Raw genomic sequence first — 143681 nt, 5'->3', positions numbered from 1 at the left:
TCCCTAGAGTACCAATCCCCAACACCTAGCACACCCATCCACCCCATCACTCCCTATTGCACCCATACTCCACACCCATCCACCATATTTAACACACTATCCACCCCATCCCTTTCCTAGTGTACCCACCCCCAAACCTAGCACAACCATCCCCCCCATCCCTCCCCAGTATACCCATCCCCCACATCTAGCACACCCATCCACCCGTACTGTACCCATCCCCCACACTGAGCACCCCCATCCACTTCCTCCCACCCATCCCCCATACCACGCCCTAGCATACCAAAACCGAACACCTAGCACACCCATCCAACTGTAGTGTACCCATCCCCCACACCTAGCACATGCACCAACCCCATCCCTCCCCTAGTGTACCCATCCCCCACACCTAGCACATACATTCACCCCTTCCCTCCCTAGTGTACCCAACCCCCACATCTAGCACACCCATTTACCCCATCCCTCCCCTAGTGTACCCATCCCCCACACTTAGCACACCATCCACCCCATCCCTCCCCTCATGTACTGACTCCAACACCTAGCACACCTGCATCCCATCCCTGAGGGCACCGTAGCCCCGTTATCCCATCACACTTGTAAGCAGAGTCAGGATGAGCTCCACCCTGACATCTGGTGGTGAGATGTGGCAAGTTGTGGAAAAGAACTTCAGGGGCTGATCTCATTTGCATAGGCACACCCACCCCGCCTAGAATGAGGCCATAGCTGCCCAAATCATCACTTTGGTTGCTGTGGGATCCCCAGTGTCTCTGTTAATGGGGCAGGAAGAATAAATTGTTATTACCCTGATTATGGGAACTGTGCTTGGAACTGTACTTGGCCTTTTGTTATGATGGAGGGACTCACCATCAACTAAGTAGCACTCGCTAGGCAAGGGTCATGGGTTCCAAAATTCTGTGAATGGAGAGAGGCTGGGGACAAGTATTAATACTTGGTGGTATGGGTCCCTGGGTGAGGGTCTTACATGCTCATTGCACTTGCTCCACTGTGGAATATCAGAGCTAATTGTGATTCTATTAGGAGTCTAGTTACAGACTGCTGAGCTGAGTTCACTTTGGGCTAATGGTGCACCAGCACTGAGGCTCCCTTACTAGGAGCTGAAATCACCAAAGAGCCAGTGTTTCACCCTAGCTGAGATTTGGGGGGTGTGTCATAAATATAAATGGAAGGGTAAAGCCCTTTGAAATCCCTCCTGGCCAGGGGAAAGCTCCTCTCACCTGGAAAGGGTTAAGAAGCTAAAGGGAACCTCGCTGGCACCTGACCAAAATGACCAATGAGGAGACAAGATACTTTCAAAAGCTGGGAGGAGGGAGAGAAACACAGGGTCTGTGTGTCTGTCTATATTCTGTCTTTCCCGGGGATAGACCAGGAATGGAGTCTTAGAACTTTTAGTAAGTAATCTAGCTAGGTACGTGTTAGATTATGATTTCTTTAAATGGCTGAGAAAAGAACTGTGCTGAATAGAATAACTATTTCTGTCTGTGAAATCACTGAGCATTGTGTTAAGTAGTGGGGGAGCCTGAAGATATATTGTAGAGCAGTTTGTGGGATGGCAGGAGCTGCTTGTGGGACATGGAGCGGAGCAGTTCACGGGCCGGCTGGTGGAGCAGTTTGTGGGATGTGGACTGGTGGAGCGGAACGGAGCCCTATGGAGCTGCGGGGCAGTCAGCTTCAGATCATGTAAGGTGCCCCTTACCTCTCTTCCCCCCTCCCCACCCGATCTCCACCCAGGTTGGGAGGTAAAGCTCTGCAGATAAACTTTCAAAGTCTGAGGCTGCCCTGACCAGGGACAGAGACTTTTGGGTCATTGGACTTTTGGGACTTTGGGTGATTTCGGGTTGCTGGACTCAAGAACCAAAGGGAAAGGACACGACCCAATTTGCTTGGGGTGGGTTTTTGCTCATGGGTTGTGTTATGAATCCTGTTGGTGGTGTTTCCCCAACATAATGCCACATTGTTTCTCTCTGTTATTAAAAGGCTTTTTGCCACACTCAGACTATGTGCTTGCGAGAGGGGAAGTATCGCCTCTTGGAGGCGCCCAGCAGGGGTGGTATATATTTGTCCCAGGTCACTGGGTGGGGGCTCGAGCCGGTTTTGCATTGTTATTGGAATGGATGCCCTAGATACTGAACCCGGCCCTTGTTGCTGCCAACTCTGACGGGCAGAAGGGTTACACACTCCTCCAGACCCTGACCAAGATCTGCTTTCTTTTTTCACTTTGCTGGTTGTTTACATTAGTTATCCTTGAGTTCCTGGGCGATGCTCTGGAGGGGTGGGGAGCTGATCCCTTAAGATGTCTCAGATGCCCTGGAAGTGAGGCTGGCTCTAACTGAGAGGGCAGTTATTTACTTTTATTCAGACTACTTTGATACCTATTTAACTCAAACCCTTTAATAATCGGTGTGGACAAATTCTCTTCCGTTAAAGATCTGATGTCCCAGGCGTTAAGATTCTACTAAAAATGCCTAGCTCTTCCATGGGGGTTTCCCGCCCTAGCTCTCACAGCACTTTATCTAGGAGTCCTGTGCCTTTATCCCCATTTTACAGATGGGGAAACTGAGGCACAGTGACTTGCCCAGCATCCCCCAGCAAAGCAGTGGCAAACCAGCAGTCTGGCACCTTAGCCATTAGCCATAAAGGCTGGGAGAGCTCATTAGGCAAGAGACCCTCCCAGTACAACAGGGCTGGTTGGAGAAGATGCTCCTTCTCTTTCTAGGGTAAGTCTCGAACAAAACAACTCAGTTTGTTAAAACAAGCCCTATCAGGTTTTCACCAGGAAGAAACAATAAGGTCTCCCATCATTTTATCCCCCTCTGCAGGTCACCCATAAAGCTGTCAGTGTTTGGCACATGGGATCAGCATACACCCTCCTGAGACAATAGAAGAGCGTGTGTGCGTGCGTGCAGGTGGGTGTGTGCATGCAGGGGAGACACAGGGTGCACCAACGTGTGGACAGAACATGCCAGCGACAGCAGATGTGCATGACAGTGGCTGTGGTAGTGTGTTGTGTTGTGTTGTGTGGGTAGCTGTGTGCACAGCTGACACAGCATGCACCACTATGAAAGCCCCTCCTAGACAGGAAGAGCACAGTGCACACACATCTAAGCTCTGTGTGTGTGTGTACGCGCCCTGAACGCCCCCTCCCTGACACAGCAGGGGTGTGTGATAAGCAGAGCTTTGTGAGTGGGGAGGTGCAAGTATGCACTGAGCATAGCTCCATTAGTGTCGCAGGGTGTGTGAGCTCACAGGTGGGCACCCTGTGTAGCGCGGGTGCCCCTGCTCTGCAATGCACACCAGCCACAGCCCACCTCCTAAACGAGACCCAGGTCATGGCAACCGGACCTGTCTGTTACTCAGAAGCAGGGCCAACCCCTGGCAAAACTTCTCCGAGCTCTGAACCACAGCTCAGCTGGTCCCTCGGCGCCTTTCCAAATGGGAGCATGGGAAACCCTGAAGCTCCAGATAAAAGAGAAACCTGCAGGATAGAAAGACCGAAAACTCCAGCTCCCAGTGGCTCAGCTATGTGCTCTGCAGTCCCTGAAACGGTTTCAGTTCACTCTTCTGAGGCTGCTTTGAAAGGCCTCCACTACACATAGGGAAGATGTTTGTATTTATTTCTCTGATCCCCAACATGCCCGATGTCTAATAGGTGAGGCTGGTCCAAGTGCTGGATCTAAGACTAACTGAACAGAGCCAGAGTGAGCCAATGCAATACACACTTTGGACTCTGCGAGGTGGAGTCACAGGGCCATGTGTTTGATTGAAGACCAAACCCCGTTGTGTCCGTACGAGGAGAGATTAATAAGACTGGGACTTTTCAGCTTTGAAAAGAGACGCCTGTGAGGGAATATGATAGAGATCTATAAAATCATTCTGGTGCGCAGAAAGTGAATAAGGAAGTGTTATTTACTTATTCATATAACAAAAACCAGGGGTCACCTAATGAAATTAATAGGAAGCAGGTTTAAAACAAACAAAAGGAAGTATTTCTTCATGCAACACACAGTCAACCTGTGGAACTCATTGCCAGGGGATGTTGTGAAGGCCAAAAGTATAACTGGGTTCAAAAAGAACTAGACAAGTTCCTGGAGGATAGGTCCATCAATGGCTATTTGCTAAGATAGGCAGGGATGCAACCCCATGCTCTGGCTGTCCTTAGGTTGTTTCCCAGAAGCCAGGAGTGGACGACGGGTGGATCACTTGACTATTGCCTTTCTGCTCACTCTCTCTGAAGCACCTGGCACTGGCTGCTGTCAGAAGACAGGCTACTGGGCTAGATGGACCACTTCCCTGAACCAGTATGGCCATTCTGTTGTTCTGCTGTCCCATAGCGGGCTGATGGCAGTTCTGCTCTAGAAAAACTCATTGGTGTTTGGGGAGGGGAGAGCACTCGGGATTTACACCCTGAACAAGGCCAGGCCAGGGAGAAACCGACCCGGGAGCGATGGTGCCCTCCCTTGGATGCCTAGGTCCTGTATGTCTCACCTGGCTAGTATCTCTGGCTGGCTCACAGCTGACTGCACAGGGTAGCATCTATTCTCTGCGTGCGTGTCTCAGCAGCTTCAAACCACCAGGTGTGGCACCATGCCAGGCAGCTGCATGCCTCAGGTGTGCTGTGAAGCGTGTGCACTCAGAGGTCCTGACACGGCAGGGTCAGTGTCACAGCTCTAGGACTCTCGGCAGTGCCTGGCTCTGTGATCGCAGCAGAAGGCGGCAGGTTTGCAGACAGGTGGTGATCATGTTCCTCGGGCTGAGGGCCTCCGTGTAGGGACCCATGACAGCAAGAAGCCAGGGGTGGAGGAGGACAGAGATTGCAGGTCAAAACTGATGTGCATCAAGAGGGCTGTGAGGGTCCAGGTCTGGAGTGATGGCAAAGAACACAGTGACAACAGCAGTCTAATTCCTCAATAACTATGGCTGCAGGGCAGGGTTGAGGAGCACTGGCAGAGCTGAGGAGGCAGGACTGGAATAGTAGGAGTGGGTGGGTGAGCTATGAGTTGGCATTCAGAAGCACTAGCAGATCCACATGGGATGCTAGCACTGATAAAGCAGGGGGCGTAGGCTAGGTTGATGTGCATTAGCAGCACATTGGACTGGCAGGGGTGAGATATCAAAGCTGAGGTATCTGTAGGATTCACGGATCTCAAAATGGAGAGATCATCAGGAGTGGGCTCCATGGTAGTAGGACACCTCCACAAATGTATCTCCTTCCAAGAGACCAGTGCCATCACTCCATGGGTTCCTCTAGCCCCCAGTGTCTTGGTGCTATCAATGCAAATCAGGAGGGGACTTTTCTGAAGAAGCAGCAGTAGGGGATCATAGAATATCAGGGTTGGAAGAGACCTCAGGAGGTCATCTAGTCCAACCCCCTGCTCAAAGCAGGACCAACCCCCAATTAAATCATCCCAGCCAGGGCTTTGTCAAGCCTGACCTTAAAAACTTCTAAGGAAGGAGATTCCACCACCTCCCTAGGTAATGCATTCCAGTGTTTCACCACCCTCCTAGTGAAAAAGTTTTTCCTAATATCCAACCTAAACCTCCCCCACTGCAACTTGAGACCATTACTCCTCATTCTGTCATCTGCTACCACTGAGAACAGTCTAGATCCATCCTCTTTGGAACCCCCTTTCAGGTAGTTGAAAGCGGCTATCAAATCCCCCCTCATTCTTCTCTTCCGCAGACTAAACAATCCCAGTTCCCTCAGCCTCTCCTCATAAGTCATGTGTTCCAGTCCCCTAATCATTTTTGTTGCCCTCCACTGGATGTTTTCCAATTTTTCCACATCCTTCTTGTAGTGTGAGGCTCAAAACTGGACACAGTACTCCAGATGAGGCCTCACCAATGTCGAATGCGGGGAAACGATCACGTCCCTCAATCTGCTGGCAATGCCCCTACTTATACATCCCAAAATGCCATTGGCCTTCTTGGCAATAAGGGCACACTGTTGACTCATATCCAGCTTCTCGTCCACTGTAACCCCTAGGTCCTTTTCTGCAGAACTGCTGCCTAGCCATTCGGTCCCTAGTCTGTAGCAGTGCATGGGATTCTTCCGTCCTAAGTGCAGGACTCTGCACTTGTCCTTATTGAACCTCATCAGATTTCTTTTGGCCCAATCCTCCAATTTGTCTAGGGCTTTCTGTATCCTATCCCTACCCTCCAGTGTATCTACCTCTCCTCCCAGTTTAGTGTCATCTGCAAACTTGCTGAGGGTGCAATCCACACCATCCTCCAGATCATTTATGAAGATATTGAACAAAACCGGCTCCAGGACTGACTCTTGGGGCACTCCACTTGATACCGGCTGCCAATTAGACATGGAGCCATTGATCACTACCTGTTGAGCCCAACAATCTAGCCAGCTTTCTATCCACATTAGTCCATTCATCCAGCCCATACTTCTTTAACTTGCTGGCAAGAATACTGTGGGAGACCATGTCGAAAGCTTTGCTAAAGTCAAGGAACAACACGTCCACTGCTTTCCCCTCATCCACAGAGCCAGTTATCTCGTCATACCCTCGTCAGGTATTAGAGGGCTCTGTAACCTGTCAGGCAAAGGCATCCCAAGATCCAGTGGCTGGAAGCCAAAAGTAGACAATTCAGAAAGTAGCTACCAATTTTTAAGTGTGAGGAACTAACCAATGGAACAATTTACCTGGGGATGAGGGAGAGTCTCCATCACTTGGAGTCTTCAGATCAAGATTGGTCATCTTTCTTAAGAGTGGGTTCTAGCTCAGACACAAGATATAGGCTTGATGCAGCTGGCAACTTGGCTGAAATGCTCTGGCTTGTGTTATACAGGGCAGAGTAGATGATCATAATGGTCCCGTCTGGCCTTAATCTCTATGACTCTATTACTGGTTTCGAATCCCAGCTCTGTCACTGACCCAGTGTGTGTCCTTCGCTAAGTCACTTCACCGCTCTGTGTTGCAGTGTTCCCATGGGGCAAATGATCCTTTATACAGTGCTTGGAGATGTGTGGTCGCAAGGTAATATTTCAGTATGATGATTTCGTACATGGCATCAACACCCAGTTGCCCTGATGGTATCAGCCTTTGGCACAACGGGTGGGACTGTTTCTCTCTGATGCGGACTTTGCTACAGCTACCTGTCCCCACGTGGCCTTCAGCCTGGATTGCTGCACCACCCCCGAGGACCATCTTGAATCTACAACTGATGCAGACACAGCAGCCCCCTTCTTAGCAATGCTAGCCCTAGGGATCAGCTACATTCATGCTACAAAGCATGTGCTGGCACCCCGGTCACTTCTTGCTGGAGGGTGAGGTGTTAACACTGAACTGTAGAGCCCCATGCAGTTTGGAGCAGACTCTCAGCTGTTGTAAATTATAGCTCTCCTAAACGACATGGAGCTTCACTGCTTTACACCATCTGGCCCTTTGTGTCCTGTCAACCTCAAGCCCTGCCTTTCACCCCACCACTCTGCTCCAGAGCTGAGATCAGCTGGTGTGCTCTCACTCTGGGGCATTTTCAGTGAATGTCCCTCAGCAACGGACTCTGCCTCCCACTGCTTGCTCCAACAGAGCTAAAATCTGTTGCAAAGCCCATGTTCAATGAGGTGTTTGCTTCGGGCACCAACTGTGGGGTACAGAACTGAGCAGAGTTGAAGTCCAGAGCAGGGCTGATCACATTTGGTTTGACACTGGTCAATGCAGCATGTATTACTTTAAAATCCTGCCTTTGTGTGCAAGTGTGATCGGCACCTTCTCAGCTAATTAATTCAAATAAATAAACAAAGGCAGCAATGGACTGATTCTACCAGATGAAATTACTTATATTAATTATTATAACCTATACAAATGGTAATGAAATCACAACAAAAGCAGCATTTAGCACTTTCCAACTTCAAAATACTTTACAAACATTAACTAATTAATTGTCAAACCACCCAACTCCATTGAGGTTGACCACCATTATTATCCCTGTTGTATAGATGGGGAAACTGAGGTACAGGGGCAACTAATGACTTGTCCAAGGTCATACAACGGGCCCATGGCACAGCTCTGGCTGCAGCCCGGGAGCTGTTGACTCCCAGTCATGTGTGCAAAATCCCTAGGCTGTGAACCAGCAGAGGTGAAAATGGATCTCACTGAAAGTTAGTACTCATGAGCGGAGGCACTTTGCCCCATACATCACTGAGGCAGCCAAGACAATGTCACACAGTATGACCTGTGTCTGCCAGCCTCACTCATGCCCAGCAGCATCCTGAACTCATGCCAGCAGGCGCGTCCTGGGTCTTTCTGGAACACAGAGCTTTGGCAAATGGAATCATGGGACTGACTAATCAGCATGAACCATGGAGACACCACCCGCCAGCCAAGAGAGATAGGGAGTGTGGTTAGAAAGCAGGCACTGCCCTGCCATCTCCCGCACTGCCTCCAAGGTTATGGGATCTGGAGCCAGCAGGTGCAGGCGTTGTACTGGGCCTGAGTCACCTCGGGGTGTATGTGAATGTTTGGTGCCCACATTCATCACACAGGGTCCCCTCACAAACCGGCCTGCCTCGCCCCAGTAACCACTGCCTTTATCCCCTTGCTGGTCTGTGTAGACACAGCTGCAGCAAGGTTGCTAGTGTGGTGGCCTAGCAAAGAGGAGGCTGCTCGGATCCAGCCAGCAGGGGTTCAGAGTGCTAAGGAGGTAACCCACCTAGGGCACGGGATTGGTCCTTAAAGGATGGGCCAGGTACGATACGGCTCTTATACCCCATGAGCTCTGGGAGCGGGGCCACTGCCAGCTTCTCTAAAGGGCTGGTGAAGGTGAAGAACCCCCGCTACAGAGGGGGAAAGGGTGCAGCCCCCAGAGCCTCTTCCACACGGTCAGTTTGGGGTTCTTCTCCGCCTGGAAGATGTACCCAGCACAGGCCAAGCCTGACACTGAGGCCTCTTCTGGACTTCCAAAAAATTACCATGGAGACAAGAAAGGGCCCAGGTGGGCGGGGGGGAGGGAGAAGGGAGGCGAGTTTAGAGAGTGAGCCCATCCTTTCCTCACACTGCAGCGGTGCCCCTTATCCCACGGGGATGGGCCTGGCTCCCCACCCTGGGCATTGTGACCTGGCCCACAGGGTTGCAGCGCTGCTTCAGTTTGGTCCCCTCAGTTACACAGCGACCCCATGCGCCAGCTCACAATGCCACTCTCACAAGTTCCATGGGTTTGGGGGCCCTCTCCAGTGGCAGGGGGGCAACTGCCCCTTTTGCCCCCCGTTCCAGGTGCACCTGATTCTTCTGCTTCTCCTCGCCTGAGTAACTTAACAGCCGAGGGAGCCTTCGACCTGCCAGACTTCAGAGCCCCACGGACGCTGCCCAGGGGAACCCACCCGGGTGCAGAGTTCTGATGGACCTTGGGACCATCCATCCTAGCTCCGCATGCCCTCGTTCTCCTCCAATCACCGGCGGCTACACAGCACGTAATGCCGCTTAGCAGCCACTGTATTAAAAGGATGAATCCAACTTTTAAAGGGACTTTGAAATACCCATCCAGGAATTTATAGAAGGAGCCACTGAGGGAGGACGGGGGACTCACCTTTCCAACGAATGGAGACTGCAGCCCTAGCATTTCTTGGCCTCGAAGTGTGTTCAGCTGCAGCTTCCTAATTGTCCCAGCTGTGTATCGCTACCCCATCCCCCCGCCTTCTCCACCCCGCCGGTGGTGCTCACCTGCGGGTCCTTGGCTGGTAAGCCCCGATTACTGACCTGCTATTTGCCTGTCAAGAGTTTGCTCCACAGACAAAACACCCCCTGTCAAATTAGTGAGTCAGAAGACGTAAGAGAGACCACCGCTGCTAATTTGTACATTAACTGGTTCTGACAGAAATATTTCACAAGTGAAAAAACAGAAAATGTGCCTCAAGAAAACGGTCAGCCTCCATACCGGCAAACTTCTGCTTAACTGGTTAGTGCAGGGGGGGAAAAACCGCAAATGCCAGGCAAGGTGGGCAAAGCTCACAAGCCCCACTTCCTCTGCCCCCCCCCATCTTTGGGGCAAGAGAAAGTGGGCCAAATGCACAGCCAGCTGCACCAGCAGTTCTGGGCCATATGCTGCTGTTTTTAGGAGATGGGGTTAGAACTCTGGCTGGTTCTGGGTTGGATCTTCCCAGCCGCGGTGAGAAGATTGGGGTTTTGGGGTTGTTTTATTCAACTAGGGCTCAGAGCTGATCCTGAACTAGCAGGTTGGGTTGCAATGGCAGGCGCTCAGCCCCTGGGTCTGCAAATGTTGCAAGAGGCCTAGTGCAGGGAGGGCCTGCCAAAGAGAGAGGTAGAGCAAAGGGGTAGATTCAGAGGTGACACGGGGGGAGCACATGCCCCTTCCCCCCCCCCAATTTCTGCCAGGGTTTGCCAGCCGCACCTGGGCCCCCTCCCTGCATGGCAGCTCCTGGAGCTGGCGAGCTGCAAGCTGCTGCCATGAGGAGAGACAGCAGCAAACAGCTGGGAGCTGTAGGGAGGGGCCACTGAGGATAAGGGGAGTGTGCCTGGGGGAGCGTGACTCAAGTTGTTCGGGGAGGGGGGACCTTTAAATTTTGCACTCCTGCTACCAGCAGGTACCAGTCGTCTCTGGGTAGATTTAGATGTACATGGCCTCAGCATTCACAAATGGGGCCAGAGTTTCTGAAGTGCTCCACATTCAGCCCCGCCCCGTGAGATGCTCATGGCCAGTTTCTAAAGCACCCACCAAGCACCATCTGGCCCCAGACCTACAAATGCTTGTGTCCATGGTCCACTGAGTCACTAGGATGGCTAACATGGAGGAAGTGAGTTAGGCATTTACAGCGTCGTTCGTATGGATTTGCTGGCCAAACAGCAGCAAAGTGGGGACCCGAGAGCTCCAGATACTTGCAAGGTGTGTACACGCCAAGGCACACAAAGAATGTTCAGGGAGGCCCCCAGGGGATCAGTTGAGAAGTAGTGGGATGAACCTGAGTGACGGAGAGCGCTTGCTTCCCGGGTGGGATCCACTAGGCTGGGGAGGAAGTGGTAGAAGCTGTATCCTGGACTAGATGAACCACTAGCGCATCCACAGTCCCAAAGAGGCTCTGAAGCTTTGTACTGGGGACTCGTATGTTGACCCCAGCTAGGTCTGGGCTCCAGACAGTCTCTGGAAATTCTTCTAGATAGTGTCAGCTCTTCAAGTCCTTCTTTTCCATTCCCCTGTCTTGAAGCTGCTCCTTGGAAATTCTGTAGTTTATCAAACCCTTTTGCATGACATCCATCCATCCATTTAGTTTTGGGGCTTCCAGCCCTATACATTCTTCGAACCTTCTTTTCAAATGCCCAACCAGCTAAGCTGCATTCCTTCCACTGTTCTATAATTGGTACCACCTTCACGCTTCCCCCAGTTCATTCGTTCTGAACGTGGGCCATCCTTGTAACTCCAAGCACCCATCTTAACATTTGCATCGCCCCTGTATTCCAGCTCTGCTCCTGTCTCTTCCTCTGTGCTCAGAATTTGGAGCCATACCCAAGTGCAGGCCCCTTGTAGATCTCACTTTTCAGTTGGACAGGCGTTCTCCTATCACAGATCGCACCACTCACGGCTCTCCATTTAGTCCACGTCTCTCAGTTCGATGTGGAGTTTATCATTATCCTCTACTATCAAACCCAGTTACTTGAGCTGCTGTACCTTTGGGAGTGGCTGTCCCCACAGACTTGCAGTCTTGTTGACTTTCTGCAAGGTATCATCGAATCTACAGACCATATGTTCTGTTTTATTTCTGCAGATTTTCATGCCATTTCTTTCAAGTCCCTGGAAATTACAATCTGCAGATTATAGGATCACTATTTGTTCCAGTACCATAGGTCCCATGATGCTAGGTGCTGTACATACCCAGAGCGAGGGAAAGTGCCTGTCCTGACCAGTTTACAGTCTGAACAGAGGGTGAGAGGGGAACCAGGCACAGAGAGCGGAAGGGACTTGCCCCAGGTCAGCGGCAGAGCTGGCAATAGGACCCAGTTTTCCTGAGTGCTAATCTAGTGCCTCACCCACTAGGCCATGCTGCCTCTCACTGGTGCAGTACCAAGTTTATCATAGAATCATAGAATATCAGGGTTGGAAGGGACCCCAGAAGGTCATCTAGTCCAACCCCCTGCTCAAAGCAGGACCAATTCCCAGTTAAATCATCCCAGCCAGGGCTTTGTCAAGCCTGACCTTAAAAACCTCTAAGGAAGGAGATTCTACCACCTCCCTAGGTAACGCATTCCAGTGTTTCACCACCCTCTTAGTGAAAAAGTTTTTCCTAATATCCAATCTAAACCTCCCCCACTGCAACTTGAGACCATTACTCCTCGTTCTGTCATCTGCTACCATTGAGAACAGTCTAGAGCCATCCTCTTTGGAACCCCCTTTCAGGTAGTTGAAAGCAGCTATCAAATCCCCCCTCATTCTTCTCTTCTGCAGGCGAAACAATCCCAGCTCCCTCAGCCTCTCCTCATAAGTCATGTGTTCCAGTCCCCTAATCATTTTTGTTGCCCTTCACTGGACTCTCTCCAATTTATCCACATCCTTCTTGAAGTGTGGGGCCCAAAACTGGACACAGTACTCCAGATGAGGCCTCACCAATGTCGAATAGAGGGGAACGATCACGTCCCTCGATCTGCTCGCTATGCCCCTACTTATACATCCCAAAATGCCATTGGCCTTCTTGGCAACAAGGGCACACTGCTGACTCATATCCAGCTTCTCGTCCACTGTCACCCCTAGGTCCTTTTCCGCAGAACTGCTGCCTAGCCATTCGGTCCCTAGTCTGTAGCTGTGCATTGGGTTCTTCCGTCCTAAGTGCAGGACCCTGCACTTATCCTTATTGAACCTCATCAGATTCCTTTTGGCCCAATCTTCCAATTGGTCTAGGTCCTTCTGTATCCTATCCCTCCCCTCCAGCGTATCTACCACTCCTCCCAGTTTAGTATCATCCGCAAATTTGCTGAGAGTGCAATCCACACCATCCTCCAGATCATTTATGAAGATATTGAATAAAACCGGCCCCAGGACCGACCCTTGGGGCACTCCACTTGATACCGGCTGCCAACTAGACATGGAGCCATTGATCACTACCCGTTGAGCCCGACAATCTAGCCAGCTTTCTACCCACCTTATAGTGCATTCATCCAGCCCATACTTCCTTAACTTGCTGACAAGAATACTATGGGAGACCGTGTCAAAAGCTTTGCTAAAGTCAAGAAACAATACATCCACTGCTTTCCCTTCATCCACAGAACCAGTAATCTCATCATAAAAGGCGATTAGATTAGTCAGGCATGACCTTCCCTTGGTGAATCCATGCTGGCTGTTCCTGATCACTTTCCTCTCATGCAAGTGCTTCAGGATTGATTCTTTGAGGACCTGCTCCATGATTTTTCCAGGGACTGAGGTGAGGCTGACTGGCCTGTAGTTCCCAGGATCTTCCTTCTTCCCTTTTTTAAAGATTGGCACTACATTAGCCTTTTTCCAGTCATCCGGGACTTCCCCGGTTCGCCACGAGTTTTCAAAGATAATGGCCAGTGGCTCTGCAATCACAGCCACCAATTCCTTCAGCACTCTCGGATGCAACTCGTCCGGCCCCATGGACTTGTGCACGTCCAGCTTTTCTAAATAGTCCCTAACCGCCTCTATCTCCACAGAGGGCTGGCCATCTCTTCCCCATTTTGTGATGCCCAGCGCAGCAGTCTGGGAGCTGACCTTGTTAGTGAAAACAGAGGCAAAAAAAGCATTGAGTACATTAGCTTTTTCCACATCCTCTGTCACTAGGTTGCCTCCCTCATTCAGTAAGGGGCCCACACATTCCTTGGCTTTCTTCTTGTTGCCAACATACCTGAAGAAACCCTTCTTGTTACTCTTGACATCTCTGGCTAGCTGCAGCTCCAGGTGCGATTTGGCCCTCCTGATAACATTCCTACATGCCCGAGCAATATTTTTATACTCTTCCCTGGTCATATGTCCAACCTTCCACTTCTTGTAAGCTTTTTTATGTTTAAGATCCGCTAGGATTTCACCATTAAGCCAAGCTGGTCGCCTGCCATATTTACTATTCTTTCGACTCATCGGGATGGTTTGTCCCTGTAACCTCAACAGGGATTCCTTGAAATACAGCCAGCTCTCCTGGACTCCTTTCCCCTTCAAGTTAGTCCCCCAGGGGATCCTGGCCATCCGTTCCCTGAGGGAGTCGAAGTCTGCTTTCCTGAAGTCCAGGGTCCATATCCTGCTGCTTACCTTTCTTCCCTGCATCAGGATCCTGAACTCAACCAACTCATGGTCACTGCCTCCCAGATTCCCATCCACTTTTGCTTCCCCCACTAATTCTACCCGGTTTGTGAGCAGCAGGTCAAGAAAAGCACCCCCCCAGTTGGCTCCTCTAGCACTTGCGCCAGGAAATTGTCCCCTACGCTTTCCAAAAACTTCCTGGATTGTCTATGCACCGCTGTATTGCTCTCCCAGCAGATATCAGGAAAATTAAAGTCACCCATGAGAATCAGGGCATGCGATCTAGTAGCTTCCGTGAGCTGCCGGAAGAAAGCCTCATCCACCTCATCCCCCTGGTCCGGTGGTCTATAGCAGACTCCCACCACTACATCACTCTTGTTGCACACACTTCTAAACTTAATCCAGAGACACTCAGGTTTTTCTGCAGTTTCGTACCGGAGCTCTGAGCAGTCATACTGCTCCCTTACATACAGTGCTACTCCCCCACCTTTTCTGCCCTGCCTGTCCTTCCTGAACAGTTTATAACCATCCATGACAGTACTCCAGTCATGTGAGTTATCCCACCAAGTCTCTGTTATTCCGATCACGTCATAGTTCCTTGACATCACCAGGACCTCCAGTTCTCCCTGCTTGTTTCCAAGGCTTTGTGCATTTGTATATAAGCACTTGAGATAACCTGTTGATCGCCCCTCATTGCCAGTATGAGGCAGTTTATCAGACTCCAGGCAGCCCCAGCCAGAAGAGAGGGGGATGAGGACAAGGGAGTGTGTGTGTGTGTGTGAGAGAGAGAGAGTGTGTGCGCGCCAGCCATGCATGAAGTTCAGGGCCACTTCTAAGCATGAGTCAAGGGGAGCTCACCCTACAGACCTAGAGCCTACACACTTTGAGGAACCAGCCTGAATCCTGGAAGAGCACACTACAAGCATGGCTTTCAGACATACAGTGGGGCGGGGCTGGGGACAAGAACACCAATGCCTGGTCCAGATCCTCATAAAGCTGCACTGATTGACACCAGCTCAGGATCCGGCCCACTGCATCCATGCTAACCTGTGGATAACAGACCTATAGCTGCACGATGTAGCCACACCACCAGGACTGAGTTCCTCTTGCAGGCCGAGCATCTGAGTCTCTTCTGCTTCATAGAGCAAAGACACCTGTGCAAAGTGGATGTCCCACGGTACATGGCCTGACTATTCCAACCTTGGAGAACTTGTATCAGATGCTTGCTTCAAATGCAGACACTGCTGACATGGGCAGTGGGTGAAGAACCCTTTCAGGGAGGCTAGCCGCTGGCCCTGCCCTTTCTGATGGAGCCCCCCACTCCCCCCACCCCGCTTTGACTGCCAGACCTCCGAGCCCACCCACTCCCTCCCACGGCCAGAGGAGCCCCAGCCAAACTGCCCCACGTCCCAGGCCATTGGTAGGGTTGCCAGGTGTCCAGTTTATGACCAGAAAGAAGCACTAACCAGACACCAAAAGTCCAGTTGCCACCTGCAGGAGCAAGGGCGACACATAGGGGGACATGCAGGGGGCAAGTGCTCCCCGAGATTGGCTTGCCGGGGTGGGGAGAAGGGCTCTGTCCTTCTCCAACTGCCACTGTCACCTCCCGCAGCCAGCCTCTCTCTCTCTCGCAGGCAGCCACCACGCTGGCCAGGCTCTCACGCTGACCCAGAGTGGAGTGGCTATTGGGAGAAGTGGGTGGTCATAGAATCATAGAATATTAGGGTTGGAAGTGTCCAATATTAGGTTCCAACCCCCTGCTCAAAGCTGGACCAACACCAACTAAATCATCCCAGCCAGGGCTTTGTCAAGCCAGGCCTTAAAAACCTCTAAGGATGGACATTCCACCACCTCCCTAGGTAACCCATTCCAGTGCTTCATTACCCTCCTAGTGAAATAGTGTTTCCTAATATCCAACCTAGACCTCGCCCACTGCAACTTGAGACCATTGCTCCTTGTTCTGTCATCTGCCACCACTGAGAACAGCCAAGCTCCATCCTCTTTGGAACCCCCGTTCAGGTAGTTGAAGGCTGCTATCAAATCCCCCCTCATTCTTCTCTTCTGCAGACCAAATAACCCCAGTTCCCTCAGCCTCTCCTCGTAAGTCATGTGGTCCAGCCCCCTAGTCCTGTCCCTTCTGCTCCCCACCCGGGCCTGGCTGCCAGGGTCAGAGGCTGAGTGAGCCAGAAACATGCCGGGGAGCAGAAGGGGAGGGACCACCTACTTCTCCCTCTGGCCGCTCCGCTCTGGGTCGGCGTGACAGTCCAGCTGTCCAGTGCAACAGCTGGGCTGCCTGAGAGAAAGCCTGGCCGTGGGAGGCGGCAGCAGGCCACCCCCAGCCCAGTCCCAGCTGCCGGGGACAGGGGCTGAATGGGCTGGGGGGCAGGTGCAGCAGGAGCCAGATAACTGGTGGAGTGGGGAGAGTGCAGCAGTCCCCGGGCTAGGCGTAGGGGGTGGATAGTGAGTGGAGTGCAGTACCTTGAGGGAGGGGGTGGAGCATGGGGCTGGGCCTTAGGGGCAGAGGGTGAAGCAGGGGTGTCCAAATTCCAGAAATTGGAAAGATGGCAATCTTAGCCACCGGCCGGCCCGAACACCACTCCAAGCCCCGGGGCCACCAGCTGGCCCAAGCACCAGCCCGACTCCTAAGCTACCTCGGGCTGCTGGCAGGCCCCAAGCTGCAGGCTGCTGACTCAAGCTGAGCCCCCACTGACTTCGGGGAAGAAGGGGAGCAAGTACGGGGCCTTGGGGCAGAACATGAGCAGGGCCTCAGCCTGGGTTAGGGGAGGCTTAGCCTGCCCTGGCCTATGATACCTGCTGCCCATGAGAGCAAGTCTGTGCTTCCCTCTCTGGCTTTCCCTTGCAAATGCAGCTGGGAACCTGTAACTGTGGAGATATATTCCTCCTGGGAGTACAATAGCCTCTAGAGATGTAAGACTGGGGGATCACACAGAGCCAGCCTAAAACACAGTGCTGGAGCCGAGAAACAAATATGAGCCAGCTCCTGACTGAAAACAGAACTTGCACCCAATATGGTGTTTCACACTTATTTATATGAGCCATCACTTGCGATGTGATCAAACAAGACCAGGCGCGCCCATTGTGCAGCACGGCACTCAGAGAGTCTGGGACACCAGCCTGCTAAAGCCAACAATGGGGGCCAAAGGTCAAACGAGTGGGTCAGCCACAAATACAACAGGCCGCACCTGCCGCAATGAGCAACGCTCCTGGGACATGTCTCCACAGCAAGCGGAAACTCCTGGCAGCAAGACTCAGAGCCTGGCTCGATAGACGTGAACCTGCAGGGCTCATGCTACAGTGCTAAAAATAGCTGTGGAGACATTTGAGCTGGAGCTTGGTTTCTGAAGCCTAGACAGGGTGGCGGGCTCCAGCCTGAGTCTGAACACACCAGTGTGTCCCCAACGTTCCAAGTGTAGACATTGCCTTAACCAGTGTAGGACCTGCGGGTATGACACAGGCAAAGCGCTTCTAGTGTGGATAAGCCATCCCAGCAAAGCTGAGCTTTGTGCAGGTCTAGTAAAACCACCCTCCAGGACAGAAATAAACTAGCTTGGTAAAAGCCCAGCTTTCCCGGCATAGCTGCATCTATACTGGGGGCTGCCAGCACAGCTTTGTCAGTCAGGAAACCCCTCTGCCCGCCATTCAACACAGCTGGGCCAGCAGAATTCTGGAGTGTAGACATGGCCTAAGATCCAAGAAACTTTGCTGGTGTAGCGCTCCCAGCAAAGCCTCCTAGCGGAAACGAGGCTTACACTAGCAGAAAATGCTGTGATTGGTAGCATGTCCCCAGATGGACTAAGCTATACCCCCCATGGGACTGCTTTGCTGGTATAACTCCATCGACACTGGGGCCTACGCTGACATGAAAGCGTAAAACCCTAACACCCACGACTGGGATTACTACACCCACAGATGGTTCCAGTGCAGGCCTGGCTTAACACCAGTATTCTCAATAGCTGCTGGCATCACTTCATCCAGACCAGTGGGTGGTACCACTCAAATGAAACCGGCACGGTTAAAGCGGTACAATCTTCTAGTGCGGCCAAGGCCCTTAGACACCCGAACAACGGGGCCAGAAGAGCTCCAAGCCCCGCAGCTCCCACTGAGGACAATGGTGAAGTCTCTTCCACTGAGAACCCCGGGAGCTGATGGGTGCTGAGGCCATTTGAAAACGTGGCACTACTGGAGAACCCCTATATGCAGTGCTGCTGGAGGCATTAATCCAGGATGATGGTGCCTAAAGTGCCCATCGCTGTAGCATCTAGGCACCATCTTCCTTAGCTCCCAACATGAAATTCCACGGGCAAGCCCCCAGCCCTTCTTCCCCCTGCATGGCCGGTTGGCTCACTTTTGGCACTAAGCTTGCTAGCCAATAATAAACCTCCTGCCAATATACACCCTCTCCCCAGTCCGCTCTTCACTCGTCCCCTTGCTCATTCACTCCATTTTGTAAAGTTCTACCTGGATTAGAAAAGGGATAGCAGGGGAGGGAAGGTGGCTTAGTGGCTACAGCACTGGGCTGGGACACAGGAGAGCTGGGTTCAATTTCCCCCTCAGCCACACATTCCCTTGTAACCTTGGTCAAATCACTTAATCTGCCATGACTGTCAGTTCCTCATCCATAAAATGGGGCTAAACCCATTGCTGCTTCATGGGACTAGTGTGATGGTAATAAGTCACTGAGGCTTGGCCGGTGCTACAGTGATGGGGTCATGTAAACAGACAGAAAACAAAGAACAGCAATGAGTGTCTGTGGTACTGGGTGCAGACATTTATTAATGATCCGAAACTGAGGGGTAAGCCGCAAGCTGGCCAGGTTTACATTCATCGCACAACTAGTGGGAGGCTTCTGCAGGCCACATGGGAACAAAGCTGGGTGACACACCCAGAAGAAGGATGGCAAAGGGAATCACATTGGGGCGAAACATCTCTCAGCAAGACAAGGGCGGGGACTGAGGCCAAGACCGCAGGATCAAATGCTTGAGTCTCTACAGCTTGAGCCAGTTGTAACTAGCTGGGGGCAGCAGCTCCAGAAACATCCATACCTGGGCTAGATATCAAAAGGAGACAAAGCACCACAGTGTTTGTGTGTGTGTGGAAACCCCTCTGGGGGCAGCTATATTGCTGCTCTGTCACAGTGTCTGAACCCTGGCTCTTGGGTGGTTTGCTGTCTGAATATACTGGGGTCCATGCAGTGAAGGGCGGAAAGGAAAAATGAGTTGGATGCAGAAAGAGTGGCTCAAGAGAAGCCTCTTGAGGGTTGTTAAGAGACAATGCCAGGACAGGGGATGGCTCACCCACCCCAGAGATCTGAAGGACTGGGGCAGATTTAGAAAGGAGCACTCGAGATGGGGATGTCATTCAGGGGTACCCAACACCACGCAGGGACTCTGGAAAAGTCAGGCCTACCATCAGGGGATGGGAATGCCTCAGGTCAGACAGAGAGCTGTGCAGACTGTTTTCAAATCCCCTTTTTTTCTAAATGCTGCATCCCTGCTGATAAAATAAACAATCCTGGGGGTTAAGGAGTCTGGCAGATCCCTGGGCACCATTGGTCCCAGCTTCCCAAAGGGGGAATGGCCAGTGTGTGAACCCAGTCAGACCTGCTGGGTAAGCACAGTTGTAGCCCTGGGCCCAATCAAAGAGGGGGACGGATGTAAAATTCCAGCCCAGGATAGGGAAAGGCCTGAGAGGGTGAATGCAGGGAGCCCAGCAAGGGGACAGCATACAGCTAGACCCGTAACTGTGGCAGCCTCCACAGAGAGGAGATGAAAAAGATAAGGACAATCTAGTATAGAGGGAAGATAAATAAGAGGAGATGAGACAGATGCATAACATAATGGAAAGCATAGGGCAGGTCAGTCAGGTTCCCCTGCGTACCCTCTCAGAATAAAAGAACAAGGGGGAAGCAACTGAAATTAAGTGACAAAAAAAATTTAAGCCCACCCAAGGAAGTCCTGTTTGAGATGAGATAATTCACCTGTGGAACTCACTGCCACAAGGTATCAAGGCAGAGAGATTAGCAGGATTTGTAAAAAAAGGCTTAGCCATTCATATGAATAATAAAGATCTTGCCTACAGCAATGCCAGCCCTGCCATGAACCAGCCACACAGAGGCCCGGTTTTCAAATGAGTTCTGAATATCTGGCCATGTCAGTGCAGTGGCCAGCTGTTCAGAAGTGCTCAGCATCCAGTAGCAGGCCTTGAGACCAAGGGAAACTCCCTGTGTTGGGTGCTGAACGAATGGAATGGAGAGGCACCTCTGTCCCGTAGCATAAGCACCAGAGCAGACCAGTTCCTGCAGGTCATGCTGCAGCATCACAGGCGGGCGGCTAAGTCCAATTCTTGAGCAACTGTCCTTGCCACCGATAACGTAGGTGTAAAGCACAGGGCCAGAGGATGAAACCGGCACACTACTAGAGCATGAGGCTGGCTGCACTTTTCACTCTCTTCCCTTTCCTCTCTCTCAAGAGCCTCTCTTCGGCCTCTTTGCCTCCCTGTCACAGCACTGAGATCAGTGGGGCCTCTTGCTAGGTCTTCCCAGCTTGCCGTGGCAATATTCTAAGTTTTCAAGTCCCTCTTGAAAACATCCTTGAACCTGAGCCGAGGTCGGCCCAGTGTCCTTGGAGCAGCCACCAGTTCTCCGAGAAGGACATACTTTGGAATGCGTCCAATGATCAGCACAGGTGACCAAGCTGGTGTTTGAAAATCTGGTCATCAGAACCACGGCGATCAGCATCCGAGAAAAACCTAAGTCAGACGATCAGCTAGAACAGAGAACAATCCACGGGCTCTGCCACTGGTGCATCTGTTAATGGCTCGGTGCTTGCACTTACCCTCAGCCCACTAAGACATGAGAGAGACGCGGCTGAACACACCACAGGTGGCCCAGGGGATCAGAGCAACATCCTCCAAATCACTGGCATTCAGCCGAATACCCAGCATGGCAGCCTCCCTTCCCACACAGTGCGCTGCTGAATTAGGGATTGGCTCACCTGTCAGTCAGCCGAGCTATTAACGCCTAGTTCAATTCAGAGGGCTTAGTGACTGCAACCAGAGACCAACAGGGGAAGGGAGAGAAGCCATCCTCCAGGGATGCTCTCAGTCAGGCCTGGACTGCCACTGTGACAGCACTGCTCACACGCCTGCTCTGAGAGATCACGAAACCAGTGAATGCCTCCTTAGCACCAAGCGTGGCAGCGCCCCTCTCCACACGAAACACGGCCAGGCTGACTCCGACGGGCCTACTCAGAGCACTAGACTGGGACTCGGGTTCTATTCCTGACACCGGCCTGCAGGGTGACCTTGAGCATGTCACTTCACAGCCCTGTGCCTCAGTTCCCCTTTTACGAAGTAAGAATAATGATGCTGGCCGCTCTGGGGAGTGCTCGGAGATCCGCAGCTCAGCTCTTGTAGAAGAGCTAAGGATTACAATGATACAGTTAACCCCGTGCAGGACCAGGACCCCCATGCTCAGCACTTTGCAGAATCAAGCCCTTGGTAGAGACCGTGAGGCTAACGCTCTGAGTGCTGGTATCATGTGTCTCGCCTCCCCCTTGGCACCGAGTCTTCTGTAGGGCAGATGACTTGGGCGGCAGCAGCAAAGGGGTGGGCTGAGATCTATGGGACCCTCTCCCTGCCCCTGTCAGGAGCTGCTTGTTTGGGGCATGGGATGCAGCAATAGGTTTGCAAGCAGTAGCGGGGGTCCCCTCCTACCTAAGCCATTCAAGAGGGAGCAGGAGCCAGTTTCAGGGCATGGTCTGTCCTCACTGTGCAGTGAGCCCGTCAGAGCAGGACCTGGGTTGGGGTTGTCTCCCTGCCCTCCACACAGGGCCGGCTCTAGGATTTTTGCCACCCCAAGCAAAAAAATTTTTGGCCGGCCCTGCTTTTTTTTCGTGTCCCCCCCACCCCTGGCTCCGCCCCAACTCCGCCCCTTCCCAACCCCTTCCCCAAATCCCCAGCCCCGCCTCCTCCCCCGGGCATGCCGCATTTCCCCCCATTGCTTCCTGCAGCTCCCCCCCGCCACAACCCCTGCCCTAGCTCACCTCTGCTCCGCCTGCTCCCCTGAACATGCCACCACTCCGCTTCTCCCCCCCCCCAGGAGAGGGAGAGGCAGCGCGTTCAGGGGAGTAGGCAGAGCAGAGGTGAGCGAGGGGGGGGGAGCGCAGGAAGTAATGGGAAGGGGGTAGAGGAACCGCTCCCCGCCCCAGCTCGCCTCCGCTTCACCGCCGCCACCTCCCCCGAGCATGCCGCTGCTCGACTTCTCCTCCCTCCCTTCCAGGCTTGCCGCGCGAAACAGCTGTTTGGCGCGTGGCAAGCCTGGGAAGGAGTGAGGAGAAGCAGAGCCGCAGCTGCGCGCTCAGGGGAGCAGGCAGAGTCGAGCTGGGGCAGCGGGGGCACATTTCTAGCTAGGGGCGGCATGGCCGGCGCCGGAATGCCGCCCCTAGAAATGTGCCGCCCCAAACACCTGCTTGTCTTGCTGCTGCCTGGAGCCAGCCCTGTCTCCACACTCCCAACCTCCCCATTGATTCTTTCCACACCTGCAATAATCGACCAGTTAAAGCCCTGGATACTAAATATGCCTCCAGCCAATCAGAGTGTTGCTTTTCACTGATGCACCCTCTGTCCTTCCCACAAGGCCTCTCTTTGGAGGTTGTGATTGGTCAAGACTACAACAGGCTGATTTGAGGTATTGTCAGCATTAATATCTAGGGCTCATATGGCACCATTCTGTCATAGACCTCCAAGCCCTTTACAAAGGACGCCAGTATCATGACATCTATTGTACACATGAGGAAACTGAGGCATTAAGTGGTGATATGTCTTGCCCAAGATCACCTGGCTGAGCCAGGAACAGAACCCAGGTCTCTGGCTCCCAGGCCTGTGCTCTATCAATGAGGCAACACTGCCTGTCCTCTGCAGTCATTAGCGTGTATCCCAACATTTTCATAGTGTGTTGAGCGATCTCACTGTTAAGCCTTTGTTTTATGAGCAACTCACCTTTCCATTCCTAGCCCGATGCCATTTTGCATTTGGTTCAGATGCTGCCTGGACAGACAGAGAGAGACAGTGCTCTAGGGAGCCTTGATGTTCCTTTCTTGTTTGGCGGCTTCTGTGCACAAGGACAATGGTGCCGCCAACCCCACACTCACCTCAGAGCAGCACCACCTCAAGAGCTGTGGCTGCCCTTTGGGGAGCTCACGCGGGATGTGTGAATGCAGAGAGGCTGTTGGAAGGACAATTCTTTTCCAGGTGTGACAGCAACGCATGTCAGAGGCTCCTGCTCCCGGGGCCCTTGAGGCGCTGTAGATGTTGGTTCCTCAGAAGGCAGGAGAGCTAAACGCACCTGAGGGAGGAAACGCAGTGATCAAAGGGACGCGAGCCATCGCAGCTTCCCTACTTGGCTTGGCCACTTTTGGCAGAGTGGGTCTTCTTGAAAACCTGAAGCGCAAGCGGGCAGGGTGGGGCCATAGTGTGATGGTAGCTGCTGGGCATTAGAACACTAGGGAAGGTGAGATATTGGGAGCGTTTCTAAAAGCTCTGCTCCAGGAATTACTGGGGGATGGGACCCAACGCAAGACCTCCTGCTCCCAAAGCACAGGTCGCTGGAGTGAAAGGAGGCTTACCAGGTGCTGTTAGCAGACCCAGGCCTCTGACACGCACTGGAGCCATTCCAAGATGTTCCAGCAGAGGGCACCACACTGTTCATTTAAATACCGTTATCATCTTTGGTAGTGTCATGCGCAGGGAAAGGGAGACCCTTTGGTCGAAGGGCAGTAACTGCCCAGCTCGGGGTGTAAGATTCTGAAGAGGGGTAATAGGGCTACCGGCCCTTTCCTGGGGTGCTAGCGGTGGTGTACTTTGGTACCTGCCCCTCTCTGTGGGGTGTTGGCGAGGGGGGGTATACAGGGGTACCTGCCCCTCTCTGGAGGGAGGTGTCAGAGAGGGGAGTATACAGGGGTACCTTCTCCTCTCTGGGGAGGTCTTGGGGGTATACAGGGGTACCTGCCACTCTCTGGAGGGGGGTGTCAGAGAGGGGGATATACAGAGGTACCTGCCCCTCTCTGGGGGTGGGGTTGGGGAGTATACAGGGGTACCTGCCCCTTTCTGAGGAGTGTCAGAGATGGGGGTATACAGGGGTACCTGCCCCTCTCTGGGGGGGGGGTGTTGGGCAGTATACAGGGGTACCTGCCCCTCTCTGGGGGTTTGGGGGGTATACAGGGTTTGACTGAGGGCAGGGGGCAGACTGCCAGGTCCTCAGCAGCACCAGTGCAGCTCGTTGGGTCCTTGGGTCCTTGCCCCAACGAGTCTCCATGGGGAGCACTGGTGGTGAATGCAGGGGGTGTGAGGGGGTAGGTCATACTCTTCAGGGCCCCCCAGTGCAGGAGGGACTCCATGGCCATTCAGGAAGGGAGGAGCTCACAACTCAGGCCTCTCCCCCCTACCCCGGGCCCTTCTCAGGCTCTCCTTTCTTGGGGGGGGGGGAGACTGGGGGCCTTTGTTCTGAACCACACAGCTCCCGTCCCTGCCATGAACCCCAGGATCTGACTCCCTTGTGCCCCAGAAGGAGCTGACACCCTGGACAGGGGTTGGGGTGGGCACCCGTCTGAGTGACCCATGCGAGTGGCCAGGAGCAGGCAGCCCATCCATGTCTAGTAACGACTGACACCCTGAGAGCAGCCAGAGGCCCAGCCAGGATCGAGACCCTGTTGTGCCCAGCACTGCCCAAACACACATGGGGACATGGCCCTGAGAGGCTCACACTGGTAGTGACAGCACAGAGTGCACATAGTGGGCACGGCAGGGTGGTGAATGGGGGGAGGGGGGGTATGGCACTGGGGCACAACAAGAATTCATCTGGTCTGTGGAAGTTGTAGCTTCTCGTGAGTTCTGGCAGGTTCCTGAGGCCTATGATCCCCGGCCTGACCTCCCGAGGCTCCGTGCCAGGCCGGCCCCCTCTCCTGCGGCGGTAGCCACATTGGTGTGACAGAGCATTTTGAAAAGCGCTGATCCACCAGCATGGGGGGCTCTGGCCATCCCCCCGCCAGGCAGGTGGGAGGCAGGGAGTGCACTGGCTGCGGCTGGCTCCTCGGGATAGCAGCACACGCTGCGTGATCTGTTGTGGCAGCTTCCCTGCAGCCTGGAGCCAGCCTGGAGCTAGCACTGAGGATGGCTTTAATTGCTTTCAGATTCGCTAGTGAGCCCATGACAGCCTGGGCTATGCAACTGGAGCAGCTGCAGCACGGCCAACTGCCCCCGGTTTGCTAGGGACAGGGCCCGGTTTTCATCCCTCTTCCGGCTGCTTTTGAAAGGAAAAAACGAAAGGAAGGCAAGATGCTGCCTGTGCCCCTTTCCAGACTGGCAACCTCTTCGCTTAGAGCCCAACGCTCTAGCAGCTTCAGGCAGCCCCTCTGGCCCAGCGGCTCCAGAACCCCGTGACATGGGGACCTCCCAACCTTCCTCTATTAACTCCACTGGGTGGTAACAACACAACCAATAGCAACCTGCTGCCCCTCACCCACCAGCTGAGGTTTCCATGGCACGCACAAACCTCGACTGAGCCTCATGTCTCTGCTACTGTGTCTGGTCATCAACCCCATTTTACAGAGGGGGAAACTGTGGCACAGGGCAATGACATGATTTGCCCATGGTGACATGAATCAGGGGCTCCCAGAACCATGCTGTAACCCATAGGCGCCGACTTCCCCTCTGCCCGGTGGGTGCTCGACCCCACCCCACCCTTGGCCCCACCTTTTCTCGTCCCTACCCCTCTCCCTTCCCCCAAGCACCTGTCATTGCCTTGCGTCTTCTCCACCTCCTCCCCTGAGCGTGCCTTATCCCCACTCCTCCCCCTCCCTCCCAGAAAGTCCTAAGCGCCACCAAACAGCTGTTAGGCGGCACAGGGGCGGGAAGCACTGGGAGGGAGGGGGAGGAGCAGGGATGCAGCATGCTCGGGGTGGGCGGGGAGAACTTGGTTGCTGGTGGGTGCAGAGCACAGGCTAATTTTTTCCCATGGTGCTCCAGCCCCGAAGCACCCACGGAGTCGATGCCTATGCTGTAACCTCACCAGGGCCTCTGGGCCCTGAGTTTCTACCCAGCCAAGCAGGCTAGTGCTCTGTAAACTCAGCTTGCCTCCCACCCCCACAGTTAACAATCTGAGGGCTGGGAATGGGGCTTTTGCTCTCACCAAGGGGCTGTGATGTTTGCCCTGAGATGAGCGATAACGGGAATGTCACAGAGGGATGGGGGTGGGGATTTGCAGGGGGGATCAGACCCCAAAGAATGTCAAGCAGGCGAGGGTGATGACAGAGCGATGATAGAGCCAATGGGACTATTCAGTCTGAAGGGCAGAGAGCACAGTCTAGTGGGGGTCATGTCTCAACTCTGCCTGGGATCATGGGCAAGTCACTGCCCTTCTCTACACCTCGGTTTCCCCACCTGGCTCCTGGGGCACGACGATGCTGAGGAAGCACAATGGGATTCTCAGCTGGAAGGTGCTGTAACATTATTACTGAACAGCCGCATAACTGCGGGGCAGGAGACACAGGGGCCATTCTTTTTGAAAGGGACAATTGCCATCAGACATCATGCACCCCTCCCTCCCGCTCTCCTCAGGGCTCAAGCAAGGTCCCCCTCCCCACCCACCTGGGCATGAACAGCAGGGCTCACTGGGCAAGGGCTCCACAATTAAAAGCCTGCACCCGATTGAAGCTGCATGGGTTGGCCCCTCTTCACCGTGATTCCTGCCATAGAACAGCATTCGCTTTCAGCCCCTCTTTCCCCAAGCACCAGTAAAGCACTAGCCAGGCCGGAGCTGCACTGTGTGGTCCCCAGCGCCCCTCGGGGGATAGAACCGGGCACCCAACCTTCTGCTACCTGAAGCAAAGGGGGAGCCCCGTATGGCTCTGGCAGCAATAGCCCCATACACCACTCGCTGTTATCTCCCACTGCAGGGAGACAAAGGCCCCCACCTCAGCCTGGGGAAGCGGGAATTTAGTATCACAGGCTTTTAAAAGGCTCAGCCCTGTTCGCACTGTACCCGGGGCCCATCACTGCAGGGCTGTAGCCAGGGCTCCCACCTACTGCACAGCCCTTTATGTAACAGGTTGGGTACAGTGCAGAGGGGCTCAGCAGCCATCCCCTTGGTCACAGGTCCTCAACAAGCGCCCCCTGTCAACTGCTCCCCAGACACTGTGAGGGAACCCAGCCACTGGGCCCCAGGTGTTTTAAACTTGAAAAGAGCCCAGGAATTTCCCGCAGTCTTGGGAACTCAGGGCACAGACCCTCTATCTTGCACACCCCCCACCCACTCCTGAGACCTGGACCCTGCTTGTCCGGCTACCTCATCCCATAAACATAGCCTCTCGCAGACGTGAGCCTTCTGGGTTAGTCTAACTCTCTCAGGGGGGCCGTGGTCAGTGTAACCATACAACACAGAGAGCCATTCTGTTCAGGAGCGAACACCATCAGTCATTTACGTAACAGATACAGCACAGGAGAGGCCAGTTCCCACAGAACACAACAACCTGTCATGTCCACCCCCCCATCAGCTCACCTTGGGAAGCCTGGGTGACCGCCTGTGTTCAGGTAGGCAGGGCCCCTGCCTCCTCAGGCCCCTACATGCTGGGTTGCATCTCCCTCCTTTTGAACTGAACTAAAAATGGCTCCTGAGCAACTCCTGGCCTTTTATAACTTTCAGGCCCCCCATCAGGTGATGTCTTTCTCAGGTGATCACAGACCTTGGCCAGGTGACTTTGTTACCGAGACAACTTCTGCTAAACCAGTTCTCCTGATGGAAGCCATCTATTGTAATTAGAGAGCACTTAACATCAACAACCCTTTGCCACCAGTCTTGGGCATTTCAGTCCGTGGAGGCAACCAGCCAATGGAGAAAGCAAAGGGGGGCTGCACATTCAAAACGGAATCTGTGGTCTGGTAAAGTTCCCTGCAAAGGGTTCCTAAGCTCACACAGCATTCACACATTGTACGGCCAGATCCCCCAAATCCTCACATCTCGCCCACCTGACTGTGACAGCTCAGTACAATGTCTATGCAAGTGAGCCAGCCCTCTTCAATACCATGGCAGTCCTGGCTGACTCTGGCAATGAGGAGCAGACTCTTGGGACAGGCAGACCTGTTTAAACCTAAACTCCCTGGGCATCAGCTGGCCTGGGGGAGGAAATGCTGCTGGATGCACTGACATCCTGCTTGCTAGACAGGAGTGCCAGAGCAGCCACAGCTTTAAGGCTCTGGCATTCCCATCTTCCGCAAGCCACCCCAGCAGGTAACGAGCCCTTCTGCAAACGCTTCCAGTAGTTCTGTCACTGGAGCCTCAGATCTGCACAATAACTGACCCCAATCAAGATAGGAGGGGGAGAGGGGCCAGGGCTGGGAATCAGGACTCCTGGGTTCTATTCCCATCCACTGGCAGGAGTGTGAGCTAGTGCATCAGAGCCATGGCAAGGGAGTCAGGACTCTTTGGTTCTGTTCACAAGTCAGGGGAGTGGGGTCTAGTGGTTAGACTGGAGGCTGAGAGTCAGGGCTCCTGGGTTCTGTTCACATTACCTGGCAGGAGTGTGGTCTAGCAGGGATTCTGCTAGGGGCTCAGATTACAGCAGGGATTCTGTTCCCAGCTCTGGGGAGTGGGGTAGAGCATGGGGGACTGAGAGTCAGGACACTGGGTTTTAGTCACAGCACCTGGAAGGAGTGGGGTTTAATGGTCTGAGAATCAGGCCTGTTGGGTTCTCCTTCTTAGCGCTGCCCCTGACGTGATCTGTGGCCTTAGGCACGTCACCTCTGTCTGGCCATCCAAACTGCCAATCCTAGGTGCTTTTAATTTGTCTGTCACCACAGCCTGCAGGTGCCAAGACTCCACCCACCCTGCGCCTCAGTTTACAATGGAGGGAATGGCTCTTCCCCAGGGGCAGTGGGAGATGGCATTAATGGCGGAACGGGCATCAGATCCTTGGCGGCCAGGTGCTAGAGGAGCAAAGGGGCTCAGCAGCAGTGGGTGGCGATGAGGAGGGCACCCCACTGTGAAGCAGGGCAGGCCTCTCACATGTCCTGCGAATGACTGGGTGCGATGTGCACACACACACAAACACTCCAGGACGGGCTTTGCCCAGGTGGCTAAACGGCAATGGCAGCTGTTCCCAGGTCAGCTCTCTGAGCAGCTCCGGCAGACCAGGGCCTTGGGGTGCCATGGTCAGCACTGGAGTCCGTTGGCAGACTTGGGGGCAGAGGGTCAGGTCAGGAGTCTGAGGTACATGGCGTGTGGAGGAGGTGGAGCCCAGCACTGGAGTAGCGGGGGGCTGTGGGTCAGGACTGAGGGGTGTTGTCAGAGCTGGGGGGGCAGGCCCCCTACACACAGAGCTCTGCCAATGCCCCTCAATCCCGACCCGCAGCCCCTGCTACCGCAGCCCTGGGTTCCCCCACACACAGCCTTGCCAGTGCCCCTCAATCCGGACCCGCAGCTCCTGCTAAGGCTGCCCCTGAGCAGACACTCCCATCCCACCAGCATGGTGTTCTACTTCTGTGCCTCAGGTAGCATAGTGCTACCAGTGCGTCACCTCACTGCCCCCTTCCCTCCAAGGGGTAATTACCTGCCTGGTCATTTCTGCCCACCCCGCCCCCATGCTAGGCAGGTGATGCATGAGCAAGCAGAACCATCAATAAATCCCTTAGCCCAGCCACCTGTGGGCAGCTTTCCCAGGCCCCACTCCAGAGACGCCAGCCCTTCCTGCTGGTTCATAACACCCTCTGCCCCCTTCCTCACAGGAGAGCTGTGACCTGGACACTGAGGCCAGCCAGGGGAGGGCTGGGGCATTGACACGCTCACCTGTGAGGATTTACACTGTCAGTGCCCACAGCAGGAGCCGGGGTCTTTGGAAAGCACTGGCTTTCAAGGGAGGGACATCCCCTTGGGCGTGACACCTTCGGGGGCTGTGCTGGAACCAGCTCAGATGGGGTGTGAGTTGGGCCGTTGATCCTGCTGGCCCTGCTGTGTGCAAGGAGCTGCATGAACCACCAGTGGCACAGGGACTGTAGGCCCAGAGGAGACCTGAGCCAGGGGTGCCTTGGCCAGCAGCTCAGGAGAGCAGGGCCCAGGTCCGGGGGGAAGGGGAGGAGGCCAAGCTGAAAGCTGGAATCTTTCCTGCCGGGGAGTGGAGGCACTGGCAGCTGCGTACGGCCTAGAGGCCCATTAACCCGGCCGCGAGCAGCCTGCATTATTGACAAGGTTGAAGCCAGGCCCTGGCGCAGGCAGCCACGGAGCCAGCCCAGCTGCATGTGCGCAGGGCCGAGTGCGCGGCAGGCAGCCCCCAGGCAAAGCACTCTGCCTGCTCCACAGAGCCCCCCTCCCCAGCAGCTGGGCAGGGGCAGGGGGGCTGCTCAAAGGAGTCTCTGAGTGGGAAGTGTTTCATGGCAAGAGGGGGTTGGCTCCTTGTTGGAGTGGCTGGAAGGTGTCCAGCATATGAGCAGGCCTGGACTGCTCTGGACCCAGGGTAGGGGGGGGGTGGCTTGGTCCAGAGACAGCGATCCCAGGGGAGAGCAGTGTGTAGTTTCTCCACCCTCACCCCTCGGTCACCAGGCTTTGGCTGTGCTGGCTGGGGTTTCATAGGCAAGATCCTGGCCAGAGACATGCTCAGTGCCCAGAGCATGGAGGTGCCGTGCCCATGCCCACCCTGCCCAGCCAGCGCCACCCCTCCATACTGACAGAGGCATCACATGCAGGTGATGTCACATAGGGATGGTGCATGTGGACAGCACCAGGTATCACATGGGCACAGGGGGTCTCACATGGGGGTAACACAGGGGGATGGTACAGGGAATATCACATGTGGAGTCATGGGGGGTATTGGGGGGCATGGAGATGGCTTGGGGTGGCATAGGGATTATCTCATGAGGGTGACACAGAGGCATCATCCATTGCAGAGCACCACACTGAGGCTGGGGCAGGGGAGGTGCTAAGGCCCCTTGCAAACCCTGTCTGTTCACCCAGACACTGACACCCCCCACCCCGCCGGTTGTTCTTTTCAAGCCTGCCTTCGTCTCAGCGGAGCTCCGCGGCGTGAAATGCACAATATGCTCTATCTGCCCTGTGGGAGCCATAAAATATTCACCAGCAGCTCCCATTATCGTCAGATGCAATCAAAGAGGCAGAGCGTATGCGAGGCCCTGCTCGGTGACACGGCCCCGCGCTCTCCTGAACGGGGCAAACTGGCCATGGGGCCCGGCCGTCACTGGCTCCCACCCAGCAAGGCAGGGAGACTGCGAAACGGGCTCTGCTCAGGGGGAGCAGAACCCACCGCAGATGAGGCACTGGTGCTAGCATCTGACAGGCGGCCAGAAGCCTTCTAGCTCAACGGCTGCGTGTGTACGGAGAGGGGCCGCTGGGGCTACCCTGGTGCACATCCGCCAAGGCACAGGGTGGGCATGGGGTTTGCACCCCCTTCAGGGGGGGTGTAGACAAGCCGAGTATTGTCCCGATTTTATGGTGCTCTTCTCCCATCATGCACTGCGCCCAGCCAGGGTGCCCTTCCCCCAGTCACAGTCACTACTGCCGCACAGCTCTTCCTGCCCTTCCCACCCAGCACAGGCATCGCCTTCCAGGACGTCCTGGCCTTGCCAGGGTTCAAGGGAGGGATCCTCCACTGTCGGCACTAAGGTCCTGCCCCAATCCATGCCCCTTGCCCACAGCCCTGCGTCAAACACCTGCCTTTGTGCCCCTGCCCAGCTGGCCCCTGACACTGGAGCAGGTGGGGAAGTGAGCCAGCTGGTTCTAAGCCAGCCAGTGCTGTTTTTCCGAAGCAGCGTCCCCTGCCTGGTAGCAATTTAGACCCGGATGTGGGTTTATCTGGTGTTCTCATGTGGAGTTGCTGGGGACACAGTGGGGGCCGTTTTTCACACATGCAACCCACCCCCGCCAGTGTGATGGTGCGTGCGAGGTCATGCCGATGGGGGCAGGGCACTCTTAGCAATGGGATCCGCTCACAGCAGCACCAGAATGTCTGCTATCCTGGAGATGCAGCAGTGCACACCCTACCCCGGGGACTGCCCCCAGCCTCTCTGCAGGGGCTGACGCCCTGCGGCAGGGCAGTGACACATGTAGGCTTTGCCCTACAGGATGATGGGAAGAAAGTGGCCACGCCCCAATCCCAGCTCCTGCATCAGAAGCTACTGCCTTTAACAGGTCCATGTGTGAAAACACATGAGGCAAATCAGGACCAGGCTGGCCAACAGGGCGATTGACAGTTCCACAGAAATCACTTTAAAGGTCTTTCCTCATGGCAGCTTTGGCCTTGACTCCAGCTGACTCTGAGCGAAGGACATCGCCTATGGACTCACCAGCACCACTTCCCTGGAGGCCTCCTACTTCTAAATCTAATTACCACCACTGGGGCTAGAACTTCAGCTAAACAAGTAACTTGATCCTCTCTGGCAGTAGGAGTAGGCTCTTATCCTCTCTGCAGAGTAGCCACCAGAGGGGGAGGTACTAGACCTACCCAGAGCAGGGTGTTGGAGCTTGTTGGCGTGGCCAATTGTTGATTGTACAGCCCCAGATGATCTGGCTCCAGGACGGTCACTCCCCAGCATGTGTTGTGTGAACTGACAGCTGGTAGGGTCATGCACCGCCCCTGAGCTGCAAAGCAGGATACTGTGCAGTGGTGAATAATATATTTATATTGTATAAGGGGGAGTTGCCAACAGAGCTGGACGTTGAGGCCACCGGGTGTCATCACACTGCTCTTTAATCAGAAAATGTTGCCATTGTACAAATACTGGCGGAGAAATACGGAAAAACCCAGACATTGTTTGTTTGTCCTGGCAGATTTTTTAAAGGAGTCTTTAGACGTAGCAGGTGGCAATAGAGCCGGGCAAAATATTTTGCGTGAAATTTTTTTCTGGCACAAAATGAAGATCCAGCAACACCTAAACATTTCCCGCATCTGTGTCAGCTTCACCGACCTGGTCATTTGCCAAATACCCTACCAAAACAATTCTGAAATACCGCAAATGTTTCATCTTCACATTTTTCAAATGAAATATTTCAATGTTTTGGTTTGAAATGACTTTTCATTTCAAAATTTCCTTTAATTTTATTTTTGAAAATTCAAAAATGTTTAAAAATGGTCATAATGGAAATGAAACCTTTCCACTTTGTCATAATGAAACATTTCACTCAACCCCAAATATGGTTTTTTTGACTTTTCAATTCCCCAAAACTTTTGAAAAGTTTTCACTTTCCATGTGATCTGAGACTAATTTTCTTCTGACTTCTTGCCAGTGAATCAAAAACTCCATTATTCACCCATCTCTACTTGGCAACACCTCTGTTTGCCAGGGGCAGAGAAATCAGCATGCTATTTTGGTTGCGAATGTGACCATTACGGTTACAGAACCTTTTATAGCTCTGAGTTTTGTCTGTTGACTGGTAATGATGGGGGCTTGAATGTGAGGTCATTAAGGCTCAGACAGCATCTGTGGTCTCAAACTGGGGTCTCTGGATCACTGGTGGCTCATGGAGCATTTTTGCTTTTCCTCAGCGCTGGATGATGAATCTGTGAGTCTCCAAGCAGTGCCTAGTCCAGGACAAGTGGAATTCCCAGAAATTTAGCCAAGCACATCTGCTGGGCATGCCAATCCACCAGTGGCTGGGCAAAAAATGACATCAAAAAGAGCCTCAGCATCAACTAATCTGTGTTGCCAGTTTTCAGAGTAACAGCCGTGTTAGTCTGTATTAATTCTTGACATCTGATTTATGTCCATTATAACATTCATAAACCAGTCGGAGAACACTTCAATCTCTCTGGTCACGCAATTACAGACATGAAGGTCGCTATCTTAAACCAAAAAAACTTCAAATCCAGACTCCAGCGAGAAACTGCTGAATTGGAATTCATTTGCAAATTGGATACTATTAATTTAGGCTTAAATAGAGACTGGGAGTGGCTAAGTCATTATGCAAGGTAGCCTATTTCCCCTTGTTTTTTCCTACCCCTTCCCCTAGACGTTCTGGTTAAACTTGGATTTATGCTGGAAATGGCCCACCTTGATTATCATACACATTGTAAGGAGAGTGGTCACTTTGGATGAGCTATTACCAGCAGGAGAGTGAGTTTGTGTGGGGGGGGGGTGAGAAAACCTGGATTTGTGCTGGAAATGGCCCACCTTGATTATCATGCACATTGTAAGGAGAGTGGTCACTTTGGATGAGCTATTACCAGCAGGAGAGTGAGTTTGTGGGGGCGGGGGGGGCGGAGGGTGAGAAAACCTGGATTTGTGCTGGAAATGGCCCAACCTGATTATTATACACATTGTAAGGAGAGTGATCACTTTAGATAAGCTATTACCAGCATGAGAGTGGGGTGGGAGGAGGTATTGTTTCATGGTCTCTGTGTATATAATGTCTTCTGCAGTTTCCACAGTATGCATCCGATGAAGTGAGCTGTAGCTCACGAAAGCTCATGCTCAAATAAATTGGTTAGTCGCTAAGGTGCCACAAGTACTCCTTTTCTTTTTGTGTTGCCAGTGTCTGTGTTCTTGAGAAGTCAGCACTAAGCCGGACAGATACTGCAGTGATGGACACCTTAGAGATGCAGACGACCAATAGCAGAAGCTGCTGCTGCTGCTGTTGAGGGAATCCAGTGCTTGGCTGGGTGCACTGCGGGAGGGTCACCTACATATTTAGTCTGCAGAAGAGGAGAGTGAGGGGAGATTTGATAGCAGCCTTCAACTACCTGAAGGGGGGTTCCAAAGAGGATGGAGCTCGGCTGTTCTCAGTGGTGGCAGATGACAGAACAAGGACCAGTGGTCTCAAGTTGCAGTGGGGGAGGTCTAGGTTGGATATTAGGAAACACTATTTCACTAGGAGGGTGGTGAAGCACTGGAATGGGTTACCTAGGGAGGGTGGTAGAATCTCCATCCTTTGAGGGTTTTAAGGCCCGGCTTCACAAAGCTCTGTCTGGGATGATTTAATTGGGGTTGGTCCTTCTTTGAGCAAGGGATTGGACTAGATGACCTCCTGAGGTCTCTTCCAACCCTAATCTTCTATGATTCTATATCTCCAGGCAGAGGTCTTCGACTGCCAGCAACAAGGGAGACTCAGGCCAGACAGCGGGTGCTGTCCTCATTTTAAAGACAGGTTCAATCATCAAATAATTATTATTTAATTGGTCAACTGCTCATTGAAAGGCAATTTCCCACACCCCTCTATCTCAGAGCTGCACCTCCACAGCTCACCTAGTGCCCCATAATCCTGACCCCCAGCTCCCTCACTATCCCGGCCCTGGGGGACCTGCTTAACAGAAGAATTGGGACACGAGCTGCCCAGGCCAGGCCGACAGCCAATGGCCACAGCAGCCTCAGCTTAAATCCAGGCTCAGGACACCTCCCTCAGGTGCCTCAGTCTGGGGCCCCCCAAGTCGACTACAGCGCCACACAGCACCTCTCCCCCTCTTGTCTCCACCCCACTTCTCTCTAGCTTGACATCCAGATCTGGTCATTCCTGTATTGTTCCTGTCACAGTGCTGAGAGCTATTTGGGGGTCTCCGGCATTGAGCCGCCCTTGTCAGGATCTGTCTCGGTCACTTAGCTTTGCTCAGCAACTACCTGTGTTGAACCTACCTGTCAACATGCATCAGGCCTGAAATCCTGCTTGTCACAGGCTGGCCCGACCAGCTTCCAACCCCCCTCCCTTGCTCTTCCTGACAAACCTTCCCTTTCACGTCCCCCACCCTCAAGATTTAACCTAGCAGTAGGTTCGAAAGGGTCAGCTGATTTCGTGGTTAGATGGAGGTGGCTTCCATTCGGTCTTGGGGTAGTCCATCAGCCATAGCCCTTTTTCAGGTATCCCCACCACTAGCAACAGCAGGTTATTATCCAGTGTAGCCCTGGCTAGTTTAACTTGCCTCGTGGTGGTCACTCTGACCTGTGTAGTCAGGCTTAGGGCCCCTAAAAGGCAGCTAACCCCAATATTGCATTTTACTATGAATGGGAATTTGTCCAAACATTTATATCAGAAAGTGTGTTACTCGCTCATTCCTAGCCCTGTGTTGTATGTCATCCAGTAAGGGAGCAGATGTGCCATCATGTGACCTTTGGTGACCAACCACAGGACAGAGATGGCAAAGAATCAAGGCAAACAGTTGGCAAGGGTCCCCTCATCTGAAAACGCTGTGGTAGAAACTTGGGGAGAAGAGAATGAGGATGCACCAACCAAACCGGGGATACAATGCACCAAGAATCTTTCAACTCTCTCTGCTAATAACCATACCTACAATAAAGGGAAATCCTCTCACATCACCACAATTTTGCTTTGGTCTGGCATGGGAATTAGACTCCAGAGAAAACCAGCCTGGGGGAATATTACAGAGGGAGCCCAGCAAGCAGTGCAGCGATCAGAGAGTGGAGTGAGGGTGCTCTGGGAGGAGTGGTAACATCCTAGGTGGCAGGGAGACAATGCCCCAATTCAGGAGCCCCCTGAAAGGCTCAGGCCATCCCATATAATTCGCACCTTAGCTGCCAGCACTGCTGGTAACAGGCATCAGCCACAGCCACCATCATCTTCTTGGTGACTGTCCCCAAAGCCACCATCACTGCTACTGCTGGCTGCAGTCCCCGCACACCTTCCACCCACGCTGCCAAGAACGGAAACTCAATGGACTCTCAAACAAATGGGGGATGCAGCTAGGGTGGAAGTGACGGGCTCCCCTCTATGACTGTTCGACAGAGGTCAGGCTGTAGCGACAGGCTGCGTTAGTCATTCCCGGAGCTAGAGAAAACCACAGGATCTGCATCCAGCAGCCTCAGTAAAGGATCCCCCTTTTTACTCAGCCTTACTAACCCCAGCCTTTCTCCTCTCTTCACCAAGGGACAGGACAGAGGCTAGGCCTAGCTGGTGGAGGAGTGGGGTGAGTTAAGGAAGCCGAGGGCAACTTGAACCTTGGGGGTGGGTGGCTGCAGAGCATGCCCCAACATAGCACTAGGGTCTACGGCCGAACACTGAGGCAGCATCCAACAGGTCCCCCCTTCACTCCTCCCCCTGTATTTGACACTGCCCTCTATGCCCCAGCAAGAGATGGCAGGAAGCTGATGGGATGCAGTGGGGAGGGGAAGCAGCTGAGGAGAACAAAGGGTTGAAATAATAACTCCCTCCCTCTCCAAGTTGTCCCTTCCTGACCAGAGCCAGGCCCCAAAGCAATGGGGAAAGGCGGGGAAGCCGAGGAGACGCTGCGCCTGCCCCCCCCCCCAAATTAACTCTCCATCTGTTTCTTCTCAGCTGAGGCTGATGGCTTGTGACAAGGCCTCCTCACTGCAAATCTGTTTTGCCTGGAAAATCTATTACAAGTTGCTCTAAGAAAGACAGAAATTCTCTCCTTCTGTCTCGCCGCACTGGTCTCTCAAGGTGCCCACCCCAGGCAAGAAAGAGGTTTGGGAGCTGGCGTGCGCGGTCTGCTGCCTCCATCGAGGTGGAAAGCTCGCCCGCTGACCGTGAGGCCAGGCCTTGGGCTGCCTCCCTTCCTCCCCTAGGCTCTCGGGAGTAGAGGGCATCCTGCCCATCTCAGGGGGCCAGGCCTACCTTGCCTGTTACAGTCAACAAGAGGACACCCTGTTGTACCCTTGTGGGAGGGGGATTCAGCCTCTTAGGGGCTATAAATGAGAACTCTACGCAGTCCAAAATAGATGGGCAATGCAAATCCCATCAGTTATTCCAGTGCTGAGTAACCTCTCCCTCCCAGCCCTGCTAATGCATATCCCATCCCCCAGCTAGTCCAGTGCTGGACCACACCTCCCCCTCATCACTGCTAATGATAATCCCATAAGTACCTACATGGCAAACAAATATTTAATAATGGGCTCTTCAATCTAGCACAGAAAGCATAACACAATCTGAAGGCTGGAAGATGAAACTTGATTAATTCAGATCACAAATAAGGTGTACATTTTTAGCAATGAGGGTAATTAACCACTGGAACAATTAACCAAGGGTCGACTCATGGTGGATTCTCCAGTGCTAGCAATTTTTAAATCCAGACTGGCTGTTTTTCTGGAAATTGTTTTGGGGCAGGTGTCTGGCCTGTGCTATGCAGGAGGTCAGCCTCCATGATCCCAGCCTTGGAATCTATGAGTTTGGAAAACTGGGGTCAAATTCACCAAATTGTTCTGATGGGGGAAAAAACCTAAAAAAGAATTCTAAAAAAATTTAAACCCTGTTTTTTCAATTTGAGATGACGACTCCTTTCAAAACCTTCTTCAACTTAATTTAAAGAACATTTTAAAAACTCACTCAGGAAAAGAAAAAGAAAATGTTTCCTATGAACCAAAATTTATTTATTTAATTTTAAGTTCACTGAAACTTTCTGAAACTTTGCACATTGGATCATTGTCAACCTGAAATGAAAACTTTCTTCTATTTTTTTTTTTCAGAACAGCCAGTGAACTGAAAAATCAGGTACTTGCCCAGCGCTAGTGTTTAGTACTAATGCCAGCTGTGCCGCTGGATGCCTTTATAGATTAAGCTAAGGTCCAGCCCTTCTCTGCCTCAGTTTCCCCATCGATGCCATGTGGTTAGCAGGTTTGGCCTACCTCCCAGGCAATCATGAGTGTTCATTACTCACACACACCCCCATACGTTATCCCAAGACCAGCGATGCGCTGCACCCCCCACACCACTGTAGGAGCCGACAGGGGGGTTGATTAGCACTTTTGGGGCTTCTTTTGCTCTATTAATAACTTCAGAGCAGCAGTGCACAGACAAGGCAACAGGCCTTTCAGTGAGTCACAGCTACAGACGCAGCACTCAGCCACGTGTTGCCCAGGTGTAATGAATGGGTGGGTAATGAGGGCAAAGTCCCCTGGCGCTATGTTGCTCAGTGGTGGGTGTCAGAGGCAGCTGTGGGTCAGAGCCCACACGCTGTAGGGTGCACAGTCCTCTCTGGGGGCACGCTCAAAACCAGGGGCAGAGGAGTGAGCTGCAAAGGCCTAGCAGCCCCCCGAGTCCATCCCCTTTCACGCACATAGCGGAGTGGCACTGTTAGTGCCACGGAAAATCCAGGCATTGTGCTGATGGCCAGTGGGGTAGAAGGCCAGGTGGAGAACAAGCCAAACCCCTCTGACTCTTTCAGTGTGGAGCCAGCCCTGAACCCACTCGGCTGGCGTAACTTGGCCGGCTTCAGATCCGAAGGCAATGACTCCAGTCGACTGACAAAGGGATGAGCTGGGGCAATTGGCTCTCTGGAGCTGCCTTCTGGGCCATGCTGAAAGCAGCAAGTCGCGTGGCTGGAGACAGTTCTCACCTGAGTAGTGCTGCACTCCGTGCACCCACATGCTTTGCTTTATTATTTACAGGGGATTTAGTGACCCCAAAGCCCCTCCTCTAGTCCCTTGGGGTCCCAAGGGTAAAGGCTCCAGGCCCAGGGCAGTCCCACTGGCAGGCTGAGACAGAGGAGGGAAGGATGGCCTGGAAGACTGGAGAAGGGCTAATGTGGCACCCTCAGTACCTGGGAAACGACGACAGCAATGTATGAAACGTTCCATTTGCAACTACCTGGAGGATGAAGGGATGATCGCTAGCAGCAGCATGGATTTACCTGAAATAGCGTAACTGCTTTGGTGGATAGGTGGAATGTGGTGGACATAATATACCAGGACTTCAGTAAGGCTTCTGCCACAGTCCCACAAGACAGTCTGATAGGTAAGCTGGAGATATGCGGGCTCGACGGAACTACCATTACGTGGATACAAAATTGGTTAAACAACAAACAAAGAGTATTAATGGAATGATGTAAGATTGGAGGGAGGTCTCAAGTGGGGTTCCCCAGGGATCTGTTCTGGGGCCAGTGTTATTTAACATGTTTATTAGTGATCTGGATGTAGGTATAGACAGCAGACTGATCAAATCTGCAGATGACACAAAGCTGGGGCAGGAAGCGTTGCCAATACTTTGAAGAATAGATCTAAAATTCAGAGGGTTCTTGATAACTGGGAGAACTGGGCTATAGGCGACAAAATGAAATTCAACAAAGACAAATGTAAGGTGCTACGCTTAGGGAAGGAAAACCAAATGCACAAATACAGAACGGGGAAAACTGGCATGGCAGCAGCACTGCTGAAAAGGATCTGAGACATGTGGTGGATCACAATCTCAACATGAGCCAGCAACGTGCAAAAAAAGCAAGTGCAGTTGTAGGTTGCATTAACAGGCATAGCGTGCAAGTCACGGGAGGTGATAGTACCGTGCTACTCGGCACTGGTTGGGTCTCAGCTGGAGTATTGTGTCCCGATTTGGTCACCAATGCAGAGACAGCCCAGGCCTGCCAATAGTGGGGGGATAGAGCAGAATGAGGGCAGCTGGCTTCAGCAGTGTTACTGAGCATGCTCAGTACAAGCCAAGCAGTAAATCTGTGACACCCTCCATCCTCTTCCCCCCATCCCCATGCATTGTCTGTGCACCAGTGTATAAAAAGGATGTAGAGAAACTGGAAAGGATCCAGAGGCAAGCAACAAAGATGGGGTGGAATCTAAGCCACATGAGCAAAGGCTTAAAGGACAGGGGATGTTTACTTTGGAAAAGAGGAGATTAAGAGGGGGACATGACAGCGGTCTTCAGATACTTGAAAGGCTGCCATAAAAAAAAGAGGGCAGGACAAGAAGCAATGGGTTCAAACTAGAGCATAGCAGATCTAGACTGAATCTCAGGAAAAACTTCCTAACTGTAAGAACAGCAGGACAATGGAACAGACTGCCTGGGGAGGTTGTAGAAGCTGCTTCACTGGAGGTTTTCCAAAGGAGGCTGGACAGCCACCTGTCTGGGATGGGTTAGACACAACAAATCCTGCATCTTGGCAGGGGGTTAGACTAGCTGACCCTTGCAGTCCCTTCTCACCGTATAGGTCTATGGCCCTGTGGGTAGGACACTCGCCAGGAACTCAGGAGATCTGGACTCAATGCCCGGCTCTGTCACTAGGTGATTTTGGACACTCAGGTCCAGATCCTCCGAAGTATTTCAGCACCTAACTCCCCGTGATTTCCCTTTGCGACACTGGGCCTCAACACCCCACCTGTGCACTGGGGCAAAAACGTGACTATCCCCCGGTGGCATTGGGCCAGTACAGATGGTGGGGCACGCACATACTCTGCTGCTCTAGAACCTGCGCTGGTACATGCCCTGCCCGCCCCCCCAGGGCGTAGGACGCTGCGGGTGGGCCTGAGCAAAATGCACCACAGGGAACTTTTTCTTTTCCCTTCCCTGGTCTCAAAGATAAACACCTCTGCAACATTTGGCTTTTTTTCAAAATTGTCTATCCCCCCATCAACATTTTCCTTTCCCCCTTCCCCTCCCTTATCTGTTTGTTCGGAAGCCGCAGAACCAAACAACTTCGGCTTTTTCGCAATGAATCACTACCATCCTCTCCCGCCCCCTAACTGACCCCTCTCCCCATGGGATCCCCCATCACCATGGGACCGATGACCCCTCAACACCCTTACCACCACATCCGGTTTCAATTAAAGCAGGATGACCTGCTAAATCCCAGCTCCTGGAGGCCCTGGTAGGCCCAGGAACCTAGGAGTGACTTCAAACGTGGCTCAGAGCCTGTGGCGGGGGCCGAGGTGGTATGATGGTCCCAGGGCCACGCCCATGGACTTTGGACTGGCTGTGGTGGAGGAACTCTGCGAGATCTATGTAGCAATGCAGAAGCAGCTGAGTCCCTCCCCCCACTGCACACCGCTCTTAGCACCAGATGGCCTGCAACGGTGCTGTCCGTGCCCCAATCGACAAGCTGCCAAATGCAGCGTAGCATTGAGTGAGATGCAGCTCTTGCCTCCCTCCCCGCCTGGCATCTCAGGGCACAGAACTCCCTGGGTCTGAACCTCCCATCAGAGCACAAGCCCTTGGCTCCCAAGAACACGTTAATCCTACAGTCCCCAGAGGGGGGGATGAGGGGCAGAGCTGGCCAGCCAGTGATGTGTGACTCCGGGATCTTTCTCCTCAGTGACAGTAGCTGGTGCTGCCCCCACTTAGTCCTGCTCTGCTGAGAGATCATGGAACCTCTCCACTCTTCGCCTGGCTCCCAGACCTCCTGGTTGCTAGGTCGCTCTGACATTGCCAAGGGCGGATCAGTGCATCTGAGTTACACTGGTTTTTGTATTGCGGGGAAGGGTGAATGACACATCCCTACTCACATTCTGATGTTAATAGGCTGCAGGTGGCATACAAACAAGAGGAAGTATTTCTTCACACAATGCACAGCCAACCGGTGGAACTCATTGCTAGGGGATAGTGTGAAGGCCAAAAGGCTAACAGGGAGGTGGGTGTCAAACAAGCCCTGAATAGGTTCATTGAGGATGGGTCCATCAATGGCTATTCGCCAAGATGGGCAGGGACACAACCCCACACTCTAGGTGTCCCTAAACCTCTGGGTGCCAGAAATCAGGCATGGCACCCCATAACTGCCCTGCTCTGTACACGCCCTGAGGCTCTGGCATGGGCCAGCGTCAGAGCCAGCAGGGCAGCTCTCAAGTTCTTCGATCCCCTGGGCTCCCCTGCACTGGCGGGGCAGACAGCCTGTGTGAGGTGGGCAGCAGCTTTGCAGGAATCTTGGTCCAATGGTCTGTATCAAGACTTGGAATGATCCTCGTCCTTCCCAGCTGGGGGCAGTGAGTGGCTGCAGGGCTGTCACCCCACAAGTGCTGCAAACTGGTGTCCAGGAGGGCAGGCTTGGAATACCAAGGGGCCAGGCCCCCAGCACTGCCGTATGCCAGAAAACCCCACCCTTTTCCCCAGCGTAGCCATGGGTTAACCCCGTTTACTGGGCATGGTCACACCTCGGGGCGGGGGGGTGGGAGCTTCACCTTCCAGTGAAACGCACAGGGCCAAGATGCCCATGGCTGGAGTTTGGGGAGGGCTCAGAACCCACCCTGGCTCATTGCAGCTGAGGATTGGGCCCCGCTGCGCAGAGTATGGTCAGGAGGGCTGGGCAAAGATCCACAGGGGGGAGGGGGCACAGTAGGAGGCGGGGGGGTGGGATTCCACTACAGCTTGGGAAGTGTTCAGCTATGGGGGCCAGACAAGTCCCCTGGCCAGAGAGAATCCGTGAAGCAGGGGTAGAGAACATGCAATGAAGACCCACAAATGCGCTGCCTAGTCCAGATTCCCCACCACCTGCCCACTGCTCCCACGGCCACCCCACCCAACAGCAAAGGGGCAAGAATGCTTGGTGGGCTGTGACAGCCCTTGAGCACTGCTGACATGGGGACATGCACTGAACAGAGCACCCTGCCCCAGCAACCAAAGGAAAACCCTGGGACAGTCCAACAGGGCTCAGGCAGAACAGGTTTCAGAGTAACAGCCGTGTTAGTCTGTATTCGCAAAAAGAAAAGGAGTACTTGGGGCACCTTAGAGACTAACCAATTTATTTGAGCATAAGCTTTCGTGAGCCACAGCCCACCCCATCGGATGCACACTGTGGAAACCTTAGAAGACACCACATACAGTGGATAGGCTATTACCAGCGGGAGAGTGAGTTTTGGGGGGGGGGGGGGGGGGGGGCGGAGGGTGAGAAAACCTGGATTTGTGCTGGAAATGGCCCAACTTGATTATCATACACATTGTAAGGAGAGTGATCACTTTAGATAAGATATTACCAGCAGGAGAGTGGGGTGGGAGGAGGTATTGTTTCGTGTATGTGGTGTCTTCTGCGGTTTCCACAGTGTGCATCCGATGGGGTGGGCTGTGGCTCACGAAAGCTTATGCTCAAATAAATTGGTTAGTCTCTAAGGTGCCACAAGTACTCCTTTTCTTTTTGCAGAACAGATTGGTATCCTAGAGAGAGAACCAGGCCTCAACTCAGGCCAATGTATTTCTTGTGACTACTCTGCCCCTCGCTGGCTGGTCTCAAAACAGATTTCTGCACAGACATTGTATTTCCACAGCTCCTAGCCAGGGACTAGCTCATGCACTGCCCAAGCAGCAAGGAAGGGTCTGACCAATGTTTCCATGATGGCATCAGAAAGGTTTAGCCCCACCCAAGATATCTCTCGGTAACTCAGTCCAGCTGGGAATAGGGCAGAGACGTTTGCAGGAATTGGGGCATTATGGATTTAAATCAGTTTGTTTCTGTCCATGCAGGAGCGCGCTCTCTCACCTCACACACACACACACACACACACACACACACACAGTGTGTTGCCAACGCTTGCAATTTTATCATGAGTCTCACAATAAGTGATGTTTTTTTTCTCAAGCCCCAGCTCCTGGATTCAAGTGAAAGGCAAAAATCCCACCTGTCATTTAAAAACAAACACTGTCAAGCTTAAAACAGGCCCCAACCACCCACGACAGGGAAGGAAACCAGAAGACAAAGAAAATGAGCCCCAGTTTTATTTTTAAAGCTCATGATTTTTAAGTCAATCTCATGACTTTGAGGCCTGACTCCGGATTCTTGAATAGTTGGGGTTAGGAACACCATCCACACCCACACCATTTATAACACACCCTTTACGCAGATCCTTGGGCCCAGATTCCGACGCGGGTGGCACTGCCGAACTACGTCCCCTTACAGCAGTGGCAATGGCGGATAGCTGAAAAGAAGCTGCTAGAAACCAGGAAGCCTGGACATTCTCATAAGGAATCTCGGGAAATGCTGTCTCGATTAAATTACTCTAAAATGGATGTGAACCTGTTTGAAAGACCGTATTAAAAGCATAGTTCACTGTCAAATGGGGGCCACCATAGCTAGAGCAATCCCGCCGGGGGCAGTCCTGCATCTGATGTTATTCACTATTTTCATTAAATAACAAATAACGGAGTGGAGCGTGTGCTTACAAAATGCGTGGCTGACACGCAGCTGCGAGGGGTCGCCCCGCACTAGAACTCAAAAACGACCTCGATAAATTGGAGACTTGCTCTGAAATGAACACGATGCAATTCAATAAAGACAAGTGCAACGTACTACATTTACGAAAGACAAATAAAATACACAGCTCCAAAATGGGGACTAGCTGTCTAGGTAGTAGTGTGGCTGAAAAGGATCTCTGGGTTACAGTGAATGCCAAATTGAATAAGAATCAACAATGTGATACAGTTGCAAAAAAAGGCTAATGTTAATCTGGGGTGAATTAACAGGAGTGCTGTCAGTAAGAGACGGGAGATAATCATCCAGCTCTACTCAGCACTGGTGAGGCCCCAGCTGGAGTCCTGTGTCCAGTTCTGGACCCCTCACGCTTTCGGAAAGATGAGCAGCCCCAGTTCGAGCACCTACGCCCAGCCATACAGCACACTACATCCCCAGTGCCAGTAATGAATGCAAACATCCCAGATCTCAATAGCACAGGTCCTGCTCCCAGCACGTCCCACGGGCCAGGAGATGTGCTGGTCTAAGCAGTAATATCACCCTCACCCACACAATGATTGCTGCAGTGACCACTTCCCCCTGCGAAGGATTCTGTCGGCCCAGGGACTGTTTACGACGCAGCAGGTCCAAGATTTCTCAAGGATTCAAAGAATCAGAGCAGCTCGGGGCTGCCGGCCTGATCCACGGGCCAGTTAAGGAACATAGCAAGTAACAGACATGGCAAGCTGTTGGTGTGTTACTGCTACCCTCTAGTGGACAGAATTAGCACTGCTGCACAGGCCCTATACTACTAGCCATCAGGAATTCTCTCTCAGCTCAGGGCAGGACGGATCCAAATTCAGTCCTTTTTGTTGCAGTGAGGCTTCGAGTGACAACAGGGTGCAGCACAGTTATAATACCACATAACATTTATGTCCTGCCACCTCTCTAGGGCCCACAGCTCTTTACAAAGTTGTCATTATTCCCTTTATACAGATTGGGAAACCGAGGCACAGAGCGAGGCAGGCTTCTTCCCCAAGGTCACCCAGAGAGCCAGGAATAGAACCCGCCTCTCCTGCTTCTCAGGACAGTGCCATACCCACCCAGCCACACCACCTCCTACACACTGTGCCATCCCAGCAGGCCATGGATTTGTTAACTAAAGTTCAGAATTCAAAGGATTTGGAAAATTTGAGGAAGAACCACCATAAAATTGATGAATTGTAGGAACTGCCACAACAACTCAGACAAAGGTTCCACCTACACCAGCATTCAGCCGCAGTACCAGCTGCTTTAGAGGAAGATAGGAGAAACCCTGCAGCAGCAGTTATGGGATAACAAACTCTCAGGGAAAGTTTCCTCCTGACCCCCATTAGGGAGAGGTTGACTTGTGCCCTGAAGCATGAGTGTTTATATTTCCTCCCCAAACTCTTGTTTAGTTTTTAATGTTTACTATAACAGTTCTAGATACTTATGTTGTCCCTAGATGTGTCCAGTCCCTCTTTGAATCTTGGTAGGTTCTTGGCCTCTGTAACATCTTGTGGCAATGAGTTCCACTGGCTAACTGTGTGCTGCGTGAAATCATTTCCTCTTTGTTTTGAACTTTCAATTTCACTTCTTGTATGAAACACAGAGAACCCTGCTTCCCAGCGTGGGCTTCTAAGTGTATGACTGAAAATGACCTACACAAATAACAACAGAGTAAACGAGTGGCTTAATTAAAAAACAAAACTTTATTTGGTCCATTGGAACCTGAGTTTGAAAACCACCCATGGATTAATTCGTATCATACAGGGATTACAGATCTGATTTACAATTGATAAAATAGCCTGTGTTTCGTAAGAGCTGGACCGTATTTACAGGGTTAAAAATATTCACAGCTCAGAGAGAGAAAAAACAAGAGAGAGAGAGAGAGAGAGAGAGAGAGAGAGAGAAAAGAAAAGGACGGAATCGTCCAAAGAAGGAAAGGAAAGAACAGAACACATCGTTCGACGAATAAAAACTACAAATAACAGAGCTTGGCTCAGCTGCTCCCTGACGTCGGGGGGCCAGCAGGGTCTGAGAGGCAGCGCACACGAAGGGGCAATATCCCTCCCAGCAGAGATTCCCCCATTCCCACCCCCCTCCTTCCCAGGGAGCACAGTGCAGACCATAAAAACAGAAGGGAGGAGAGAATTGTCCCATGCTCACAGCCTGGAGGGGAAACCTGGGATCAAAATAAGCCTTGGCACTGCCAACCCCCTTGGTGCCCAGCAAAACGCCAGCCTGCCCCCATTCTGGGTCTCTACAGCACAGCTGATCTCTCAGGGGGTGAGACGCTGCTCACGGGGGACAGCCTGGCAAGCTACCTGTGCAGGCCTCACCATAGCACACATCTCTGCTGGAGAATCTGAACCCGGAGTACACCGGGGGCCTAAATGCCTAGGGACTGAGTGCCTGTTTCAGGACCTCCGAAAACTATCATGTTAATCAGGGCAGGTAAATGAAACAGGCAGCTCCAGGGCTGAGCTAGGGCTGATTCCATCTGAGCATCACTCCCCCTCGCTAAAAACACAGAACATTTCCCAGGAGCCTTTGGGGGAAGATTAGTGCAAAGCTTAAAACCAGAGTTAAAACCGCCCTGGGATTTTCATGTCAAAGGGCCTACTATGGGAGAGAGGCTTTGCTGAGCTGGGGGAGTCACGCTCTGCACAAAGCCGAGTGGACTCATCTGCCGTGGAACCTGGCTAGCTCAGAATCCCACATGCAGAGGTGGCAGCTTGGGGGTCTTGGGCCCATTACACTGATCAGCCATGAGCACGGATCTCCTGCTAGTGCCCAGTGGCCAGGGGCTGCACTGTCACTCCCATGACACCCCATGCCAATGCTCTCCAACGGGCCCCATGACGTCCACTGCACAAGGCATTTGCTGCCGCTCCAGACTCACTGCCTCTGCTCCGGACGTGACCCTCACCCCCTGCTCCCTCTGCCCTGAAAACCCACAAGGTGCCTAGGCAGAACCCCCTGCCCCACCAGCAGCTCTGGGATCCCTCCAGAAGCTCTGGGATCCCTCCAGAGTGGGGTAGTTGTGGGGCAGGGATTCCCTGACTAAGCTAGCTGGGGTTTGATTGGCCGTTCAAAGCAATGATCGTTTAAAAAAAAAGAAAAGTCAGTGCATGGCAAAACTGTCAAACAATGGGGGAGGGGCGCAAGTCTGCTCAGCCCCCAGCCTGTGTCCAAGCCCCAGTGCTGGCTGGTGTACTCACTACGCTGTACCCACCCCATACACTGACAGCCCTGGAGAATCCCTGCTCCAGCTGCGCCTTTCACCTGGGCCCAGCCATGTGCTGCACTGAACCATCAGTCAAGCTCAATTTTTTGTGCAGGGGCAGCTCCATTGGCTTCCCTGGTGCAGAGCAGGCCAGGATCAGGGCAGACAGCCTGTAGTCGGGCCGTCTCTTTGGCTGGTCTCCCTGCACGCCGGCACCAGCCCTCCCAAAGCTGGGACAGCGGTGCCACAGGTCGAGAGGCGCACTGAGGAAGGCTGGACTGTCAGTGCCAGGGGATGGTTCTCCAGCACAGCTCATGGCTTCTCTCCTAACACTGCTCCCTACGGCCAGTACTGCATAGTACACGTGTTCCTCGCACACACTGAGCACGGGCGCTGGGAGGGGGCTGGAATCCCACACATGCCCCGTGTCTCATAACGCAGCGAAGAAAAGGGCCATTTCACTCCATTTTGGTAAAAGACGCTTTGTAAAACGTTAACAGCTGCTTTTCAAAAGAAATCACCGCCCCCCTCCCAGGGGAAAAAGCAGCTCCGAGCAGCCTCGTTCTGCCCGCTGCAGGAGGGGGCTGCCCCCAAACACTGTTCTTTGCCCTGGTGAAATATGGACAAACATCCCCCTGCAGGCCATGGGACAAAAAACTACCAGCCCCAGAAACCTCTGGGGCATAAGGCTTTACCCAGAGCTGGTTTGGGGGCTCAGAGATCAGGCCATTGGCCAGCAACTTTTACCAGATTTGTGGGTCATGTAAATTCCCAGCCTGATCTTCCTCTCCCTGATATTCGCCATCAGCCTCCTGCAAAGCCGCTGGCATGAGATGCAGCTGGAGGCAGAGATGCCAGTGCCCCAGGCCGGGCCGGGCAGAGGTGATTCCATGCACCCATGGCCATTTAAAGCAGCAGCACCTTCCCGACAGCCCACGTGAGCCCACTTCGCCTGGGCTGGCCCCCTGGCTTCCTCTGTCCTTGCCAGGAGCTCGGTCTCACACTAGCTCTCAATTCTCTTTGGCTGGCAAACAGCCGACAGGAGGGCAAGGCAGGGCCCGAGGCCGGCTACACCGGGCCCCACCAGCTTGCTGCAGCCATGCTTCCACAGCGACCAGGCGGGCGATCCCAGAGCCGGGCCCCGCGGTACCAGGCGGGTGGCAGGGAGCGCAGACAGACGGACAGACGTCAGTCAGAGGTATATTGTTTTTTGCAGCATCAGGTGCCTGACGCTAGCGGAGGGAGCAGAGTCCTGAGTGACCGTAGGGTTGGGAAGGAACCTGCCTCCCCACCCCCGTTCTCCTCCCCCAGCCTGGCCAAGGCTCCCGGCTGCCCTGGCGATTGGTGGCCATTCCTCCAGACCAAGCGCATGCGCTGGAGGGGTGGGGGAAGGGCCAGGATCCTGAGACTGCCCCCGCCCCGGCTGGCTCCCTGTAAAGTGCGTGCGCTGGCGGACAGGGGTTGTGCGGAGGCAGGGAGGGGAGCGGGGGAGGATCCCCAGCCCTGAGGGAAAGGCGCCTGGCGGGATGCTGTGGCACTGCCCCCTGGTGGCTCAGCACCGCCGGGTCGGGAAGCAGCCCGAAGCAGCCGGGGCCAGGGCCTTGGTTAAAGCAAGAAGGCAGAAGCAGGAGAGGGGCAGGGAGGGCTGGGCTGGTTGTCATAGCGGCCGGGGCCCGTGCAACCCCGCCACTTCAGGGGTGAGCAGCGGGTTGTGGGTCCCTTTCGTTGACATCCAGTCATTGAGGAAGGCCTGGGCGGCTTTGCGGTGCACCAGGCGGTGGGTGATGGAGAAGCCAGCATTGCCTTCCAGCTGGGAGAGGATCACCAGCACCTGTCTGCAGGGGGAGAGTGATCAGTGTGGGTGCAGCCGGAGCCTGCTCTCTGCCCATGGGTGCAGCTGCTGAGAGACACGTGCTCCTACGTGGGGCTCCCTCATGGCAGGGCCTTGTTAGGGCCACAGGGCTCGGGGGCTTGGCCAGCAGCTAGGCTCCCTCGGCAGCCCCTTTCCCAGAGGGGCTCTGTGGTTGGGCTGGAGGTACCGGACTCCCTCACCAGCCCCTGCCTCATGGGGGTCTCTGTGGTCAGGCTGGCGGCACCAGATCCCCTCGCCAGGCCATGCCCTGGGCCAGCAGTCTGGGCCTGCCACATGGCAGCCTCATTCCTGGCATTCCCCGGGGTGTCCCCTCACCTGTGCAGCGGTGGCACGCTGTCCTGGGTTTTCAGGCTGCCCCGCGTGGACACCACATTGAAGCTGTCCGTGCAGTCGCACTGGACGTGCAGGTAGGACTTGGGGTGCCGGTTCTCCACCACCACGATCAGCCCCGCCCAGCCATGCGTCAAGTAGTAGCAGGTCATCCCCTCGCGGCCCTGCCGGGACAACCAGCAGGGTCAGACGGGCAGGCCCCTCCCAACCCCTGCGCCAGAGCCACAGAGTCAGTGCCCACCGTCACAACAGGAACCCAGCCAACCAGAGGGAGCTGCCGGCCTCTCCTGCTCACTCCAAGCCATCCAAGGCACCTGCCCTCACTTTGCATCACCAGTATTTTCCCACCTCAGCACCCAGAGGAGGGAGGGATGATCCTGCAGGCACAGGGATGCCCTGTGTCCCCATCCCCTGCCCTCCCTGCTCTCCAGGGACTGAGCCCATTCACACCCCCATGCACCCAAGCAGGGTACCTGTGGGATCTGCCAGCCAGGTACTGCCCTCCCACCAGCCCGCCCTACTCACCTGGCAGGGAAACCTGGCCCCCAGAGGTCAGGGCACACGACTGAGCTGAGCCAGGCTCCCTGTGGGGGAGGGACGGAGAAGCTGCAGCAAAGGGGAGACCCCCTCTAGCCACAAGCAAGAGCCACCAGTCCGACCCAGGGGAGGTGTCTCCGTAGCCAGCAGCAGCGGTGAGCTAGGGGCGAGTGGGGCCAGCTGGCTATTTGTAGTGCACTAGCTCCAGCCCCACTAGCGCACATCCCTCTCCCCGGGCAGGGAGGCTGCAGCACAGACGGACCTGGGGCAGCCCGTGTGTACCGACCCGTCAGCCTGCAGCTTGGGACTCAGCAGGGCCCCGCACCCACCTCGTGCCGCTCGCCCTTGTTCTCGGTCAGCAGGATGATGGCGTCGGCCAGTGTGGTGGGCTGCGCCTCGACCTGCTCCACCATCACCAGGCGGGAGCTGTAGATGGCCAGGATGTAGCTGGAGCTGTCGGCGGGGGGGCTGGAGGCTGGGGAGAAAAAGATGGCTTCAATGAGGGGGTGCGCCAGGCCCTCCAGCCCCCACCATCCTGCCCGTGCTTCCCCACTCGTCCAGCTCCTCCATCAGATTCCAGTTCAACTCCTGCTGCTTGGGACAGGACGCTGCCCAGGGCACCCTGTTCCCTTCACCAGCACCTCACTGAGCTCCACTGATATCACAGCCCCCTTGGGACAGGCCTTAGTCACCCCCGGACAGGGGAAACCGAGGCAGGTAACTGCAGGTACCAGGCTGGGGAAGGGCTGGGTGGGCTGTGCTTACGGTGGCCCTCTTTCCCCCGTGAGATCGCCTGTGTCTCATGAAACGGAGATGGGGCGCAATCCTGGAGAGACAAGGACCTGGACTCTCGCCAAGCTGCCTTCCCTCTCCAACCCACCCCACAGCCCCTCAGGGCAAGCTGCAGGGACATGCCCAGCCAATGGGGAAAGCCAGGGGGAGATACCACTGTCCCCCGCAGCCCCTGCCTGCAGCACAGGAGCGAGGCGGCAGTACAACCGGTCCCACAGCCCCTCCCTGCAGGGCACGCTCAGTGGGCTGGTGTGCTGAGCTGGGAGTGCACCGGGGGCCTCACCCTGGCCAGAGGACGTGCCCGGCAGCGGGGCGTTCCAGTGGTTGAAGGCACAGCACACGACAGCGTATTCGCCCGGCTCCAGCATGACGTCGCAGTTCACAAACTTCTTCACTGCCCGCTTGCTGTGGGCCACCAGCCGGCCCAGGGTCAGCTTGTTTCCGCTGGTGAATGTGGCGCGGAACACCATGATGCACAGGTCCAGCAAGTGGCTGTCCACCATGTCGGAGCGCCTGCCCGGCGGGGGGGAGGGAAGAGAGGGGAGGAAAGAAGTCAGGACTGAGCCAGCCATGCCCCTGCCCACCCTGGATGGGGAGGCTCTAACCGGGGGATACGGCTGGACTGCCAAGGTGAGCGGTGCTGCCGTGAGCAGGACAGGCGAGCGGAGCAGATCCACCAGCTGGGCCTGGGGAAAGCATGGCAGGAGCACCCCCTAGCAGCAACATGAGTGCTTTACAGGCATAGCTCTGTCATACAGAGTAGGGATTCAGGGGGCAAGCGTGTACCCAAGAAAGGCTCCCCATGCTGACCTGGGCGCCCTTTGCCTGATACAAACCCCTCCTGCTTGCACCCAGCTCAGGCAGAGGGAGACACGTCCCGGGTGTTGGTATCAGCGGATTACAATAAAACCCAAGGCAGATTTTGGTGATCTTTCCCCTTCATGTGTCTCCTGCACCAAGCCTGTGCTTTACACTCGCCGCCGGCAGATGGGGCAGAGAGCTTCCTGCCAAGCCCTGTTCTCATCCGCAATAAGCGGCATCGAGGCATCGCAGCAGAGCCGCCTCCCAGGCCAGTCCCAGGAGGGAAGATCCAGACAATTCCCAGCCCAGGCTGCTTTGGGCAGTCAGGGAATAACAACAGCTGGCCTGTCGCCAGCATCACTCGAACAAGGATCCCAAAGAGCTTTGCACGTGTTAATGGCAGGGCAGGATTACTATCCCCATTTACAGAGGGGAAACTGAGGCCCAGAGCATGGCAATGACTTGCCTGTGGTCACCCAGGGGCGAGGGGCAGAGCTGAGAATGGAATCCCAGACTCCTGGCTCCCAGACCTGTTCCCCCCTGCACTGCTTGTCTGAACTGGATCCAAGGCATTGCTCCTTGCCCAAGTGCCACACCTGGTTTTCCTGCCTCACCTGCTGCCCTCCTGGAAGAGGGCGAACTCCAGCGCAGCGCGCTCCAGCACTGTCAGCGAGGTCACCGTCACGGGTCCGCTGGCCTTGTTGGGGAAGGTGCCCTGCACCCGAACTTCATGCCAGTCTGAGTGGAGCTTGCAGATATCCACTGAGTCAAAGTATCTGCCAGGAGCGGGGCCAAAGCCAGCGTCAGTCCCAGGCAACGGTAGCCATGGCTGAGCTGGGGCTTGCAAACTCAGGCTGCACCAGGGCCTTGGTGAATGGATCCAGCCCCACCCTACCCACCGCTGGGCAACAGAGTGCCTCCAAGGAGGATGCAGATGGCTACCCACAGACAGGAGCCGCACTGCGGGTGGGTCAGCATGGTGCGAACCACATTCTCTGCAATGGAGAGGGGCTTCCCAACGAGCAGGGGCTGGGCCAGACTCGCCTGGCCAGCGCACCCCCACGCTCAGCCTCTCTCCTTGCACGGCCCCCAGGCTGGAGCCCGAGCCCAATGGGGTGGCCCTGGGTGGCTGTGCTGCCCAGCAGGGGGTGCTACAGGGACTGCCCTGGAGCCCTGGCCCAGGCTCCCCAGCCCCTGGTGTTCCCGGTGGAAGAGGCAAGGAGCGGGTGGGAAAGAGGGAGGAAGGGGCAGAAATAAAGGAGAGCAGCACAGGGGATGGGGGGAGAGGGAATTAAATGGCTCTTTCCCAACAAGTGCAGGCCCTGTCCCCATGCCCAGGGGCCTCAAAGGACCCTGAGGGGCTAGAGGCATATTAGGAGAGGATTCCTCCTTCAGGAGATGGCACCAGCACGATGACCACCACTAGGTGGCGCCAAAGCACCAGGCTTGGCAAGGGACAGGTGATGCGGGCACAGCCCAGCCAGCGCTGCACCAGATCCTGCCAGCCCTGTCCCTGCGGCCCTGAAGGCCCACAAACAACCAGGCGCTCGGATTCAAGTCTCCTTTAAGGTGGCACACACCACTGGCCTGGGCCCACGAATCGCCAGCAGCACATCTGGCAGGACTTCCTCATCCCAACACTGGCCAGGTCTGACCCTGCATCACATACCGGACCCACTGGGATCGCGGGTGGGAGTCAACACAGACCCCTGCCACAGGGGCCAGCCGGCCGCACTGCCCTGGCCAGAGTGGCTAGCGAGGACTGCCTTAGCTAAGAGGCCTCCCAGCCCCTGGAGCATTTACTGCCGACTCCAAATTGGGCATTTTAATGCAGTCTGTGTATCTGTCCATGTCTGACCTTGTGCCCAACTACCCATGCTTGTGAGCCTCAGCCCCAGGCTGTCATGGGAACCCAGGGGTCTTCTCCTCAGGCCCCGGCCTTGCCTTGCTGTGGAGTACATGGGAGCCCAGGAGCAGGGCAGGACTCAGCCCTCAGGATTTCTCCAGAGCTGTGTCCTGTCCCCCATGCCCCTCAGGAAGCTCTGAGAGAGCTCAGGAGCAGCCAGATTTTTCCTGATTTAGGGGCTAAATTTTCCCTTTTGTAATTTCATCCCGTTTCCCCTCCTCCTTCCCTTTGAGCCACCTCCCTCGCCCCAGGTATTTACCCCATGCAAACCTTGGTACCCTCCCAGCCCCAGCTGCCACTCAGCCAAGCTCTGCCTAGCTTGGCTTTTTTTGAAGCTAGACTCTCAGTCCAGGTAGCAGCAGTCTGACATGAGCCCAGGGATGTTGGGATCTGGCGCTCTCACTAGATTCAGTCCCAGGGGGAGGCAGGACAGGCCCGGTGCGGGAGCTGCCCAGCTCCTGTCCTATAACAGATAATGACGAGGCCAGGAATTCGGAGCCCAGCAGGGCGAGGGGGACCCAGTGCAGCCCCCAGGTGCTGGCACACGGGGAGCCTCCTGCTCGGCTTTACCTGATGAAGTCGCCATACTCCATCCAGAAGACGCCCTCGCTACTCCCATGGGGCATCAGATCGTGACGCAAGTGCACCGGCCAGTGGGGCCACTCGTCGGACCAGCTGCCATTCCAGGAGAAGCGGCCCCAGGGGTTCCGGAGCCGCAGCAGCCTGATGGGACAGAGGGAACAGTCCCCAGAATCACAGCAGTGCCGGGCGAAGGGCATAGCTACTGCGCTCATCAGCTACAACCCACTAGACATTTTTCATCTCCCGAGACTCTCCCCCATCCCCAAGGGTGAGCCAGCAAAAAAGGTAACTTCCTGTCCTCACTCTGCCAATGCACCTAGATCCTAAACAGCTGCCACTATCCCACCCCTGGGATCCTGGCACAGCTCTGCCCTGCCAGTGCACCTCAGTCCAGACCCACAGCCCCCTGCCTGCTATCCCAGCCTTGGTCCCCCCACACCTCCACCAGTGCCCTTCCATCATGTATCTGCTGCAACCCAAGTACCGTCCTTAAGCTGCACTCAGCAGAGGCTACTTGCACGGCAGCACCAAGCAGCAGAGTGGTGTGATGTAGGCAAGCCATTAAAGAGATCCCAAACTGAGCGCACTGAGCTAGCTTTGAAAGCAGGCCTTCCATAGCATACCCCTCCCCATCTCTGCCAGTGAGGATGAGGAAGTGGCACGGCATATTGCCAGCACAGGTAGCAGCCCCACCCCAAGGCCCTTACAGCCTCAGCTGGAGGCTGGCCTGTTTGTACCAGACAAACAGACAAAATCAGGGGGGCAGGTGGGGAACCTTTCTGTGCAGCTCCCTCCCCCCTGGCCAGTAAAGATCAGGGACAGCTAGCCCAGCTAGATCAGGGCCACCCAGCATACAGCAGGCAAGGACGCTGGGGGTGGTGGCCTACAGCACAGCAGCACCTCAAAGCATAAACCAGTTTGTGTGACACCAAGGGACAGAGCAAGGGATTCCACTGTGGAGACTTGGCCATGTTTGTTATTGGGGTTCCTGGAGTCCCCTTGGGGCCAAGGCCTGCAGGGGGGCCATTCAGCACAGATTGCCCCATAACCCAACACCCCCATCCTCAGCCACATGACACACACACTCCATTTCCCCGGGATTTCAGCTCGGCCCTACACTGACACCACAAACCCAGCTAGAGCAAGGCTCTGTCAGTAACCCCTGGGCAGGTGCAGGGGGCTGGCAAAGCCTCAACACTCCAGGCTCTGTGCTGCTGGCCCCACCCTCCCGAGCACAGAGGGGACTGGCGACACGATACCATGTGCACCGTGGCCCGGCTCACCTGCGGCTCTGCACGTCCCGCACGTCCAGTATTGAGTAGGCGTGCCGCGGGCGAAGGCCCATGCTCTCATAGGCTGCGTCATCCACCTTCATGTTGCCCCCGCCGCAGGAGGCGCCCATCAGAAACCTGCAATGGGCAGGGAGGAGAACAAAGGAGATTGGCGCCAGGCCGTGTGGCACTGACAGGGATGGAAGGAGAGGCTGGGAGCTAGCCCTTCCCCTCCACATAAGGACATAGAGCCAGGGACAATCATTCTCTAATCCCAAGAGGAGCTCCCCTGGTTCAGTGACAGGCGGCCCAGTGCCAGCCAGGAGATGGCCCCGCCCATGGCTGCTAGTGCCAGTCACACATTCTGCTCTCAAGAACGTTCGTTCTCTATTCATCCCACAGCCAGGCTCTTTGTCCTGAAGCTCCCCAGGTCTCCCCGTATTCTGCCCCAGCCCAAGGCCCCATTGGCAATGCCAAGGGCTAGGGCTGCCCGTGCCGGGCATACAGCAAAACAGACTGCAGCCACCCCATGTAGATAGTGCCTGCTGAGACCACTGGCCTGGCACACAGCACTCAGGTCTGCTTGGAGCAGGTTATAGACCACTGAGTGCTGCATTCTAGAGCTTCCACTGGACACCCCACTTCAGACACAGAGAAGCACTGCATGCTGGGCTCTGTAGTCTCTGCAGGTGGCATCACACTATTAAAGAAAAGGGCAGACAACCAACTGTGCAGCAGAACCCTGGACATCGCATATGGTCTGTTTAATGATCCCGGCTCCACTCTCCCCTGCCAGAGAGAAATATCGCCAGTTCCGAGCACTCAACACAACCTGCCATCCAGGACCCTAACTTCCCTCCCTTATCCCTGCATCTCCCAATGCCCTTCATCGCAGATCCAAATGAACCCTGCCTTCTTCTAGTCTCACAGATCCGGTTTCACTTCTCACTGCAGCAACGTTACGCCCCAGTGGGGGAATATGCAAGGGTGGGGCCTTAATAATATAGAAGATTGGAAAACAAAACTCAAGCAGAGCAAAAACATCAAATGAATCATCAGGTTAACAATCAGCCATTTAAAATGCAACCCAGTCTGGTGATAACTATGGGAGCGAAATTCATCAGGGTTGGATTTTCTGTACAAAAACGAATAAGGAGAAAGTCACTTCCTAGCACTATGCCCAGGGCCCTGCTGCCAACATTTATCAAGGCTGCCAAGTGGGGCAGGTTGCATCCTGGGTTGACACTCTAGCTTCTCTTCTGTGCTCTCTATGAATAAGAGCTGCCACTCTAGACTCTCTTTTACAACTCTATGCTCCTGACAGCTGAACATGAACCCCTCCCGCCTCATCTTACCCAGCCTCCTTAGAACTCAGCATTTTGGCCCAGATGAGGTCAGTGTCAATGGGCTCCTCGCGAGGGTTAGTGGAGCTGACCTGCAGCATCAGGCTCTCGCAGGGGGCGCCGGTTAGCGTAGCCAGGCCTTCGATGGCGCGCCCCGCCTGGAGGGCAAAGTATGAACCATGCAGCTTGGCCAGAGCCTTCTCAATGAGGGCTACCCACAGCTGCTTCCTCTGGGCCTGGGAAAGGGAGAGAACCAGGGGTTACAAGCACATGGAGGCGTGAAGCCAGCTACACAGAGTCGCACTCACATTCATGCAAGCCAGGACCTTTGCGCGAAAGTTCCCCCCGGTCTCCTTGACCCCACCCTGCAAAGATCACGCAGAGCAGGCCACAGGGTGAGTTACTGAGTGGCTGCCTTTGAATGAATCTTATCTGACCAGCATCTGGTTCCCGTGGCATCACTCCCTCCACCACGTGCTGGAGTTGGCCCAAGAGGCTGTGAAGGCTCTGCCGACAGTGTGGTGCAGAGATGTATCTGGACAGGTTTTCAAACGCAGGCTAATGGCCCCACTTCCCAGTAAATCTGGATTTAGGAATGTTTAATAAGAAAAGGGGATTTCAAATGAGCCTTGAATGTCTGGATTCATACCCACTCCCTCCAAAAGCCAGCCCCATGGATTAGGCTGACTACAGAGCATTTGCAGATTGAACCAATTATATTTCACACAACATAGAGACGAGATTGCTTCAAGGACAAATAGATGACAGCTCAGAGATGTCAGAGACACAACAGCAAACTTCTCTCCCCCGCAGTGCAGGGACAATGGGAAGAAGTAATTAGACAGAGGCTGCTTCGCAGGAGGAGCGTTCCCTTAAATTGCTTTATTATGGTGCTAGGCTGTGGCATTGTTACGCGGATTATATATTCATAAATAAATGCAAAGACTGCGTGAATACAACTAGAAATCTGCAAAGGTTCCATCAGCACTAGCCACATGGCACAGCCTGTATGATTGATTGTGCAGCGCCTAGCATAATGGGGTCCTGGTCTATGCCTGGGGCTCCTAGCACTACCACAATACACATAATAAATAATCCTAGGGCAGGCGCTTTGTTAGATGAGTGAGGCACTTGGCAAACACACGGCAGCTCCCCACCCAAGGAGCTTACAGCCCATGGAGATAAAAAACAGAGGCGGAGCAGATGACAGCAAAGTGACTGAAGCGATATCTGGCATGTCTCTTGTTGGGGCTAGATGTTAAGTTACACATTTCAAAAAGTAACAGAAAACACCGCCTACATGCAACCTGGCTGAGCTAACACCGTGCTGCAGGAACAGTGGTAAAGTGCTTTGAGATCAACAGATGAAGCGCACCCTAGGATTATCCACATTGCATGACATTTTGTGACTGAAAGGTGACATTCCAGGAGGAGGTGACTGGGGTGGGACCTTCTGAGATGGGGGAGAAGAATGAGGCTTCTTTGTGATCTACAAAGAAAGCCTGAAAGTGCTTTTGTGTTTTGTTTTTAAAAGTCCCTTCTCCCTGCCCTACAAAAATGTTATTTATCTCTGCTTGAGATCCTATACAAGTGGGCCCTGATGCTGCTCTTACTTTGACTTTTTAAAACTCAGGCTTTTGGTTCACATTGGTTATCGCTTATAAATTCCAACACCTACAAAACATCTAAGAGAAAAATTCCTTTTCTTAAAGGTTCAATTCTGCTCTTCCACCCAAGACCAAAGAAAGTTCAATCCACATGCAAGACCTGCAAGGAAACCTCCAAAAAACTCAGGGAAGGCCCTACTTAATATTTCTAATGTAAAATAAAAACACACTTTATTCTGAAAATAAATATGTAACTGTAATTCTTATCCAGCCTTCTCTGTGCTTCATGAGGAGGCACAAGCTGGGCACAGAGATGTATTTCCCCCCTTTTTAGTTTCCCTTTAATGGTGCCCTGGCTTTCCTATATATCTCTGTTCACTCACAGGGGAGCTGGAACAGATGCCTGCAGAAATCCGGCCCACGGTTGTTTTGATTTTGAAATGAATGCTGAGGATTTGCAGAAAGCTGCCAGCCAAGCAGAGACCCACACTGTTTTCTGTGCCCCTGATTTTCTCGGGTCTCTGACACTGAGGCAGTGCGGTTTGTCCGGAGGATTTTCCGGCCTGTGTTTCAGAAAGGACACTTCCAATCTCCTTCATGCAAATGAGCCCAGCAAGCAGCCGCTGGGCCTGTCAGACTGGGCAGGGAGAACAGGCAGTGATAACAGGCAGTGATGTCCCAAAGGGGCCGAGCCTTTTTTAATCAGTCACAATCCAAGCAGATGCCAGCTGAGCACGCCCAGAAGCGATCTGACAATTGCTCAGAGTGTATTTATGTCGAACGTCCCCCCTCAAACCAAGCAAAGGTTAACGGAGGCAGTCCCCACTGAGAACGGGGCCCTGCCCTGCTTCAAACTGTGGCCCTCTTTTCTCCCATCCCAAGGCTCGAAGACGGCTCATGCTTAAAAAACAGAAGAGTCTGTAAGTGCAGAAGGGAGGAAGGAAACTCAGCAAGTTACATGCACGTGAGGCCCAAGGAGGCTGCAATGGAGACAGCTTGGCAGTCTAACACAGGCGCCGCCTGCAACCACTGTAATAAAGGGAGAAACTCACCCCACAGCAGGCCGTGGAACCATGACTGTTCCCCATTACCCACTCCACAGCCAACAGCGAGGCACAGGGTGGACTGTGATCAGCATCCCCCCTAGCCCTGTGATTTTGATCTACATGTCCTGGTGGAAGGGGCTATTCGTGCTGCGTCGCTCTCTGTCCCACTGCAGGCCTGTCAGAGCTCCCCACCCGCTCACCCATGGAACATCAACCCCTCCTGTCAGCCACCCAGTGGCCAATGGTTGCCAAGGCAGGAGGAGGGGGTGCTGACCTGAGAGAAGAGGAGGTAGCCACACTCATCACAGGGCAGCATGTCATCCACCAACACTGTGGTCCACGTGCCGTCTTTGCACAGCCGCACCTGATAGGCTCCTTCTGGGCACATGGTCCGCGTGATCATCACCCTCTCCACCAGCTCCGGCCGCTCTGCCAGCACCGCCAGGGCGCTCAAGAACCTGGGGAGAGACCAGACAAGAGGCCTCAGGAACCGTGCTGGAGGAGGCACGTCTGCGGCATTGGTATGGAGAGACGGCCTTGAGCTGAGAGGGGGCACGGGGCCAGGTGGGCGGCGGAAGAGAACATTCACCTTGGGGATATTCCTGTGCCTGCTCTACAGAGGAGCCAGGAACTAGCTAGACGTGCCCTTGGATCCCACCAGCCTAGCTGGACCCTTGGAATAGAAAGGTCCCTCCAGCTGGATTCCTGCCTTCTTAGCCGGCTGCGGGGACACCCCAGCCACAGGGTACCTGTGATCTGGCTGGGGTGGGTGAGGTGCCAGCCCAGCCCCGAGAGCTTTGCCAGGGATTCCAGCTGCAGCAGGCTTGGCCCCTGTGCTGTATCCTGCCCTGTGGGGCAAGGAGTATTTTGCGCACTGGCCCTGCCCAATGGATTAGCCCTTTTCATGCTTTCTGCTTCCAGGAAGAATAGCAGAATGGTGTCCAGGTTGGCTAAGCATACAGGAGTACACAGCCTGGCACTGCCAGCAGGGAGTGCCCTCCACCTAGAGTCAACACCCGAAAAACTCTGCTTTACGTTCCCCATGGGCTGCAGAGAGGAAAGAGACGAGGCAGCTCCAGAGACCAGGAAAAGAGCAGGCTTTCTGAGCTATCCCGGCCACTCACTGCCAAGTCAAGGGGGCAGGCATGTAGATGGGCATGGAACATGCCAAGTGCTCATCAGCAACCATTCTGGAAGGGACGTTAAACCTTGTGCTTCAGGGTTTGAGCCAATTGCTAGCTATTAAGTACCAGGATGAGGCAAATTATCCCACATCTGCTACTGCGGGGTTCTTGCCTTGTCATCTGAGCGTCCAGCACTGGCCACCGTAAAACAGGACACTGAGCGTGAAGGACCTTGGCTCTTATCCTGCCTGGCCATGCCCAAGTCATCTTACAGCCATGCACATGCAGCCACGCCAGAGGGGCAGAGACCACAAGGGAGTGGGACAGATCCCGGCGGCCCTGTCTGAACTTGTCTAGCAGAAGATCAGGAATGGGGCTCAGGAGTTCATCTGTGGATGCAGACACTAAATAGGAGAGGAGACTGGCTCTATAATGAGGGGTGAGAGCACACTAGGGACTGGGATAGCAGTGGATGTAGGGGGTAGATGAAGGAGACTGGGGTCTGTGATGGGATGAGGGATGGCAGCTGGCACAGGGGTGTTTGTGTGAACACAAGAGAGGGTCGGTGTGGCTGGAGTGCTATCAGCCCTTACCAGCAGTTTCCCAGGAGTCCCTGCAGAATGTCCGAGGGCCGGGGCGTCCGGAACACTGACCACTTGACTGACCAGTCCTTGGAGATGCTACAGTTGATTTCGTGGGGCCGCAGCCACAGCTTCACCCTCTGCTGCACGCTGTCCCCATCAGGGAACCCCACCGCCTTGGGCCCTGGGTGAAAACTGTCATCCACAAAGTTGACCTTGTTCTGCAAACACAAGTACACTGTAAGGGAGGAGCGGGTCTGCACAGCCCCCCACGCTCCCATCAGCGCAACTCCAATGGCAGGGGACTCCTGGCTCCCCACACACCCCGGGAGGAAGAGCCAAGGTGTATCTGCCACTGCCCTGGCTGGGAGGGTAGGACACACTGGAGGCTGAGCCCTCGAGCTGCTGCCAAGGAGGGTGGCACCTCAAAAGCTCCCCTAAGGCTGGCATTCAGAGTACGGTGCCTGGAGACTGTAGTGGAGAGGGCACAGCAGCATTAGACCTCAGCAGGCTTTTCCCAGGGCTGCTGCTGACTGGAGCACCTCCGAGAGCGTGGAAGAAGCGGGTCCCTGCAGCTCCCCCTGCAGGAAGCTGAGCCAGGCTGAAGGGACCATCCTGCTATTCTCCACATGGGTCAGGGGCTATCTCACAAAGGGCAAGAATTCACCCTCACACACCTCTTCATATCTGGTCCCCAAGGAATGTGCAGCCCCACGAACACATGGGAACCCTAACTGCTTTCCACCCTCCCGAGACCAGTCTCGTGGCTAAGGAACGAGGAGACCTGGGGTCAATTCCCCACTCTGCTAGACTCCCTGTGTGATCATGGGCTTGTCAGTCAGTCTGTAGCTGTGGAGTGGGATTGATACCCCTGGCTTTCTCACACCCTGTTCATCTTGGTGAGTTAGGTTGGGTGCTGTTGGGGGCAGGGCCTGTCTCTCACCATGTGCCGCACACCGGGGCCTGGAGAAGATAAGAATAGCAGCAAACCTCCAAGGAAGCCTCTACTCTAAACCATGCTCTGAACGCTCACTGCTCTGTGCCATCAAGGAGCCTTTGCCAGCTGCTCCCTTGTGGTCTGAGTCATGGAAGCTGCAGGCTGCTCAGAAGCACTCAGCTTGAGGAGGCCAAGCAGGGGAGGAGCCATTGACCAAGGACACATGCAGCAGAGAGGTTAGACAACAGCGATAAAAATCAGAGGGCTGCTGCCTCAGCCCCAGACCATCCAATTCCCTTCCTATTATAGGCCCAGCCTGCTTCCACTTGCGCTGCACTCTGCACGGAAGGGAGAACCAGACCGGGCTGATCACAAGGAGGGTCTCCAGTGCATCCATAGGAGGAGGATCTGGGAATCGAGAGACTGTGCAGGAAGAGGGCTAGGTTGAAGCATTTGTGTCAGAGATAAAGAAAGAAGCATTTTGGGGGCTGAAGTGCAGGTCTACTCTGGGAGACCCTGTGGCCAGCTAGAGAACTGTTGGTGTATCTGTTGTCTTAACACTCAGGGAGCAGCCCCTGACAGAGGAGAAATAACATTTACTCAGACTGTTTACAACTGGCTGGTACAAACCAGAATCTTTTTAAATTAAAGAAAAATCAAATTGTTACGATAGAAAACAAATGAGATTTAAATGAGGTTCTCTATCCATGGCAGGGGTGGGCAAACTTTTTTGCCTGAGGGCCACATCGGGGAATAGAAATTGTATGGCGGGCCATGAATACTCACAAAATTGGGGTTGGAGTGCTGGAAGGGGTGAGGGCTCTGGTTGGGGGTGCGAGCTCTGGGGTGGGGCCAGAAGTGAGGAATTCAGGGTGTGGGAGGAGCTCTGGGCTGGTGGAGTGGGGTGCAGGGAAGGGCTCCGGCTGGGGGTGCGAGCTCTGGGGTGGGGCTGGGGATGACGGGTTTGGGGTGCAGGAGGGTGCTCTGGGCTGGTATCAAAGGGTTCGGAGGGCGGGGGGGGATCAGGGCTGGGGCAGGGGGTTGGGGCACAGGGAGAGGCTCAGGGGTGAAGGCTCCAGGCGGCACTTACCTCAAGCAGCTCCCGGAAGCAGTGGCATGTCCCTTCTCTGCCTCCTTTGTGCAGGCACAGCCAGGCGGCTCTGCATGCAGCCCTGTCCAGAGGCACCGCCCCTGCAGCTCCCATTGGCTGTGGTTCCTGGCCAATGGGAGCTGCATGGGTGGAATTTGGGGCAGGGGCAGCATGCAGAGCTGAGGCCCCAGGGTGTTCCTATGCATAGGAGCCAGAGGGTGGGGCATGCTTCCGGGAGCCATGTGACACAGCTCCCGACCCTGCTGGAGCACTAGAGGGGGGCCATGCCGCTGCTTCCGGGAGCTGCGTGGAGCGGGGCAAGCCCCAAACCCTGCTCCCCAGCAGGAGCTTGAGGGCCAGATTCAAACAGCTGGCGGACCAGATCTGGCCTGCAGGCCATAGTTTGCCCACCCCGATCAATGGGGCTAGCTCTCTTGGCTCCTGTTCCAGTCTGAAATCACTGTGGGAGTTGGGTTGCTCATTTCTTTAATTAGTGTTTCCTAATTGTTCACAGCCTTCCTGATTTTGCAGAGGGTTTTTTCCTACTGACAAGTTTCACACTTACAATATTCATCTGTATCGAACAAGAGAAGTCCCAGGGCCTCCTTAGTCTTCTCTGAGGGGAGCTCGCCACACAGTCAGAGACTAAATTCATGAGCAAATAGCCTGTGCTCTATTTGAAACCAGCAACATCTTCGGATATACTGCACGTACAAAGGTGGGTCTGTGGCAGTATCCCCACTGGACAGGTGGGGAAACTGAGGCTCAGGTTGGTAGCAATGAATGTGTCAGAGCCAGGAACAGAACCTTGTTCTCCTGACTCTCATTCTAGCACCCTCATCACCGGACCAGGAGCGATATCATCAGAATTGGAACAGTTACCGTTTGTCGGGCGCTCGGGGTTCCGGTCACCACCCCTTCCTTCGTGCTCGCTGAGGCTTCCCACCCAACTGCCTTTCTGGATGCGGTGCTTGATCTGGTCTAGAGCATCACGGGCTAGCTTCTACAGCAGCAGTGGGCCCCAGTGGTACCAGCTGCCACCAGAGTACATACCAAGGATTGGGCAGGAGGGTACTTGAGCAGAGCTGGCGTGTGTATTTCAGCCCACACTAGGAATTACACTCCCAGCTGCTGTGTCCACACACCGTGGACGGACATGATTGTGGGCAAGTCATTCCTGCTCTGTTTCTCAGTTTCCCCCTTTGTACAACAGTTTGCTGGATTACCAGAGGGGAGGGCATGAGAATTAGCCAACACGGCAGATTCTCGAGTGGTGTAAAACTGTCACAGCTTCCCTGACTTTGATGGAGCTCTAACAATTTGCATCAGCTGAGCATCTGCCCCAGTGTCTGTGCAGTGCTTTAAAACAGAACGTGCTCTATTAGTGCCAGGTGTTACCATTAGAAAGGGAGGGAGGGATACAGGATCAGGGGATCCAGACAGCATAAGGTAGAGAGAGAAATGAGAAGGGGAAACAATGCCAGGCAAAGAGACAAAAGAAATGGGAGAACCTGAACGAGTTTTGTGCCTAAGGGGGCAGAGCAGAAATAAGACTGTAGGTGGGGAGATTAAATCTTATTCCATTCTGGGACACAGAAGGAGGACAAGGCTAAAAATGAATAAAGCCAGGGCCGTGTTGGTTAATACACAGACCCAGGGAGAAACATTTTGAAATGTACAAGCAAAACAGACGAGAGCAGAACGCCATCAGCAGTTAATTCAAGCAGAACTTCCTCGCTCAGAGGGCTACTAACATATGGAATAAACCATCAGAGGAGACTGCTGATGCAAATAGCATCAATGGGCTTTAAGAGGTTACTCCATATATTTCGGATGCTTGGGGCTAGTCCAAATGGGAACTGCCACAAAAGAACAGAGCAATGGTCCATCCAGTCTGGAGTCCAGACTCTGGCAGCGGTCTGTACAAAACATAGCCATGGCTTTAAGACTATCAAACACAGCAGCAGATCGAACTCTTTAACCTCCTCTTAAGTTCAGGCACAGAGCGGGAATGAATTCAGTCAGGCAGAATCTCTCATGCTGTTATGGTGGGAGCACAGATCAAAACCCAGCACACAAAAAGAGAGGAACAGGAAAGAGTGGGGGAAATCTGGAGAGGACGAGAGGTTTACTGCTTTGTTAATTATCCATCGTGGTGTATTTCTTTCAGGTCCCAGGATCCTGTAAAGCTTCTCCCTCCAACCTGTTGCAGGAATTCTGATCAGGTGGGTTGATCTAGCTGCAAGCTTCAGGGATAATACCTTCACAGCTGGCCAGAGGGAGATCGCTGTGCCTCTGGGGTCTGGAGAGCCGCAGGGCACTGGGCTAGACCTCTCTGTCTGATCAGGTGTAGATTAGCCATCAGGGAATGAGGTGAGTTATTCTCTACCTGACTATTTTAGGCCCTGATTCAGCAACACACTTAACATGCCAGTAGCCCCAATGCCTCCAAAGTCACTTGCTTAAAGTTAGGCCCATTGTAAATACCTTCCTGAGTCAGGGCCTTATGGATGTAAAGGTGCGCAGCTGCCTTGGCAAAGATGGGCACCGATAAAAATAAATGTAGGCCATCATTTTCTACAGCCTTGTATTCAGAGTCAGTATTCCGGTGGTCAATAATCTTCAGTGGGGAGCTGTAGGGGGGAAACCCCAGCAGGGCTGAGTGAGGATGGAGGTGAATTCCTCACCAGCAAAAGGGAGCGATAGTACCCAGATTCCACCCGCAATAAAAGCTACAATGCCCAAGTCTTCTATAGTGCTTTTAATCAGTAGATCTCAAAGTGCTTTACACAGAGGTCAGTATCTTTATCCCACTTTACAGATGGGGAAATTGAGGCACCAGTCAGAAAGTGACTTGCCCAAGGTCACCCAGCAAACCAGTGGCAGAGCCAAGAGTGACACCCATGTTTCCCAAGTCCCAGTCTAAGATTCTTAACACTAGGTAACAGTGCCTCCCACTAGCCCAGAACAGCTGGATGCTTTCTCCATAAGGTGCGCCTACATTACAGCGATGAAAGCAGGAGAGATTAGAGACTTCTTTAGTAGAAGCAATGAATGAAGGTTGCCATCAAAGCATCCTATCAGAGCAAATCATTGCAGCGTGGCCAACCCTTACGGCAAATCTCATGTTTGTTTTTTTTCTTAAAGCCCTAAAACCTTGGAGTCACATGAAAACAACAGAACTACAGCTTTCATTTAAAAACAAAAACAAATCAAGAAATGCCTAGCCTTCCTGGCTGCAGACAGAAGCTTAAGAATGTGAACCCTAAAGGTTAAAAAGCCAGATGGCAAATAAGAGCTCCAAATGAATGATTTTTAAAACCTCATGTTTTTTAAGTCCATATCATGACTTTTTAGGCTCCAAGTCACAGATTTTTAAATTCTTGGGGTTGGCAAAAGTGGTATTATTGCTATCAGTCTGCATCCACCTTTTGTCTCTTGTTTTATTCTTGAACTATACGTTCTCTGGGGAAAGAACCATTTTTGTTCTGTTTATACATCACCTAGCACAATGGGGTCCTAGTCTCCAGCTGGGTCTTCTAGGCAGTACCAGAATACAAATAATAATGTTCCTTTATAACATCATTAGGTTTCAGAGTGAACACACATTCAGTAGAACTGGGCAATACACACACCTCAGAACTAGTGTTTTGGGCTCTCTGCAGACTCAGGCAGACAGTACTGCAATGGGTCACTCTGTGAAAGTATCCTCTGCAACCATAAGGGCTAGAAACCTAAAGGGAAGATTAAATTGAGCAGATTGGACAAATGACCAGGGATGAGTATATAAATATTGCTCGGGCATGTAGGAATGGAATCAGGAAGGCTAAATCACACCTGGATTTGCAGCTAGCGAGGGATGTTAAGAGTAACAAGAAGGGTTTCTTCAGGTATGTTGGCAATAAGAAGAAAGCCAAGGAAAGTGTGGGCCCCTTACTAAATGAGGGAGACAACCTAGTGACAGAGGATGTGGAAAAAGCTAACGTACTCAATGCTTTTTTTGCCTCTGTCTTCACGAACAAGGTCAGCTCCCAGACTACTGCACTGGGCAGCACAGCATGGGGAGGAGGTGGCCAGCCCTGTGTGGAGAAAGAAGTGGTTCGGGACTATTTAGAAAAACTGGACGTGCACAAGTCCATGGGGCCGGATGCGTTGCATCCGAGAGTGCTAAAGGAATTGGCGGATGTGATTGCAGAGCCATTGGCCATTATCTTTGAAAACTCATGGCGATCGGGGGAACTCCCGGAAGATTGGAAAAAGGCTAATGTAGTGCCCATCTTTAAAAAAGGGAAGAAGGAGGATCCTGGGAACTACAGGCCGGTCAGCCTCACCTCAGTCCCCGGAAAAATCATGGAGCATGTCCTCAAGGAATCAATTCTGAAGCACTTAGATGAGAGGAAAGTGATCAGGAACAGTAAGCATGGATTCATCAAGGGAAAGTCATGCCTGACTAATCTAATTGCCTTCTATGATGAGATAACTGGTTCTGTGGATGAAGGGAAAGCAGTGGACGTGTTATTCCTTGACTTTAGCAAAGCTTTTGACACGGTCTCCCATAGTATTCTTGTCAGCAAGTTAAAGAAGTATGGGCTGGATGGATGCACTACAAGGTGGGTAGAAAGTTGGCTAGATTGTCGGGTTCAACGGGTAGTGATCAATGGCTCCATGTTTAGTTGGCAGCCAGTATCTAGCGGAGTGCCCCAAGGGTCAGTCCTGGAGCCGGTTTTGTTCAATATCTTCATTAATGATCTGGAGGATGGTGTGGATTGCACCCTCAGCAAGTCTGCGGATTACACTAAACTGGGAGGAGTGGTAGATACGCTGGAGGATAGGGATAGGATACAGAGGGACCTAGACAAATTGGAGGATTGGGCCAAAAGAAATCTGATGAGGTTCAACAAGGACAAGTGCAGAGTCCTGCACTTAGGACGGAAGAATCCCATGCACTGCTACAGACTAGGGACCGAATGGCTAGGCAGCAGTTCTGCAGAGACGGACCTAGGGGTGACAGTGGACGAGAAGCTGGATATGAGTCAACAGTGTGCCCTTGTTGCCAAGAAGGCCAATGGCATTTTGGGGTGTATAAGTAGGGGCATTGCCAGCAGATCGAGGGACGTGATCGTTCCCCTCTATTTGACATTGGTGAGGCCTCATCTGGAGTACTGTGTCCAGTTTTGGGCCCCACACTACAAGAAGGATGTGGAGAAATTGGAGAGAGTCCAGCGAAGGGCAACAAAAATGATTAGGGGACTGGAACACATGAGTTATGGGGAGAGGCTGAGGGAACTGGGATTGTTTAGTCTACGGAAGAGAAGAATGAGGGGGGATTTGATAGCTGCTTTTAACTACCTGAAAGGTGGATCCACAGAGGATGGATCTAGACTATTCTCAGTGATAGCAGATGACAGGACAAGGAGTAATGGTCTCAAGTTGCAGTAGGGGAGGTTTAGGTTGGATATTAGGAAAAACTTTTTCACTGGGAGGATGGTGAAACACTGGAATGCGTTACCTAGGGAGGTGGTGGAATCCCCTTCCTTAGAAGTTTTTAAGGTCAGGCTTGACAAAGCCCTGGCTGGGATGATTTAGTTGGAATTGGTCCTGCTCTGGGCAGGGGGTTGGACTAGATGGCCTCCAGAGGTCCCTTCGAACTCTGTTAGTCTATGATTCTAACCACTTGGGCTTGCCAGAGAGATGCCAGGCTCAATGGCTCAGAACCAGCTCATTCCCCGCACATGCTATGCAGAGTGCCAGAGGAGCACGGGCACAGAGGGCAGAGTAAGGCTGCGGGGTATTAAAGGGCCTGGCAAGCACTCACCTCCTGGCAGAAGCTCACAATGTTTTCCCACAGGGCCTTGGCCTCCCCCTCGTCTGTCTGGCGCCGCTTTTCCGCATCCATGCTCTCCCGCCTCTTGAGCGGCTTGGCACCTTTGCGCTGTGTCATGTACAGCTGCGGGGTGTGGCAGGCTGCACAGTGCTTCGCCTTGAGTTCGTTGAGCAGTGTACAAGCAGGGCAAGACCACTGGCTCGGGCTGTCCTGGACCAAGGGCGGCTGGGAAGGGAAGAGGCGGGCCATTTTCCGGGCCGACGGGGCCTTGCTCCCACAGGAGGTGCAGCCCCCTTTGTCGGAGCCACAGTCAGAGCACTTGGGGGCCGGCTCGCCCTGCGCTCCATGCTCCTGGAAGCCGTGCAGTTTGGAGCAACCACAGGCTTTGCACTTCTGCGCCAGGGTGGGGTTCTTTAGGGTGCACTTGGAACAGGCCCAGGTGGTGAAGTCGGGGCTGGAAGGGCTGCAGGGGATGAAGCGAACCGAGTCCCCCGCCAGGTCGATAGTGTCACTGCCTTTCAGAGCACTGCAGGTCTCACATTTGCTCGACCCAGCTGAGTTGAGCAGGGCACAGGTGTTGCACTGCCAGTGGGACGGGCTGACCTCCATCTCCTCCTCCAGCACGCTCAGCCGCTTGTTGGACAGCAGCTCCTGGAAGCGGGCAGCAGGGGGCGCCCTGGCCTGGCCCTGCGGAGACCCCTTCTGCCCAGATGTGGGCTGAGAGGCGTCAGGCACCTGTGGCTGCAGCTGGGGTGGCACCTCCCTGCGGCTCCTGGGCACAGGGTTGTTCTGGAGGCCAGGGGAAAAGGGGCTGAAGGCTGGCATCTTCTGAACGTCCTGGTCCGTGATCACCGGGCTCTGGATGGCAACAGGGTCACTGTCCAGGGTTTCTATGGCAACACCGGGCTGTGCGGGAGCTGAGGCCACATGGAACCCAGCTGGGGCAATGACTTCGGGAACTACCAGTGCCTCCGGGGGGATCTTGGGTAGCGAGAGCTTGCGTGGTCCCCCACAGGCGGAGCAGGAGTTGGCCATGGGGGTGTTGTGCAGAGTGCAGCGCTGGCAGGCCCAGCCATCCTCCAGCTCCGCCTCGTCAGGGCTCTTCCCCCCAGACTCTTCGCTGTTGCTCTCCACCTTGTGTGCCTCCTCGGTGGCGATCCCCTTGGGCTCCACCAGGACAGCGGGCTTGGGCAGGATGCCATTGATGATGGGCAGTGGGGAGCCGCCAGGCCCAGGCTCTGGCGTGAAGCCGCACACCTCACAGGCCTCCTTGCCCAGGAAGTTCCTGAAGGTGCAGCGGGCACACGGCCATTTCTGCTCCTCCACGCTGAGCCGCAGGATGTGGTTGAGGTCTGGCTTCTGGCGGGGGGCCTCACAGATGGAGCACTGGCGCTGGCCCACTGGGTTCAGGAATGTGCAGCGGGTACAGGACCACTCCCGCACAGCAGCCATAGAACCAGGAGAGTGGGTGTGACTGCAAGAGAGCAGGAGAAGAGATCGTTACCAACCCACAGCGCAGGGAGGGGAGCAAAGGAACACACCAGAGCCTAGAACTCTGTGCAAAGGAGCCTCGAACCAGCTACCATCTGATGGGCTCTTGGTAGGGGATGGACTAGGAGGCTCTCTCTGCACTAGCCAGGAAGAAAGTGTGCATACCTCTGTACCAAACACCCACAGCTCCTGCTAGAAAGGTGCTCACATGCTTACGTAGACAGGACCTTGCTTACAGTATGGGAATGTACAGGAACCCAACGTACTAGGGACTGGTTTCTCTGGCACTGACAACCCGTTTCTCCAAGCGCACAGCACCAACCTGGCTTCCTACCAAACAAATTGAGGAGCAGCAGAAAGGCAGCAATCCAATGCTGTGCAATGCCTGTGGTCCCTCCCTGGACAGAGGAACACCTTTGCCCGCCAAGGAAATGCCAGGCTCTCAGTGGATGCATCAAAGACCTGGAAGTGATCCCTTCCCTCTTGCTTATCACTCCGAGATTTCACGTGTCAGCAGAACCTTCATGGGGAATTCTCTGAATAATCACATGGCACCAGGCAACACAACACAGATTCAATTGCACTCCGGACTCTACCCCACAGGAGCAGTGCTTTGGCCTAGAACTGTAGAGAAATGCATGGAGCACAGGCTGACAAGTATGTTAATACCATACCTCCAAGCGGCTTTTCTAAAGCAACTTTCTCCAGCTTACACTTGATTAGTTTAAACCGCACCTGTGTCCATTCACCTTAGGTGAATATCTGGATTACTTACAGACAGACACAGTGATCAGTAACAGAAGACCCTGTTGTAAGACAGATACGCAAGGGGAAGAAAAAGACACTCTGGTTAAAAAATCAAGTTTTTAAAAGAAACAAATGTTCTTACCCGGGTAATTCATAACAATGTAGCTTATTAAAACTTGAACACATTTTAAAAATCTAATCTATATCTCACCCTGAATGGTGAGTATTTGCTTTGTTCCCACTACTCAACTGTGGCACTAGCCAGTTTCACTTTTGGTCTCAGACTCTTTCTAGTAGCACAGGAGAAACTTGCTACAAGGTTTGCAATGTAACACCGCAAGGGAAGCTTTAAATCCTAACCAGGCAAAAAACAAACCCAAACCACTTTTCATTGGAAAAGGAAATGAAGTGATGGACACACTACTAGTGATCTTAGATTTTGTCAGATCTTTTAGTACAGAAACATTTGGTAAAACGTTGAGCCTATGCAAAGCTGGCTGTTCCCTCAATGCTGGGGAAGCCTTTATTCGGAGCTGTACGCTTGGAGATTAATCCCTCTGCCTTACCATCGCACTAGTAGTGTTTTCTGCCTGCAAAAAACACCATCTCCCCTAGCAGGGATGCAGGGTCAGATGTATACCCACCAGAGTAGCAACGTACCAACAAGCGCCAGAAAACACAGGGTCCGTGCCAACACTCCAGCCACGGCACCCTTCACCCCAGAGCCTGAGCGAAGGTCAGCACATCAGGCTGAAATGGGAACTTCCTGCCTCTTTCCTCATTTATGGGAGGGATTTGAAGGTTAGACAAATTATAAATCTAAACAGAAAAATTATAAAAAGACAGATAAAAATCCCAATCTGTGTCAAGGGGATGGGACCCCTGAAAGGGGAGCATGGCCCGTACACCTGACTGGTCAGCTGCCTCCTAAACGTGTATTAAGAGAAGGCACCTGGGGTAACTCAGGAAAGGGCAGGAGAGAGCTGCCTGAGAAAGACACAGGAGCAGCAGAGGAGAGCTGGGCCAGGGATCCACTGCAAAGACTGAAAGGTGAAGAACATTGTTGGTGAGGACTGGCCAGAGCTGGGGATGCCCTGGCAAATTTCAGGGGAGCTTGTGCAGAGGCCCCTAGGAGAACCCGCCTCTGTATGGGACGCTGAGCCTAATGTTGGAGGATGGACTTGCAGGCAAGGGACCCCTGGGGGAGTGGAATGCTGCAGGAAGCCCCCATGCGATAGGCTGGAGCAGAGAGCTGTGGGAAGCTGAGCCCTGGCCCAAGGGGTGGTCCTGCAGGGATGTCCCCTGAGCATGGGTAGGAGGCCCAAGCAGGAAGGAGGCCAGATGTGGGACTACGGAAAAAGAGTCGTGGGAAGGAAGTGATTCTGGGAGCAATCAGGTGGGTGATCCGGAGCAAAAGGCAGAAAGAGGAGAGGGACAGACCCATTAATGGAATGGTTTAATCACGAGGGTTTTACAGGTTATTGCATGTGTGCTACGCCTAGAGGCAGGCTTTTGAATTGGGCATTGAGAGAGACTCAGCTCCTTGTATGGCTGGACCATGTCATCTGTGTCGCCGGATTGGGGTCACCCTATGACACCCAAGCCCAGTGGGCCCTCAGCAAACAACCCTGATCCTGCCATCAGGTCCATCAAGGCAGACCCCTTCCCCCACACTGGGGATCAGTGCAGCACAAGGGTCCACCTGTGCAGGTCTGGCCTCATGATCAGGCTCACAAAGAGAAACCCAGCAGTTCTACAGCAAAGGAAGCTACATCTCAGGCCGCTAAATAGCACCTCCTTGCAGCACCTCTCCCTTGGAAAGAAGAGCTTTGCAGCGTGCTCTGAGGGCTGACAAGTTCCAGCTACTCTGGGCCACAGGGCAGGAGCAAGATCCAGACCTGAGGGGCTCTCACACTGGATGACAGGCGCCTCTGGCTCCTAGCTCCAGTGCTCCTATTGATCTCAGCTGCAGCAGAACAGCATGGGGAGTGAGGGCAGCCAGGAGTTAGTACAAACACCTTCAACTCAGCCCAGATATCTACAAGTAGCCAATGCAAGCCCATTGTGCCCCGGCACAGCGCCCTAATTCCCGAGCAGCCCAGATCCTTCTGCGACAGCTGCACTTTACAAACACAGCCCCAAGCTGAGCACTTTGCCACAACTGAGTCTTGAGGCAACAAACCCATGCAACAGGGTAGTGAGAGCCACACAGGAGGGGAAAAGACACAGCCTCCTGGCCACATGCAAATGAAAACAGCTGTCTTCACCAGCGCTGGAAGACAAGGCAACAACCACTTAACAGTGACACTCCCAAATGGAGAGCCCAGGTAACCAAGAGTGGGAAGCCCCCTCCCCACACACACCCCACCACCGCCAGAAGGGCTGCTGTGATCTTTGCCATCTCTTCTACTGGATTTTCCCAACCCCCCAAGAGAATACTTCTCAGAGACTCAAATTAATTCTGAGAGCCCGCGCAAAATCTCTTTCTGATTCACATCATGCTCTTTAATAGTTTGTACTTTACCATGTGTTTATTGGAGTTATTTCAGGAAACTTTCATAACAAGGTGAAATATAAAAATTGATTTTCCTTTCTTCTGCCTTGAGTCATACAGCTGTGAGCTACCACGAGATGATCAGCAGCCTCTCATGCAAGTCTCCAGCTTACTGGAGTCCACTCTAGCTATTTCTACCCACTATTTCCATCCATGTGCTCTACACATACAGATACACACCTGCAAACACACACACACACACACGCACACTTACTTACTAGTCTCTGTACTGTAGCTGAAGCCAACTGACTCAATCAGGATGAGGGCTGCAGTGTAGGGGCTGTACAAACCCACGGGGAGACATGGTCCTTGCCCCTAAGATATGTGCGCACACGCCGACAGACAGACAGACAGACAGAGCGACTGACTGACCCTCATTTCATACTCTGATCTGCATGGGTGGGCCCCTTTGGAGCCCCCTGACTTCCTGTAACACACACAAGTATGTGAAAATTCAGTTGTTCCCCCAGTTCTGTGGCCACCTCCCTCTGCTTCCTGACCTCACAGACACTTCTCAACTCTGGGGGAAGCAAATGAGACAAACTGACTGTGCTCGCCTCCAGGCTGGGCATGGGAGGACAGGGAATTTGGTTTACAAAGATCAGTCACCACTCAGCAAACCACAGACCCAAAGCACGCAACACCAAGGAATCAGATGGCTCCTTACTGCCCAGTGCAACACACAGGAGTCTCTTAGCACACGCAGCTGCCACCTGGGAACAACCGAGTGCAAAACCTGCTACAGCTCACCAGTGGAATGAGCTTCAGCAGTCTCAGTGCAGCGCCTCGTCCACATGACAGCTCAGCACGATCACATGGACTTGGGGTGCTAGTAGCAACCAGAGGCTACCACCACCTGACAGCTGTTAGCTTACATACATAAATGAAGCTGGCAGCTGCAGCCACACCGCCAACACACCACTGCAGTTGGTGCCACGTTCAGCACAGAAGCCATAGATGGACTGGGCTGCAGAGACTGAATTAGCCCGTCCCTGCTGTGGCACGTCACTGGAAAGGCCTGCGCTGCTGTATCCCCCCGCTTGGCTGAGGCTACAAGAGTCAGGGACCATCAAATATCAGGTATGAGGAGGGAGAAGAGGAATCCGCATGGATCTCTTGTCATACACTGGCCACAGACAGATTAGGCACCTCAACGCTCCCCATGCCCAAAATGGGGCAGCATCCCACGTCTGTCAGCATCTGCACAACAGGGCCCAGGCTGGCCCACAGCCAAGCTCTAAACCAAGATGCTAAACCACAAACATCCCCTTCTCACGAGCACGCTGCAGGCCCAGAGAAACTTTTACCTTTGCTCTTCACCTGGGTGAGTGTGGGGAGTGCCCCTCAAGTGCTGCAGGGTCATACTTTGATGGTAGACCTTCAAGGAAAGCCAGTGGGGTTCATGATCAGTAGGCCACCCTTTTCCCACACCAGCTCAGGACTGAATCCAGACCTGTGTGTGACAGGGGACATGGGTGGGATATAAATGCAGGGACCCTAACTAGGAACAGGAGCCTATGGAACTTCTTGGAAGAACAGGGCTAGAACCCCTGATGCCCTAAGTAAACTTCACTCTGGGTTACCCCAGGTTCTGCTTCTTGTGCCTGAAGTCCCCCCTGCAGTTTTGATTGAAGGCAGCATTCTTCCATTCCTGCCTTACAGCATTGTGTAATACTGCTGTGGGGTGTTAACCAGCCACCAAGTTCCACCCCAGAGCTGGCTGCATTTCAGTGGTGGACAGAATTAGCCTTTTCTATAAATTTGGCAAAGTGTTTGGCAATCCTTTGGCACTGCAATACATTATTATTACTGCCTCAAGGAGAACGACAGCCTGCTAGCCTCTGTGAACGTGGGCACCGGTGCAAGGAAAGATTTGAACAACAGATCCCACGTACTATGCAGACCTCCCATCTAAATCACAGGACTCAACAGGTCTGTCCTCTCAATTAAAAAAAATCTCCTTTATACTTACACTACAGCCAAGTCCACTCTCCTCTTCATCACAAGGGGCCTGGCTCAGAAAAGGGAACATGTATCTAAAGTCTCACTGATGGTGTATTCACCATGCCAGCAGCCCTCGCATCGGCCAGGTGGGAAATGCCCACTTGCTTACGATCCGAGCCAAGAAGGGAGGGGAATGGGCATCAGTAGCACCAGTAATACTGACTGAGCTGCTCAGAAGCGCAGTGCCCATTGCAAAAGTCAGTCCGGTTAAGTTGAGGAGGTGGGGATCAGATGAACGAATTCCTGCTCCACTAAATCACAGACAAACTGGGGGATGCTCTGGCCTAGCTGCTTCCAATGGGAGCTGAGGGCACCAGCACTTTGCAAGGAGAAGATCCTAATTACGAGCCTCTGCCCTGGGCCACCCTGTCTGTCTCTGATTCAGCCCGTACACACACTGACCCACTCTACCAGTCCTCATCAGCACTGACCCTGCTCTCCAAGTCACAGGGAAACCAGCCGCTGTTCCCATCCCTGACCCCAGCCTGACCCTCCTCTTCCCCTCTCAGCCTCCCCAATCAACCTGACCCCCTAGCCCAGGAGCTCCTTCACCCACCCCTCCCAGGAGCCTGCCCTTGAGGGAACCCCCCAAACCATCCCCTCCTAGGAATCCCTGCCTCCCACACCCCAGTCCCTGCTCCTTACCCCTGCTGCTGGCAAGCCTCAGGTCTATCCACCCCACCTCCCTGGCACTGAGAAGAGCCAGAGCCCCAGCTGCTGTGGTTTCAGCTCACCAAGGGTCCAGCATGCACAGCAGCACACGGCACTTACAAAATTGCTGCATGGCCACTGGCGTGGACATGCGTATGCACAGCTTGCAAGGAAGGGAGAGGGCGAGGAACTGGCACATTTCATTGGTTTTTCTACTGCCTTGCCAGTTGCCAGCCACGCTGGTTAAAAACCAGCCAGCTGGCAACCCTGCACTCCAGCCACTGCTCTGGTGAGCAGGTGCAGCCCACGTCCTGTGGCATGGTCAAGAGTGCACAAAAGGCCCCATGGGTCAACTGGGGAAGCGCTGAGCTACACGCAAAGGCCTGGCCTACACCACACAGTTGTACCACTTTACACCCGCAGAGCTTAAACAACACAACCCCCTCGGGCGAATGCACTTACACTGGTATGAAGGTGCTTGGGAGTCACATCCCCGAGCTGACTCAGTTATACCCGCACAACTTCCCGACTTGCATGGAGGACAGGTCCACCAATGGCTGTTAGCAACCCCATGCTCTGCGTGCACCTAGCCTCTGACTGCCAGAAGCTGGGACTGGATAACAGGGGATGGATCACTTGATAATCACCCGGGTCTGTTCATTCCCTTTGAAGTCTCTGGTATTAGCCACTGTCCGCAGACAGGATCCTGAGCTAGATGAACCATTGGTCTGACCCAGTCTGGCCACTCTTGGTGCATTCCACTGGATGGCGTGAATTCACCTCTCCGAGAGAGGATCACTAAGTCAACAGAAAAATTCTAGCTGCCCTTCGCTGGGGGTTCAGCCACCTACCTACTGCGCTCAGGGTGTCTGATTTTTAAGTGCAGAGCAGGCCTTAGAAAACAATCGCTGCAGTGCTTTACACCGCCTTGAGTTCCCAAGCTGCCAGGTGCAGGTGGTATGAGCTCGAGGTTCCACCAACCACGTCACAGTCCGGCTTGCAAGAAGGGGGTACATGAACCAATACAGTCTGGGAGCTGCTTTTTAGAGCAGTGGCTCCCAAATTGGGGTTCGCGAACCCCTGGGGGTTTGCAGGATGTTACAGGGGGTTCGCCAGAAAAATTTCACTCATGGCGGCCAGAGGACCCAGGGCATTGGAGGCAGCAGGTGGGACCCGGTTGCAGGGCAGACAGCCCGAGCCCCAGGGAGAGCAGGGCACTCCACACGGGGCTGGCAGCCCGAGCCCCGCCCCCCACCCCGTGAGCAGGGGAGCCGGCCACCCAAACCCCAGCACTCCACACGGGGCTGGCAGCCCGAGCCCCGCCCCCCACCCCGTGAGCAGGGGAGCCGGCCACCCAAACCCCAGCACTCCACACGGGGCTGGCAGCCCGAGCCCCGCCCCCCACCCCGTGAGCAGGGGAGCCGGCCACCCAAACCCCAGCACTCCACACGGGGCTGGCAGCCCGAGCCCCAGGGAGAGTGGGGCCAGGCAGTTGGGGCTGGCAGCTCAAGCCCCGGCGGTCAGCGGGACCTGCAGCCCGAGCTCAGTGGAGCTCAGTTGACCGGGGCGGTCAGCGGGGTCCAGCAGCCCGGCGGAGTGTGGAGGAAATTTAAATTTAAATCCCTGGAAATATTTAATTTGTAATGGGGGAGGAGGTTCACAAGATTTCACAAGTTAGTGAAAGGGGTTCGCAGGCTGTTAACGTTTGGGAACCACTGGTTTAGCGCTTTCCCACGGGCAGATTTCAAGCGATGCTGGGGAAGAGAGCAAAAGGGATACGAATCCCAGATCAGATGTGGGCCGGCAGAAAGTGTGGGGGGCATTCATAGCAGTAAAGAAAAAGGAACCATGAGACTGAACCTGCCTGAAAGGGCAGAGGCTCCTTGCGGAAGCTCCAGGACATGGGACTGAAGGGAAAACTGTGTGCCATTGCCTCCGGGAGGCTTCCCTTCCAATAACATTTCCAAGGGCACGGATGTGTCAGAAGACCGCTGCAGCTGGAATTTCCAGCCGAGCACCACCCCCTCCCCCATGCAAGAGGCAGTCCAGAGCATTTCCAGATGTACAGGGAGAGAGAATGGAGAGCCCATTACAGAGCTACAATTGTTCCTCTGCTGATCTGTCCCTTAACTAAACGGGACAAGATGACTCGGGCTAGATGGTGCAGAGGGGAAAGCACTAGTCAGTCCCCTTTGGAAAGCTGGGCTCCCGTCCTGATTGGCTCTCGGCTGTGACGAGTTTGGTGGCCTCTGTTAAGCTGGCAGTGAATATTTGCCCATCACCACCTTTGGCATGCTTGTGAGAGAGGCCCAGGGCTGGAATAAGCTAGGGGGCTGCTGGTGGGGCAGAGTTGGGGGAGTGGGGCAGGACTAGAATAGCAGCATCCGGATAGTACTGACAGCCGCTAGCAGGATTGGGGGGGGCAGAGGGGGAGGCTGGAACAGCAGTCCTCACCCCCCTGCAGCTGAGAAGTGAGGGGCATTGGCACATCAGCTGTGCCCAGCCCTTGCTACCCAACCCACCACGTTCATCTACTCGAAAAAGAGGAGGACAACAGGTCCGATGGGAGAGGGAAGTAGACTTACTCTCTTGAAGGGGCAGCATCCACCCCTGTACTAGCCATCCCTATTCTGTAGTAACATCCAGCAGGCAAGAGGCAGATGACAGGGCCCTTCCCTGGGGACTTACAGCACAGTGAGACTGGAGGCCTAACTAGAGCAGGGATCAAAAAGAGCAAGAAACAAGGTGAGGCAGGGGACTGCTTTGTTATACCGCTGCTTTGCAGGGAAATGAGCAAGCCAGGGGTTGGCACGCTGCCACCAGCTGTGCATTATGGAGCAGATGCATACTGGTTTCTCCCATGTGAAGGGTGCTAGCCATGCCCACCCCCCATCTAGAAGTGCCCCCTGCTGGCGGGTTAAAGGAGTTTTGGTACAGTGTGATGAGAGAGAGGAGATCCAAGCATCAGAGTGAAAACACACAATGGTCCCCATTATGTAGGTACTAGCCCAGAGTGACTGCATTGACAGGAACAGAGTTATTCACCATCTACAGCAGCTCAAGGGTCACCAGAATCAGGCCCTCTCTCTACAGAAAATTCTTCCAAAAGATGTGAAGCCCTTAAACCTGTTGTCTCAGTTCTCTCTAGTGGAAAAATCAATTGTTCTGGTTAACAAGGTGCAAACTCGGAATTCTCTAATACACAATATATTCCAGCCAAATCCTCCTGCTTGACAACGCAAGAAAAGCACTAAGCTTCTTTACAGAAGCTATCTGACTTGATTTTCCTGTAGCAACAAATCATAGAAATATCAGGATTGGAAGGGACTTCAGGAGGTCATCTCATCCAACCCGCTGCTCAAAGCAGGATCAATCCCCAATTTTTGCCCCAGATCTATAAATGGCCCCCTCAAGGACTGAACTCACAACCCTGGGTTTAGCAGGCCAATACTCAAACCACTGAGCTATCCCTGCCCCTGACAGACAGACGGAGCACAGCAAAAGCAACCCTTCTGCATTCACTGATATTTCCAGTCTCAGACACTGCTCCACAACGGTAGCACGGACAGCTCTGAGGCACGTGGATCTCAATGTGGCCCCACAGCCATTTCACAAAAGCCCCACCCAGGAGGCCCAAGAGACAGTCTCTTCTCTTGAGAGATACCCCATGACTGTAAAAGCAGGAGATGCTGTCAATCAGGTAACAAGCCATACGCACCCAAGATTGGAAATAGGTGGCTCGAGGTCAGGACTGAAGTGCAGGCCAGACTTTGGCCATACCCTAGGCATCAAAACTAAGATTAACAAATTCTCGTCACTTATAATCTAATGCAGAGTTAACCCTCCTGTCTTCAGGATGAAATGCCAGGGGGTTTGCCCACTGCTAGCATGCCACAAAACATGGTTTGGCAAGTATTTTATACCCTTCTCACCGTGAACCCAACACCTGATGAGAAAAGAACTGTTGTCTAAATGAGACAGGTCCCAAGCAGGGACCCTCATCAAATCCTGGTAAATTACAGTACAGGCAGGAAGAGTCCGACCATTATCCCAACACTTCCAAGCCTGTTCCAGACAGCCAACCACCCCGCCCCTGCCAGAACTAGGCACTGACTGCCAGGGCTGCCCAACATGAAAAGAACCACCCAAATACAAGAAAGCTGTTCCTTTTTCCTTTCCACCCTCCGCACCCAACTCACCTCCTAACCTGCGCCCCCAGCTGTGCTGGGGACTTGCTGTGAAGCCAGTCACTGCTGCCTGAATACAGCTGTTCATACTAGAACCAGGCAGGGGGAGCCCATTTCCCGAGAGAAGCAGGTCTTCTAGGTCAGCAGCCGAGCAATGCCATCATGCTTTTCCAGGAAGGCCCATTGTGATGTCACAAGCGCTGCTTCATACACGGGTTACTCGCCCAGCTCCAGCTCCAGCTCGAGCCAGCTACCCTTTGGCTTCACTGTACTCAAACTTGCCCACATCTCCGCTGACTTCAGAGATCAGCTCTGTTTTACCACCAGGGATGGCGGCACCAGTAAGTGGGCAAGATCCTACTAAGAGTATGTCTACACTACAAAATTAGGTCGAATTTATAGAAGTCGGTTTTGCAGAAAAGCGTTTTTATACAGTCGATTGTGTGTGCCCCCACACAAATGGTCCTACTGCATTTGTCTGCCATTTAGTCGGCAGAGTGCGTCCACAGTACCGAGGCAACCGTTGACTTCCGGAGCGTTGCACTGTGGGTAGCTATCCCACAGTTCCCGCAGTCTCTGCCGCCCATTTGAATTCTGTGTAGAAATCCCAAAGCCTGATGTGGCAAAAACATTGTCGCGGGTGGTTCTGGGTACATATCATCAGGCCCCCCCCTTCCCTCCCTCCCTCCCTCCATGAAACCCAGGGCAGACAATCGTTTCGTGCCTTTTTTCCTGGGTTACCCGAGCAGACGTCATACCACAGCAAGCATGGAGCCCACTCAGCTCACCGTCACTGTATGTCTCCTGGGTGTTGGCAGACGTGGTACTGCATTGCTACACGGCAGCCGCGCATTGCCTTTTGGCAGCAGGCAGTGCAGTATGACTGGTAGCCATCGTTGACGTACTCCAGGGCGTTCTTTTAACCGACCTCGGTGAGGTTAGGGGTGTCTGGGCAAACATGGGAGTGACTCAGCCAGGTCATTTCCCTTTTAAGTTTCGTCTCATGGAGATTCAGTCCTGCCAGCAGTCCTACTGCACCGTCTTCTAATGAGCAGCCAGGAGACGACGATGGCCAGCAGTCATACTGCACCGTCTTCTGCCGAGCACCCAGGAGATGACGATGGCCAGCAGTCGTACTGCACCGTCTGCTGCCAGCAAGATGCATAAAGATAGATGAAGTGGATCAAAACAAGAAACAGACCAGATTTGTTTTGTATTCATTTTCTCCTCCCTCCCTCCGTGAAATCAACGGCCTGCTAAACCCAGGGTTTTGAGTTCTATCCTTGAGAGGGCCATTTTGTTTCTCCTTGATGCAAAGCCACCCCCTTTGTTAATTTTAATTCCCTGTAAGCCAACCCTGTAAGCCATGTTGTCAGTCGCCCCTCCCTCTGTCAGAGCAACAGTAGACAATCGTTTCGCGCCTTTTTTCAGCACAGACGTCATAGCACTGGGAACATGGAGCCCGCTCAGATCACCGCGGCAATTATGAGCATTATAAACACCACGCGCGTTATCCAGCAGCATATGCAGAACTATAACCTGCAAGAAAAGCGAAACCAGGCGAGGAGGAGGGGACTGCAGCGTGGTGACGAGAGTGATGAGGACATGGACATAGACTTCTCACAAAGTACGGTCCCCTGCAATGTGCACATCATGGTGTCAATTGGGCAGGTTCATGGTGTGGAACGCCGATTCTGGACCTGGGAAACAAGCACAGAGTGGTAGGACCGCATAGCATTGCAGGTCTGGGACGATTCCCAGTGGCTGCAAAACTTTCGCATGCATAAGGGCACTTTCAAGGAACTTTGTGACTTGCTTTCCCCTGCCCTGAAGCGCAAGAATACCAAGATGAGAGCAGGCCTCACAGTTCACGAGCGAGTGGCAATAGTCCTCTGGAAGCTTGCAACGCCAGACAGCTACCGATCAGTCGGGAATCAATTTGGAGTGGGCAAATCTACTGCAGGGGCTGCTGTGATCCAAGTAGCCAATGCTAACACTGAGCTGCTGCTATCAAGGGTAGTGACTCTGGGAAATGTGCAGGTCATAGTGGATGGTTTGGTGCAATGGGATTCCCTAACTGTGGTGGGGCGATAGACGGAACCCATATCCTTATCTTGGCACCGGAGCACCAAGGCAGCGAGTACATAAACCGAAAGGGGTAATTTTCAATGGTGCTGCAAGCACTGGTGGATCACAAGGGACATTTCACCAACATCAACGTGGGATGGCCGGGAAAGGTACATGACGCTCGCATCTTCAGGAGCTTCTGGTCTGTTTCAAAAGCTGCAGCAAAGGACTTACTTTCCAGACCAGAAAATTACTGTTGGGGATGTTGAAATGCCAATAGTTATCCTTGGGGACCCAGCCTACCCCTTAATGCCCTGGCTCATGAAGCCGTACACAGGCACCCTGGATGTTCGACTACAGGCTGAGCAAGTGCAGCATGGTGGTAGAATGTGCATTTGGGCGTTTAAAAGCACGCTGGAGCAGTTTATTGACTCGGTTAGACCTCAGCGAAACCAATATTCCCATTGTTATTACTGCTTGCTGTGCGCTCCACAATATCTGTGAGAGTAAGGGGGAAGACGTTTATGGCGGGGTGGGAGGTTGAGGCAAATTGCCTTGCCGCTGATTACGCTCAGCCAGACACCAGGGCGGTTAGAAGAGTACAGGAGGGCGTGGTGTGCATCAGAGAAGCTTTGAAAACTAGTTTCAGGAATGGCCAGGCTACAGTGTGAAAGTTTGGTTTGTTTCTCCTTGATGGAAACCCCTCCGGTTTCACTCTACTTTCCTGTAAGCTAAGCACCCTCCCCTCCCGCTTCAATCACCGCTTGCAGAGGCAATAAAGTCATTGTTGCTTCACATTCATGCTTTCTTTATTTATTCATCACACAAATAGGGGGATAACTGCCAAGGTAGCCCAGGTGGGGTGGTGGAGGAGGGAAGGACAAGGCCACACAGTACTTTAAAACTTCTTGAATGCCAGCCTTCTGTTGCTTGGGTAATCCCCTGGGGTGGAGTGACTGGGTGGTCAGAGGCCCCTCCACCGCAGTCCTGGACGTCTGGGTGAGGAGGTTATGGAATTTGGGGAGGAGGGGGGTTGGCTACACAGGGGCTGTAGCAGCAGTCTGTTCTCCTGCAGCTCAACCATACACTGGAGCATATGAGTTTGATCCTCCAGCAGCCTGAGCATTGACTCCTGCCTTCTTTCAGCAAGCTGACGCCACCTACCATCTTCAGCCCACCACCTCTCCTCGCGGTCATATTGTGTTTTCCTGAACTCTGAGATTGTCTGCCTCCACGTATTTTGCTGTGCTCTGTCAGTGTGGGAGGACAGCATGAGGTCAAAGAACATTTCATCGCAAGTGCGTTTTTTTTGCCTAATCTTCGCTAGCCTCTGGGAAGGAGAAACATATCCAGCTGGTGGAGGGAAAAAAAAGGGAGAGTGGTAGTTAAAAAGACACATTTTATAGAACAATGGGTACACTCTTTCACGTTAAACCTTGCTGTTAACATTACATAGCATATGTGCTTTCATTACAAGGTCGCATTTTGCCTCTTATTGAGGGTATGCCGGTTTGGTGTGAGAGATCACACACGCAGGACCAGGCAGCAGAATTCAGCTTGCAGGCAACCATGGTAAGCCACAGTCTTTTGGCTTCTTTAACTTTCAAAACATGTGGGAATGGCTTCAAACGGCAGCACCCTTATTTCCCATACGAAGTAGCCATTGGGTTGCCCATTAAAAATGGGTTGGCAATTTAAAAGGAGGGGCTGCAGTTTCCAGGTTCACGTGCAGCAGAAACCCAACTAATCCTGCCCCCCACATACACACACAACCCCAATTCTCTGGGATAATGGCTTCACCCCCTCCCCCCACCGCGTGGCTAACAGCGGGGAAGATTTCTGTGCAGCCACAGGCAAACAGGCCAGCAGGAATGGGCACCTCTGAATGTCCCCTTACTAAAACCACCCTGTTTCAACCAGGTGACCATGAATGATATCACTCTCCTGAGGGTAACACAGAGAGAGATAAAGAACGGATGTTGTTTGAATGCCAGCAAACACCAGGACCACACGCTGCAATGCTTTGCTCTGCAATGATTCCCGACTACGTGCTGCTGGCCTGGCATGGTAAAGTGTCCTACTATGGAGGACGGAATAAGGCTGCCCTCCCCAGAAACCTTTTGCAAAGGCTTTGGGAGTACATCCAGCAAAGCTTTATGGAGATGTCCCTGGAGGATTTCCGCTCCATCCCCAGACACGTTAACAGACTTTTCCAGTAGCTGTACTGGCCGTGAATGCCAGGGCAAATTAATAATTAAACATGCTTGCTTTTAAATGATGTATAATATTTACAAAGGTACACTCACCAGAGGTCCCTTCTCCACCTTCAGGGTCCAGGAGCCCGCCTTGGGTGGGTTTGGGGGGTACTGGCTCCAGGTCCAGGGTGAGAAACAGATCCTGGCTGTTGTGGAAACTGGTTTCTCCACTTCCTTGCTGTGAGCTATCATCTTCCTCGTCCCCAAAACCCACTTCTGTGTTGCCTGCCACTCCTTGGACAGAGTCAAAGCACAGGGTTGGGATAGTGGTGGCTGCACCCCCTAGAATGGCATGCAGCTTATCATAGAAGTGGCATGTCTGGGGCTCTGAATCGGAGCAGCCATTTGCCTCTCTGGTTTTTTGGTAGGCTTGCCTGAGCTCTGTAATTTTAACGCGGCACTGCTGCGGGTCCCTGTTGTAGCCTCTGTCCTTCATGCCACTGGAGATTTTTTCAAACGTTTTGGCATTTCGTCTTTTCAAACGGAGTTCTGCCAGCACGGATTCATCTCCCCATACAGCAATCAGATCCCGTACCTCCCATTCGGTCCATGCTGGAGCTCTTTGGCGATTCTGGGACTGCATGGTCTCCTGTGATGATGAGCTCTGCATGGTGACCTGTGCAGGTGAGCTCGCCTCGTTGGCCAAACAGGAAATGAAATTCAAAAGCTTGCGGGCCTTTTCCTGTATACCTGGCCAGTGCATCTGAGTTGAGAGTACTGTCCAGAGCGGTCACAACTGAGCACTCTGGGATAGCTCCCGGAGGCCAATACCGTCGAATTGCGTCCACAGTACTCCAAATTTGACTCGGCAAGGCCGATTTCAACGCTAATCCCCTCGTCACGGGTGGAGTAAAGAAATCGATTTTAAGAGCCCTTTAAGTCGAAAAAAAGGGCTTCGTTGTGTGGACGGGTGCAGGGTTAAATCGAGATAATGCTGCTAAATTCGACCTAAAGTCATAGTGTAGACAGGCCTGAGTCTCTCTCAACCTCAGCATCATCCCCAGAGCCATCCTCATCCCCTGGAAAGCACTCCAGGGCCTGAAGCTCTTAGAGTTGACTCCTGAGCCACCGGCCAAGTCAAGTAGTGCTCCACCTTCCTCTAAAGCAGTAGTGTACTTCTGCAAAGGAATTTTATAGAGCGTAAATCCCCAAGGACTTTTAGAAACATACAGACTTATTCGTAAGGGAAAGGGCACTAAAGCCAATGACGGGAGATCACAAGGCCAGGGTTCAGCTCCCAGCTCTGCTACTAACTCCCCTGTGTGACCCTGGGCAAGTCACTCTGCTTGCATGTTCCTCGGTTTCCCCATGCAAAACAGGGATAGTAATTTACCTGTCCCTCAAGTGGAGAGAGACTCAGGCCCATTGAGGTACAGATTCTGTCTACACCAGGTGAAAAGCTATTGGGGCTGGAATGCCTTGACCTCACAGCTCACATTGCCTGTTATCCCAGGGGTTTTTAAGGCACTGTTTGTAACACTTTGGCTGCCAGGTTTAACTCCACTGTCTACAACAGCTGCTCCCCGGCCCATCCAGGAAGCCAACAAACCTTGCAGATCCAATAGTCTGGCTAATTCTACTCCACCCTACAGCACAGAACCTTGCATTTGGAAGTTACCCATCAGTCTGAACCCGCCCTGCTCTAGCCACTGGGCTGGGTACACTGGAGCAGGTGCTGCAGGAATCGAGCATGCATTGGTACAACTGCCATGCTGCTGAAAGGTTGAGCAAGAAAAACACCTGCTTCATGAAACCGCAGTCTCACTGTGTGAGGCCACACCAACCGCAAGCTTGGATGGGGCTGCGGTTTGAACCACTGCAAACCTAGGCTACTCCTTCGTTCCCTCGGTCCAGTAGAAAGGGGGGAGGGGTACAAAATCCATCCTCTTGATGAAATAAAAAAGTTTCTTTTCCTGAAATATTAACTGAGTGCTCCAGGGCTTTATTTTAAATGTTTACCTTCTCCAACTCCTGCCTGATCTTTGGAGTTAGCCTAGGCCAAACCAGCCACCAGCTCCCAGGAAAGCAGCTCAGAAGGGGAAGAAATTTACCAGGGGTCAGGTCATTAGTCCTTCATGCCAAACTCTCATCCAGCCGGCCCCCGTCCTTCCAGAAGTTTCACTCCCCTGAATGCAGCAGAGACAGAGTTATGGGCCATTTACTAAAGCAGTGCGAATGCATATGTCCTGAAAATGGCACTTTCCACTGGTAATAACTTGTGAATGAGTTGAAGCATGAGGACTGTATTTGCAGAGTTTAATAAGGACATGGGAGTAGGAGGGTTATTCATCAAAATATAAAAGTGTAAGAAATCCAATTCTGCGGCTACAGAATGGGCAAAGGTGTACGATTGGAGGGCAAACTATAAGAGGGGGCAGCGGTATTAAAAGGACCATTAATGCATTCATGTCACACACACCCAACAGCCTACAACAGACGCAAACTGCCTAACTCCAGATCGTGTATCAATCCCTCCCCAGCTTCAGTTTAGCAGCCTTTCTGCCCTAGTAAGGTTAGCTCTACTAGCTCTGCCGTAGCATACATATCAGTAAACATACTGTGGAATCCCACAAAATATACCAGACTGGAGGATACTGAGGATGGTGACTTTTAAGCAAAGATTTCTGGTCAAAATATAAGAACCCAATCAATGAGAACCCTGTAATAAAAACAGACTCAGAACACTGGGAGTTTATTTTGTAGGAGACTTTGGCACTAGCAAAATAATGCACAGAACCCATGGTAAACTGCGGTGTTTTGGGCACCAATTTACATCAGTTGCTGTATTCCATAAAGCATTTCTTACACGTCCTACACTTTTCACTCACCATTCTTCTGATCAAACAGGAAAGCTGGGGGCTTTGGAAAGCACTCTGCTGAAATATGGAACGAAAACACTTTTCTAAGCACTTACAGCACAATCCAGCTACTGTGGCTTAGCTGGATCAGGCCCTTAGGGCAAAGTTTCTAAATCTGCCTCTACTGGGTGCCTGCAGCTTTGAAAGCAATGGAATCTAGGGCGGGATGCTCATACTAAGGCCCCATTACACTGCTCTGGCAGGGCATGGAAATGGCTGTTCAAGACCCTCACCTACACAGGGGGCCTCCTGGCTAGGGCAAAGGCTCTACAGAAACCCTGGTGCCAGCTCCCAGCATAGAGGATGGACCACAGGACTGTGGCTCGAGTGCATTGCACAGGGGTATTCTCCACTCCCCACTGCTCAAGAAGGCCATGGAAAGAAGAACATGAGAAACCCTGAGGTTGGCCTAACACACACCGGGGCTGGTAGAGCCCCATGCACAGACTCAGAATACAGGAGCAATCAAGGTAACTTCTCCCCATCCCTGCCCCAAACACAGGAATACCCTAATGAGAATCAAGTTATAGATGTCTAGCACCTGGATTGGTGACAGCAGATGTTTAAAGATGACTTATTTGCATCCACAGAACTGCAGGTGACATTCTAGAGACTAGCAGGCGAGTCCTCAGCTGTGACCAAGCACTTGCCCTAGCACAAATCAGAGCAGCCCAAGGGTTGCTCTAAGTTGCACTGCAACTTAGCAGGGGTGAGCAGCCCCTCACCTCACCCCAAGGACCCATTCTGCCAGGCAGTGACACGCAGAGGATAGCAGAGTTTCAACCACACTGCCTTTTCCTAGCTATGGCCTCTGCACCAGGGCCAGAATAAGGGGCCAACTTAGGAAATCCCTTACTAGCCAGTTAAGCTCTGCACTGCAGGTAGAGGGAGGACAGCAGGATCTAGTAGAGGTTATAGTGCATCTGAAAATACAGCCCCTGGAGTTCTAAGCCTGGCACCAAGTTTTAAGTGTCCAGAAAGGGGGTCTCCTCTCCGACCTCCCTGTAGCCTGAAGCTCTAGAGTACTGCACAGCCTCTGATGTTCCTACCCAATAGCTAACACAGAGGAGATCCAGGATTTTATTATTTCTCCCATAAAATCACCAAAGCGGGATCTCAATTTTTAAGGTCTGCCTGATGAGAAAAACTAAGATGTGCATCGTTAGCCTTTAATTGGTCTTAATATCTCAGGACACTGAAGCAATTACCTTTTGGGAGGAAACCGGTTTAGCTAGCAGTGAGCTGTGCAGTTACAGACATGTCGAGACACTGTAATCTTCAAAGGCTCACTCACAAGTGAAAAGGTTACCCAGATCTCCATCTGGGGCAACTGGCACAATCCCAAGGGGTATGAAAGGAATGAAGACAGCCCAGAAATTATTTCAAGGAGGTGTGCAAAGTCAGCAGTCCATCCTCAGCTAACAGTTGGTCTTGTCACGGATTATATAAAATCTGGGCTGAAAATCCTATGGTGAAGAATTCTCTTCTTAACACAAAGGGAAAGTCATTTCACCCACTCCTTGCACGATCCTGGATGTAACATGATAAAAAGCATGGCCGATGGGAAAGATATCCAGTGGGGAGAGTTTAAGACCTTGGTTCAATTCCCTGCTCTGCCACAGACTTGCTGCGTGACCTTGCGCAAATCACTTAGTCTCACTCTGCCTGGTTCCCCATCTGTACAACAGGGACAAGAGTCCTGCCCAACCACACAGGCAGGTGGAGGAGAGAGACGTTAAAGATTGCAAGGTGCATAGATACTGCTGTAATAGGGGCGGTACCAGTACCGAGAGAGAGAGTGTCTGATTTGGGAATCTGGATTCTATGTTTTTCTTTTAATAGAGAGGGATTTCAAACATTCTTCACTGGAACCACTGACAGATGCAATAAGCTTCATATGAAATGGAAAGGGGGGGGAGGGAAGGGCGCACTCAGAAATCTCTCCCATGATTAAAGCATCTGTATCAAGATCCCAGATCATAACAGCTTTGGGAAGATTTGCAGTCAGGCTCTGGATCCTTGGGCTTTTCTAGTTATAATATTTTAAAAAAATGCATGGAGACCAATTATATCCAACTGATAGAATGAATAAACCAAACCTCACTCGCTGGGTCTGAGAGAGACATTTCTGCAGTCAGAGCTACAGCCTAACAGCTTTTCAGTGCGGCCAAGTTACCATTGCTATGTAAGTTCAGTCATTTTTGGACTCCATATACGTGACTTCTCAAGCTCAATGCTGCATTAGCACAAGGCTTCTTGCATTTAATTTCCCTAAAGTTTTGAGGGGAGGGAGGGAGAGGGGAATAAGGAGAAAGCACTATTAAGGCCTGTTTACATCAAAAAATTGCACCAATTTAACTCATTTGGGGCTAAAAACTGATGGGGTCAAATTGTGCATAGCGGGGGCTGCATTTTCATAAATGGGTTCAACAGCACCTTATCTATAGAGTTAGCTTCAGTGAGGAACTAACCGTAGAGCCATTTATGAGTGTGCACACCAGCAGATTGCACTGACCAGCACCAACTTCTACCTAGTGCTTTTCATCAGTAGATCTCCAAGCACCTACAAAGTGGGGCAGTACTATCATCTCCATTTTTCAGACGGGGAAACTTAGGCTCAGGAAGGTGAAGTGATTTGCCCATGGTCACCCAGCAGAGCCAGGATTAGAACCTCATTGAACTACACCAGTTTCTGCACCAATTTAGTTGAATCAGTGCAACTTTGGGGAGTATACAAGGCCTAAATCTCTCTAAAGATTCGCTGGCTCTGCAAAAGCACCTAAGATGTAGACCCTTAAACACATGCATCCCTGAGGATAGTTCTTTAAAAGGCACCTGGAAAAAAAATCCTATAGAAAACCTAGTGCGTGTGAATTCAGGAGCTGACTACTTTAAAATGACAAGAACCAATGCACCAAAACTTGAACAATTTCCACTGTCGTGATCCTGCAAGGTTCCAAGCATCCTTAAATCCAACTGGAGACAATGGAATTAAAGGGCACTTGGCACCTGAGAGATCAGGCCCACAATGCAGGCTACAGAACCAGTCGGATATTTCTAGCTTCAACTTTTGTTCCATTTGTGATGGAAGAGCAAAAATTCCAGTCAGAACACAAGGGGGAAAGTTGTTTTGTTTATTAAGAAAGTTTTGGGAAAGTTGGTTCAGCTGGTTATGTTTACATTTTAAAGAAATAACATTCAAATATTTGGCCTGAGAAGAGGCATAGAAATTTTCAGCTCAAAAGGAATTCGTCTGACAAATTTATGAGCAACTGAAAATGGGGAGGATTACGAGGGAGGGCAGAACTCCCTTGCTAGATCCTGTGGTGACTGGTGCCGCAGAAATATCATTAGATAAAACAGGTAAGACAGCTCCCAGGGTTGAAAACGAAGATCTGAGCCCAAACTATGAGAGCCAACGGCAGCACGTGTGTTAGAATAAAAAAGAACATGTGCTGATTCAGCGTTACAGCTGAGGTTTGAAAACATGAGGGGCCAGATTCTCAGCCAGCTGTAAAACAGGATTTCACTGGATTTCAAAGGACCTGGGCTGTCTTTCACCAGCTGAGAAGCTGGTCGATAAAGTCAAGAGATGCAAAGCCATTTTACTACAGCAACTGTAACTTGGCCTCGGGCCCTTATGGGTTACCCTACTGGGTAGCACTAGATCACTGTTTCAGTTTAAAACCTTGATACATAGGTGCCACCTTGCCAAGTTATGACTGCTGTGGGAACCATAATGGGCTTTTTGCATTGAATTGCTTTGTGGAGGGTTGATTTTTTTGAGGAGGGGGGGACTAAAAAGAAAAAACAGAGCTTGATCACATTGTTGGAGTGTGTGATGGAAGTGGGATATTCCACAACATTGTGAAGTGTCCACATCCCCCCAGTCCTGAGGCAGTCTCACTCCAGAGAACATCAGAGGGAGCCTTTCCCTTCATGGGGCCTGGAGGATCAAGCATATTCTGAGGAGTGTTTTATATATGAGACTGTATGTTCAGGTGCACACTTGGAGAATATTAAATAACAGCTCTAGGCTTATTTCAGGGTAGGGACCTCCAGACAAAGAAGGCACCACTAAAAACTCCACAGCTCTGCCACTGTGGGGCCAAAGACTGGATCCAAAGTCCACCAAAGTCAATGATAAGACCCACTGATTTCAACAGGATTCAGATCAAGCTCCGATCACAGCACACCAGCATCTCCTGTTCCAAGTACAGGAAGATACTGGTTACAGCAGGGGCCTCAGGCTGGAGTGTAGCATGGGCTGCCTGTGCACAAGGGGCCATCTCTGGAGCTCCACATGCAGTCCGCTATTGCCGTCGGCAGCAGGTTGTGTGACTTCCGAACGTTGTAATTTCATAGGTCACAGCCAGAGCGAGTTCCGAGAACTAGCTGCCAGTTACCCAAGGACAGAGTAAAAGTCTGGACAATCTTGTAGCTGATGTAACCCCCAAGAACAGCCATGCAGAATTTTACCAAAACACCCCCAAAGGCTGATGGGTTTGGAGAGTATATTGGCTTGAAGTCGGGGCGTAGGATGCTGATGCTCTTGTCTGAAGGAAGTTTTGGCACTGATGGGGTTTAATTGTTCTCTCACCACATTGTAGATCCTCTGCCTCCTCAAATCACCTTTGAAGGACACAGCTAATACAAGACCCAGTGAATCAGATGACATGTTCCTCCCTCCTGTACCCATGGCAGTGAGCAGCCGGCTGAGTGGAGTGGGAAAGTCATTACAAAGGGATCTGCAGTTTGGTAGCCACAAAATAAGGCAGGCTATGCTCAAAGGCAGCCAGCTGCAATGGCACGCCAGGGATTTGTGCTCCTGGGCTCTGGTGGGTGTCGGGAGTGCTGAAGAGCTGGCACACGCAGAGCCCCAGGGGGTGAAATGCTCACACCACTCAACTCCTAGTACTTCCAGAGGATTGACTGGCACCAAAGGGCATTGAGATGCAGGAGCTCAAAAGGGGCCAGAGAGGCTGGTTAGTATGCAAGAACAACGGGGAGAGTCCCCAAGGCTCCAGAAAGGATGTGGAGATCCCAGAGCCAAGGTACAGGAAAATCTAGAAGATATGTTGAACGTTTTTTTTCCCCCCAATACCCTGCTCCATCCTCCTCAGGCAACCCAGCCCACACTACACAAGGCTGAGACACTGGCAGTACTGCAGCAAGAAGCGGATGACACCTAGCCCTCACTCTTCAGCCACTGACGCCACTCAGTCTCTTGGTGGCTTCTCCTAGGTTCCTCTTCTCCTGCACCTGAAGTTCCAATCCCTTCCGGCACCCCCTCAAACACCACCCCCTGCAGTCCTATCTTCTCCCCATTGGGGCAGTGGTCAGCCAATGCCCTCCTGACCCTTCCCGTCAGCCTTCCTCTCTGACAGACACTTGGCTCTCCCACCCTCATCCCTAGTGCCTGCAATGTCCTCTCCCTTGCCCCCACATTTGACCTTCACCCTGATCAGTTCTCCTGACTGTGAAATTGGCTGCCCTTGCCTTTGCTGAACATTCCTCCATCAGTCTCTCCACCATCATGTTCTCTCTCTCTACCCATCACCTCATCTCCCTCAGCACCACCCGCTCACCTCTCTTCCAGGCTTTTTGATCACACAACATCCATGTCTTCTCCACCCCCCCAGTTCCCTTCTCCCCTGTCAAATTCCTCCCCTCTCCCGCCAAAGTCTGCCCTGCTAAGCCCCGACCTCCCAAGTTCTCCATGTCCCACTGAATACCTCTCAGCATCTTCTACTTGGTGTACTGCAACCCCCCCCCACACACACACACACATATACCATGCACACACACACACACACACACACACACCTACTTCTCACCCCCCTACAAGACACAACAGCTAGGACCATCTTTCTTGCCCATTGACGCAGGCATGGTAACCAGAATGCCAGGAATCCGGGTCTCTGGTCCAGGCAGGGTAATGGAGTAAAAGCAGCCCTGCCAGGTATCAGGAAAGTTTGCGCTGAAAAGAAGAGAGCAGCTCCACATACCAGCTATGGCTAAGCTACAATGCGACATACTGGAAGCCAACGGAAATCAGTACCAGCATAGAAAATGTTGTGGACATCCTCTCAGAGCTGAGAAGTTAATTACACTAATTAACTCTATATCTTAGCTTTTTAAATCAAAAATCTCTGTCCTTCTAAGAGGGCACAAACCTCAGGAACAGCACCACAGAGCCTGGCACTACCAGGAGAGGAGTGAAGACTATGTGATGCGGCTAACTCCTCTTAGAACAGCATTACGAATAGCTTGGGGGTGCTGAAGGATATCACTCTTGCTGGCCGAGGTTTCAGCACTCCTTTCTGAGCCCTTCATTCATGCCAGGACAGGCCCACCAGGGAGACTCCATCAGCTCTGATTTATAGCTGAGCTGCACGGAAAGTTGGTACAGCAAGGAGAGGTGTCCCTTCCACTCCAGCCAAGGATGCAACTCCTCCCCTTGGCACAGGCTTGCATAGCTTGGGGGTTGGGGACGCATGGCTTTTTCCTGCGTGTTCTCCTCGATTGCCCATCTTAACCTTCTACCTTTGAGAGTCACTGAGCTGGCTCTTCTCCAGATACACACTCGCCCGTCCTCCCAGCTAGCCCGGATGTGGCACCTGGCATATACCAGCGCTGCACATAACTTGCTGCATCAGCCAATAGATGTGGTAGGATGTAGAGGGCTGATGCACTGGCCTGTCACGTCTAGAACCACAAAGTCAATGCTAGATTTAGACATAATTAAATGAAAAGGTCTCAGCTTTTTCCTAGTGGATCTCGGAGCCACGACACAAGACTTCCCTATAATTTGCAAATAATTTGGGCACAGCTGATGGTAAATGCTCGAGAGAGGCCCAGGTCTGGAATAGCAGGGGATGCTGTCAATCAGGATCGAGGGGCAGCAGTAGAGCTGGGTGTGGGGAGCAACGGGACAGACTAGCAGGAGCTGCTCAGGGGAGAGGTACATTGGACAGAACTGGGCCTCGGTAGAGCTCTGTGCAGGAAACTGCACAACCTGGCCTGAATGTAGCCAGCACTAACAGCCCCTCACTTTGAGGGGCAAAACACTGCCCCCGATTTAAGACGTTAAACTCCTTCCTCCCAGAGCGAAATGGAAATTCCAAGTTATTTGCTGTCTTTAATGAATACTTTTGTGTTTATGAAATCCTGCTGTGTCTGATGCTCTACAGAGCAGCCCCCCTGCGCCCCTGCTGGGAGTAGCTGTCCTGCACAGTGGACACAAAGCTTCACAGCTCCTACCACTACATAAGACCCTACAAATATCTCCCTTTCCATTTGCTTCTGCCTTGACCCAAAGCGGAGAACTGTGCGATTCCATAGCCCCTGCTCTGTCCCTGAGCAATAGAGAATCCTCTGGTTCTTGATCCCTGCAACACATACATCTGGCCTACCCAGAGTGCTTTACAAAGCCCTAACAAATCAGGCCTCAAAAGCCAGGGGAATGAGCCCCATTCCACAGATGGGGAAACTGAGGCACAGACAGGCAAAAGCCCCTCTCTCCATCTTCCACATTAGCCTTCCTCCTTCTAGGGTGACCAGATGAAACAAAGAAAATATCAGGACACATGGGGGGAAGCAAAAAAAAAAAAAGCTGCCAGAGTTGACGAAGCAAAAACAAAAACAAAACAAAAAAAACCGCTGGAGCGGCCAAAGCCACAGTATCGGGACAAATGGCGCCCTGACCGATGGACACGGGACAAAGACCTAAAAATCGGGACAGTCCCAATTTTATTGGGATGTCTAGTCACCCTTCCTCCTTCTCATGCCCTTCTCTCAGCCTGCCAGCTCTTGCTGGCCTTGACCTCACAGGCAGCAAGCTCCACAAGGGTTCTTAATTTGTCCAACAAGCTTGGCCCAGCTGTGGGGTTAGAGGCTAATCAAGTGAAAACAGGACCGGCCCATGACTACACAGCTAGTCAACGGCAGAGAAGGGAACAGAAGCTAGATCTCTCAGCCCACAGACTTGTGCTTCCAGCTCCCAGGCTGGGATTCCAGAACATCTGCACGACTTGGGCCACCTCCCAAGACTGCTCCCCTCCCACTGGGAGTCTGCCGGATGCACTTCCTGCCCTGTGCAAACAGGCTCTCTCTTGCTGGGAGGAACTGCAGACCAAGAGTGACTTTGATCCAGGCAGTGACATCTGCCTCCCTGGGGCAGGTTGATGACTCAAGAAGAGAAATGCTTTTGCCACCACTGGTGGTGCTCTCGGGGGCAACACGTGAGCAGGACCTGGGACCTTCCGGCTGGAGAAGGCCTGCAGAGGAAGCACTGGGCCTGGGGCAGTTGGAGGTGATCAGTACCTCCCTCCAAGAGGATCAGCTGTCCCAAAGGAAGCTACAGCAAGGCCTCTGCTCATGACACCACCTCTTGCTGCATATATTGGCAATTCTCTTTCAGGGAAGAGACCGCTGAGCAGGCTGCTGACTCTGGTGGTGTCTGACATCCCCAGATTTCCCTGAGTCCAGCTGATCTGCTTTTTGACTGGGGTACATTACACAAACTGCACTAGTGCCCCAGTAGATGATCTCCTTCTAGTGATGGGCAAGGGTCAGGTGTTCAAGGCAATTCTCTGCAAGCAGCCAGCTGCATTCGATGCCACCGATCATGGGGTTCTGCTGACATGTCTGTGGTCTCTATGGATATCATCACTGGAGTGGCTCTGCTGCTTTCAGGGAAAGTGATCCCAGGGCAGATGAGAACAGCGTCCATCCAGGATGCACCAGATGTACATTTCTATATGTAGCCACCATGAGCAGGGGAGTAGCGGCCCTGCCAGGAAACGTCAGTTGCATTGCAGGGCTCATAATATGAGCATTCCTAGACCATGCTCACACCATTGTATGTAATGTAACTAGGTACTGGGGTTCTCTGTCACACACACCCTAGTGCCCTTCCACAGGACACAGCATTAGAACAAGCTCACATCAGCTGCTAGGAAAGAGTTGTGCTGGAAGATTTGGTTTAGCCTGCTGATTAGGGGAGCCTGATGTCCATGGGTCTGCCTGGCCTGGCAATTGATCGAAGGGAACTGTAGCCTTACTTTGTGTCTATGAAGAGAAAATTGTTGGGGCTGCCTGACCTCCAAGGGACGTCACTGTTTTGAGCAATGACAGATCCCATTAGCCTCATAGAAGCCCCTACCTCTCCCATCAGCACCTCCTCTCTCCTGGATCTTCTTTCCTCCATCCCTTCCCAAGGTGTTTCAGGGCTAGCAGACGAGTGCAACAAAGCGCAAAATTGTCTGCTGCTGCCACGCTGCATCCATCCGACAGCCTCTGCCTTCCCCATGGACTGGAGGCGGGGGCAGGGAGGGGGCCATGCAGCTGCTGCAGACGCTGTCAAACTCACTACAACATTTTCCCCCCACGGGATGGTGGGAAGTAATTCACTTTGACAAGTGGCTAAACCCTGCTTCAGACTCTGCCTTCTCTGACAAAAGCTACTGCCACAAGTCCAGCCCTCCACAAACCCTACGCACTTCTACCCCGACACACAGGAAGCAGGAGGGGCAGAAGCCACTGGGCCAAATGCTGCACTGGGGTAAGCAATGTAACTTTACCCATTATTAAGAGAGAAGAGAAAAGAATCAGGAACAAAAGAAAAAATATCCCCCCCTCCCCTTTGCACAAAAAACTGTCCCCCAGTGGGGACAGAACCAACAGCATCCTTACACTGGTGGCTCTGTTGCAATATCTGCACCTACAAATTTACCTTGAAATTTAAATTTACAAATTTACAAGCAAGTAGATGTTCAGAAAAGGTCACAACAACCTAGAACAATAAATGCTGACAGAAAAAGGGAGACAGACTGAATTAGTCCAAACCAAATGTCAGAAATTAGGTCTAATTGGCGAACAAAATAACGAGGGGATGGGCTATTCTGCCCACCACTCTCTTTCGCAGCTCTTAACAAGAGAAGACTTTTGTAGGGAACATTAGCGGAAGCAGCTATCTGCCAACAACCACTACAGAGAGCTTTACCAGGAGTCCTTCCACCCCCACTTTCTCCTGGTAGCCTGGAATCTAGCACAACACCACTGGGCCTTCATTATCCTGATCCTCTTCCTGACCAGGCTGGGCCAAAAAAGGAACCCAGATCACATAGCCACCTCTACAAGCTTCAGCTAAATCCCAGCCACCACCCGGGATGTGAGACTGCCACTCCACCTCACTCCTCCATGTATGTGTTCTCTTTCCTATCCCTTTCCTTTTTCCTAGTAAGAATCTGGCTTACCTGGCCAAAACACGCCACAACACTGCCGTAAGAAAGGCACCTACAAGCAATGCCCTAAAGAGATAGACACTAGTACAAGTTTGCCAGGTCAAGGAGTGTGTTCTTCCAACAACGAGGCAGGCCAGAGCCAGGAGCTGCATTTTCTATCCTTGCTGTTCTTTTCTTCCCCCTCGTGTGTGCTTTTGGCTTGTTTGGTCTGTCACGGAATGGGATGGGAGTTTAACAGCAAGAGCAATGACAACAGCTCCTGCCCATCTCAGCTAACTCGCTCTCTTTGGCAAAAAGGACTTATCACCATTTTTAATACCATCTAACTGACCATCAAGCAAGGGGTTTTTCCCCTCTAAAGACACTCTAGCTAAGGGAAAGGGAGCAAGGGACGCTGTTAAAATGAAAGCCTTACTTAACACTTCACATTTCAATGCTTTCACTGTTTTTCCAGCTCTTCAATAAAGGGTTAAAAGGAGTGGTAGCGGTGTTTACACCAGCTCTCTGTATGCCAACCTCTGAACCTTGTTTAACACAGGGTTGGGTTAACACCTTTGACTCTTTGGACCCAAATATTCCATTGAAGTTAATACAACAGCTCTCCATTCCCTGGCCTTGCAGCACTCGTTAGTAATCCCGCCTCCTCCAGCAAACCCAAGGTGGAGAGGCAAGTAGCTGCTAGGCCTGGATTTATGGTGGCACTGCCGGTGTAACACATGCCAGCCAGCCACTGCAATAGCAAAGCTCAGCTCCTGGATGGAGGGCTGGCTGACTGTACGCGCGTGCTTGCCCCAAGATGCCGTCACTCAGCACTGTTAGGACGCTGCTGCCGAGAACTGCGACATAGCTAAGTGATAAATGGGTTAGTGAGTTTCATCCCCAAGCATCTGAGGCGTGCACTGTGGAATTACTTCAGTCCAGAAATGCAGCGCCCTCTGGAGTGAGGCACCGCAGCTGTTTAATGGTGCACAGCAGATCAGGACAGGAAGGGATGAAAGCCATACCTAATCAAGCCTGCAGGGAAGGTTACATAGTCCTGGTGTCCTGGCCAAGTTCCAGGCAGCCTAACACATCTAACTCAGGAAATGCATCATGGGACCTTTAATTGCCACAGCTAGTCAGGCCCCCCATGGTCAGGTTTCATGCCAGCTGTACAGCACCCCCCAGCATTGTGATGGACTATTGATTCAGAGCAGATGCAGACACCAGCTACCTATCCACCACCACTGAGTATCCCCTGATTGCGAGTCCACCATCAAAATGCTGAGATGGCTGGACACTGCTTGACTTCTAATGCCAGATTAGCTCACAAACCAAGGGGATGTGGCAGCAGAACAGGCTCAACAGACAGCAATGGGACTGAATTTCCCACTCCCCCTCCCACACCATAAAGCCTCTGGCTGCCATGTCCCACTGGACCTATGGGCCTTCAACAGCATGCAGCTTGAGAAGAGCCAGTGGGCTATGCCCAGACCCCTGTAACCCGACAGTATCCGAGTGCCTCACAAACATCCCTGAATTCAGCCTCACAGGCAGGTTGGTGTTACCCCATTTTACAGGTGGGCACCAAGAAACCACAAGATGCACCCAAGGCCAAACGGTGTGTGTGTGTCAGAGCCAGGAACCAAAGGCAGATCTCCAGGCTTTCAGGCCAGTGCCTTACCCAAAAGGCCATCCTGCCTTCTGCCCTCATGGGCAGACATCACCATGCTCAAACCACGAACACAACTGACGCTCCACTGCCCCTGTTTTCAATCAGCAAAAAGCGAGGATTCGATGGGCTATGGAGCCTGAACTCTCCACTCTCCCTGGGCGGTGCAGCTTTGCCAGGTCAGCGCTGCAGCCTCTAGCAGACCAGCACAGGGAGCCTGCATAGCTGCTGCCAACGCTTCCTAGACACAGGAGCCCTCCAGGGCTGTCAGTCAGGCACCTTTCCGTAGCACTAGAGTCACATCCTGCCTTCCCAGCTTGTCCTCGGCTCGCTGGTGGCCCAGCCAGCCAGCTGGCAGCCAACGCGCCTTGGTGGGTCTGAGAGCACCTCCCTCAGGAGCAGGAAGATGAAAGACCTAAGAGCGCTCCCCTCGTTCCACTGACGCCGCCTTTATGGGCTTTCCCCCTACCCTGCCAGATACACGACTCCTTTTATTGCCAATTTTCCATGGGCAGTGAAGTTCCGGATGCTCCGGGGTGGCCTCTCCAGTTTATTTGAATCATATGGGCATATGGTATATTACTGCAATTAAGGAGGGCAGCGGGGAGGGACTTTAAAAAGGACAAATCACCAAACTGCTTCTGCAATTCAATGCACGCGAGGGGCTGTGAGACTTTCAAGCACCCTTTAGCACTGCCGGCACCAGCACCTGAGTGGACAGGCCTGGGGCATTAGATCAGGGACTGGTGGACCCGCTTCCAGGCCTTGGCCTGCGTCACACACGACCCTCCAGGGAGACTCTCACCAGCAAACTGCTATTTGTGGCACCGCCATGAGCTTCCTCCCACCGTCAGCTATAGCAGCTACTTCTCCATAGAGCTCTGTGGTCCTACAATGTAGAGAAGAGGCTGTGCTCACACTGAGACGCTGGGAGGACAAGAGTGGTCAGAGCCGGAGACAGAGGGCAGACAAATGGGGTCTGATTCAGGGCTGATTCGACCACCCCGGGCAAATCTACCCATCCCAAGCCCCAGTTTTACTATGACTACAAATCCCAGCACGCTGTGCACAAGCAGCCAGGCCTTACAATGAATTCCATGCCCCCTCATGCCTAAGCTTGACTTGTAGCCTGCAGCAGAGCGAGGCCCCGTTTAGGGAAACCGGGGGCAACCTCAAGCAACAAAGTCCCCCTGACTTCAGCATCCTGAGGCAGCCTTCCACGAAGAGAATCTTTTCATCACCCCACAAGACTGACTGGGCCACCATGCATGGCACGGCAGACTCAGCGGGTGCATCAGATTAGCACAGAGAAGCAGTATGCTTCCTCTCCGTCCCGGGGCCATGTGTCGTTAACAGCTGGCAATCTAGCAGGGAAAAGCTTTCCCTGGAGACAGAAGATCCATACAGGGCCAGCTGCTCTACTGACCCAAACTGCGGCACACTTCCCCCATGGAGCCATTCCACTGCTGTAAAGCCAGCAACCCCACTGAGAAACCTTTTCAAAAGAGCCCTTAAATAACCAGCACATGGTCTTGCAGTTAGTGCAAGGAGTCAGAGTCTTTGGGCAAGTCACTTAAAAAGTGGCCCACAGAGAGGAAAGAAACTGGGTTTGTGCCCTTTTCTGCTTCTTTATGATTTGACTCCAGTAGGGAGTCAAAAAATGTTTGAAGGGTTGTGGTTTGTTCATTTTTTAATTAGATATGTAGGTCTCATCTATCCTGGATGAGTACAGATTTGGAGCCAGAGTGCTTCATATTCAAGTATTTGACAGAACGTCAACCACGGCTACTTCGGTTAGGGTAACGTTCTCAGCAAACATCCTGCAGAGCTGCAACAAGTCTCCCTGTAAAACTGGGGACAGCCAGATGTGCCCAGCATGGTGTTTCTAGGCTTAAAAGCTTGACTATCAAAGCTCTCTCACACGCACACCGTTTTCCACCATTCTTCATTCATCTTAAAGAAACAAGCACGCTTTTCCCAAGCTTGCAGGTGACCTGGAATCTCAATTTCCTCCTCAGTAAAACATGCCTAATGATGCTCAGCTACCTCCAGAGGAAGCCGTGATGAAGATGTATTAATGTTTGTGTAGTGCTTTAAGATCCTGAAATGGAAGGTGCCAAAGAAACACGAAGCACTGTAAAGCACAGGCGGAGGTGCCTGTATGCTCTGTCACTTATAGGACAGAGAGGGCTATATGGGGGCATGTAGGGCATGCGTCCAAGGAAACATCTCAACACGGGTGATTAGCCAGAGGTAATGTGGGCCTGATTCTCCTCTAAGCTATACTAATCGTGGCAAACTGCCGGCACTACTATCATGGGTCTCACACTTTCTTATCTTGGGGGGAGGGGGGGGGCACCGTTTCTTGTCCCTGAACAAGTGGGGAGGGATAGCTCAGTGGTTTGAGCATTGGCCTGCTAAACCCAGGGTTGTGAGTTCAATCCTTGAGGGGGCCATTTAGGGATCCAGGGCAAAAATTGGGGATTGGTCCAGCTTTGAGCAGGGGGTTGGACTAGACGACCTCCTGAGGTCCCTTCCAACCCTGATATTCTGTGATTTCTATGAACTGGATATTAACTGCCCCACTAGTGTCCTAGAGGAGGGGAGTGGAGAGGCAGAGACCTGGGCCTGCCCTCTACTCCAGGTCCCTGCCCAGGGGCCCTAGGGATAGCGGTAAACCACTTGAACCACTTCCTTCCCCTGGGCTACTTTCCTCTCCTGCCCTTCAGCTTGTGGGGCATCCTGCCCTCCCTCTGCACAAACCAAGTGTCCCTTTACCTAGGGTCTTGGTCTTCTTAGCTCACCGCAGCACTTCTCCAAACTCTCCTCTGCTTCCCCCCAAACTGCTCTCTGCTCCAACACCAATCCACTCGGCTTCAACTCCTCCTCTTGTCTGATTGAAGGGTGGGGGGGGAAGGGTTATCAGGTGACTGGCTTCAGGTGCTTTAATTAATCTATAGCAAACTTTCTTCCCTCTACAGGGAATAAGGCTCCCTTCTAACACTCTCCTGCTGCCCTCTGGCCATGCTGTACCACATAATGTAACATCATACACAGGAGAGCAGCTCCTGATTTACACCAGTGAAAACAGAGTCAGACCTATGGAGTTCGGTGGCAAGAGTTCATAGTCAGTTCCAGAGATGCAGGATCTTTCCCACTGGGACAGCACCTCACAGGCATCTTATTCGAGAGGGAAGGATTTCACAGCTTGCGCAGGCAGTCATGAGACGAGGTTACAGGGGCTCGATGGCCCACAGAGGGGAGAATCAGAGGCAAGCTGCTGGGATAGTGAGACAGACCCAGGGGTTTCTATTCTATAGAGAATCAGGACCAGCTGAGGTGCTCACCCACAGCCTCCGTTCCCAGCAACAGTCCTCTAGCGTGGAGGGTGGGGGGGAGGGGGAGAATTTACTGTTGGCTGCCCACCTGGATTGCTGCTCAGCTGGGATTTATGCTGCAATTTTCAGCACTGCTAAATAAAGTCAGCAAAGAAAAAGGAGGGAGGGGGGTGGATGGGTCGCGGTGGCAGCATGGCTCCAAAGCTCCCATCACTCACATCTCCACTAAGTGAATCACAAGGCACTTCCAGCTGTTGGGCTCCAGCCTCCAGTGCCTGAAATGCTTATACCTGGCTTCACTTCACACGGACACGCAGGGTACCTCGAACAGGAAGCCTCCCTGCTTTTACTGCATTGCAGGGGTCAGACTCACTGTGAGCGGACAGGCACAGGGAATGCAATCAAATGCCCTGGTGCACACAGAGGCCCATGCCGAGATTTGTACAATGTTTCCCAGGTTCCTTGCATCAGCCGAGGGGCAACCCTGCCAACATCTCTCCATCACCCATCGGCACACTTCTCTGCAACCCCTAGGAGAAGCGTGGCAAAGGGCTCTACGAACTAACTGACATGTGAACTAAGGCCCTGATGCAGAAAGGTACTAGAGCACATGAACAGCCCCAGGGAAGCTAGACAAAGTTAAACACATATTTAGGCCTTAATTCAGGAAGGTACTTGAGGGCACAATCCTGCAAGGTGCCAAATAACTCACAGAGAGTGTCTCCTGGGTAGAAGTCAACCAGTGTCGAGGGCACTCGGCAGATCCCATGGAATATTCACTGCATGCTGCAGAATTAAACTCTGTCATGTTCCCACTGAAACAGCAAAATTTCCATTGGACTTCAATGGTAGCCGCAGCCCTTCACCATCAGTGAAATGCAGACTGCTCTGACAGCACCACATCAAACAAAATTCAGGGAGAGAGTAATTATGATGGGATAGCCTAGTTTTGGCAATTAATTGATCTTTGACTATTAGTGGTAAATATGCCCAATGGCCTGTGATGGGATGTTAGATGGGGTGGGATCTGAGTTACTACAGAGAATTCTTTCCTGGATGTCTGGCTGGTGAGTCTTGCCTACATGCTCAGGGTTTAGCTGATTGCCATATTTGGGGTCGGGAAGGAATTTTCCTCCAGGGCAGATTGGCAGAGGCCCTGCGGGTTTTTTGCCTTCCTCTGCACCTTGGGGCACAGGTCACTTGCTGGAGGATTCTCTGCAACTTGAAGTCTTTAAACCATGATTTGAGGACTTCAATAGCTCAGACATAGGTTAGGGGTTTATTACAGGAGTGGGTGGGTGAGATTCCATGGCCTGTGTTGTGCAGGAGGTCAGGAGACGATCCTGATGGTCCCTTCTGACCTTAAAGTCTATGAGTCTCATTTCCCGTACTAGAATGTAGTCAGCTCACTGGGGCTCAAAATCCCCAGGTCCCACAAGTGCTGCATGATCTTTAAGGGACCATGAGCGGTCAGGACCACAGTTTTACACCTCGTCAGATCCAGCCCCACTACCATTTTGGTAGATGTGGCTTGGGACTGATTCCAAGGGCACCTGTGAGCTTCCAAGTTCTATTTTCTGAAGCACCTCCTTGCAGTTTGCCACCCAACTACTGACCAGGCCCAATTCCATTTAGCTTGGGCAGTCAGATGGGATCACAGCAGTGGATAGGATCTGCAGATAGCAGCTCACTAAGTCTGGATCAGTTCATACACAGAGCTGCTCCAAAAAGGTCATTTAATTCCTATATCTGTGACACTCCTGCCCACTGGATATTGTTCATCTCTTTGGCTACCTCTTACATTGGTGACAGCCTCTGAGAAGCTCGAAGGATAAATGCTTCTATCCATACTGGTCTCATCCTTTGCTAATCAGCCAACATGCCTTCCCCTCTCCTCCTTGTGCATCTCCTGGAGGTGCTTAAACAGACCCCGGTTTTGTGGTGCTTCCTCTCTTCCCTGTGCCGATGACAGCAGCTCTGGGGCCAGCATGCTAACTGATCCTAATGGGCTAGTGCAAGGATATGAAATATTGCTTTGGGCTAGAGGTGCTGACTAGCTAGTTGCAAAGCCAAGATGGAAATTCACCTCAGCTATATCTGCTTCACAGAGCACCCTGCACAGTAAAGAGGGGGCACTAGTCTATGCGATCCCAGGGCCTGCCAGACAGAAACCCTCTCTCTGGACTTCCTGCTTCACTAAAGAGGACAGTAGAATGCACCATAAAATGCCAGAACTCTTGCTGCTTGCTGTCCTTGGTATTTGTGATGTCACAGGATGCTGCATTATGGGATACCATCAGTGAGCCAGGAAGCACCAAGAGGATATCAAGGGGTGGAATTGTACCTTATAATATGCGGATTCCCTGACCTACTCGGTGCCTGCCGATTCAGGGGAACATTCTGCACAGAAATCCAGGCTGCTCAGCTTTGCTGTGTGGTTCACCTATAAAATGGTCACTCTTTTGGTTTCTCAGGCACAGCAAGGTGAATTAAACGGATTACACTGAACCAGAAAGGGCAGCAGGGACAGACTCAGAGTTGTTAGCAGCGGCTGGACTGTACATGTTCAGTTCTCACTCTGGGACATCAGCACTGGATGCCCACAGCAAAGATGGCCCCCCTTGGCCTCCCAGGGTATCTACCCAGAAGGAGAAAACCTTCACTTGCCCCAGCCAGGCCTCTGAAATTCTCACTCCTGTGATATTTCAGTAAGACAGTAATTACTAAGTAAGCACCTACGAATTATACTGTACCCTGGAAAACTTCGGACCCAGACTTTATTAAGCACAACATATTGTTTACTAAAAAGAAAAGGAGTACTTGTGGCACCTTAGAGACTAACCAATTTATTTGAGCATAAGTTTTCGTGAGCTACAGCTCACTTCATCTTTATGCATCCGATGAAGTGAGCTGTAGCTCACGAAAGCTTATGCTCAAATAAATTGGTTAGTCTCTAAGGTGCCACAAGTACTCCTTTTCTTTTTGCGAATACAGACTAACACGGCTGTTACTCTGACACTGTTTACTGCCTCCTTCAGAGTACGATTGTTCAAGTTAGCAGCTAAATAGCTAGAATCCAGCTGTCCAACTGTCCAACCATAACCAATTAACCCCTTAATTGCCAAGTGCCATAGAAACAGCACACCAGGAACAATCTGATTCCCAGGCAATCCCACTGCACTACACCCCTCACTATACAATGCCTGCTCCCCCCACCTGCAGCTCCCCTCCCTCTCTCCCGGCTGACTGGTAGCCACGGGCAGCTGTGTGGTGTACTGACCGGCCTGCCCTCACCCTGGGCTCCCCGGATCACTGCATTTTCCACTCTCCACCCCACCCCCCACAGCTCAAGCTCTCCTCCAACCCTACAGTCCTCCCTCCCATCCCATCCCCCATGCACACAGCTGCTAAATAAATCCAGGCACGTCATCATTCTTGGATTTTTTTTTATTTTTTTTTTAAAGTTCCACGATTAAGGAGTTAAGGCAGGTCAAATTCTGCAGCCTGTTTAAACGCACATCTCCTGCCCCTCCTGCCAAGGACTTCCCCCTCCTGAGTAGTCTTGGCACAAGCTGGCATGTGCACACTCTGAGGGGAGGGAGGGAAAGCTAAGCAGCACCACTGCCAGCCCATGGGTCACAGACGAAGGAGAGAGAGAGTCAGCATTCTGCCCGCAAGAGACTTAACACTACACATGACAGATGGGGCTTGTCGACTGCTGTGACCGCTCAGCCACCTTACTATGGACAGTACACTTGCAGACAGCCTATTAAACACACAGAGCAAGCTGAGACGCTTCCCCCCCGCATCCTCCAGGCTGGCTCTAGCACTCAGACTCGCACTCCAAGGGAGTGGGAAGTGTCTACATGACTGCAGTGAACCAGAGCATCGTGACCCGATTTTATTTGCTCATTAGGAGATTCTGTACTGTCCACGTGCTCTGCGTCATGCCTAATTCACCCACCGCCATGGCATCTCGGGGCCGGGGAAGCTGCTGTCAATACGTTGACAATCCTGATGATCAAGCAGTCTCATGCCAGAGGATGGAATCCCAGGGCTCGTGCTAATTATTTTTTTTAAACTCCCCCAGAAGCATTATGTGCTTCTAAATCTATCCCTCTCTGCAGACACACACTAAAGCCACCCGGCAACACAGCTGTGAAAGACTCTTCACTCAGCTTCCTAGCATGTTAACAACAAGCAGCTATGGTCTGATGAGACTCCCTACTCCAGCCAAGGCTGCGTGACCCTCAGCACAGGGACCAGAATAAGCACAGAATTGCCTGTGCACACAACCTCAGTCCCCTAAATGTAGTCTGAATGGAGACACCGCCTCCTCTGGCTCAGGGGAAAGAAGCTGCTGCTTTCCTGCCATTCTGCTTTTGGCCTGCATGGCTATCTGGAGGCACTCTCATCATGCCAAGGGTCAGCTGGAAAGAAACTGCTTGCATCACAATCCAGCCTGGGCAGACCAATGTATAGCTCCCACCAGGCTCTAAGGGAGACCACAATAGCCATTCGGTGAGATTTTCGAAGACACAAACTCTCACTAACCGTCAATGGGAGTGAGACACCAAACTGATACTGGTGCACCCATTGTCTTTAAAACAAAGGCGGGCGCCTGTGGAAACCACAGGGCCCAGCAAGCACTGCCACTCTGAGCACTGCATGCTGGGAGCTGTAGTCTCCAGGGTCTTACCCACTGCACTGAAGATGAGGGGGCTGCAATCTGATCCATTGTACACAAGGCAGAGGCAGCTCTCAGGCTCCCAACAAGTTGTCAGGCTGGCCTTCCACAGGACAAACTTTGCGTGGTTCTGGCACCAATCCAACAGCTGTACCTTTCTGTGAAGCTCTGTCAGTATGTCTGGGCGTGGGAGGGAGGTAAATGGCAGGGCAAGGAGGCATGTAGTGTACACCCTGAAACACCAGGGCCACACCCTGTACAGATTTGGGGTGAACCGCCCAGCAAAGACACAGATCTCAAAGTGAATGTGTGCGTAACCTTCCAGTCGGGGGCTGCAGGCACTTTGCTGCTGGATTTGATAACCTGCTATACCAGAGAAGAGCTTCCACCTAGTACAAGCCATCTGTAACACAGGCTCTTCCCCCCCCCCCACCCCCTTCAGTTGGTTTCTTCATAACTCGTCATTGCCGACTTCAGTTCCACTCCCAGGGATGCAGAGAGAGACCATTTCTGGCATGAATGACGGGATGTTCTGTTAGCTAGTCCTCACCAGCTGCATTATTTGTGCTCTGCTAGTACTGTGCCTGGAGGCCTGGTGAGGCTTGCAGTGGGTCACTGGGCAGCTGTAGTCCTGGGGGAAGGTGCCCTAGCAGTTATTGGGAAGGCTAGGCACTAGAGGGAAGAAGGTCTGGAACAATGCAGCGGCGAGGCCTCACTCAGAGCAGAGCACAGATGCACAATGTAATCTACAGCCCAAGGACTTTTACATTCCAAAAGCACTGACACCTCATTCTCCCAGTCCTGATCAATTTTCTTGTTGTGCCCCGACCCCCAGAACAGTTGCCCTCCCCATCACACTGGCCATCTCACCCTGGATTCAGATGGACCACTTGCAACGGACATGGCCCAGAAGTCTGTTTCCCCCAGGTACAGCAAACAAGCTTGAGATGAGTTGAATGCAGTTCTGACAGAGCCCTTCTATCCCACTCCATGAGCTGCCCAGGGACTCAGGGGCAGGGAAAAATCACTACCTTTTAAATGTTCTTCTGTTGGCTTCTCAATCATCTTGTTAACCAAGACCTGACTTTCCATTCTGTAGGAGCGTAGGTGAGGTCAGACCAGATCACACTTAAATCCAGCATCCTGCCTCCTGCAGCGGCCCATACCTGACGCTTCAAAGCAAAACAAAAACAACCACCCAACAATCCAAGAAGCTTCCTGCCTGACCTCTGCTGTGATCAGCTGTCACCTGAAAGCCCGCGATTCGGTCACCCTTACCCTTGGCTGCTGGGACACATTGCAGTGGGAGTGCAAGGGTTAACACAGCCAGTTTCTCAGAGGGGCAGACATTCCCCAGCACTCTGCTGGCGCAATATTGGCTCTCTTATTTCCCCAGCCCTTAGCATGACCTCTGGGGAATCGTCCTACCTTTGCCTTCCTTGAAGTGGCTGAACCGTGCCTGGGAGCTCAGCAGGTTCCCCCTTTCTGCTGCCAGCATATTAATTCCATAGTTACTTCTGAGAGGCAGCTGTGCACGATGTCTCTCGGCGGCCCCAGAGCTCCTTCGGGATGATCTGCCCTAAAATACTGGTCCACACTTCCGCTCCAAACCTGTTTCCTTTCAGGCAGCAGAGAAGTTTGCAGTGAAACTAACAGAGCTGTTCAGGGGAGACTCAACAGAGCTCTCTTTTTTTAGTGCTTGCTCTTCCCCCTCCCGCCAATTCCCTCTCCTTTCCCTGCCCCCCAAATCCCTAAGGACTTTTGTCCAGGTATCAATGAGGAGAAATGCATCCAGAATGCTCCAAACCCATCTCCAGACCCCTCCCCAAGGGGGTACAGCAAGCAGTTCCAGTGGCATGGGGGACCCACCAGCTGCCAGAGCAGCTTTCACACACACAGGAGACTGCTTCCTTGATAACCAGCCCACAGCTCTGGACTCGCTCTGGAAGGGATCATGAGGACAGGACCATGGACCTGAGTGTATTCATAACAAAATGCTAACCTGCTTCTGTAAAGCAAAACCATCAAGGCATCTGCAGACTGGGAGACAGCCACAGATCTGCGTGTACATGCAGATATCAGATATCACACCGATGGGTGCAGAAAGAACCTAGAGAAAGTGGCAAAGCCACTGGTCTCTTGCTACACCAATGGTGAGCATCTTGACATTAACACTATTTAAAACACAGGCCAGCTGTGCTTTCTCTACTGCACTACAGCAGAGCTCTGTGCTGCCAGAGCCCAGGCAAAGGGCCTCAATATTTGCTTTCGAAATCCAATCCATGGGCTCTAAATGCAGCTATTAGATTTTGCACTGGGCTAGCCCTTACCATGCACTTTCTGAGTCCACATGCAGATTCCTGGGGAGGGCCACAGGAAAGAAAAGTTATAAAACCCTTCCATTGCCCTGGAAAAAGGATACATAGCTTTTCACTTCTAGGTCCTGGCTTGGAATCCCGCCCAGGTTGGTAGGGCCTGAACTCCATTACCACTGGAGGGCTGTTCAGCGACCTATGTATGGCTCAGTTGAGGCCCCAGTGAACAAGCATCCTCCCTCCCAGAATTCACCCCACCAGGGCCAGAGACACCAGACTCCCTTTTTGTCCCGGGCTTATTGCGAGGGCAGCACAAGGGGGAACCCTGTCCTGGTGCTGCTGCTGCTGCTGCTACCTGTTTGTGGGCAAACTGAGCACATCAGTCTCCAGAGCTACCATGCCACCACCAGTCACCAGCACTATGGTGCACATGCATGGACTCCACAACCCTGCCCCACCTCCCAAGTATGTCCTTCGAGCTCTCCACAGCTCCAGAGCAACATGTTCAAAATAGCAACAATTTAAACAACCAAGAGGCTTTGCAGACTAGTGCCCGGGTCAAGCTGCCTGTGTGCTAAACATACAGGTGTGACTGAAAGGCTGGGGATGTCTCAGGAGCAGCTGGGGGGCCACAAGGAAGCCAAGATATCACCCCGAGCACCATGTGTTTCAGAGAGACCTGGCACACAGAGAGTTACAACCCAGCATTCCCAGCTAGATGGTATCCGTGGCAACGAGCAACACTCTTACTCCACCAAGTCCCAGCTGAAGTTCAACACCATGGTGATTCCCAGAGGGAATAACAGCGAAGCGCACAGAGCTAAGCCAGACGTGCCCATCTCACTACTAACATAGCACCCGCTGCTGGGGGGGGGGGGGTGTCCCAGTACTGGCATTACAGACGGATCCCAGCCAGATGACAGCCCAGAGGGAAGCAGAGAAGAAGTGAAGACCCTGGCCCCATGTCTAGCATGAGCAGGAAGGGTGTCCAGAGACACGCAGGCCATGTCTGTACCATTACGGTTTGGGAGACAGGGTCTCTCTTCCCTGCTCCACACATGGAAACAAGCAGCATAATCTGCTGCAACTCAGACACATCATGAGTCAAACCAGAGCCAGGTCTTCTCCAGCCGCATCTTAGCTCGGGGCCTCTTTGAGCCCAGTCTGAGAGACCTGGAAGCAGTTCGCCAATTCCAGAATCCCCATGCGCACAAGCCGGTTTTGGCTGGTGCTGCACAGAAGTGGCTCCACTCATATCCAGAAGCTCTGGAAATATACCCCTGACATCCCTAACTGAACCTCCCACCTCACAGCACAGTCCCTGGTTTGTGCTGTTCAAATTAAATGGCTCAGAGAACGAGATGAGAAGAGGGGAGTTTAGGGAGGTAAAGAGTAGAGGGAAAATAATAAAAAGTTTCTGGCAGGTCTAACCCTGGTCCATGTAGAACTGAGGTGAGGGAGCTCTCAAAAAACATGAGCCACCCAGTAGGCAGTTGTAGCCTCTGGGAATGAGGTATTTGGCTCTGTTTGAGTCAGGCCAAAATCCACTGGGCTGCTAGAGAGACTAATAGATCCTCATAACTCCACACAAAAATTCTCCTACAAAAACATCGGTTAGAGCCAAATTTCCCATATAAGCTTATTTACACAAGACCTGGAGAAATGTCCCAAACTAGTGATCGTATCATTTTTACCTACACAGAGACACGGCTCAAGGTCTGAGCAAATGGGATGGAAGCCAGGAAACTCATAAGACTGACCCAGACTCTGCCAGTAATCGCTTGTCTACACTTGCAGCTGTAGAGCGCTTTGGGCTAAACCAGCCTTCGGAGAGCACACCAGGGAAAGCGCTCCAGTCTGTCCACACTGAGAGCTGAAAGCGCACTGGTGTGGCCACATCTACAGCAGCATTGGGAGCAATGCATTATGGGCAGCTATCCCAGCATTCAAGTGGCTGCAATGTGCTTTTCAAATGGGGAGGGGGTGGGGTGGAGTGTGTTGTGTGTATGTGGGGGGGGATTTGGGGGGGGGCTGAGAGTGTGTCAGCACACTGACTTGTAAGTACAGACCCCCCTCCTTCCCACGCCTCTCTCTCTCACTCACTCACTCAAAGCAAACATTAGCTGTTTGGTTTTTTACATGGAGCTTTGAAAGGGCCAATTCCACATTCCTCCCAAGTTCACAACAAAGACAAGAGAAGGAGTACTTGTGGCACCTTAGAGACTAACCAATTTATTTGAGCATAAATTGGTTAGTCCCTAAGGTGCCACAAGTACTCCTTTTCTTTTTGGGAATACAGACTAACACAGCTGTTACTCTGAAAAAAGACAAGAGAGGCCACTTCAGTTAATGGGATTATGGGACGTTTCCAGAGGTCAATCGGAGCGCTGTAACGTAAATCCTCGTGTACACTGGACCTGCAGGTCTCACCCAGTACGCAATAGCCGTTAATCCTCTGGTGGAGGTGGAGTATAAGGAGCGCTCCAGCCAGGGAGTTAGAGCGCTGTACGTGCCTTGCCAGTGTGGACGGGGAGTAAGGTAGAGCACTCTAGGAGGCTTTATTGCAGTGTAACGTGCAAGTGTAGCCAAGCGCTAACTCCTTTCTGTGACTTTGGAAAAGTCACTTCCCCTCTCTGCCTCAAAATGTAAAGTGTGAAAAGTGTGACCAGCCAACCCTCCCAGCGCCCTTTCGGGGTAAAGCCATTTACATCTCTAAAGTTCCAGCCCCCAAACCTCCACCTCGGGTGACACACATGTGCAGGTACAGCCCACCAGCTTCAATAATGACCAATATAAATTCTGCTAATCTCCCTAAATAAAACCACCCAGTAACCCAGTGCATGGAGATGTGCTGGGACACCAGAGGATGGGAGAGGACCAGAGATTTGGCTGCCTTCCCCCGGTTAATATGCAGAACACCGCTGAGATCAATGATCAGCTAACGGCACCATGTGCAAATTAAGAAATCTGGAGAGTTTACAGCCATCCTTCACCACTTGTTAACACTCCCAATGGCCTTGTAGGCATGCTGAGCAGCAAGGGCAAAAGCACAGAGCCTGCAGAACCCCACCCAGGAGAGCCAATTGTCCAATGCTAGCCAGGCCACTGTGGCTGCTCCAGATTTGGTGATGACCATGCTGATCTCTGCAGGACTGGAGAGAACCCCGAAGCAGCTTGTGGCTGTAGGTGACAGCACTGCCCAAGCCGCTGCTGGCAGGAGCAGAGGTCGCTGTCTCTCAGCCAACTAACAACAGCTAAGCCAGCTCCTTGCCAAGCAGCCAGCATGATCACTGGCCATAAGGAGGGGAGGTGTTGTCTAGTGGATGAAGCGCAGGAGTGCTCCTGTATTTTAATCCTGGTTTTGGCACACCCAGTCTGTGGATAAATCACTTTCCCCCACCACCCCCACTTCTGTGCCTCAGTTTCCCCATCTGTAAAATGGAGAGAATACCACCTCCCTTGCAAGGGTGGTGGTCTGACTACTAATGTCTTTTGAGCCAAAAATTCAGTAGAAGTCATGCTCTGCTCCCTACAGTGATTGGGGCCCACCAATATTTAATTCAGTAAAAGCCTTTTAAAAATGTATTTGATGCTGCAGCAGAATTTTTAGAATTTCTACAGTGCTTGGAAAAGTCAAGAGACTGTGCTGCAGAATTCCGCTCCAGCTTTTCACAGAGCCCTGGGGGCTATGGGCTAGAACAAAACTGGCTGCAGTCGAGGGGACCAGAAAAAAACAGATTCAACTGGGAGTTGTCTCACCACAACCTTCCTCAAAAGAGGAAGACTGGTAACACAGGTGACGAAAAGAAATTTTCAGTGTTAAATTAAATGCATTTTCACAGTGAAATCCGTCCAAACTGCTTCATGAGGTGTCTACACACAGGAGCCACCAGTAAACCACTAAAATACAGTCATCTCTGGGGTATAACACATCAGCTATTTAACAGCACACAGCAACGCAACAGATTAGTACAGAAGGTACCATATCAGTCTGCAATTACAGGGGGGAATTCAGAGAGGCAGAATGCAATTACTCAAGTTTGAATTGAGCAAGAATTTTTTTTACCTCTCTTTGTGAAAAATGCCATGAGAATTCATGACAAGCAACCACAACCTCTCTTAAGTCTCACTGCAAAGACAGTCCGGAGCCCTCTAAGACCAACCCTAGTTCAATACTGATGGAAGACTGCACCCTAACGAGCCACCAATACCAGCACCTAAATGATCCATAGAAAACTGTCACCCAAAGACTGACTCGGCCTAGCTCCATTTAGCTTCCAAGATGTGATGAAATCACAGGCAAAGGTGACTCCAAGCTAATCAGAGATTTCAACAACAGAACAATAACCTCAAACCCCAGGGGTTCCAACTCTATAGAAGGCACTTAGGTAGCTCACAGCACCTCGCTAGCTTTAGCAATACACAGCCTCACAACTCCCAGGGAGGCAGGGCAGCACTGTTACCCCCTCTCCATGATGGAGAGCTGAGGCCCAGAGGCTAACTGATTTGCCCAACATCACACAGAAAACTTACGCAGAGCAGGGCCTTCTCACACCTTCTAAGCCAGCGCTCTAACCACTGGGCCACCCTTTTCTTTCCTTCAGGTCCTTCTGTCTTGAGCATAAGAGGAATGCCAAACATGAGGCCTACCCAGTCTGCAGTATCAGCATCTTTAAACACAGTGCCTGCCTCATTCCAGCCTATAAACCCCTAAAGGGGGAAGGCACCTCTTCCTCCCTCCCCACCACACTGCAAGTCTCTGCTCTCCCCCACACCTTACTCACAATCACCACCTACCAAGCAATTTTCTTTGAGTAAACAGATCAGTGTTCATTCAGATTACACAAGGCAGCTAGAGTCCTTTGCTCTGCGCTGGACTACATAGACCAATGTATTAGCTCAGAAGCTGGCTGTACCCAGGCAGGAAATCAGCAGGCAAAATCAAGTCAATCCTAGAACTTCACTCCAGCCTCAGATTGACTGTGCAGTACTGTACTTCCTTCCTGCTCTGCTGGGCTCCAGGGGATAGGACATTCAAAGGCAAGAGCCGACGCCGTCTGCTCGGGTTTGTTTTATTTATTTATTTATTAGAAGAGTGTATTCATCCACCCTGCTCTGGATACAGATTAGCAGCTGCCTTTGCTCAATATCGTTGTTCCACAGGCCTTGAGATGGGAACTGTGGGTACTTTGATGTATGGATTGAAAGACTGTCTAATTTCATTGGGGCTTCTGAACCTAGCTCTGGAACTGCTGCCTAAAAGCAAATTCTTCCCACGCAAGAACTCCTTGGTGGATCACAACTGGAGATCTACCTGCCTGCTAGAGCCACAGTCTACCTTTTTTTTGGTGGTGGGGGAAGGGGGCTATTTCTGTACTCCTGCTCTAGCCGGAAACACACAGCTCTCATACAGCTCCCCTAACAAGACACCGGCTTTATCTCTTGGAAACCAGTTGTTCCTCCTCTTGAGCACCACATCCATTACACCTTTTCCACCATGGAGGCTGACCAGTTAGGAAATTTACATCCATGCTCCAGTATCCCACAATGCACCACCTCACCACACCGGTTCTCAAGTCCTCAAAAATATGAATCAAATGCTGCACTGAATTAGATCAGTCAGATCTTCTACAAGAGTAGCACACATTGCCTTTTCGTATCACGCAGGCCCACGAGCAGCAGACCGGCTCAGCCCGGCGGACCCTGGCTCCTGCCTCTCCAGCGTATGCCGCTCAGAAGTTTCAGCCGGAGGATGAACGGTTGTTTGTGCCATTGTTTCTCTCCCCTGTGAGAGGTTTGGAAATTCAGTTTCAGAACCCTGATATGCAGTATAGATGAGAAGCAAGCATTTAAACTGGGAGAAGAACAACTGTTGCACAGACATAGAAGGTACACACTTGAAATCTAAACAAGCTAACAAGAGGCCATCCCCAGAGGCTGGTGGCACAGCTATAATGGCACAGACTACATGACATGGCCTTTTTAAAGCCCCCTGGAGCACTGCTGGGAATCTGGTCACATGGCTGAGAGCAAAGGTAACAAATGATTAAATTACACAGTTGCCAGCTTATAGGAAACCCAAGGCAAAGCTGTGAAGGAGCACAGCATGAAATTGTTTGCCCCAGGGTCTCCCCGTGTCTGTGCCAGCAAGACCCAGATGACACGAAGCAGGGCAAAAAAAACTCACTGGGGTTTACAGCAGTGGGCAAAAGACAGGTACACGACATACACAAACACTGTCATCACAGCAAACACTTTCAGAGTGAAGCCAGAACAGCTCAGAGACGCTTGGAAGCAAGCTGCTACTCCTACAGTCTCTATACAGACTCAGGCTGGTACAGTCACCCTACAAGCCAAGAAGCTATAAAAAGCAAGCATTAATCAGAGGCTCAAATATTATTAGCACAAAACACAGCAGCCTTTATAGCCAAGGATCCCCGGGCAGCACACTGTTAGATGCTTTCAACATACCTCTCAACCTGCAAGAGACTAAATATAGGACACCAGCCACCTAATAGGAGGAAAAATCTTAATTGCAAGCAGCTCACGGGGAGAAAAGATAGTGGGACGTATAGTGATTCAGCTGCAGCTGCAGTTTGATCTGCAGATCTCGCTGGAGCTGGGGGGATTGGTGATGTGGGACAAGTTCCCCTCGGAGGTAATTGTCTCTGAGGCCGGTTTGGTTTTTGGTGTCTGATTTTTATTTTCCTCTTGTTATTTCTTGCCAAGGGCAGAAGCACAAAAACACCATATCTTGCTCTTAGGAGTTCATGGACTCTTGCTGCTTATCCCCACCAACCTGGAGTCATAATCCTCCATTTGTGATACCGTCATCACTTCTATAGCAACCAGTTGGGAAGTCACAAGTAAGAAGAGGGGCCATACGCAGCAGGACCAGGGCCAATGCTTAAAGGAATCGAGAGCCCGTTCTCATGAAGGCAGCTTTGCAATTAAAAGGAGCAGGGAAATTTGGGATAGACATGCACAAGGTTTTCCTTGAGACATCAGCTATTCTTTAAAAAGGACCCAGCCTGGCCCTACTGATGTCAACAGGAATTTGGCCCCAGATTTCAACTGGACCAAGATCTGGCCTCAGTAAAGCTAACTCAGCACCAGGGCCAAGCAGAGCAGAAGGTAATTTAGCCCCAAATTACTGTCCTGGGTTCAGGGCACAGCTGAGAGGTATGCAATCAGGCTCCTTCCTCTTTCTTACCTTCGTGCCCGGTGCTGTAAGTGCTGATGCTGCCGTGTTATAAGGGCACTTTCCCAAACAGGGCCACTGTGGCTACTCCTATACCAGCTCGCAACCGGGTGCCCCGGGTAGGGTGGGCTAGTGAAGCCATGGTCCGACTCCGTCTCTGCGGCCAGCGATGAGGCAGAGCTCCCCATGGTTCCCCCCTACCCAGATCACGCCAAGATTTATCCTAGGTTAGGTCCGAGCCAGTGGAAAGGGGCGAGGTGTTGCGGCATGGACTGGCGTAAAGATCCCAACACTGTAGAAAGGGAGGTCGGTTCTGATCAAAAGAAGGAAAAAAAAAAAAAAAGGAAAGGAAAGGAAAGGAAAGGAAAGGAAAGGAAAGGAAAGGAAGAGAAAGAAACAAGGTATGATATAGACCACCACCACTGGGATTCCCAAAACCTGCTAATGAACTCTCTGAACAAGACAGTTCCAGAGTTTATTGGGGATGGGGAGGTTTTGTTTTAACAGGCCAGTCCATCCCAATCTGGAGGTGGGAGACGCAGGGTGGTTTCATGAAGGCTTCCTTTGGCTAAATACCCTAGACTCCTAGCTCCCTAAATTTGGGGGGCAGCTATACCACACCCAACTGTACTTTGGGTGTGATTGACAATGCCTGTGGACACCTACTCTACTGTTCCCAACCCACCAGGAAGCGCAGTTGGTGTAAGACAACCGAGCAGAGCCAAGCACAGAGGATTGTCATTAAGATAAAGGAATCTAAGGATAAACCGTAGAGTCCCAATCACAACACCTGAAGCACCAGCTCTTGGGAACGACTAGCACAGAAAGGGTTTCTGAAGGCCCCAAACTCTGAAAATCTGACAAGCCAATTAAGTCAACCCTGAAAAGTAGGACTTGTCTGTTTGTCTAGAGAAGCGGTTCTCAAAATTTTTTTACTGGTGACCCCTTTCACACAGCAAGCCTCTGAGTGCGACTCCCCTTTATAAATTAAAAACACATTTTTAATATATTTAACACCATTATAAATGCTGGAGGCAAAGCGGGGTTTGGGGTGGAGCCTGACAGCTCGCAACCCCCCACGTAATAGCCTTGTGACCCCCTGAGGGGTCCTGACCCCTAGTTTGAGAACCCCTGGTCTAGGACAAGGAGGTGTTTTTTGGTTGTTTTTTTTAAAGGAATAAAGTTTCATTCCTTTTTTTCAGCATCATCATACTAAAAGGGATGGCAAGCAGATTTTGTGCCTAGGCTGGTAAATTTTCCTCAACCATTTTTTGCATAGTGGAATAAAATGTGAAACATTTACACCCTTCCAGGTAGACTAGATTTCTAACAAACATTCAACAACAAAAAGGGGCAGCCCTTCTTCTTTCTTGTTCTTCCAATTTTCACAATTTACTGCATCAAACTTCCACAAAATAGAAGTATAGGAACATTTACTTTCTCCTTTGGTCTTCAAAGACTATATTATATTACACACAGACACACACCTTTTCTTAAGGAAAAATAAAGATCTTACAGTCTGAATTTGTGTAAGAAGGAAAAGGATCAAGGGAACATTTATCAGAGTAAAAAAGAAGAAACAAGGAGGGGGAAAAATTTCAAAGCAGAGCTTATTCAATTACCCACCAGGATTTGCAGAGGCGAATGAATTGTAGGAAGACCTTCATGAAGAAGCAGCTTAGTACAATAAAAGACTGAAACAAAGACTGTAAAATACAGTTTTTCATTCCCAGGATTGTTCCAGGGGATCAAGAAAGGTCTCGGTGGATAGCAGACCTCAGAACACTGGAGCTCTTGCAACAGGTGCAGTTTTGCTAGAAGCTTAGCACCAAAACTAAATGCATTAGTTATTAAATGGATATTATTAACCACCTTTTAAATGGTTTCTTCTTTATTCTCTATGGTCTGTAATGATCGGTTAAAGAAAAAAAAAAGTCTGAGAATAATTATTTCTTTGCCCTTCCTTGATTTTTGTCTCCCTAATTGGCCAGCACAGATTCTGTGCATCTGCATTACCAAAAGGCAGCACGGCTCTGGTACATTGCTGCCAACACGAGAAACTCATTGATTATTGGGGGACTGGCAAAAATGGTCCCTTTTTTTTCCCTTCAATAACTGCCATCCGAGTAGTTAAGTTGTAAGAAGTTATATTTTCCCTCCAGGGGGTGGGGGGAGGTGGAATAAAAAACAAAGAAAGATACTTAACATCCAGAGGACATTTCTCCTAAGATTAGTATAATTTTAAAGGTAGGTCAGATTTGAGACATGGTCTGTTTTGCATCTGCCTCAGCTGTTGATAACTTCAACAGTGCTACTCTCCTATATGTTCCAGCAGCCACTTTGGCTAAACAGCTGAAGGGACAGAGAATGTTTGGCACATGACCTACAGGGCTGGTAGGCTGAAACTTTTTCCCCCTCCAGGATTCAAATTTTAACAGGCAAGAGGGAAATTGAGATCAGAAAAATGCAGACACTAATGATTCACCAAATTAAAACACAAGCAAAGGATGGGAAGGAAATCTAACATTAAAAATCTTTCTGAGCACAGAGTTGCACAACCAGATAAAGCAACTCAACAGTCTCATTTGAAATCATTTCCTCAGCAACTCACCCAAGTTGAAAAGGCCACGCCACTCCTCTTCCCCCTTCTATAAGAGAAAGCCTCAGGGACATGCAAGTTTTAACTCCCCAGACTCTGCTAGGTGGAAGATAAGTTAGCAATGATGCAAGCAGCTGGCATCCAGCATATTACTGCTGCCCTGTCCCATTCCTCCTCCCCTGCCCCTCCAGGTCTGTTACAGGAAGTCTGATCAGCCACCCTGAATACAAATGTATTTTGGGAAACAGAGATGATGGAATCCTGGTTTAATACTACTCAGTAAACCTCTGTGGTGGGTGGAGTTGGGTGAAGGAAGAGATCTATATATAGGGTCAGGATAACCTAGCTAAGCTGGAGCTGTCTCTAACGCTATTTGGGCTACTTTTCTGTCAGCACTGTGAAATCGGATTGCTTTGGGCAAAGCATTAAATACCTCATCTTGGGCTGGACCCCTCAGCACTAAGAATGGCCCTCCCTTTAACCAACAGGAAACCCTGTTGTTAAAAAAATGTGAGATCCAGTTTGCAAACAAGCAAGAGCAGGATCATAGTGTCAGCATTGGATGCCTCCTCATTTCAACTTTATGCAGAACTCATGCCGGCTCCCATGTCTAGAACAGTGGTGGTCAGGGAATGGCTTAATAATCCAACCCACCATTTGCCCTTCAGAAAAATAAGTGGTGTTTTTTAAAAATGAATGCAAGTTCTAATAATTACATGCTACTTCACATGGGTATTTAGCCATGATTAGTTAATTCTTTGCAGCAGTGTGAAAACAGGTAAAGTGCAATATAAGTGCTGAATACTAAGGATCTCACATTCAGTGATTTGTAAAACTCCAAAGGTGGAGAGGGCACACAGAAGGGTAAATAATGTGTGTTAAATATATTTAGCAAGTGATACAGCAAGCCACAGAAAACTTCACACAGGTGGAGGGGAGAAAACAAACACAGGCTTCCACTCCCTAGTTAGGAAATTCCTGGACATCTGGAGCTGGGGGACAGCAGATTTTTCCTCCTAGTGAAGAAGGCACTTCTTCTATTGATCTTATTTGTACTTGTATCGATTTCATTTGCTCCAGGACACAGGGGCAACACAAGGAAGAATGGGGTGGGGGGTTAGCTAGTAGAAATGAATAATAGTTAAGCACCTATGTGTTTTCTTTGTGGGTTTTAAAGTGCAGTAATGACTAGGTTTGGAGTGGTACAGTTAATTGCTCCGGAAATACTGTTTTCAAAACAAACTGATTTGATTTTTGGAAGTAAATTACCCCTACCACCACTCCCTCACATACCCTCTATCACCCACTTATCACCCCTCGCTCACACATCCCTCCCCAAAGCCACCAGCAGCAGCCTCCAGAAGAAGTGAGCCAGCCAGCCGGCAGGCAGGCACTCACAGCGCGGGAGGACCGAGGGGTGAAGCTCTCCCATGAAGGGCACTCTCCGGCCAGCCCAGAGCAGCAGGCGGCGGGATCGCTGCAGCAATGCCAGCTCCAGGGGTCACGCCGCTGCGAAGCCGAAGCCGATCCCGACCAGGCGTGCACGAGGCTCCGCTTCTCGCTCACACAAGTGGCTCGGGTCGGCACGCCGGCTCCCGGGAAGGAAAGCGAAGCGGGCTCCGGAGCTACCGGTGGGCGGCTGGTAGCGTTCCGGGGCTCCCAGCGACGAGTGGGCGCGCTGAGCTCCTGCCCCGCTGGGGAGACAGCGCGCCCGGGGCAACGCAACAGCCCAGCGCGGTCCGCACCGACCCCGCCTCGCTCGCTCCCGCCGCTGCCCAGCCCGGGGTGGGGTCGCTCCGCTCACCCGCCTTTCGGCTGCAGCCGCTCCGAGCCCCCGGGGGGCGCAGGGAGGCGGGGGGGCACCCTCTTCCCCACAAACTGTGGGCCGGCTGGAGGAGGTGGAGCCTCTGGCAGTGCCCTAGGATAGCAGCTGCAACTGCCCGGCCACCTCGCCTCGCACGGGAGATCCCCCCGGCCGTCTACCCCTCTCCTGGGAAGAGCAGCGTGCAGCGCCGGACACGCGGCGCAAGGGACTCGCTACCCGGCAGGAGGAAACGGGAGAGCGCAGGGCTGGCCCCACAACGCTGTGCTCGCAGGCTGAGCCCAGGGTCCGAATGGCTCACAGCTCGCACTGCGGTTCCCAAGCCGGAGCAGATGCTTCCAGCCCCAGGGCCAGCTGCGCACCACCTTGGAAACAAAGCGCGATGCCAGGGGGGCAGCGAGGGGGTGTATTTCGCGCCTGCAAGATGTAGCGTCACACAGTGATGGGTGTAAGGGAGCGCACAGCTCCTGGGGGTATGCTCAGTGACAGATTTAGAGTTAGGGGGGCCCTGTGTGCCGCTTCATTTTTGGGGACCTAGCCAATTCTCTCATCTCTCCCCCCCCCACACACACACCCCATTTTCCCTCCTTCATCCTCCTTCATCCTCCTCCTCTATTATAAGTAATGAGAAATAAACTAAAATAAAGTGAGGTACCTTGAGTGGGGAAAGGATGCAGGCTCTGGGCTGGGGCACAGGGTTGGTTACCTCAGGTGGCATGACTCCCAAAGCAACTGGCACCCACAGCCCTCCAGCAGCAGCTCCTAGGCACGGGGGGGGGGGGTAGTCTCCACATGCCGCTGCCCGCAGGCGCTGCCCCGCAGCTCCCAGCCAATGGGAGCTGTGGAGTCGGCACTCAGGGCGGGGCAGCGCACGGACAGACACACACACCCCAGGGACCATAGGTCATTCTGGCCGCTTCCGGGAGCAAAGCGGTGCAGAGGGAGGGAGGCAGAGGGGGCAGGGAGCCGCCTTAGCCCTGCTGCTGGCACATCTCTGTGCACCCCTTGGGGGGAGGGAGGCGGCGAGTCTCCATGCGCTGCCCAGGGCCGAGGTAGTGCATGGAGCCGCCTCCTCCTCCTCCCCCCCACCAGGGGCGCACAGACATGGCAGCAGCTGGCCGCTTCCAGGAGCAGCATGGAGCCAGCAGCCACGGCATGCAGACAGCCTGCCTGAGCCCTGCTGCGGCACCAGCTGGGATTTGAGGGCAGTTTGTCAGATATTTTTCCTGCATTTTTTGGGGGGGGGGCTGTTGTTGGGGGCCCCCATGCCACCACACAGTTTGTTTCATGGTAAATCTGCTCCTGGGTATGCTGTAAGGGGGAGGGGGGCGTCACACACTGATGTGTATATAGTTACAGGATGTGTGGGTAAGGGGTTTTAGAGTGATGGGTGTAAGCTACTGGGGGTGTGCATATAAGGGGGTCATAGTAATGTGTATGTAAGGCTGTGCATAGCTACACAAGAGTGTTTATGTCATGGAGTCACCCAGTGTATAGAATCATAGAATATCAGGGTTGGAAGGGACCTCAGAAGGTCATCTAGTCCAACCCCCTGCTCAAAGCAGGACCAATCCCCAATTTTTGCCCCGATCCCAAATGGCCCCCTCAAGGATTGAACTCACAATCCTGGGTTTAGCAGGCCAATGCTCAAACCACTGAGCTATCCCTCCCTGTCTTAGCTACAGGGGGTGTATGTGTAAGGGGTGTTGTATGACTGTGTAAGAGTAACACAATGCGTATGTGTTAGTGTAAGAGGATCATAACGGTAAGGGGAGGGTCACACACAGCGATCAAGGGGAGTACATGTTACAGAGGCATGTGATGTATATGTGCATGGGTGTCTATTTTGTGCGTAGAGGAGTGATGGGAAGGGGGAAATGTAAATAAAATAAGTAAGCGTTTGGCTCCATTGGGCCAGGGCTGAAAGATGCCATAGGGGTTCGAAGCAGTGTGGGTTTCCAGAGGATGTGGATAGGACTTCAATAAGAAGCTACACTGGGGGAGGGGAAACAGCTACGTTCCTTTCCATCCTCAGATGCCTTTAGGGAGTCACAGCTGCTGGACTGGGAAAGCAAACAGCCTCCCTAGGATGGCAGGAAAGTGTTTAAGCAACAAAACGCCACCACCTTCAACCCTCTCCTCCCTATATTTTGAGGCTGAAATAAGGCCCTGAGACTTCATGGCCATGACAGCATGCAGGCACCGGTCTGAATGGTCCTGTGGTACAATAGGTAGCCCCATAGGCTTCCCTGCTGGCAGCTGCAGCAGCTTAAGGGCGGTTCAATTGAAAAGTGGCCAGGTAGAAATTGACACTTCCTTGTACAGTCAGCGCCCTGCATGTAACTGCTGCCTTGGTGACAAAAAACAAAGTTTTCACTGCCGTTTCCACCAGTTAACCCTGCAGAGCCAGCACAGCTAGGGAAAGGACAGACTCCAGCTCACTGTGCATCAGTAAACAATGCTGTATCATGCATCCAATGAAGTGAGCTGTAGCTCACGAAAGCTTATGCTCAAATAAATTTGTTAGTCTCTAAGGTGCCACAAGTACTCCTTTTCTTTTTGCGGATAGAGACTAACACGGCTGCTACTCTGAATGCTGTTGATAGTTTCTGATCAGTTACAAAGTTGTGCAAACCCCCTCACAGCCTGTACAACCTCTGGGACATCAATAGGGTTGTGAGCAGGATGGCCTCATGGCTAGAATACCAGCCTAGGACTTCAGAGACCAAAATTCAATTCCGTGCTCTGCCATAAATTTAATGTATGCTCTTGGCAAGTCACTTAGAGGGGGAATTAAGGCACAGAGAAGCTGACAACAGAACTGCAACATCCCTGGGAGGCAGGGCAAGGATAAATACAGTAAAGATTTTGAGGTGCTCAGATAATACAGTAATGGGGGCCAGATAAATATCTCTTGTAGAGAGCTGTAAAGGAGGGTAAAATTTTCCCTGCAGAGTCTATTACAGGTGGTGATGTGCCAAGAAGAGAGCACCCAAGTTCCCGTTACCAGGAAAGATCCTTTCTACAGAGTACATCAAATGTGGGGTCACTAAATGGCAATTATCAGAACCACATACTTAAAACCACCCCTTTAACAACATCATAGGAGCTACACATATGCCACATCTCTCAGTTCCATATCTGAACTCCCTATAACCTGGGATCATGGGGGATTTGTTTCTGGACTATCTCGGGGTGTCGTGGGGGGAGGAGAAGCCAAGAGCCAGGCTGGCTTGAGCTCCATTTAATACCACTTCCTAATACTTTGCAACATTGACACAGAGGGATTGTAATCAGGGTATGACACACACAAAAAGGTCACAAGCAATAGGAATAGCAGTTTCAAGCCAGCTTCATGTCATAAACTCATTGCTGCTAAGGTCAAAGAAGTTTCCACCTCTTCTGTCTACAGCATGGTGAAAAGTAAAGCAGTGACCACAGCTAGAAGCAGGACACCAGGGCTAGACAGAGCAACTGTCTGATCAGGTACAGTAAATCTATCATGCCTAACAAACTTCAAGACAGGGGATTATACAGATTTGAAAGGGGAATCAAAATCCTAATTAAAAGCTACGGAAAAGCAGCTGACTGTGTCCTTTTAAGTGGCAACTAATCCCAGCACCCATTTCTGTCATTGATTTATGAGTAGGAAGTTCATTTTATCTGAATAAGCACTGAGATCGCAAGCCAACTGAGATTAAGCAGGGCTGAGTGTACACAAATTTCAAAAAACAAACACTGTGGAAACCCGGTGCTCTACTAAGCCAATTAACATTACTTCAATGAGGTGCAATAGGGCTGCTCATATTTTCCAGTTTATTAGCCAATTGTGGATAGATTTTGAGCACAGAGTTAACAATAGCATGTGAGCTGGCATGGCTGGTCTCATTAGCAACACTGCAGTAGTTTAAACAGGTGCCTCATGTGGCTAGGGGAGGAGGAGAAAGACAAGCCAGGCCACAGCATCCAATCTCTGCAAGCATTTAAGAGCAGGTCTAAATTTCCAGAACCCTTTCCCCCTCTGTGTTTATAGTCCTTGCAATAGACCCTTTATCATCTCGGTCAGCCCAATGGTTTGCCTCACTTTTACAGTCTGCCTATTGAGAACAGTTGCATTATAAGCAGGAAGCTTTATGTTGTGTGCTACAAATGTGCTATATATTTAATAGGCATTGGAGTCTAACAAGAAGATTCCATGAAAGGAAAGCATGCGAGACTCTCATTAGAATAATGCTGCTTGGATGACATGCACACAAATTTCCTGTTTTAGACAGATTTATCCTAACTCTGAATTTCCCCTACAGCCAGAAAACAAACAGTTTCTCTTTCCTGCTACAGTTGAGTGTTGATTGGTCAAGAGCCGATCCTCCCGTTTGAGGCTGTGCCAGCCTGTGCAGGGTAGGATTGTTGTTATTGGACATTCACAGCTAGAGATAAACATGAGTAAGAACCAGGCACTGTCTCCTCACTCGACCTGCTTTATCAGATCTCCCTGATTCAGTGCAATGAGTGCTTCTGACACCATCTTTCCATACAGCAGCATCAACGGGGGAGCAGCTAGAGCAATAACAAGGGAAAGCCAGATGAAAGTGACGCTAAAATGAAGAGATCCTCTGTATTGACTGCCATTTACAAACTATGCACCCCTTCTGAACCAGCTGCTCTTACGGTCACTTAATGCTACAACGTTTGGAAATAACTAGGAATGAAGTCAACTAAAAACTCACCAAAAAACTACGCGAAAGAAACCGTGTTTACACAGCTCTTTCAGGCAGGCCTGAATAAAGAACCAGGTCTTTCTCTGTGCCCTGACAGTCATGAAAGGCTGGCTGTGTTAGATCAGTGGGGAAGTGAATTCCTGAGTCGAGGATCACCCCCATCAATGAGATGAGCAGATTTAACTACATTTTATACAGCATCTATTTCCCCACCCCTCCTCTAACCCATCTAATAGGCTACCCCATGGTGGGTAGAGTGATCACAGGTATGGTTGTATTTCAGTGGAGGTTTTAAAACACATTGCATTCCATGTCACTGTACAAAACTGAAGATATTCCACAGGGTAAAGGGAGTGTATGTAATTGCATGCCAGCTAAGCCACAGAGATAAGTGGACGAAGGGCTAGCCCATCAACACAGGACACAGCCAACAGCTGCTATAAGATGTGGAGTTTCAGAGTCACCAGAGGGAGCATGCATCAGGCAGGGACTGGAAGAGCCAGATCTCGGAGCAGGAAGAAGTAGGCATCCCACCCTCTGACACTATCCCTTGGGCAATGCAGATCTAGATTTAGTTATAGTTCATCTGGGGAACATTTGGATGCCAGAGTGATGGGTTCTATAGAAAATCCTATGGTAGCTAGGTAGCAATATCTTGCCTACAGAACTTATCCTGCAATGTGAGAGATGAGGGCTATGCGCAGCATCCATACCGCATCCCTGCCCCAGTCTACAGAGCCGCTCTTAAGCCCTTGCTGTGCTTTATCAAGCCTCCTTTCATGATACAGGGAACGAAAGACTTAATATCTGTAAGTTAGCCAGCTAAAGTTACCGAGAACCCTTCCTCCAGGTTACAGGGTTTGGAGTTTCCCTGAACTAGTTATTTACTGCATCCTTATTTCCAATTCACTGTCCTAGGTTTTGGAGGGCCAGTGTTTCGGAACTGGCCTCAAGCAAGTGGAGAGGTCAGATGAGCATTACAGGCAGTAGGTTGTTATTTGGTATTTGCATCAGAAACAAACCTAAAAAGATAGATATCGGAATAACTGAGAACTGCCCAAATGTCTGCACACGCACCCCAGGCCCCTCTATATAAAGTACAAATAGTCTGGTCTACACCACTGTAGACCAGTACACAGATTTTATATTGGTGTAACTACTTCAGTTCAGAGTGATTTCTTAATGAAATAGTTATACAGGTACAATCCCTGGTGTGGATGCAGTTATACCAGTATAAAGCGGCTGTATACTAATGCAGCTTATTCCCCTTCCAAAATGGGAATAGCTATACAGGGTATGTAAGCACTTTTATACTGGTGTAACTGTTTCGACCCTACAGGGAGTTGTGCCACTTTCACAACTCCAGTATAACTAGTGTGTTTAGACAAAGCCTTAGCAGCACTTAACCAGCACAGCAGCAATGAACAAAGAAAACGGTCACATGGGGAACAGGTGACTTCCTAAAAGGCAAGACTTCAAAATAACATGGATGCTTTCAGGGAGTTGGTGTGGCTATCCAGACCAGAGCACGAGCAATGGCATCCATCGTACTTGCTATAGCTAGGGTCTCCCTCCAAGAGAAACGCACAATGCAGAGTTGACCAGCAGCTGACCCCTGTGAAGTGGGTGGGGAAGGAATCCACAACTACTCCAAGACCACCCCCCTAGATTTTCTCAGAGTGCCATTAACGAGAGCAGCTCAGATATCACCTGCTCCAGATGTAACACTCAGGTGCCTGGTTAGACATGCAGTCATGCTGCATCACTGCACTGGTAGTTCCTCCATCTCAGCCCTCTCTCTCTCAGGTAGTGGCTACCACACCCAGTGACAGGCAGAAAAGTTTCACTCTGGAAAACGAGTTGTACGACAATAAGGCACGGGAGTCACAACACAAGAGTTGAGTTTGCTGCTCACACCAAACGGAAAGTGATCACAGAGGCTGCTGCATGCATTGCAAGGAGACCACACTGCTGGGTCTGGGCAGCGGCCCAAGGGGCACACTGGCACAGGGTGCAAGCAGTAGACTAAAAGGGGGTATGATAGGAACTAGCCAAGTCACTGACCCAGAGGCAATAGGTGGAAGGGCTGACCTCATCCTTCTTTTGTGAAGGCAGTGCATAGCTCCGGGTCATCGCTGCTCCTCAGATAGCTGTAGTGAGAGATGCCTGTAAGTGGCCAGGAGATTATACCCCAAAACTGGCCTCAGTGACCCAGGCTGGATCACCCCAACTCTTCACCTGAGGCTGGATGCCAAGGAGACTCCATCCAGTCCATACAGTGGGCTGACTTGGTGAGAGCATTTCACACAGGTACCCCTTGCAGTCTGACCTCTCCCCATTTGATTCCAAACCCAGTTCAAGGTCCTGGTTCTTAGCTACAAAGCTCTGGATATCTTGGAGGCTTCTCCTCTTTGACAAGCTGACAGCATCCAGGGTAAAGCTTCCAGGCCCTAAAAATGGTCTGTCCCCAACACAGGGCCTGAAGGCATGGGATCCTTGCAAGGGAAGATCAGGATAAGCCCAATTTAGCCCCGTTCCTAGTTCACTGGGATGCGAGGCTGGCCAAGAAAGAAGTCCTCTAGAAAAAGAGCAGCCAAGACATCCCTGAAAGTGCAAATCCAGCCCAAACACACACATCTCTACTCCTTGGGCTGAGAAAAGGAGCAGGTGACATTGTACTTCATATGTTTATGGAAATATGCTTATGAGTGTAAATATAATTTAACTGGAATATGCTTTATGCAAAAGGTCTCTGGTAAGGTGTCGTTACAAAGCTTATAAGCTACTGAGGGTGTTCATCCTAGTTGTAAAAAGAACAAGGAGTACTTGTGGCACCTTAGAGACTAACAAATTTATTTGGGCATAAGCTTTCGTAGGCTAAAGCCCATTTCACCAGATGCATGCAGTGGAAAATACAATAGGAAGATATATATACACATACAGAGAACATGAAAAAAAGGGGTGTTGCCATACTAACTCTAACAAGACTAGTCAATTAAGGTGGGCTATTATCAGCAGGAGGGAAAAAAAACTTTTGTAGTGTTAATCAGGATGGCCCATTTCAAACAGTTGGCAAGAAGGTGTGAGTAACAGTAGGGGGAAAATTAGCATGGGGAAATAGTTTGTACTTTGTGTAATGACCCATCCACTCCCAGTCCTTATTCAAGCCTAATTTAATGGTGTCCAGTTTGCAAATTAATTCCAGTTCTGCAGTTTCTCGTTGGAGTCTTTTTTTTCAAGTTTTTTTGTTGAAGAATTGCCACTTTTAGGTCTGTAATTGAGTGACTAGGGAGGTTGAAGTGTTCTCTGACTGGTTTTTCAATGTTATAATTCTTGACATCTGATTTGTGTCCATTTATTCTTTTGTGTAGAGACCGCCCCTACTCTACTTGCGCTACATTGATGACATCTTCATCATCTGGACCCATGGAAAAGAAGCCCTTGAGGAATTCCACCATGATTTCAACAATTTCCATCCTACCATCAATCTCAACCTGGACTAGTCTGGACAAGAGATCCACTTCCTGGACACTACAGTGCTAATAAGCGATGGTCACATAAACACCACCCTATACCGGAAACCTACTGACCGCTATACTTATCTACATGCCTCCAGCTTTCATCCTGACCACATCACACAATCCATTGTCTACAGCCAAGCTTTAAGATACAACCACATTTGCTCCAATCACTCAGACAGAGACAAACACCTACAAGATCTCTATCAAGTGTTCTTAAAACTACAATACCCACCTGCTGAAGTGAAGAAACAGATTGACAGAGCCAGAAGAATACTCAGAGGTCACCTACTACAGGACAGGCCCAACAAAGTAACAGAATGCCACTAGCCGTCACCTTCAGCTCCCAACTAAAATCTCTCCAGCGCATCATGAAGGATCTACAACCTATCCTGAAGGACAATCCCTCACTCTCACAGATCCTGGGAGACAGGCCAGTCCTTGCTTAGACAGCCTGAAGCAAATACTCTCAGCAACCACACAACAAAAACACTAACCCAGGAACCTATCCTTGCAACAAAGCCTGTTGCCAACTCTGTCCACATATCTATTCAGGGGACATCATCATAGGACCTAATCACATCAGCCACACCATCAGAGGCTCGTTCACCTGTACATTTACCAATGTGATATGTGCCAGCAATGCCCCTCTACCATGTACATTGGCCAAACCGGACAGTCTCTATGCAAAAGAATAAATAGACACAAATCAGATGTCAAGAATTATAACATTCAAAAACCAGTCAGAGAACACTTCAACCTCCCTAGTCACTCAATTACAGACCTAAAAGTGGCAATTCTTCAACAAAAAAACTTGAAAAAAAAGACTCCAACGAGAAACTGCAGAACTGGAATTAATTTGCAAACTGGACACCATTAAATTAGGCTTGAATAAGGACTGGGAGTGGATGGGTCATTACACAAAGTACAAACTATTTCCCCATGCTAATTTTCCCCCTACTGTTACTCACACCTTCTTGCCAACTGTTTGAAATGGGCCATCCTGATTAACACTACAAAAGTTTTTTTTTCCTCCTGCTGATAATAGCCCACCTTAATTGACTAGTCTTGTTAGAGTTAGTATGGCAACACCCCTTTTTTTCATGTTCTCTGTACGTGTATATATAACTTCCTACTGTATTTTCCACTGCATGCATCTGATGAAATGGGCTTTAGCCTACGAAAGCTTATGCCCAGATAAATTTGTTAGTCTCTAAGGTGCCACAAGTACTCCTTGTTCTTTTTGCTGATACAGACTAGCACGGCTACCACTCTGAAACCCATCCTATTTGTATGAATGTATCATTCTGGTATCTGAAGCTAGAAATATGAAGTATTACTCTGAAGTCCTATTGTAACTATGCAAAGTGTGAGCCATTAATGGTGGCTTGGAAACTTGATGGCTCCCATTAACTAGTACAATTGGTTCTGAATGGCTCTGTTTACTCAAAAACCTTCCTGGGTAGGTGCAGGCGAGCCGTGCAAGAATGGAGAATGAGGTCTTACAGTGACATGTGATCATGTCACCTGGTACTGGAATCCATCTTAAACCTGGTGCTTTTCCTTTTAGAAGGAAGCGTGGGAACCCAGAGAGAGAGAGAAAGGATTCCCGCCTTGTGCCAAAGATATAAAAAGGGATAGAAGAGAACAAAGGGGGCTGGAGTCATGAGAAATCCCCTAGTTACCACCTGAGCTGGAACTAACAAGAACTGTATCGGGGAAAGGATTGGGCCCAGACTAAGAAGAAGTATAGTCTGTGAAAGAAGCTTATTGGAACATCTCCGGGGGTGAGATTTACCTGTATTCAGTTTCTTAAATGTTCTAGGCTTAGACTTGTGCGTTTTGTTTTATTTTGCTTGTTAACTTGCTTCGTTCTGTCTGTTATTACTTGAAACCACTTAAATCCTATTTTTTATACTTAATAAAATCACTTTTATTTATTATTAAACCCAGAGTAAGTGATTAATACCTGGGGGAGCAAACAGCTGCGCATCTCTCTCTATCAGTGTTATAGAGGGTGGACAATTTATGAGTTTACCCTGTATAAGCTTTATAAAGTGTGAAACTGATTTATTTGGGGTTTGGATCCCATTGGGAGCTGGGTGTCTGCGTCCTGGAGATAGGAAACCTGCTGAGCAGTTTTGGTTGAAGTCTGCAGCTTTGGGGTCGTGGTTCAGACCCTGGGTCTGTGTTGCAGCGGAGTAGCGTGTCTGGCTAAACAAGACAGGTTCTGGAGTCCCAAGTTGGCAGGGAAAACAGGCTCAGAGGTAGTTTCAGCACATCAGGTAACAGTCCCAAGGGGGTCTCTGTGACCAAACCCGTCACAATGGGATCCTTACAAGGCAAGATCAGGATAAGCCCAATTTAGCCATGTTCCTAGTTCACTGGGATGTGAGACTGGCCAAGAAAGAAGTCCTCTAGAGAAAAAGCAGCCAAGCCAACACTGAAGGTGTAAGTCCAGCCCAAACACACCCATCTCCACTCCTCGGGCGGAGCAAAGGAGCAGTAAGAGCTGCATTACCCTAGCTCCATCTTCCCCTGCCGCTTCTTATCTCTGTCCCACTGGTGGGCCCTGCTTCCCAAACTGGAAATATCACATACGCTGGTGACTCCAGGTAAAGCAGCATGGGGCTCCTTAAAGCCACTTGCCTGCCCTCCCGGTTCTGGAGATGGCCTCCGACACAGCCAACTGTCTGGGGAGCTCCAGTTTATAAGGCTGCAAAGCTCAGGCCATCATCCCACTAGGCCAAGGTTCTCTCTCCGGCTGTCGCAGCACCACTTTGGTCACAAGAGTACATGCAACCCAGCCCCAGCAGCACAGAGCCTTCTGATACAAGGAGGGAGCATTACCAAAGAGTGAAGGGGAAAAAGTCAGAAAACAGACAGGGAAAAGGGGAGATGGTGCAGACTGTACTGGGGTAAGGGGATACAGAGAAGGGGGAGAGAAAGGATAGAACCCCTCCTGCCATCCATGATAAGAATAGAAAAAGGTTGTGAACCAGTGGCTTGGGTCTTGGTTTCCACTCTATAGGCCAGATCCTCAGCTGGTGTAAGCCAGCAAAGTGCCACTATAATCAATGCATGTAAGTTGCACCAGCTGAGGATCTGGCCTGTTATTTATATGACGGCTACAGTCTGCTAGGATCAGCACCAACTGACACTGGTGTGGGGTCGGTGAATGGAGGGAAAACGAATATATGAATAAACCATTGTCGAGATACCATGCTGATGAGCACCTCACCAATGCATACAATACACTCCGTATTTTTAAGTCATTCACGATACTTGTGGATTCTTCAGAACTACAACTCCCAGAAGGCGTTGGGGCTTCTTACAGCATCAGTGTCTGAACCTGCCTGGAGACAGGAGCCTATCTGTTGTGGTTAGGGGTTACACAGAGACTTTTGCTCTCCGTTCAGAACAGGCTGTCGCCTCACTGTTCTGTTACCATTTCTGCTGTCACTAGCTCAATGAGGGCTCTTTGACACCTAGAAAACTCAGCAGGATCCTAACAATACGGACTCTGGGTAGCTTCCCACAATCAGGAACAGGGGCAGGATCTCCAGAGGGATCTGCACATGCCCACCCGGCTCTCCGGATGGTCCCACTGCCTGCGTGTTCAAATACAGTAACAGACATTAATTATTCGGCATGGCCAGTGTGTCATTAGCAATTGCATCTACTAGAAATTTATGAACAAAGATTCCTCTGAATAGGTTAAATGCGCTTGTCCCCTGTGAGCATTAAGACCTAGTAAGCTTTGAAGTTTAAAGGTTAATTTTTGTTATCCTACTGCAAAAAAACAGCTATTTTAAAAAAGATGCATTTCCCCCATGTTCTCAAATCTCTAAACCAGCTCAATGGATTTTAATAAAACCCACCCTATCCCAGCCCTGCTCCCAGTCTCCTTTGGGCTGAGACACCATATGAGAAATTATAGCCCTGTGACAAAGTCGCGAAGAACCCCTGTTTGTAATTGTTTGGCTCCTTTAATCTACATTTCAGAGTGGCCACAGTGTCCCACAGAGACACTAGAACAGCTGCAGCTCAGGGCTGTGGAGTGAATAAGAGTTAAAACTACAAGGCTACCTACTTTTAGATATATACTTTGTGAATCGTACGGGGGTGGGGAGGAGGAGTTTAAAAAAACCCTCAAAACTTTACTACAGTTTATCTTTAAAATTACAAGCATGCTTCTGCACCTAACTTCCACCTTGTGCTGTCAGTTACACCTGTGCAAAGTGGGTAACCATCAGCGCAGGCAAGCAGAGAATTTTATTTCATAGTATTTTGCGGATACTTTGCACAGGCACATGGGATGCCAGATGCCAAGGCAATGGAGAATCAGACCCACTGCATGAATTCAGGCCTGGATGTAGGCACTGCTAATAGCATCTAACCAGCAGTATACAAGACATGCTAAAAGTGATACTGAGCAGGCAAGAAACTCCTCCAGACTCTGAGGCCCAGTACAAGTTCATAGATTGAGGCTGGAAGGGACCGCTGCGAACATTTTAGCCTGATCTCTTGCACAGGCCATAGAATCTCATCCAGTCATTCCTGAAGCAATCCCAGTATGTTCCTGCTGACCTAGAGCACATCTTTTATAAGACAGCCAGATATTCAGGCCATTCCAACTCCAGCTCCAAAACTATTTATTTCTGTTCCTCATGAAGATGGCCGCTAACTCAGAGTTAATGAGACATTTTCAGATTGATGCCAGATGATAACATGCAGCATAAGTGACGGTATTAGGATAGATGGTTCCACATCACTTTCGGAAGCATGTGTGCACATACAAACCTCCTAACTGTGCTTGGGCACAGGAAGTTGAACGTGGGTATGTCACAGTCTCACTACCCTGCTTGTCTGCTCTGATCTTAGCGCAGGCGGGCAACTGATATGGACAAGAATTTGAGAGCAAGATCCTTGTCCATTTCAATCCTCCAGCTGTTCGAGAAAACCGAGCCGACAGGGAGAGAAGTGCACAGCACAGCGCAACGGTCTTGCCTGCCACCACAAGGAAACCAATTGCCTCAAGTTGAATAATAGGGCTTCATATCTTAACAGCGCTGCACAAAAACAAGCTAGTTAATATGTCACCTGGCAGAGCATTTAATGATTTAGCTTCCAAGTAAACACTTATTTTATAGGATGGACAGATTTTCAGCAGACAGGAGAACTGTGTGACAGAAAACAAAGTAGTGAGGCCTGCTATGATCTTGTCAGCACTCAATAGGCTAAGCAGGACTGGGCTGGGTTGATACCTAGATGCAAGAAGATGTCTAGGTATTGCAGGTAGTGGTGGTTGGGATTCAGTAGGTGGCGCTCTTCCCTCCAAGTCAGTTATGTCGCTGGCAGGTAGTAGGGGGTGCTCTTTCACAAAGGGAGTAAAAACAGATGTCCTGACCATTTGCGGTCTTTGCTGATCCAACAGCAGTTTTTTAAGAAGAGAACCATTAATCCCAGTGTCCTGGCACAATTCCAGTCTGGACCATTCAATCTGGCCTGCCTGAATTTTCACATGGATACAGTATTCCTCACATCCCTTCCAAAGGCTCACATGGTTTTGCTGTGCACCATTAACCAGGTGTTACGTGCTGTCCCAGAATCAGCTGCATTTCAGTGGTGAGTGAAGCAATTTATATCTTGATGTATAGATACCCACACAACATCAGCAAAGCGCTGCAGGATCCATTTGTATGGGAATGAGCAGACACAGGCAAAATCATCATTACTTTGAAATGTAGGTAGAAAGATCCAATGTTCAGCTTGAGATTTCTGAGGTCAAATGTGATCATCTCAAGCTTTTCAGAAACAGCCTGCCAGTCCCAAAAGAAGCAAGACGCTGTCCTCCTCCCAAAGGCAATAAGAAACCCACCAAGAAGTCTCAGTGGCGATGGACTTGACCCTCTAAAAGCCCGAAGGGTGCTGCACAGGCCGCAGACACTCTCCTGTCCCACGGGAGCAGCTCTCCAGTCCGTACTGTTGTATTTAGGTGATTTAGAGTGAAAAGCACAGTGCCCCTGAGACAAACAACAAACCCCAGGGCCTGCTAATTACATCAATATAAAAGCACTATCTGGGCTGTCAAACATTGGCGCCATTGACAGGACAGCAATCCTCTGCGATGTAAAGGCAGGGGAAAAAATCCCTCTTGCTGCTGGTGACCCACTTCTCTGGATTGGATTCAATTTCCCTCTGGGTGCACTCTCCCTCTTCCAATCCAAAAACAGAGGCAGCTGCTCTTCCCCTGAGAGTGAGGAAATACACACACCCCACCCGCGCCATCCTTTAACTCAGGAACAATAAGCAGCTTTAGGGAGCCTCTGTGGCATTTTCCATCCACTAAGGCAAGAGCCTCTAATACGTGGGAGAGGTTGGGGGAGGCAAGAGTTATGCACAGGCCCCTATCCCTGCCTTTGCTTCCTCGATAGTGATCAACAAACACTAGACAAGCATTGGCACTCCAGACTACCCAGGACTCAGTGTACTGGGAGCCTGTTCTGCTCCACCCCACCCCTTCTAGTCCAAGGCAAAGATGAAGACTCATATATAGTATAACCCAGGGATCGGCAACATTTGGCACGCAGCCCTCCAGGGTAAGCCCCCTGGCAGGCCAGGCCGGTTTGTTTACCTGCTGCGTCCACAGGTTCGGCCAATCACAGCTCCCACTGGCTGCGGTTCACTGCTCCAAGCCAATGGGGGCTGCGGGAAGCGGCAGCCAGCAAATCCCTCAGCCCTCGGACTTACCCTGGCGGGCCACGTGCCAAACGTTGCCAATCCCTGGTATAACCTGATAGCCATATTCAATACACTCCAGCCTCACAGAGGTACATCCCATGGAGCTACATTTGGGATGGCAGGGGGAAGGAGGCGGATTAGTGAAAGAAAACCAAGGAGGACACCTTAACTCAGCAGCCTGAACTACATTACAAGCAGGATCTGCTTTGCCCAGGGGGATTCTCATAGCGAGGCCATGTTCACATGTCCTTGTCAGAGCCACGGTGCCCCTCGTTCCATCGACCGGCTATTAGCTACTGCTAACGCCCAACACTACTAGCTTAGAGCAATCACTGTTCTGAACTCCATTCCTTTCCCTCTCCTCCCCAAGTGATACTGAGCCCTGATGCTAGCAGCTCAGAATGGTCCCATCTGCCCCCATGCATGGCAAGAGTTCATGATGGGACACAGAGGACTAAGCAGAGAAGGGAACAGGGTTTAGATGGAAAAGAAGAGAGGAAAAATGTCTATTCATTTTTTTCTAGCCTAACTTAAAATAACCACATGCCCCAAAAGCGAGGGGCCAGATCCTTAGCACGTGAGAGTTAGCTTCGCTCTACTGACTTCAGTGGACCTATGCCAATTTGCAGCAGCAACAGATCTGGCCTGCTCTCTCTCTAGGACAGCGTCGGCAACCTTTCAGAAGTGGTGTGCCGAGTCTTCATTTATTCACTCTAATTTAAGGTTTCGTGTGCCTGTAATACATTTTAACATTTTTAGAAGGTCTCTTTCTATAAGTCTTTAATATATAACTAAACTATTGTATGTAAAGTAAATACGGTTTTTAAAATGTTTAAGAAGCTTCATTTAAAATTAAATTAAAATGCAGAGCCCCCCGGACCAATGGCCACGACCTGGGCAGTGTGAGTGCCACTGAAAATCAGCTCACGTGCCGCCTTTGGCACGCGTGCCATAGGTTGCCTACCCCTGCTCTAGGATATGAATATGGCTTGTGCTTGTAGGTGCCAATAACTCAGAGGAGAGGCACTGGCAACTCCTACCAGGATATCCCTCCCCAGTGATTTCAACAGTCTTGTATCAACAGAGGAGCAACCCAGCAAACTTACTCAAAGCCATCTTGACAAAACCCAGTGAATTCTTTTCCACATGACAAAGCCAATTATACCATACATACTCCAGCCTGCCACAAGGACAAACAGTGCTGAGGTAACGCCGAGGGCTGGGCTTAAACTCCCAAAGCAGGAGGAATTCAGAGCAAAGATAAATGGTGTCCTCAGGAAGCCCAAGTCTGGCGCACACAATCCAGCACGTACCATCACTCACGCCTGTCTGTGCACCAGGGATACCTGGCTGCCTACATGGGTCACTCCAGCACCTCAGTAACACAGACTTTAGCAGTATGCCAGACTCTTTTAGTGGTACTTCAAACTTTTCTATGGCTTAATATTTATTCAGATTTACAAAGACAACACGCACCTGGCACATCCTGGGCTCCCTCCTTAACTGTACAATAAGTCATCAGAATAGGGAAGACTGCTCTTCCCACCTCAAGGAATTGAGCCCACCCCACCCCACCCCCCCACACAAATACATAAAAACCTACCACTGCAATCAAAGGCCTTTCAGCCCCCAAACATCTGGGGAGCAGTGGGGGACGGTGGGCCACCCCTTGTGTCCCAAAAGGCAAGAGATCAAGGCTCTGACAGAGGTTGAGTGAAGCATGAGAGACTTTTACTCATAAGGATCATTAGGATCTCATACGTACTCAGGGATTCCAAGTATCAGTTCAATACAGGGTAATGTTTACATCCCGAATGAAGTGGGGTGATGCAAGTCACTTTTCCCAATACATTACTGGACTCTTGATCCCTTAACATCGCAAGCCAGACTCGATCCTGGTCCCATGCCAGTCAATGGGAAAACTCCCATTGGCTTGAACAGTGCGGGATCACACTCAGACATAAACTAATCGATTATGCTGCTTATCGTGCCAGTGGGTCCCACAATGCAGCTGCAAAGGAAGTCACCCAGCAGACTCAGTGCAGCTGGTCCTCAGCATGCCTCAAGATGAAAGGAAAATGATTTCCTGGCCTTATAGATTTCTGTTACCATTTACAAAAACCACACCTAATGCGTACAATGAACAGATGGCAACCAGATTTTCCTTTAACACAACAGGCAACCCCTAGGAACTACAGGTCCCAACATGCACTGCTACACTGTGATCTGGTCACTCAGATTAATAAGTAGCATTGCAACCTAGGATGCGTAAGACTCTTGGGGCCACCCTGTCTGTATTAAAAGGCAGCTCTGGTCTATACTTTGCCCAACCTAGCCTTAAGTCTCAGCACATTAATAGCAGGGCCTCTGGTAACTCCTGAACAAACCATTACTGTCTCCCACTATCAGTTGATAATATCCCTGTGCATGTGCAGTAGGTACATTAAGGAAAACCATTCATTATATTTGGCTATTCACAGGCACTAGTGCATATCGCGGAGAAAAGCCTACAGAATATCAAGCACAAATGTATTCTCCTGTTGTTGAAATGAAAAAAAAAAAAGGCATTTTCAAACACGCATGTATATAATCTTGTCTACCAGCTAGTACACAGGATAACCATTCCATGGAATTTGCTTTCAGGCTAAGCAAGGTGGAGGAGATGTAAAACTCAATTGTCTGAATGCAAGAAGGGCATATGAAAGTTATTTAAATAACAGAGGCTTTGGTTAGAGGAAAGAGCCCATTACATGCACTGTATCAGACTTACAGTGATGTATTTAAGTCTTATTTGCAGTGTAGTAACACCGAGGGGTCACAAAGACAGATCTAAGTCCCTGAAGAGCTTACAATGTGAGACAGGTGACAACAGGTGGATACAATAAACAGGCAATAGCACCTAAACACTTGAACACATGACCCTGCTTCAGATAGTGACAGGAGTCCTGTTCTAGCAGTTACAGCATACAAATGGGAGGCAAGATTTCTGGGTTCTTTTTCTAGCTCTGCCACTGATTCACTGTTCAACCTCCAGGCAGTCATTTAACTAGACTGTGTCTCCATTTCCTTGATATAACCTGACGTGAACAATACTTCCCTGTCTCTCAGTGGGATTGGGAGGCTAAATTCATCCCTGTTTGTGAAGCACTCAGGGACTGGAAAGCACCGCAGAAGTGCAAAGTGTTAATAAATAAATTCATTATATTGGGAGGGATTCACTAAGGTTCCACAGCATCTCTGTTTCTGCCCTGTAATCTTTTTTTTTTAAGCAATCTGGCTCCAATTATAAATAAAGTCAGAAATATTAAGGGGATAGGCATAATTTTAGGCTCATCATATGCACTATTATACAGCAATAATTACAACCACAACCTCAGCAGCGCTGCCCATTGGTCCCATATTTACTGGACTATATTCCTATATGGGACTGCATCCAGGTTTTCTTATCCATATTTTATCCTGGCTATTAAGAAGCTGTTCCCATCGATCTGAGGCAGTCCAGCTTTCAGAATGGATCTACTTTGCCAATCCAGCTAAAAATTCCTCTTCATGCAAGGTGACCAGGTGTTAGCAGAAGAGAGCCCAGTAGCTCTGCCCACTTTGTGGTTTGTTATAAAGAGCAGTCCCCTTGCTACACAGCACATCAGGGCCAGGTCCCTGAGCAGTAACAGGCGAGGTTGGGCAGGTAAGGGAGTGGTTGTTATTTACAAGAGGCAGAACAAACCACAGCAAAATACTGTGAGGAATAAAACGCACAGAAAGCACAGGGCCCAACAAGGAATCAGGTGAGTGTGAATTAGCAATAGCCAGCAAAAGCCAAGATTGTCAGTCCCAACTTCCAGAGGGCTTTAAAATGCTTCTGGGCCATTAGGAGAGTCAGTGAGTTTCAAGCAGCAAATATCTCACCCATCCTGCAACCGTCTCTCTTCCAGTTCATTTAGCTTTCATCTTATTTCAACAAGAGGAGAGAGTCTCCACTGCCCTGTCTGTAATGATCCAACCTGACACCCCCAGCTACACCACTGCCCCCTACACTCTATGGACCCATTCCCAGCCAGGACAGGACAACACCCCTATCAGGGTTTCCTCCCCACTCTGAACTCTAGGGTACAGACGTGGGGACCCCCATGAAAGACCCCTTAAGCTTATTTCTACCAGCTTAGGTTAAAAACTTCCCCAAGGCACAAATCTCTATTTGTCCTTTGTCTGAGGTATGCTGCCACCACCAAGTGATTTAACAAAGAACCAGGGAAAAGGACCACTTGGAGTTCCTCTTCCCCTACTGTCTCCTACACCCTATGGACCCATTCCCAGCCAGGACAAGACAACACCCCCGCCCCCCAACACACACACACACGCTGCCCCTTCACTCTCCATTCCCAGTTAGACATTTGGCGGCGGGGGGGCACTCCTAGATAGGCTCAGAGCAAGGTACAGCTGCACTCTTCTCTCCTGGTTATTCCTACTTGGGTAAGAATGCTGGGGGATCCCCCTCTTTTGGCGGGGCTCAAAAAGCTAGATAGGCTGTAGAAGGGCTGCCCCCCATTTGCTGACTACTCCCTCCTTTTAGCCAATGGTTTTACAGAGAGGATCCCCTTTTCCCAGCTGTAGAAAACTCCATGGGGAGAGGACTCCCTGCCCCCTTCCTTTGCCTCCCCTCTAAACTCGCCCGGCTCCCTGGGGAGGGGGAACTCCACCGCCTGGCTCCATGGGGTGGGGGCGCTCCCTAGCGCCTCGTCGTCCCCTCCGCCGGCTCCAGAGAGGGGGCTCCCCGGCCCGGCTCCATGGGGGGGGACTCCCCAGCCCCTGCGCCCCTCCCTCGCGGGTGGCACTTACCTTTGGCGAGAGGCGGCTGGGCTGCAGCTCGCGTCCCCCGGGCCCCTCACTTTCCCCCGGGCAGAGTAACTTTGACCCTCTCCCTTCACGGCTCCCAGCTGCTTCGGAAACTGTTTCCTCTCCCTTCAATGAGAAGCTCAAGCGGAGCCTGCCCGGGAGTCCAGAAACCCGGCCTTACGCCAACTCCGTAGCGCAGCAACCTATAGAGGACCAAAGGGGCTACGTCGAGGAGACAGCGTAAGAGTCACGGTGAATCGCTCAGGAAGACTACAAGCCCCAGGGGGCTTTGCGAAGCCGGAGCGGAAGTCGCTGTGGAACGCGAAGCATTGTGGGAATTGTAGTCCGTTCGAGCACACTGCCACCCCCGACAGTGGGTTTGTTGGGGCCGCGGCTACAGCGCCGAACCCAGGAGGCCTCCTGGCCGCGGCGGTCTATTGGGCTGAGGTGCCAGGGATGAGGAGCAGCGACAATGGGAGCGGGGGACTGGAAGGTGGGAACTACAAGTCCCAGAGTGCTCTGCGCTTGGGATGCAACTTCCTAGCCCAAGCTGCTGGGCACCTCCCCGCGCATTCACTTGGGGTTGCTGCTGCCCGCAGCTGCCCACGAGCGGCCTGCAGCGCTGCCCACCGCCGGCAGCGGGCGCTGCAGAGTCTGGCGGCTCAACGCCCTCGCGACCCCCAAGAGCCGGCTCGCCCCGATCCCAGGGGCTCTGGCTGCCCCCGACCCCACACACCAGGGCTGAGGTGCAGCAGCAGAGCGATTTGCACGGGGCAGCCGCCAGCACAGAGCGGGTGGGGAACGGGCAGGGAAGGAGAGAAGGTGGCTGCATAGCTGTGCCGGGGGAAAGGGACACGTGTCCCGGTTATGGCCTGGTCCCCTGACTCCATCGCAGATGCTGAGCCACGGTAAACATCTGATGAAGTGAGCTGTAGCTCACGAAAGCTCATGCTCAAATAAATTGGTTAGTCTCTAAGGTGCCACAAGTACTCCTTTTCTTTTTGCGTATACTTCTACAGTACCTGTAATCCCAGACACTCAGCACTAGCCTAGCCCATTCCACCTGCGTGGCTCCAAGGGCTTTACAAAGTTGGGCATCCTTCACCCCCATTCTACAGCTAGAGAAAGCCAATGCACACTGAGTGTCAGAACCAACAGTGGAACTCAGGAGTCTTGGTGTCAAGTCCTGTTATAACCACTAGACCATGCTGCCTTTCAAAGCAACCCCCACC

The 143681-nt window shown here is 51.8% G+C and overlaps 1 protein-coding gene across 5 annotated transcripts; it reads right to left on the bottom strand.

Moving 5' to 3' along the window:
- Nucleotides 1-46782: 46782 nt before the first annotated feature.
- CAPN15 (calpain 15) lies at nt 46783-142536 on the bottom strand. 5 transcript variants are annotated; one of them, XM_073362856.1, is made up of 13 exons: nt 142453-142529; nt 118228-118528; nt 69954-71436; nt 62124-62332; nt 60681-60864; nt 57766-57989; nt 56423-56548; nt 55128-55280; nt 53266-53427; nt 52134-52363; nt 51388-51533; nt 50507-50685; nt 46783-50153 (listed from the first exon to the last, which is right to left on the bottom strand). In XM_073362856.1, the coding sequence occupies exons 2-13, from the start codon at nt 118401-118403 to the stop codon at nt 49976-49978; spliced, it is 3450 nt and encodes a 1149-aa protein (XP_073218957.1). In that variant the 5' UTR covers nt 118404-118528; nt 142453-142529; the 3' UTR covers nt 46783-49975. The 5 variants fall into 5 exon arrangements, with proteins under 5 accessions (XP_073218957.1, XP_073218958.1, XP_073218959.1 ...); XM_073362857.1 differs by having other exon boundaries at nt 52152-52363; XM_073362858.1 differs by lacking the exon at nt 118228-118528 and having other exon boundaries at nt 142453-142536.
- Between the last annotated feature and the right edge of the window lie 1145 nt (nt 142537-143681).

This window comes from Lepidochelys kempii, chromosome 10 (assembly GCF_965140265.1).
Source record: "Lepidochelys kempii isolate rLepKem1 chromosome 10, rLepKem1.hap2, whole genome shotgun sequence".
NCBI classification, from domain to species: domain Eukaryota; kingdom Metazoa; phylum Chordata; order Testudines; family Cheloniidae; genus Lepidochelys; species Lepidochelys kempii.
The sequence above is the reverse complement of the archived record's forward strand: the minus strand, read 5'-3'. Positions and strand labels throughout refer to the sequence as shown.

Bases quoted from the DNA above. Each gene is read 5' to 3' on its own strand.
- CAPN15 (XM_073362856.1), bottom strand. From the start codon at position 118,403: ATGGGGAGCTCTGCCTCATCGCTGGCCGCAGAGACGGAGTCGGACCAT. The intron at 60,865-62,123 runs GTAAGGGCTGAT...GTCTCTCCCCAG, and splicing joins GGACTCCTGGGAAACTGCTG to GTTCTTGAGCGCCCTGGCGG. The intron at 50,686-51,387 runs GTGGGTGCGGGG...TTGTCCCGGCAG, and splicing joins ACAAGGGCGAGCGGCACGAG to GGCCGCGAGGGGATGACCTG.